Raw genomic sequence first — 144,179 nt, forward strand, 5'->3', positions numbered from 1 at the left:
TTCAGAGAACTTGACAGAAATTGACTATAGTATACTAAAGAAAATATCCTTGACTGGTGAATATATATTCTGTGGGATTTCATATTCAAACAACATCTGTTGAACAAATTGAGAATCAAATGAAATGTATAGTTTACTTCTGTCACATGGTGATGCTTAAGAGGAGGCTAATATTTGACAACTTGGAATATAAGGGAGCTTGTACTATTCTGCCTTGGGATTCCTGAAATTTGCCAAAGATATTGAATGGAGGTGACTTTTATATGTACTGGCTTCAAACTGTTGGCTCAGACAGTGAAGAATCCACCTGTAATGTGGGAGACCCAGGTTTGATCCTTGGGTCAGGAAGATCCCTGGAGAAGGAAATGGCTACTCACTCCAATAATCTTGCCTGGAGAATTCCATGGGCCGAGGAACCTGGCAGGGTTCAGTCCATGGGGCTACAAAGAGTTGGACGTGACTGAGAGACTCATACTTTCACTTTCAATTCTTAGCATTTGCTGAATTTGTTGAAAATTGTGAAGTTATTATACTTTGAAATATAGTTACTACTGTAACTGATTACACCATAACACAATTGTGACCTCAACTGTAATTAGTTTATTCCTAATGAAACTAGTAGCTTAGATTTTGAAATATATTTACCATACTATCTTCTTTTGAACTTCTTTATTTGACTAATACATCATCATGTTTTAGTAATTCAGTGTTATATATGTCATGACCTTTTCCCACTTTCTTGCTGTTCCTTGATTTTGGATGTTTAGTGACATTATAAACAGTTGTCCATAGGGATAATATTTGTTTCATAATGTTATAAATTCTTCATAATTTTTTTCATGGCATTTATTACTTCCTTATTTCTTAGACTATAAATAAATGGGTTTAACAAGGGAATCACAAGAGTATAAAAAATAGCAACAGGTATATCTTTATCTTCATCATTAACTGAATTTGGCTGAACATACATGAAAAGAAAGGAACCGTAGAATATTGAGACAGAGAGAAAGTGGGACGCACATGTAGATAAGGCTTTGCCTTTTCCCTCTTTGGATTTCATCTTGAAAATTGTGAAAAGAATAAAAAGGTAAGAGATTATTACTGTGGTAATAGTGAAGACTAAAACTGACCCTGCGAAGATGAATATCATCAATTCATTGATATAGGGATCCACACAAGAGAGTCTGTATAATGGAAGGACATCACACAAAAAGTGATTGATTTGATGAGACTTACAGAAAGTTAGCCTAAACAGAAGTCCTACTTCAATCATGGGATGAATATTCCCAGCTATGTAGGCCCCCGTGGTCATCTGAATGCAGAGTTTCTGTGACATCATGGTGTGGTACTGCAGTGGTTTGCAGATGGCCACATAGCGGTCATAGGCCATTGCTGCCAGGAGAAAGCAATCTACAGTTTCAGCAAGGCAGAAACAATAAAATTGTGCCATGCATTCATAGAGGGAAATCATTCTGTCTTTGGAAAAGAGGTTCTGCAGGATCTTTGGGGTAATGGCACAAGAACAACAGGAATCCATCAGAGCGAGGTTACCCAGAAAGATGTACATTGGTGTGTGAAGGCGATGCTCTGTAACTATCAATGCCACCAGGCCAAGATTCCCCACCATGGTGATCAGATAGATGGTAAGGAACACCAGGAACAGAAGAGTCCTCAGCTCTGGATGACTTGTAAATCCTGTCAGGGTAAACTCGGTTGTCAAAGATTGGTTATCCTCAGTCATATCCACCTTTTCTATTGACATAGGAATTGTGGAGATAAGATTTGAAATTATAATGTCAGTAATTTTCCCTTCAAAATTCTTTTTTTTTTTTTTATAAAGGATAGAGCTCTTCCCTATTTCCTCTTGGAAACAGGGACACATACCTGTATGAGACATTCTCTTCTCTGAAATGTCAGCTTTTATGATCTTGACTCTGAAACTCAGATTTCCCAAGAACGTTTTGGTAATTCTAGGGAGGATGCTTGCAATGGAAAAGGCTTGTCTTTAAGAATTTATGAAGAATACTATACACATCAGCGTGTGTGTATGTGCGCTCAGTTGTGTCTGGCTCTTTGCGACCCCATTCACTGTAGACTGTAGCCCACCAGGCTCCTCTGTCCATGGAATTTTCCAGGCAAGAGTACTGGAGTGGGTTGCCATTTCCTTCTCCAGTACGTATCCAGGACACTCATGTTTGATTCAGCATTCCCAAATAACATATGTCAGTTTTTATATTAGAGATCCTTAAAATAAATATCAAGTCACTTTATATATATGTGTGTGTGTATATGTATGTCTGTGTGTGTATATATATATTAACATATATTAATATGTATATATGAAATTGAGCAATATTTTTCATGTACCCTCTCAGTAGAGGTTGTGTTTAAAATGTGTACACAGATATGTTAAATTTATATCTTAGGAATTGCCTGAAAACCACTAAGGGTTAAGGAGAGACCTGTTCCTCTTAAAGAAAACTACCTTGGAAAGCTGAGACAAGAAATACCCATAGACTATCACCTCTTTTATCTGTTTTCCCAGTGTCATGCTAAATCCATTATTCTCTTTGAAGGTACCCAAATATCTAAATCCTTTCCTCTTTTATATTAAACATAATTTTTATACATGATACTTAATGAAGTTTACTCAGTGTCCCAGACTGCATACCAGTCTCCATTTGTTGAATGATCAAGTGTCTTGTATACCCAATATGAACTAGAATTTCTTTTGTAAAATCCAGCATTGCTTTTGTTTCACGTGTGCATACATAATTTCTTGTGTTTAAATTTATTTATGTTTAATTGCAGAATAACTGCTTTACAATATTGTGTTGGTTTCTGCCGTACATCAACATGCATCAGCCATAGGTGCACATATGTTCCCTTCCTCTTGAACCTCCCTCCCATCTCCCACCCTATCCCACCCCTCTAGGTTGTTGCAGAGTACTGGATTGAGCTCCCTGCGTCATACGCTAGATATTTTGAGGTTTCCTGTGACTTATACTTCTCTAACAGCTGTGGAGAGGTATGGGAAAAAAGCATGATTGATTCCAGTCCTACGTCCAGTTCAGTGACCTGGGGTGGGTGAACTTGTTTTTAGTATCCTACCAACCATCCTTAATGAACTATTTGGTGTCTGCAAATTGAAATTTAATTATGAAGATTAGTTTACAAAGGATAGTATTGAAATTCGTTGTTTAAAAAGATCTGTGTCCCTTTCTTTTACCTGAATTAGTGTATCTAATATTTTACTCCTTCCTGGGAAAATTATGTAAGATTTTCTGAAGTATGTCACAGTATGTAAAAGCTAATAAATAAAAGCAAGCCATGCCTTTATGCTTTAGTTTTTTAACACTTAGGAAGAGAGAAAATCCTTAAAATCTTAATGTGATTTATAACAACAAATCTTGTTTTTCTTTTAAAGGCTATATTCTCTTATTATTTAGTGATCTACAAGAACATTTTGACTGAGTTTCAATTATATAAATTCTTCGGTCAAAATGGTTTGTTTGAACTCGAAACTTCAGGCACTGGCTGAAAGTTTTCTTTGGTTTTGTTTTGTTTTGTTTTAAATATTTAACAGCTAAGATAGAAAAAACTTTCTGTATGGAGTCCTGAATGATATAACAGAACTATATTCTGTTCTTACCTATATATTTTGAAGTTCTACCTCATAATCAGAGAAGTCAGCATAAATTGCAATAAATTTTCTCATCCTAGTTCCCATAGTCTTCAGTTTTGAGAATAGCTAGAATGATAACTAAATAGCTGAAACCTAGCAACAACAAAAAATGCTCAATGATTCAGAAAAATAAATATTAATTGACATTAATATTAAAAGTAAAAGTGAACTGGACTATTCCTCTTACCTTGATTTCACTGAGAAGTGTTTTGTAACACCTCGCTGTTTGCTGTATGGTTTAGGTCTACTAGAATTTCAGAATATAAACCTCTAACACATTTGGTGATAAAAGAATAAACAACTGGAAGGCTACTAATAGGCCAGTGTCAATAGTTATTTTCCATACAAATTTAAATTTCCATCAAATGCTAAAGGGATTTCCTTGCAATGACCTCACTGTATTTCTATGGGGAGATTAGGTCACTATGACATACACTACCTAACTTTAATTAAAGATGACCTGTGGTTCGAGAATATCCCCTGGAGGAGTAAATGGCAACACACTTCAGTATTCTTGTCTAGAAAATTCCATGGACAGAGGAGCCTGGTGGCCTGCAATCCATGGAGTTGCAAAGAATCAGACACAGTTTAGCCACTGAGCATGAAGGAAAAATTTAAAGTAAAAGACCTTCATTAAAGTCAGTTAGGTAGGAACCCTCTTACACTGTTGGTGGGAATGCAAACTAGTACAGCCACTATGGAGAACAGTGTGGAGATTCCTTAAAAAACTGGAAATAGAACTGCCATATGATACAGCAATCCCACTCCTGAGCACACACACTGAGGAAACCAGATCTGAAAGAGACACGTGCACCTCAATGTTCATCGCAGCACTGTTTATAATAGCCAGGACATGGAAGCAACCTAGATGCCCATCAGCAGACGAATGGATAAGGAAGCTGTGGTACATATACACTATGGAATATTACTCAGCCGTTAAAAAGAATTCATTTGAATCAGTTCTAATGAGATGGATGAAACTGGAGCCCATTATACAGAGTGAAGTAAGCCAGAAAGATAAAGACCAATACAGTATACTAACGCATATATATGGAATTTAGAAATATGGTAATGATAACCCTACATGCAAAACAGAAAAAGAGACACAGATGTACAGAACAGACTTTTGGACTCTGTGGGAGAAGGCGAGGGTGGGATGATCTGAGAGAATAACATTGAAACAAGTATACCATCAAGTGTGAAACGGATCACCAGCCCAGGTTGGATGCATGAGACAAGTGCTCAGGGCTGGTGCACTGGGAAGACCCAGAGTGATGGGATGGGGAGGGAGGCGGGAGGGGGGATCGGGATGGGGAACACATGTAAATCCATGGCTGATTCATGTCAATGTATGGCAAAAACCACTACAATATTGTAATTAGCCTCCAACTAATAAAAATAAATGAAAAAAAAAAAAGCCAGTAAGGTAATTTGAGATCATCTTGCTGAATGTTAATTGACCTAACTTTTATGATTCTTTGCATTCTTTGTGTCAAATGTAAAATGGTCAGAAGAGTCAGGTTGGTTTCACCTCCTACTGGAGGAATTAATATGTTTATGGGATTAACATGGTTTATGAAAGATGATTGGATTTGGAGATATAGAAAATTCAGTCAGGGTATCAACTTCTTCCCTCTGTGAGTTGACTTTGGCTCCATGTCCTCCAAAACCCATTTTGGAAACTTTGATGTTACTAATATTATATATTCCTACATATGAATTACTGAGACTCTTCTCTTTTCTTTTAAATTTACAGCAGCTGTGTTTGTCTTTGTTATGCTGATTCCCCCTTAATTCTAATAATCACTCTTCAGTATGCTGCATATTTGTTAGTACATCTGTAATCAGTCACTCTTCCCCCAGCCTCTATGAGCTTAAGAGGGAAGAGATGTCTCTCTTATGTTCATTTCTTTATTTTTAACACTTGAATAATACGTGACACTTTCATGTGCTGAACAAATATTTGTCTGATGATGAAGAAAAGATAATACTCCCTTGCTCATGTATTTGAAATGGTCTTTGGTTCGTTTTTAAACAAATAATTTTCCCTTATTTTGCCAGCCCTGTTGCTGCACAAGTTCTCTGTGTCTTGCTTCTCACTTTGCTTTCTTCCTCTCACTTCAGGGCACTTGGCCATGAACATTCCTTCACTTTTCCTCTGTACCTGCTTCATTAATTTGCTTATGTTTCCTCATCTAAAATATCTTTTTCTCACCGTCTATCACCCCAGTCCTACTCATTCTTGATCTCAAATGGGATCTCTTTCTTGAGGATTTTTCTAGTCCTCCCTCTAAATTAAAAGGTTTTCTTTTTCCTGGTCTTTGTGATAATTGCCTGCCTTTATAATGCATTTGTGAGTTTATCAAATATGAATAGTATGTGTTATGTGTCTTGATTGTAAAGACATTGGCTAAAAATTCACAAGTCACTGGTCATGTCTTACATCTTTTGGGCTTCTCACAACAAAATGTGATAGATCCTTAATACAGGCCGCATTGATTTTTCAAACTTCAGTTCTGTTTAACCTTAAATCAAGTATTTACAATATATAGAGTGTTGGAAACAACTGTGGGTAGAATAAGCACAGGATGAGGAGTTCTTCGATTTTAGAAATGACTCCTGAAAAGAAGTTCATAATCTAGTGGGAAGAAAACAGTTACATTGGAAACGAGGTAACAACTCGAGCTGTGGTATAAAAAAGTATAAACATATAATATGAAAATAAGGACAATAAAATGAATAGAGACCTGAAAGAAAAAAAAAGATTTTTTCATTAAAAGTATCATTTCACATGAACGTTGGTGGATAAGTAAGTAGGATTGTAATACATGAAACACATGTGGAAAAGAAACAGTAGATTGGAAGCATATGTTAAATTTTGGAAGTTTGAAATAGCAAGACCTAATTAGAAAGTGGATAGTTTGGCTGAAGTTTATGCATACATAATATAGGAGATATTTACAGTATCTTACTTATGCATACTTTTAGGGCATGGGAAAATTGAAAATTGTTGTGTTTGGGTCCTTTGCTGATAATTCTCTGAATCCTCTCTCAGTAAGGTCAAAACTGATGCTAAAAGGCAACTCCAAAGAGCATCTAATTATCTGCCTAACCAAGCTGTGGTGTTTGGTACTATTGAAAATCTTCAACGTTGGTTCTGTGGTGAAGCTCACTGCTTCTGTCTTCCTGAGTGTTCCATCTCAGTTTTAATGCTGGGTTGTGTTTCTCTCTGCTTTTACAGTGTTTGTGTTCCCCTTGGTTCTGTACTTGACCAACTTCTCTTTCATTTTCTGAGTTTCCTCCAGATTATCATATCTACTTATATATTTCAGTTATATTCCATCTTCTGATGATTTCACTATAAGACAGTAACAAGACTTATTTTTGGTTTTAATTTGCAACCCCTTTTATTAACTTTTATGTATTGCTGTTTTATTTTTTAGGTTTGTTTTATGTTGGAGTATAGTTGATTAGTAATGTTGTGTTAGTTTCAGGTTACAGCAAAATGATTCAGTTATACATGTTTTCATCTTATCTTTTTCAAATTCTTTTCCTGTTTAGGTTGTTGTTGTTCAGTTACTAAGTTGTGTCTGACTCTTTGTGACCCCGTGGACTGCAGCACGCCAGGCCTCCCGGTACCTCACCATCTCCCAAAGTTTGCCCAAGTTCATGTCTGTTGAATCACTAATGCCATCCAACCATCTCATCCTTTGTCACCCTCTTCTCTTTTGCCTTTGATCTTTACCAGCATCAGAGTCTTTTCCAATGAATTGGCTGTTTGCATCAGGTGGCCAAAGTTCTGGAGCTTCAACTTCAGCATCAGTCCTTAAGATGAGTGTTCAGGGTTGATTTCCCTTGGGATTGACTGGTTTGACTCCTTGCTGTCCAAGGGACTCTCAAGAGTCTTCTCCAGCACTACAATTCAAAAGCATCACTTCTTCGGCATTCAGTCTTCTTTTTGGTCCAACTCTTACATCCATATATGACTATTGGAAAGATCATAGCTTTGACTATATGGACCTATGTCAGCAAAGTTATGTCTTTGCTTTTTAATATGCTGTCTAGGTTTGTCATAGCCTTCCTTCCAAGAAGCAAGCATATTCTAATTTCACACCTGCAATTACCATCTGCAATGATTTTGGAGCCCAAGAAGTGAAAATCTGTTACTGCATCCACTTTTCCCCCTTCTCTTTGACATTAAGTGATGTGACCAAATCCATGATCTCAGGTTTTTTTTTTTTAATGTTGAGTTTTAAGCCAGTTTTTTTCACTCTCCTCCTTCATCTTCATCAAGAAGATCTTTAATTCTTCTTCACTTTCTGCCATTAGAGTGGTATCATTTGCATGTCTAACATTGTTGCTATTTCTCCTGGCAATCTTGATTTCAGCTTGTGATTTATCCTGCCCAGCATTTTGCATGATGCCCTCTGGATATAAGTTAAATAAACAGGTGAGAACATATAGCCTTTCGTACTCCTTCCCAATTTTGAGCCAGTCATTTATTCCATGTAAGGTTCTAACTGGGCTTCCCTTGTGGTTCAGCTGGTAAAGAATCTGCCTACAATACGGGAGACCTGGGTTCAATCCCTGGGTTGGGAACATCTCCCTGGAGAAGGGAAAGGCTACCCACTCCAGTATTTTGGCCTGGAGAATTCCATGGACTGTATAGTCTATGAGGTCACAAAGAGTCAGACACAACTGAGTGACTTTCAATTCACTTCTCTTCAAGTTCCAACTGTTGCTTTTTGACCCTTATACAGGTTTCTCAGGAGACAGGTAAGATGGTCTCTGGTATTCCCATCTTTTTAAAAAATGTCCTCAGTTTGTTGTGATCTACACAGTCAAAGCCTTTTGCGTAATCATTGAAACGGAAGTTGATGCTTTTCTGGAATTCCTGGCTTTCCCTATGATCCAGTATGTTAGCAATTTGATCTCTAGTTCCTCTGCCTTGTCTAAACCTAGTGTGTACATTTGAAAGTTTTCAGTTCAAGTACTGCTGAAGCCTAGCTTGAAGGATTTTGAGTACTAGCTTACTAGCATGGGAAGTGATTGCCATGGTCTGGTAGTTTGAACATTCTTTAGCTCTGCCCTTCTTTGGAATTGGTATGAAAATTGACCGTTTTCAGTCCTGTGGCCACCGCTGGGTTTTCCAAATTTGCTGATAGCACGTTTGAGTGCAACTCCCTATTGAGTGCAGCACTTTAACACTATTATCTTTTAGTATTTTTTATTTTAGATAGCTCAGCTGGATTTCCATCACCTCCACTAGCTTTATTGGTAGTAATGCTTCCTAAGGCCCACTTGACCTCACACTCCAGGATGTCTGGCTCTGAGTGAGTAATCACACCATCATGGTTATCTGGGTCATCAAGACCTTTTTTCTACAGTTCTTCTATATATTCTTATCTACTCTTCTTAATATTTTCTGCCTCTGTTAAGTCTTTACTGATTCTATCCTTTATCATGCACATCCTTACATGAACTGTTCCTTTAATATCTCTAGTTTTCTTGAAGAGATCTCTAGTCTTTCCTATTCTGTTGTTTTCTCTATTTTTTTTTTTTTTTGCATTGTTCATTGAAGAAGGCCTTCTTATCTCTCCTTGCTATTCTCTGTAACTCTGCATTCAGTTGGGTATATCTTTCCCTTTCTCCCTTGCTTTTAGCTTCTCATCTTTCCTCAGCTAATTGTAAAGCCTCTTCTGACAACCACTTTGCCTTCTTGCAATTCTTTTTCTTTCGGATGGTTTTGTTCACTGCCTCCTGTACAATATTATGAACTTCAGTCCATAGTTCTTCAGGCATTCTGTCTACCAGATCTAATCCTTTGAATGTGTTTGTCACTTACACTGTAAGATCATAAGAGATGTGATTTAAGTCACACCTGAATGGCCTAGTGTCATTCCCCACTTTCTTTAGTTTAAGCCTCAATTTTGCTATAAGGAGCTGATGAGCTGTGCCATAGTCAACTCCAGGTCATGTTTTCACTGACTGTATAGAGCTGCTCCATCTTCGGCTACAAAGAATATAAACAATATTATTTCAGTATTGAACATTTGATGATGTCCCAGTGTAGAGTCATTTTTTGAGTTGTTGAAAAGTGTGTTTGCTGTGACCAGTGCATTCTCTTGGCAAAGCTCTATTAGCCTTTGGCCCTGCTTCAGTGTGTACTCCAAAGCCAAACTTGCCTACTATGCCTGGTGTCTCTTGACTTCCTTCTTTTGCGTTCCAGTCCCCTGTGATAAAAAGGACATCTTTTTTTGGTGTTAATTCTAGAAGGTCTTGTAGGTCATCATAGAATTGGTCAACTTCATCTTTGGTGTTAGTGGTTGGGGCATAGACTTGGATTGCTGTGAAGTTGAATGGTTTGCCTTGGAAATGAACTGAGGTCATTCTGTTGCTTTTGAGATTGTGCCCAAGTACTGCAGTTCAGACTCTTGTTGACTATGAACGCTACTCCATCTTCTAAGGGATTCTTGCCTACAGTAGTAGATATAATGGTCATCTTAATTAAATTCGCTTATTCCTGTCCATTTTAGTTCACTGATTCCTAAGATGTTGATGTTCACTCTTGCCATTTCCTACTTGACCATGTCCAATTTACCTTGATTCATGGACATAACATTCCAGGATCCTATGCAGTATTGTTCTTTACAGCATCAGATTTTACTTGCGCTATCAGACCTATCCATAATTGAGTGTCATTTCCGCTTTGGCCCAGTCACTTCCTTCTTTCTGGCACTGTAGTATAATGGACCTCTGCTCTTTCCCAGTAGCATATTGGGCACCTTCCAACCTGGGGGCTCATCTTTTGGTGTCGTATCCTTTTGCCTTTTTATACTGTTCATGGGGTTCTCACTGCAAAAATACCAGAGTGGTTTGTCATTCCCTCCTCCAGTGGACCACATTTTCTCAGAACTCTCTAGTACATCCCATCCATCTTGGGTTGCCCTGCCTGGCATGGCTGATAGCTTCATTGAGTTACATAAACCTATTTGCCACAAGGCAGTAATCCACTGAGGGGCCTGTTTAGGTTACTGCTGAATATTGATCAGAGTTCCATGTGCTGAATAGTAGGTCCTTGTAGGTTAACTATTTTAAAATAGTAGAGTGTGGATGTCAATCCCTAACTCAATTTATCCATTCCTCAACATTTTCCCTTTGGTAACCATAAATTTGTCTTCTAAGTCTGTTTCTGTTTTGTAAATAAGTTCATTTGTATCACTAAAAAAAGATTCCACATAAAAGTGATTTTATATGTATTTGTCTTTCTCTCTCTGACTTACTTCACTTAGTAAAACCTCCAGGTCCATCCATGTTGCTGCAAATGGCCTTATTTTGTTCTTTGTTATGGTGAATTATATCCTGTGGTATATGTGTTCCATATCTTGTTTATCCATTCTTCTGTGGATGGACATTTAGGTTGTTTCCATGTGTTGGCCATTGTAAATAGCGCTGCAGTCAACACTGGGGTGCATGTATCCTATTGAATCTTGTTTTTCTTCAGACATATGCACAGTGAAGGGATAGCTCTACTTTTAGTTTTTTAAGGAACCCCCATACTGTTTTCCATAATGAATGTACCAATTCACATTTCCACCAATAGTGTAGGAAGGTTCCCTTTTCGAAACACACTCTCCAGCATTTCTTGTCTTTAGACTTTTTGATGATGGCCATGCTGACTGTGTGGTGTGTGGTGATACCTCATTGTAGTTTTGATTTGCATTTCTCTAGTAATTATCGATGTCGAACATCTTTTCACGTGTCTCTTGGCAATCTGTATGTCTTCTTTGGAGAAATGTCTATTTCTTCTATTTTTCGATTGGATGTTTGTTTATTTTAATATTGAGTTACATGACCTGTTTGTAAATTTTGGAGGTTAATCCATTGTCAGTCATATCATTTGCAAATATTTTATTCTATTCTGTAAGTTGTGCTTTGATTTTGTTTATGATTTCCTTTGCTGTGCAAAAATCTTTTGAGTTAAATTAAGTTCCATTTGTTTATTTTTGTTTTTATGTCTCTTACTGTAGGAGATGGATTGAAAAAGATCTTGTTGCAATTTATGTCAAAGAGTGTTCTTCGGTGTTTTCCTCTAAATATTTTATAGTATCTGGTCTTAGATTTAAATTATTAAATTTTATGATTAATGATTTAATAATTGCATTTAATAAATTTAAATTGTTATATTTAAAATTAAATTTAAATTTGATAATTAAATTATTGTTTTATTTTTAAATTTTTACTATTTTCTGCTTCATGTTTGCTTGATCAGAACCTGGTGATTTTGTTAGTGCCTTGAATGTATCAATAATTTATCTTGGACTCAGTCTTAATTTGGTGGTATTCCTAATAACAAGCAAGACAAATGACAGTATCAGCAATAAAAACTTTATTTAAGAATATATTTATGTATTGGATTGTCATATATGATGGTCAACCAATTAAACTATTTAGAAATTTCAAATCCATAGTGATGTCAATATAAATAGCATCATATTAAAATATAGATTTTTAAATCACAAATTTATAGATACTTTATTTCAGAGAGTAATAGAGTAAATAAAATACTTTATTTTAGAGAATATTGACTAATAGCAAAGATGAAAATGTTCTTCATTAGCAAATATATATTCTGTGTGGATTCATATTGAAAGAAAACCTGTTGAATGGACTCAAAATTCAGAATCAAATGAGACATAAAAATTACTTCTGTCATGTGGTTCTTCTTAAGAAAAGTCTAATAATTGAAAACTTGGGATATGTGAGAGTTGGCAAATTTTTGCCTTGGGATTCCTGAAATTTGCCAAAATTATTGAATGGAGGTGAACTCATATGTACTGACTTCAATTCTTAGCATTTGTAGAATTTGTTGAAAATTGTAACTTACTTGGACGGGGAAGCCTGGCATGCTGCAGTCCATGGGGTCACAAGGAGTCAGACACGACTGAGCAACTGAACTGAACAAATACTCTGAAACATAATTTCACATAATTGTGACCTCAAGGGTAATTAGTTCATTCCTTGTGAAACCTCTAGTAGCTTAGCTTTTGAAATGTATTTACCACACTCTCTTCTTTTAAACTTGTTTATTTGCCTGATACATCATCATGCTTTAGTAATTTAATGTTATATATGACATGACCATTTCCATTTTCTCAATATTCCTTGATTTTGAAAAAGTTTAATGACATTACAGTCAGTTGTCCATATTGGATGATATTTGTATCATAATGTTATAAATTCCTCTCCATAATTTTTTTCAGAACACTATTACTTCCTTATTTCTTAGACTATAAAAAACTGGGTTTAACAGTTCAGTTCAGTTCAGTCACTCAGTCGTGTCCAACTCTGCAACCCCATGGACTGCAGCACGCCAGGCCTCCCTGTCTGTCACCAGCTCCCAGAGTCTACCCAAACCCATGTCCATCGAGTTGGTGATGCCATCCCACCATCTCATCTTCTGTCGTCCCCTTCTCCTCCTGCCCTCAATATTTCCCAGCATCAGGGTCTTTTCAAATGAGTCAGCTCTTCACATCAGGTGGCCGAAGTATTTGAGCTTCAGCTTCAACATTAGTCCTTCAAATGATCACCCAGGACTGATTTCCTTTAGGATGGACTGGTTGGATCTCCTTGCAGTCAAAGGGACTCTCAAGAGTCTTCTCCAACACCACAGTTCAAAAACACCAATTCTTCTGCACTTAGTTTTCTTTTTTATAGTCCAACTATACATCCATACATGACCACTGGAAAAACACATCTAGTTGTGCCATCCTCAGCCAAAGCCCACCAGATTTATCCTTTAAAGTCACACACCTGAAGACTGTGAGTAAAAATGCACATAGATTGTGCCAAATGTCATAGTCACATACCATGACTCAAGGGAGAGACACTATCCTTTTTGTGAACATCTTTTCAAATAAATGATACATATTTCCTGATAGTTCTAGAAAATAACTTTCTTTTTTTGTCTCATTAGCCCTCAGTCAGTCATATGTTCTTCTCTTAACAGATCACTGGTGTTCCAGTGTTGCTAAGAGTTGGGGAGTTGTGCAGAGGTACATAGCTCAAATTATGGTATCCTAAGGAAAGGAAAACTAAATCAATGTGTACAAGCTTGAAAACTAAAAATATCTATTAAAATAGACAGTGACTATAGAATGTGCAACATACCTCTAATTCATAGCTTCTCATAATTTTTGGTATCTAGATTTCTTTTTGCTTATAAAGTGTCTTATGACCTAAAGAACTTTGTTTATGTGGATTATATCTGTTCATATTATAATATTAGAAATTAAAATTTACTAGTTCTTTCGAAAATAAAAATAGTAAGCCTATTACATTAATTTACACAATTATACTAAAATATATTGAAGGAGGGCTCAGAGGGAGGCCTAAAATGTCCTCCAGAAAATCTGGCTGCAGTGGAATGTTTATTGAAGTCCAAATGTGTCAGGTACCTTATTAAGTATTGGTGATATGGAATCGGTTACATCGTGTTTGATATTTACAGGGAAAAGATAGGCTTTCATTTTATTATCAACAGTTACAGTTTACTATTTATTTTCATTAAAATGTTTCTATCTGTGCATTCCCCTCCATTTAGAGTATTCTCCAGTTTTAATTCTTCTCATCTAATACATGAATTATTGAAGTTAGCCTTCTTGCTTTAAGTCTCTTTCTGTTTAACTGCAAAATCAGGTTTCTGAAATGTACAATCATATTGCTCTGCTCCAAGGAGACTTCAGCTTCTAAGATTAAGTCAGATTCCTGAGGGTGGCCTTTAAGATTCTCAGCAACTGATGCACCTCCCCTGTTTTCCCCACATTAACTGATAGCTCGCTCTGACTGTTTTGTTCATTTATTGATTCCATCCCATGGTTCACCTCCCTCATCCTCATTCCCAGAGCCACTCTGTTTTCCATAAACATTGACATCAGCCATAACCATTTCTATTTTCCTCCAAAAATCATTTTTTCCCATTTTTAAGGTATATTTTTACTTGTGACGCAACTTAAGAGCTAAATACCCTAGGTTGCAAGGATTTCTATTTTCTGAACTCCTAATCATGTAGGGAAAAGGTAGTGCTGATTCAAATTCTGGCAGAATTTGATGAGCTGGATGAACTTGGGCCAGCTCCTTAATATTGCAAAGTATGAGATTTTTACTGATGAAATGCATGAAAAATCACATTTTATGAATTGATAGGTAATATATATGAAAGGCCTAATGTAGCATCAAGCAGAGAGCACGTTCTCAGTAAATTATTTTTCTTCCATATTTACATGTTAGGATCAATAAATGTCATTGTTTAGATATTTAAATTTTTACTGTTTTCTGCCTCCTTTGTGTTTGATCAGCACCTCCAACTTTTTGTTAATGATATGCATCTACCAGTAATTTACCCTTAATCAGACCAGATTGGTGGTATTCCTAATAACAAAAAAAATAAATAAATAATAATAACACAGAGAAAAACTTTATTTAAGAATATATTCAGGAATTTCAGTTATATATGATGATTAAGCTACGTGAAAATGTCAAGTTCATAGTGATGTCAATGTAAATAGCATCATCTTCAAGCACAGATTGATAGTACACCAAAGTACATATACTGTATTTCAGAGAACTTAAGTGTAAATTGACTCAGTCTAAAGAGAAAAAGTTTTTATTAATCAATATACATTATGTGAGGTTTCATACTCAAACATAATCTTTTGAACACACTAAAAAATTGAAAATGAAATTGATATATGGTTTTTCTTCTGTCACATGCTTAAGAGCGCATTAATATTTGAGAACTTGCGATATGGGGAAGTTTGTAAGATTATGCCTTGGGATTCTAGAAATTTGCCAAATGAAGGTGCCCTTTGTATGTACTGACCTCAATTCCTGACCTTTGCTGAATTTGTCTAAAAGTGTAACTTACTATACTCTGAAATATAGCTTCTAGTTTAACTAATATACCGTGACACAGTTGTGACCTCAGGGGTAATTATTTAGTTCACTACTGATGAAACCTAATAGCTTAGATTTGTGAATATATTTTACCATATTTTCTGCTTTTACCTTGTTTATTTGACTGTAATGCCATCCTGTTTTAATAATTTAATGTTATTTGTGAGGTATCCATTTTCCATTTGCTCAGTATTTCTTGATTTTGAAAAAGCTTTAATCAAATTAAAATCATTTGTTCACAGAGAGTGATATTTGTTGCAGAATGTTATGAAATCTTCATAATTTTCTTCATAATATTAATTACTTCCCTATTTCTTAGACTATAAATAAAAGGGTTTAATAAAGGAATCACTGAAGTATAAAAAATAGCAATGGGTATAATATCTTTATTCTCTTCGTTAACTGAATCTGGTCGAATGTACATGAAGAAAAGGGAACCAAAGAAAAGAGAGACAGAGAGGAAATGGGATGCACATGTAGATAGGGCTTTGCCTTTTCCCTCTTTGGATTTCATTTTTAAAATTGTGAAAAGGATAAAAAGGTAAGAGATTATGACTATGGTAATAGTGAAGACCGAAAGTGACCCTGAAACAATAAATATCATCAGTTCGTTGATATAAGGGTCCACACAGGAGAGTCTGTATAATGGAAGGACATCACAAAAGAAGTGGTTGATTTGATGAGACCTACAGAAAGTTAGCCTAAACAGAAACCCTACATGAATCGCGGGATGAATGTTTCCAGCTGTTTAGGCCCCTGTGGTCATCTGAACGCAGAGTTTCTGTGACATCATGGTGTGGTACTGCAGTGGTTTGCAGATGGCCACGTAGCGATCATAGGCCATTGCTGCCAGGAGAAAGCCATCTGTAGTTTCTGCAAGGCAGAGACAATAGAACTGTGCCATGCATTCGTACAGAGAAATCATTCTGTCTTTGGAAAAGAGGTTCTGCAGCATCTTTGGGGTAATGGCACTGGAACAAAAGGAGTCCATCAGAGCGAGGTTACCCAGAAAGATGTACATTGGTGTGTGAAGATGATGCTCTGTAACTATCAATGCCACCAGGCCAAGATTCCCCACCATGGTGATCACATAGATGATAAAGAATACCAGAAAAAGAGGGGTCTTCAGCTCTGGACGTTCTGTAAATCCTATGAGGGTAAACTCTGTTGTCAAGGAGTGGTTTTCTTCAGTCATATCTACTTTCTCTGTTGACACAGGAATCGTGGAGATACAAGATTGAAATTAGTGTCTATAGTTTTCACCTTCAAATTTTTCTTTTTATGAGGAGTGTAGCCATTCTTAAAACTTCCCCTATTTCCTCTGGGATATAGGGACATGGACTTGTGTGAGACATTTATTTCTGTGAAATGTAAATTTTTTGATTTTGATTCTGAAATTCAGGATTCCCCAAAATATTTTTGTAGTTTTTGGGAGAATGCTTACAGTGAAAAGGGGTTGCCTTTATGAATTTATGAAGAATACTATATATATCTATGGCACCCATATTCAGTATTCCCAAATAATGTGTCATTTTTTATAAGCGCTCATGTGCAGTCACTGACACATGTCCAACCGTTTGCGACCCTGTGGACTGTAGCTCCCCTGGCTCCTCTGTCCATGGGGTTTTCCAGGCAAGAATACTAGAGTGGGTTGCTATTTCCTCCTTCAGAGGCTCTTCCTGACTTGGGGATCAAACCCACAACTCCTACATTGGCAGGCAGATTCTTTACCACTAAAGCCATCTGGGGAAGCCCCAGTTTTTATATGAGTTCTTTAAAATAAATACCAAGTCACATATATATATCTCATTCACCTAGAGCCAGACATCCAGAAGTGTGAAGTCAAGTGGGCCTTAAGCAGCATTACCACAAAAAAAAGTAGTGGGCATGATGGAATTCCGGCTGAGCTATTTCAAATCCTAAAGGATGATGCTGTTGAAGTGCTGCACTCAGTATGTTGAGCCAATTTGGGAAACTCAGCAATGGTCACAGGATTGGAAGAGGTCAATTTTTATTCCAATCCCAAAGAAAGGCAGTGCTAAAGAATGCTCAGACTACTGCACAATTGCACTGATTTCACATGCTAGCAAGGTAACACTCAAAATCCTTTAAGCTAAACTTCAACAGTATGTGAACCAAGAACTTCCATATGTACAAGCTGGATTTAGAAAAGGCAGAGGAACCAGAGATCAAACTGCCTACATCTGTTGGATCATAGAAAAAGCAAGGGAATTAAAAAAAAGAAATCTACTTCTGCATCATTGACTACGCTAAAGCCTTTGACTGTGTGACTCACAACAAACTGTCAAAAATTCCTAATGAGATGGGAATACCAGACCACCTTACCTGTCTGCTGAGAAACCTGTATGCAGGTCAAAAAGCAACAGATAGAACCAGACATGGAAGAATGGACAGGTTCAAAATTGGGAAAGAAGTATGTCAAGGCTGTATATTATCACCCTGCTTATTTAACTTATATGCAAAGTATATCATGCAAAATGCTGGGCTGGATGAATCAGAAGCTGAAATCAAGATTGCTGAGAGACATAACAATAACCTCAGATACGCAGATGATATCATTCTAATATCAGAAAGTGAAGAGGGAAAATGGAGAGATCACAACAAACAACACTGAAATACAAAGGATCATAAGAGACTACTACCAGCAGCTCTATGCCAATAAAATGGACAACTTGGATGAAATGGACAAATTCTTAGAAAAGTATAAGTTTCCAAAACTGAACCAGGAAGAAATAGAAAATCTTAACAGAACCATCACAAGCAAGGAAATCGAAACTGTAATCAAAAATCTTCCAGCAAACAAAAGCCCAGGACCAGATGGCTTCACAGCTGAATTCTACCAAAAATTTAGAGAAGAGCTAACACCTATCTTACTCAAACTCTTCCAGAAAATTGCAGAAGAAGGTAAACTTCCAAACTCATTCTATGAGGCCACCATCACCCTAATTCCAAAACCAGACAAAGATGCCACAAAAAAAGAAAACTACAGGCCAATATCACTGATGAACATAGATGCAAAAATCCTTAACAAAATTCTAGCAAACAGAATCCAACAACATATTAAAAAAATCATACACCATGACCAAGGGGCTTTATCCCAGGAATGCAAGGATTCTTTAATATCCGCAAATCAATCAACGTAATACACCACATTAACAAATTGGAAGATAAAAACCATATGATTTTCTCAATAGATGCAGAGAAAGCCTTTGACAAAATTCAACACTCATTTATGATTAAAACTCTCCAGAAAGCAGGAATAGAAGGAACATACCTCAACATAATAAAAGCTATATACGACAAACTCACAGCAAGCATCACCCTCAATGGTGAAAAATTGAAAGCATTTCCTCTGAAACCCGGAACAAGACAAGGATTCCCACTCTCACCACTGCTATTCAACATAGTGTTGGAAGTTTTGGCCACAGCAATCAGAGCAGAAAAAGAAGTAAAGGGAATTCAGATAGGAAAAGAAGAAGTGAAACTCTGGCTGTTTGTAGATGACATGATCCTCTACATAGAAAACCCTAAAGACTCTTCCAGAAAATTACTAGAGCTAATCAATGAATATAGTAAAGTTGCAGGATTTAAAATTAACACACAGAAATCCCTTGCATTCCTATATACTAACAATGAAAAAACAGAAAGAGAAATTAAGGAAACAATACCATTCACCACTGCAACAAAAAGAATAAAATACATAGGAGTATATCTACCTAAAGAAACAAAAGACCTATACATAGAAAACTAAAAAACACTGATGAAAGAAATCAAAGAGGACACAAACAGATGGAGAAACATACCGTGTCCATGGATTGGAAGAATCAATATTGTCAAAATGGCTATTCTACCCAAATCAATTTATAGATTCAGTGCAATCCCTATCAAGCTACCAACGGTATTTTTCACAGAACTAGAACAAGTAATTTCACAATTTGTATGGAAATACAAAAAACCTCGACAAGCCACAGTAATCTTGAGAAAGAAGAATGGAACTGGAGGAATCAACCTGCCTGACTTCAGACTCTACTACAAAGCCACAGTCATCAAGACAGTATGGTACTGGCACAAAGACAGAAATATAAACCAATGGAACAGACTAGAAAGCCCAGAGATAAATCCACGAACCTATGGACACCTTATCTTTGACAAAGGAGGCAAGGATATACAATGGAAAAAAGACAACCTCTTTAACAAGTGGTGCTGGGAAAACTGGTCAACCACTTGTAAAAGAATGAAACTAGAACACTTTCTAACACCATACACAAAAATAAACTCAAAATGGATTAAAGATCTAAATGTAAGACCAGAAACTATAAAGCTCCTAGAGGAGAACATAGGCAAAACACTCTCCAACGTAAATCATAGCAAGATCCTCTATGACCCACCTCCCAGAATATTGGAAGTAAAAGCAAAAATAAACAAATGGGACCTAATGAAACTTAAAAGCTTTTGCACAACAATGGAAACTATAAGTAAGGTGAAAAGACAGCCCTCAGATTGGGAGAAAATGATAGCAAATGAAGAAACAGACAAAGGATTAATCTCAAAAATATACAAGCAACTCCTGAAGCTCAATTCCAGAAAAATAAATGACCCAATCAAAAAATGGGCCAAAGAACTAAACAGACATTTCTCCAAAGAAGACATACAGATGGCTAACAAACACATGAAAAGATGCTCAACATCACTCATTATCAGAGAAATGCAAATCAAAACCACAATGAGGTACCATTACACGCCAGTCAGGATGGCTGCTATCCAAAAGTCTACAAGCAATAAATGCTGGAGAGGGTGTGGAGAAAAGGGAACCTTCTTACACTGTTGGTGGGAATGCAAACTAGTACAGCCACTATGGAAAACAGTGTGGAGATTTCTTAAAAAATTGGAAATAGAACTGCCATACGACCCAGCAATCCCACTTCTGGGCATACACACCGAGGAAACCAGATCTGAAAGAGACACATGCACCCCAGTGTTCATCGCAGCACTGTTTATAATAGCCAGGACATGGAAGCAACCTAGATGCCCATCAGCAGACGAATGGATAAGGAAGCTGTGGTACATATACACCATGGAATATTACTCAGCTGTTAAAAAGAATTCATTTGAATCAGTTCTAATGAGATGGATGAAACTGGAGCCCATTATACGGAGTGAAGTAAGCCAGAAAGATAAAGAACATTACAGAATACTAACACATATATATGGAATTTAGAAAGATGGTAATGATAACCCTATATGCAAAACAGAAAAAGAGACACAGAAGTACAGTACAGACTTTTGAACTCTGTGGGAGAAGGTGAGGGTGGGATGTTTTGAAAGAACAGCATGTATATTATCTATGGTGAAACAGATTACCAGCCCAGGTGGGATGCATGAGTCAAGTGCTCAGGCCTGGTGCACTGGGAAGACCCAGAGGAATCGGGTGGAGAGGGAGGTGGGAGGGGGGATCGGGATGGGGAATACGCGTAACTCTATGGCTGATTCATATCAATGTATGACAAAACCCACTGTAAAAAAAAAATAACTAAATAAAATTAAAAAATAAATAAATAAATAAAAAAGTAAGTGAAGAGGAACTAAAGAGCCTCTTGATGAAGGTGAAAGAGGAGAATAAAAAAGCTGGCTTAAAATTCAACATGCAGAAAAATAAGATCACGGCTTCTGGTCCTATGACTTCATGGCACATAGATGAAGAAAAGGTGGAAACAGTTTTTTATTTTATTTTCTTGGGCTCCTAAATCACTGTGGATGGTGACTACAGCCATTCAATTAAAAGATGCTTTCTCCTTGGAAGAAAAGCTATGTCATCGCTAGACAGTATAGTAAAAAGCAGGGACATCACTTTGCCAATAAAGGTCTGTGTAGTCAAAACTGTGGTTTTTCCAGCAGTCATGCACAGATTAGAGAGTTGGTCCATAAAGAAGGCTGAGCACTGAAGAATTGATGCTTTCGAATTGTGGTGCTGGAGAAGACTCTTGAGAGTTCCTTGGACAGCAAAGAGATCAAACCAGTCAGTCCTAAAGGAAATCAACTTTGAATGTTCATTGAATGAACTGACGGTGAAGCTGAAGCTCCAATACTTTGGCCAGCTGATTCGAAGAGCCAGCTCATTGAAAAAGACCGCGATGCTGGGAAAGATTGACAGCAGGAGAAGAGCAGGGTGACAGAGGATGAGATGGTTGGATGGCATCACCGACTCAATGGATATGAATTTGAGCAAACTCTGAGAGATAGTGAATGACAGGGAAGCCTGGTGTGTTGCAGTCCATGGGATCGCAAAGAGTCGGACATTACTTAGTGACTGAACAACAACAAATGTGTGTGTGTGTGTGTGTGTATAATCAGATATTTTTCATGTACTCTCCCAGTAGAGGCAATTTTTGAATAACATACACAGATATGTTTGATTTATATCTTAGGAATGTGTGGAAATCACTAAAGATGAAGGACAGAGCTGTTCATCTTTAAAGAAAATTGCCTAAGAAAATAGTACTTGTAGATTTTCATCTCTTTCATCTCTTTTCACAGTGTCATGCTGCATCCATTATTCTCTTTGAACGTGCTTAGATATCTACATCTTTATATAAAGATAAAGCATAGTTTTTTTTACATTTGCTTTATATAGGCATAGTTTCTTCTTTATATAAAGCATAGTTTTTTACAATAATATGTAATAAAGTTTATTCAGTGTCCCAAGCTATGCCAGTCTCCATTTTTTTGAACCATCAAGAGTGTTTTTTTTATATCCAATACAATCTAGAATTGCTTGCGTAAAATCTAACTTTGCTTTTTCCATATGTGTATGTGTATTTTTCCTTTTATATTATAGGTATTTTGAGATATTCCGTAACTTATACCTCAAAAACAGTTGTAGAGTGCTATGGGAAAAGAGCATGATTGATTCCAGTCCTACCTCCAGTTCAGTGACCTGGGATGGGTGGGCTTGTTTTTAGTATCCTACCAATGGTCCTTAATGAACTACTTGGTATCTGCAGGTTGAGATTTAATTTTGAAGAACAGTTACAAAGGATATTATCAAAATTCCTTGCTTAAACGTATCTGTGTATCTTTTATCTGAATTAACATGCCTACTATTTTCTGTTTCCTAAGAAAGTTATGTAAGACTTTCTGAAGTATGTCATAGTACATTAAAAGTAAATAAAAGTAAGCCACGCTTTTCTACTTTAGATTCCTAACACTTAGAGAAAACCCTTTAAATCTTAATATGATTTGTGAGAACAAATTTTGTTTTTCTTTAAAGAGCAACCTTCTACTATTATTTAGTACCTACAATATGTATTGACTGAGTGTCTAATCATATAAATTCTATGGTCAAAATGGTTTATTTCAATTTCAAACTATGGGAACTGCCTGAAAGTTTTATTTAATTTTTGTTTTAAAATATTAAATATATGCCACTTTATTATTCAGCAAAGATAGAAATAGCTTTCTATGTATAGGTCTGAATTATGTAACAGAATTATATTCTGTCTTTACCTGCATATTTCGAAGTTTTACCTTATAATCAGAGAGGTCAGCATTAGTTGCAATGAATTTTTCACCCTCTTTCCCATGGTTTTCAGTTTTGGAAATAGCTAGGATGATAACTAAATAGTTGAAATCTTGCAATAGCAAAAATGCTTAATAATTCAAAAAATAAATGTTAATTTATGTTAATATTAAAAGTAAAATAGAAACATAAATAAAGTAAAATAGAAATTTCTTCTTACCTAGATTTCACTGAGAAGTCTTATATAACACCTAGTTATTTGCTTTCTGGTGTTAGGTCTACTAGAATTTCAGAATATAAAACTTAGTCTCTAAAACACTTGGGATTAAAGGAATAAATATCTGGGAGACTACTAATAGGTTAGCATCAGTAATTATTTTCCATACAACGCAAATTTAAATTTTCCATCAAATGCTAAAGGGATTTCCTTGTAATGATCTCATTGTGTTTCTGTGGGGAGATTAGGTCACTATGCTCTAGCTACCAAAAGTTAATTAAAGATGACCTGTGAAAAAATTAGGTTAAAGTAAAAGGCCTTCATTAAAGTCACCAAGGTAATTTGAGGTCATCTTGCTGAATCTTATGTAGCTGACCTCATTTTTAGACATCTCTGCCTTCATTTTGTAAAATGTAAAATAAGCAGAAGAGTCACGTTGGTTTCACCTTCTGTTAAAGTAATTAATATTTTTATGGCTTTAATATTGTTTATGAAAGATGATTTAATTTGGAGATGATACTTCATGGTGTTGAAGATGTAGCCAGAGTATCAGCTTCTTCCCTCTGTGAGTTGAATTTGGTCCCGTGTCCTCCTCAACCCATACTGGAAACTTTGATACTATTATTTAGTCCCAGATATGAATTACTGGAGTTGTTCTTTCTTTTAAGTCTTTACCAGCTGTTTTGTCTTTATTATGCTGATTCCTCCTTTAGTCTAATAATTACTCTCCTGGAGGCTGTATATTTAGTTGTGGTTGTTCAGTCATCAAGTTGTGTCCCACTGCTTGTGATACCATGCACTGTGTAGCGCAGTTTCAAACTACCGCACAGTTGCACTCCTTTCACATGCTAGGAAGGTCATGCTCAAAATTCTTCAAGCTAGGCTTCCACAGTATGCGAACTGAGAACTTCCAGATGTACTAACTGGATTTTGAAAAGGCAGAGGAACCAGAGATCAAATTGCCAATATCCAAGCCCGAGCACTTGTCTCATGCATCCCACCTAGGCTGGTGATCTGTTTCACTATAGATAATATACATGCTGTTCTCTCGAAACATCCCACCCTGGGAATCGGGTGGAGAGGGAGGTGGGAGGGGGGATCAGGATGGGGAATACATGTAACTCCGTGGCTGATTCATGTCAATGTATGACAAAACCCACTGCAAAGTTGTGAAGTAATTAGCCTCCAACTAATAAAAATAATTGAAAAAAAATTGCCAATATCCGTTGGATCATAGAAAAAACAAGAGAATTTCTGAAAAATATCTGCTTCTGCTTCTTTGACTACACTGAAGCCATTGACTGTGTGGGTCACAACAAACTGTGGAAAATTCTTAGAGATGGGAATACCAGACCACCTGACCTCTTGACCTCGCCTCCTGAGAAACCTGTAGGCAGATCAAGAAGCAAGTTAGGACCAGACATGAAACAAAGACGGGTTCCTAATTGGGAAAGGAGTATGTCAAGGCTGTAGATTGCACTCTGCTTGTTTAAACTATATGTAGATTTTTTGATAATGGCCATTCTGGCTGGTGTGGGGTGATTCTTCATTGTAGTTTTATTTTGCATTTCTCTAGTAGTTAATGATGTTGAGCATTTTCTCATGTGCTTTTTGGCCATCTGTATGTCTTCTTTGGAGAAATATCTGTTTAGGTCCTCCATTTTTTTATTGTGTTCGTGTGTGTGTGTGTGTGTGTGTGTGTGTGTGTGTGTGTGTGTGTGAAGGAGAGAGAGAGAGATAGAGCTGCCTGGGCTTTTTGTATATTTTTAAGGTTAATTCCTTGATGGCTGCTTCATTTACAAATATTTTCTCCCATTCTAGGGTTGTCTTTTTGTTTTTATGGTTTTCTTGCTGGGTAGAGTATCCTAGGTTGCAGATTTGATCATATCTTTGCCACTCCCTTCTGGCTTGCAGTTTCTTTCAGGAAATCAGTTGATAGCTACATGGGGGTTCCCTTGTAACTGACTCTGTTTTTCTCTTGCTGCCTTTAGAATCCTCTCATTATCTTTTGCTGTTTTAATTATAATCACTCTTGGTGTGTGTTTGGGTTCATTTGGTTTGGGACGCTCTGTATTTCCTATATCTGAATATCTGTTTCCTTCTTTAAGTTTGGGAATTTTACAGCCATAAATTTTCTCAAGTACATTTTTGATCCCTTTCTCTCTTTTTGGTCCTTCTGGGGCACCTATTATGTGTAGGTTGGCAGGCTTTATATTATCCCATAGATATCATTCATTGCTTTCTTTTTTTTCGTTGGTCTTTCTGTCTACTGTTGTGATTGTGTGATTGCCATTTTTCTATTTTACTGATCACTCGTTCTTCTGCCATTATTTATTTAGTCTGCCATTCATTGCCTTTAACTCAGTTTTTATTTTGGCAGTTGAGTAGTCTAATTTTGATTGGTTTCCCTTTATAGTTCTGCTTCTTGTTATAGTGATCTGTGTCTCTATTGATAATATTTCTTAATCATTTTAGCATTTTTGCTACCTCCTTTTTGAAGTTGGAGTCTGGTAGACTGGAGAGTTCTTTCATTGTTCCTTCAGGTGATTTCTTTTAATTGCGAGTATCTCCTCTGCTTTTTCTTTTTACTTAAATTTCTCTGACTCTAGGAATTTAAGACAAATATTTATTTACTGATGGGCTGATGGGTCTTGATGGGTTATTTTTATGTGGGAGCATCCCTGTGTAGACTGTTAGAGTAATATTTTTGGTGTGAGGGTTTTTTGTATGGATGCCTGCCTCGTCTTTTCTCAGCGTGCACCGGCAATTGTCCCCTTGACAGGGAGTATGATGCTGTTATGGTAATCAGAGCCTGCATGGTGTGTTGAGCAGGGCATTCTCTTTGCTCTGTGGCTTTTATAGGCCTGTCAAGGAGAAGAGTCTCTCTCTAGTTGTTGGAACAGAAGATCCCAGATCTGATTGTAAGCTGTGGTGTGAGGTGAGTGGGACTATAGTGCTTCTGTTGTGAAAGAAGCCACCGAGTATTCCTCCCCGGGGCTTTCTGCCAGGAATGTGTGATTCTGCAGTGCTGCCTGTCACCCAGTCTTGTGCCAATGGTGCTCTGCTGCCTACACCTCCCCCAGACCCACCCCTGCTGTGTGAGCAGCAATAGATGGCTGAGATGTTAGCACCACCTCCGGCATGTGCATGCTCCCCAAGCCCCCTGCTGCTGGAGCTGTGCCCCACCGCGAGCACGCGGACAGTGGGCTTCTATGGTGGACCCGTGCCGGTACCCTTTGTGTCCTGATGATGGGGCACCTGTGGTGGGCCTGCACATTGTCTCGCTCATGCCGAGCAACCTGTGCCAAACTACAGAACCTTCAGGCCGACTCCATGTAGTCAAACTGAGGCCTTTCCTTGGGTCTGTCTGCTAAAGTCCAAGATTCAACACCAGGCAGCTGTGTGCACTAGCAAGCACAGTCCTGGGCTGAGAATGTGGTGACATGGCAGCCCTCAGCGCAGGTCCCTGTCTGCTCTGCCTGGCGGCAAGCCGGGACATGCATACTCCTCTGCAACAGAGTCCAGGCCACTCCAACTGTCTGTCCTGGTGGGCATCACAAATGGCATAGGGGCTCCCAGGGTGAGCGAACCTTTCCTCTTTCACGGCTCCATCCCCAGAGGTACAGGTCTCATCTTGAGTCTTTTTTCTCTCTTTCATTCTACCCGGTTGTGTATCTTTCTTGCAGCCTTGGTTGTTAAGAGATCTGCAAGATTTCAGTTGGTATTCTGTAAGAATTGTTCCAGGTGTAGATGTATTTGTGATGTGTTTGTGAGGGACGGTAAGCTCCGAGTCTTTGTATTCCACTATCTCTTTCACTGAGAGAGAAACTCTAATAGTTTGACCACCTGATGCGAAGAACTGACTCATTTGAAAAGACCCTGATGCTGGGAAAGTTTGAAGGAGGGAGGAGAAGGGGATGACAGAGGATGAGATGGTTGGATGGTATCACCGACTCAATGGACATGAGTTTTAGTAAACTCCGGGATTTGATGATGGCCAGGGAAGCCTGGCGTGCTGCAGTCCATGGGGTTGCAAAGAGTTGGACAACGACTGAATGACTGAACTGAACTGAACTGATCTCTTTCACTGCTAGATAGCTAGACATCTCCTATTGACTTGAAATTCCACAGACACCTCCTCCTTTACGTGATAGTTCTTATTTATCTGATAACTGGAAATTTGTACTTTTTCAGTGCCTTCTTACAATCCCCCATGCCCTCCAACACACACACACACACACACACACACACACACACACACACACACACACACACACACACACACACACAAGCTCTGGTAATCACATATCTGATCTCTTTTTCTATAAGCGTTTGTTTTTGAAGTGTAATTGACCTACAGTGCTATTTCAGTTTCTGTTATGCAAGATAGTAATTTGATATTTCTGTATGATGTATATGTAAGTTGAAAATCACGATGATTCTAGTTATAATATATCAGCACCCAACGATGTCACACATTTATTGACTATATTCACCACACTGTATATTTGACTGTGACTCAAATATTTAAAACTGAAAGTTTATATCTTTTAATTTTCCTTATGTGTTTTTCTCCTTCCCTCAACACCCTCCTCTCTGGTCAGTACCTATTTGTTTAATTTATAACTCTGTTTCTGTTTTGTTATGTTTATTTGTTTTATTTTTAAAATTCCATATTTAAATGAAGTCATACAGTGTTTTCTTTGTTTCATTCATGTCATTTATCATAATGCCCTTGTGACCCATCTGTGTTGTGACAAATGGCAAATTTTCATTGTTGTTCTTTTTTTCTATTCTTATCTATTTTATTCATTTTAAAAGTGGGATATAGTTGCTATACAATATTGTTAGTTTTTGCTGTTCAGCAAAGTGAGTCAGCTGTATGTATGCACATGGCCCCCCCCTCTAGTACTTCCTTCCCACCCTCCCTTCGTCCTATCTATCTGGGTCATTACAGAGCAATGAGCTGAGTTCCCTGCAATATCCCCCTAGTACGTTCCCACTAGTTATCTGTTTTACACATGGCAGTGCACATGCATTGATATCAGTCTCCCAGTTCATCTCTCCCTCTCCCACCCCATGTGCACATATCCATTCCCTAGGTCTGAATCTCTATTCCTGCCCTGCAAATAGGTTCATCTGTACCATTTTTCTAGATTCCACATACATGCATTAATATATGATATTTGTTTTTCTCTTTCTGATTTACTTCACTCTATAGGACAGACTCTTGATCTATCCACGTCTCTATTAATGACCCAATTCAGTTCCTTTTTATGGCTGAGTAATATTCTGTTGTATATATGTATCACATCTATTTTATGTATTCATCTGTCAGTGGACATTTAGGTTGCCTCCATGTCCTGGCTACTGTGAAGAGTGCTGCATTGTACATTGGGAGTACTTGTGTCTTTTTGAAATATGGCTTTCTCAGAGTATATGCCCAGTAGTAGATTTCTGGGTCGTATAATAGTTTTAGTTTTTTTTTTTTTCTGAAAAATTTATTTGATTTGAAGAATTTTTACAGAAAGAAGCCAAGAGAAATGATCTAATTGTTTTGTGACATTGCAAGTGTTCATCCTTTTTTTTTGGTCTTTGTATATAAAGATGCCTCTTATTTAGCATGTTCTGGTCTTCATTTTCTCTGTTGTTCATGCCTTTGTTTATTTTTTAACTTGAGGGTAATTGCTTTTCAATTTGTGCTGGTTTCTGCTGCACAGCAATGTGAATGAATCCTAATTATATATGTATCCCCTCCCTCCTGAGCCTCCCTCTCTGCCTCTCTGATTTGTAGTTTTTAAAGGAAACTTCCTACTGTTCTTCAAAGTGGTTGCATCAATGTATATTTCCACCAACAGTATAAGAGGTTTCCCTTTTCCCCATTATGTATCTATTATCACACTTTGTTTTATCCACTCATCTATTGATGAGCAGTTAGATTGCTTCTATATCTTATATAGGGGTACACATATATTTCCTATTTTTTTTTTGCATGCTTTGGATAAATCATAGATGAATGAAATTACTGGATCAGTGGTAGATCTGTTTTTAATTTTTTTAAGGAATCTTCATTCAGTTTTCCATAGTAGCAGCACAAATTTACTTTCTCTCCCTTTCTCCACATCTTCACCAACGCTCATTCTTGTTACTTTTTGTATAATACTTATGACAGGTATGGGCTTCCCTCATAGCTCAGTTGGTAAAGAATCCACCTGCAACGCAGGAGACTCCTGTTCGATCAGGAAGATCTGCTGGAGAAGGATAGGCTACTCACTCCAGTATTCTTGGGCTTCCCTTGTGGCTAAGATGTAAAGAACCTGCCTGCAGCGCGGGACACCTGGGTTCCAACCCTGGGTTGGGAGATCCCCTGAAGGAAAAGGCTACCCACTCCAGTGTTCTGGCCTGGAGAATTCCATAGAGTGTGTAGTACATGGGGTGTCCAACAAAGAGTTGGACATGACTGAACAACTTTCACTTCACTATGACAGATATAAAGTGATATCTCATTGTGGATTTGATTTGCATTTCCCTGATGATTAGCCATGTTGAACACCTTGTCATGTACATGTTGACCATGTGTGTGATTTTTGTGGAAAAATGTCTGTTCACATATTTTGCCCATTTTTAAAATTTGCTTATTTTTTTGTTACTGATTGTATGAATTCTTTGTATATTTAGGATATTAATCACTTATCAGATATGTTGTTTGCAAATATATTCTCCCATTCTGTAGATGGATATTCCATCATATTAATAATTGCCTTCACTGTACAAAAACTTTTTAGTTTGATATAATTCCCTTTGTTTATTTTTGCTTTTGGTTTCCTTTCCTGAGGAGACATATCCAACTAAATACTCTAAGATCAATGTCAAAGAACATATCACCCATATTTTCTTCCAGAAGTTTTGTAGTTTCAAGTCTTACATTTAATTCTTTAATACATTTCAAATTTACTTTTGTGCCTTCTGTGAGAAAGTCCTCCAACTATAGCTGGAAGTTCATGTACTGTTGAAGCCTAGCTTGATAGATTTTGAGCATTACCTTGCTAGCATGTGAAATGAATGCAATTGTATAGTAGTTTGAACATTCTTTGGCATTGCCCTTCTTTGGGATTTGAATGAAAACTGACCTATTATAGTTTTATGGCCATTGCTGAGTTTTCCAAATTTGCATATTGAGTGAAGCGCTTTAACAGCGTCATCTTTTAGGATTTTAAATAGCCCAGCTGGAATTCCATCACGTCCACTAGCTTTGTTCCTAGTAATGCTTCCTAAGGCCCACTTGAATTCACACCCAAGGATGTCTGGCTCTCAGTGAGTGACCACACCATCATGGTTATTGGGTCATAAAGATCTTTTTGGTATAGCTCTTCTGTGTACTTTTGTCACCTCTTCTTAATATCTGCTGCTTCTGTTATGTCTTTATTATTTCTGTCCTTTATTGTGCCCATCGTTGCATGAAATGAAACTAAAACAACAATCCAAACCCTAAGGGATGCACCAAAAGCAGTTCTAGGAGGAAAGTTTGTAGGAATACAAACTTACTCAAGAAATAGGAAAAATCTTAAACAACCTAACCCTATACCTAAAGGAACTAGAAAAAGAACATAACCTAAATATAGTAGAAAAAGAAAAAAATACATAAAATGGAGATTAAAGAAGTAATAGGAAAGATCAGTGAATCAGTGAAACTAAGAGCTGGTTTACTGAAAAGATGAACAAAATGGATGGATTTTTGCCAGACTCTTCAGGAGAAAAATGAAGAGGGCCCAAGTCAATAAAATCATAAATAAAAAAGGAGAAGTTACAACTGATGCCATACAAATGCAGAGAAGTATTTCTCATAGAAATGTGAGACTATGGTGACTATGCCAATTAAAGGGATATTTTAGAGGAAATGGATAAATTCTTAAAAATATACAACCTCCCAAGGTTGAACCAAGAAGAAACTTAAAAATATAAACAGACCAGTTACCAGTAATGAAATAGAGTCAGTAATTAAAAAATTCCAAACAAAAGAACATCCAGGACAAGGTGGCTTTGTGGGTAAATTCAGTCAAATATTTGGAGAAGAGTTAACAATTATGGTTTGAAACTATTTCAGAAAATTGCAAAGGAAAGAACACTTCAGAATTCATTCTATGAGGCCAGCATCACCCTGGTCACCAAACCAGATAGCAATACCAAGAAAAAAGAAAAATTACAAGCCAGTATGACTGATGAACACAGATGAAAAAATCCTCAATAGAGTATTCGCAAACTGAATCCAATAACATATAAAAAGGATTATAGAGCATGATCAAAGGGAGGAATGCAAAAACATTCCTCCTCAAATGAAATGTGATATAAAACATTGACAAATTGTTGAATAAATATTATTTAATCAAAGCAAAGGAGAAAAGGAAAGATATACCCATTTGAATGCAGAGTTCCAAAGAATAGCAAGGAGAGATAAGAAAGCCTTCCTCAGTGATGAATGCAAAGAAATAGAGGAAAACAATAGAATGGGAAAGACTAAAGATCTCGTTAAGAAAATTAGAGATATCAAGGGAACATTTCATGCAAAGATGGGCTCAATAAAGGACAGAAATGGTAGGGACCTAATAAGCAGAAGATATTAAGAAGAAGTTTCAAGAATACACAGAAGAACTGTATAAAAAAGATCTTCATGACCCAGATAATCATGATGATGTGATCATTCACCTAGAGCCTGACATCCCAGATGAGAAGTCAAGTGGGCCTTAGAAGGCATCACTACAAACAAAACTAGTGGAAGTGATAGCATTCTAGTTGTGCTGTTTTCAAATCCTGACAGATGATGCTGTAAAAGTGCTGCACTCAATATGCCAGCAAATTTGGAAAACTCAGCAGTGGCTACAGGACTGGAAAAGGTCAGTTTTCATTCCAATCCCAAAGAAAGGCAATGCCAAAGAATGCTCATAACTACTGCACAATCGCACTTATCTCACACACTAGTAAAGTAATGCTCCAAGCCAGGCTTCAGCAATACATGAACCTTGAACTTCCAGGTGTTCAGGCTGGTTTTAGAAAAGGCAGAGGAACCAGAGATCAGATTTCAACATCTGCTGAATCATCAAAAAAGCAAGAGAGTTCCAGAAAAATATCTATTTCTGTTTTATTGACTATGCCAAAGCCTTTGACTGTGTGGATCACAATAAACTGTAGAAAATCCTTAAAGAGATGGGACTACCAGACCATCTGACCTGCCTCCTGAGAAATCTGTATGCAGGTCAGGAAGCATCAGTTAGAACTGGACATGGAACAACAGACTGGTTCCAAATAGGAAAAGGAGTTTGTCAAGGCTGTATATTGTCACCCTGTTTATTTAACTTACATGCAGAGTACATCATGTGAAATGCCAGGCTGGATGAAGCACAAGCTGGAATCAAGATTGCCGGGAGAAATACCAATAACCTCAGATATGCTGATGACACTACCCTTATGGCAGAAAGTGAAGAGAAACTAAAAAGACTCTTGATGAAAGTGAAAGACGAGAGTGAAAAAGTTGGCTTAAAGCTCAACATTCAGAAAACTAAGATCTGGGCATCTGGCCCCTCACTTCATGGCAAATAGATGGGGAAACAGTGGAAATTGTGTCAAACTTTATTTTTTTTGGGGGGGGGTGTGCTCCAAAATCACTGCAGATGGTTATTGCAGCCATGAAATTAAAAGACGCTTATTCCTTGGAAGGAAAGTTATGACCTACGTAGATTAAAAAGCAGAGACGTTACTTTGCCAACAAAGGTCTGTCTAGTCAAGCCCATGGTTTTTCCAGGGGTCATGTATGGATGTGAGAATTGGACTGTGAGAATTGGACTGTGAAGAAAGCTGAGCACTGAAAAATTGATGCTTTTGAACTATGGTGTTGGAGAAGACTCTTGAGAGTCCATTGGACTGCAAGGAGATCCAACCAGTCCCTCCTAAAGGAGATCAGTCCTGGGTGTTCATTGGAAGGACTGATGCTGAAGCTAAAACTCCAAAACTTTGGCCACCTGATGGGAAGAGTTGACTCATTGGAAAAGACCCTGATGCTGGGAGGGATTGGGGGCAGGAGGAGAAGGGGATGACAGAGGATGAGAGGGCTGGATGGCATAAACGACTCAATGGACATGGGTTTGAGTAAACTCTGGGAGTTGGTGATGGACAGGGAGGCCTTACGTGCTGCAATTCATGGGGTCACAAAGAGTCGGACATGACTAAGCGACTGAACTGAACTGTTGGATTATAAAACCAGCTGAATAGTTTATTCCAGTGATCCTGGGTTGATTTCTCCGTGATTTCCTCAGCTATGTCTTCTGTTGTGTATTGACTTCATCTCTGGACTGGTTTCCCTCTTGATGGCAAAATGGATGAGATTATCCCAGCTATCATGTTCACACACCATTCAAGAGGGAGAAATACTATCTTTTATGATTGTCTTTTCAAATAAACAATACATAGTTTCCAGAAACATCTAGAAAAATCACCTTTTTTTTTGGCCTCATTGACCCCAAATAAGTCACATATTCTTTCCTTAACAGACCTCTGGGATACAGTATTGCTAAGGGTCGAGGTGGGTGGGGCAGAAATAAATAACAAAAGTCATTGCACTTGTAGAAAAGGGAAACTAAATCAGTACATTCCAGTCTGAAAATTAAAAATATCCATTTATATAGACAATGAATATAGGACATAGCAGTTCAGTTAGTTCAGTGGCTTAGTCATGTCTGACTCTTTGCGACTCCGTGAACTGGACTCCAGTTCAGTCACGCCAGACAGTCACGCCAGGCCTCCCTGTCCATCACCAACTTCCAGAGCCTACCCAGACTCATGTCCATTGTGTCAGTGATGCCATTTAATCACCTCATCCTCTGTCGTCCCCTTCTCCTCCTGCCCTCAGTCTTTCCCAGCATCAGGGTCTTTTCAAATGAATCAGCTTTTCTCATCAGGTGGCCAAAGTAATGGAGTTTCAGCTTCAGCATCCAACTCCCAGCTCCAATGAACACCCAAGGACCGATCTCTTAGAATGGACTGGTTGGATCTCCTTGTAGTCCAAGGGACTCTCAAGAGTCTTCTCCAACACCACAGTTCAAAAACATCAATTTTTCAGTGCTCAGCTTTCTTTATAGTCCAACTCTCACATCCATACATGACTACTGGAAAAACCATAGCCTTGACTAGACAGACCTTTGTTGGCAAAGTAATGTCTGCTTTTTAATATGCTGTCTAGGTTGGTCATAACTTCCCTACCAAGGAGTAAGCGTCAGTAAGTGTCTTTAATTTCATGGCTGCAGTCACCATCTGCAGTGATTTTGGAGCCCCCCCAAAATTACAGTCAGACACTGTTTCCCCATCTATTTGCCATGAAATGATGGAACCGGAAGGACTTCACTTGTGGCTCAGAAGGTAAAGCATCTGCCTCCAATGTGGGAGACCCAGGTTCGATCCCTGGGTTTGGGAAGATCCTTTGAAGAAGGAAATGGCAACCCACTCCAGTACTCTTGCCTGGAAAATCCCATGGATGGAGGAGCGTGGTAGGCTACAGCCCATGGGGTCTCAAAGAGTCGGACACGATGAGCGACTTCACTTGGTCACTTGCATGGGACCGGATGCCATGATCTTAGTTTTCTGAATGTTGAGCTTCAAGTCAACTTTTTCACTCTCCTCTTTCAGTTTTATCAAGAGGCTCTTTAGTTCTTCTTCACTTTCTGCCATAAGGGTGGTGTCATCTGCATATCTGAGGTTATTGATATTTCTCCTGGCAGTCTTGTTTCCAGCTTGTGCTTCATCTACCCCAACATACAACATCCCTCTAATTCCGAGCTGTCAAAGATTTTGTTATCTAGATTCCTTTTTTGCTCATAAAATATCTTATGATCATAAAGAACTATATTTATATGTAATATGTCTATCTATATAGTATTAGAAATAAAAACCATGAAATTAAAATTTATTAATCCAGTCAAAAGTAAATTAAGCCTAGTATATATTTGCTTACATAATTAAAATATATTGAGGGAAATGTTTATTGAATCACCAAATGTGTTAGGTACCTTGTTAAGTATTGGTGATACGAAATGAATTATATCATGTTTGATATTCATGGGAAGAAAATAGGCCTTCATTTTATTATCCAACAGCTACAATTTACTATTCTTTTCTTTACTATTACTCCTGCCTGTGCATTTCTGTACTTTCAGAGTTTTCTCCAGTTTCTGTTTTCCTCATCTGATATAGAGTTAGTCTTCTTGCTTTATGTCTCTTTCTAGTCAGTTGCACGATCAGGTTTTTGAAGTGTACAATTGTATTACTCTGCCCCAGGGACACTAGAGTGTCTGATGGAGTCTAAGATAAATTCAGATTTCTTAGGGTGACATTTAAGATTCTCAAATAACTTGATCTGCTTCTCCCCTTTCCCCTATTTTCACCAATAGCTCTCTCTAACTATTTTGTCCACTTTCTGAGTCTGTCCTCATCCTCCCCTTCCAGTACCACACTCTTTTCCATAAACATTGAATCTGATCATGATCATTCCTGTTTTCCTCCAGATATCATTTTTCTCCATTTTAAGGCACAGGTTACCTCTGATGTTACTAAGGACTAAATACTTTAAGCTACAAGAATCTCCTTTTTTGGAACTCCCAAGCATGTGGGGAAAAAGTAATACTTGATTCAAATTCTAGTTAAATTTGATGAGCTTGGGCAAGCTCCTCAATATTGCAAAGTATGAGGTTTTTACTGATGAAAAGCATGAAAATATCACATCTGATAACTTGGTAGGTAACATATATGAAAGGTCTAGCTTAGCACCAAGCAGAGAACAGGTTCTAAGTATAAATTACTTTTTTCTTCTATATTTGCACATGTAAAGATTAATAAATATTATTCCGTAGGTATTTAAATTTTTACTATTTCATGCCTTATTTTTCCTTTATCAGGACCTGCAACTTTTTGTTAATGGCCAGTACTTTACCCTGGAATCAGTCCAAGTTGGTGGTATTCCTAACAACAAACAAAACAGATAATAATATCAGAGAGAAAAAGCTTTATTTAAGAATATATTCAGGTGTTGAATTGTCATATATGATGGTCATTCAATCAAACTATATGAAATTATCAAATCCATAGTGATGTCAATATAATTAGCATCATCTTCAGGTACCGAATTATTCATCACAAATTTATAGATACTGTGTTTCAGAGATCTTGACAGCAATTTGACTACTAAATATTTTTGACTGGTGAATATGTATTCCGTGTGATTTCATATTCAAACAAAATCTGTTGAACAAATTGAGAATCAAATGAAATATATAGTTTACTTCTGTCACATGGTGATGCTTAAGAGGAGGCTATTATTTGACAACTTGGGATATGAGGGAGTTTGTAATATTATGCCTTGGGATTCCTGAAATTTGCCAAAGATATTGAATGGAGGTGACTTTTATATGTACTGGCTTCAAACTGTTGACTCAGACAGTAAAGAATCCACCTGTAATGTGGGAGACCCAGGTTTGATCCCTGGGTCGGGAAGATCCCTGGAGAAGGGAATGGCTACTCACTCTAGTATTCTTGCCTGGAGAATTCCACGGGCAGAGGAACCTGGCGGTTCCTCATTCAGTCCATGGGGATACAAGAGTTAGACATGACTGAGAGACTCGTACTTTCACTTTTGATTCTTAGCATTTGCTGAATTTGTTGAAAATTGTGAAGTTATTATACTTTGAAATATAGTTACTAGTGTAACTGATTACACCATGACACAATGGTAACCTCAACTGTAATTATTTAGTTTATTCCTAATGAAACTGATAGTTTAGATTTTAAAATATATTTACCATACTCTCTTCTTTTGAACTTCTTTGACTAATACATCATCATGTTTTAGTAATTCAGTGTTATATATGTTGTGACCTTTTTCCACTTTCTTGCTGTTCCTTGATTTTGGATGTTTAGTGACATTATAATCAGTTGTCCATAGGAATGATATTTGTTTCATAATGTTATAAATTCTTCATAATTTTTTTCATGGCATTTATGACTTCCTTATTTCTTAGACTATAAATAAATGGGTTTAACAAGGGAATTACCAGAGTATAAAAAATAGCAACAGGTATATCTTTATCTTCATCATTAACTGAATTTGGGCGAACATACATGAAAAGAAGGGAACCATAGAAAATTGAGACAGAGAGAAAGTGGGACGCACATGTAGATAAGGCTTTGCCTTTTCCCTCTTTGGATTTCATCTTGAAAATTGTGAAAAGAATAAAAAGGTAAGAGATTATTACTGTGGTAATAGTGAAGACTAAAACTGACCCTGCGAAGATGAATATCATCAATTCATTGATATAGGGATCCACACAAGAGAGCCTGTATAGTGGAAGGACATCACACAAAAAGTGATTGATTTGATGAGACTTACAGAAAGTTAGCCTAAACAGAAGTCCTACTTCAATCATGGGATGAATATTCCCAGCTATGTAGGCCCCCGTGGTCATCTGAACGCAGAGTTTCTGTGACATCATGGTGTGGTACTGCAGTGGTTTGCAGATGGCCACATAGCGGTCATAGGCCATTGCTGCCAGGAGAAAGCAATCTGCAGTTTCAGCAAGGCAGAGAAAATAAAATTGTGCCATGCATTCATAAAGGGAAATCATTCTGTCTTTAGAAAAGAAGTTCTGTAGCATCTTGGGAGTAATGGCACTGGAACAAAAGGAGTCCATCAGAGCGAGGTTACCCAGGAAGATGTACATTGGTGTATGAAGATGATACTCTGTAACGATCAGTGCCACCAGGCCAAGATTCCCCACCATGGTGATCAGATAGATGGTAAGGAACACCAGGAACAGAAGGGTCTTCAGCTCCGGGTGATCTGTAAATCCTGTCAGGATAAACTCTGTTGTCAAGGAGTGGTTATCTTCAGTCATATCCACCTTTTCTGTTGACATAGGAATTATGGAGATAAGAAGATTTGAAATTATTATCTCAATAATTTTCTCTTCAAAATCCTCTTTTTATAAAGATTGGAGCTCTTTCTCAAGCTGTCCTTATTTCCTCTGGGAAACAGGGACACATTCCTCTATGGGACATTCATTTCTCTGTAAGTGTCAGCTTTTATGATCTTGACTCTGAAACTCAGATTTCCCAAGAATATTTTGGTAATTCTGTGGAAGATGCTTACAGTGGAAAAGGCTTGTCTTTGTGAATTTATGAGGAGTAATATATTTATCTGTGTGTGTGTGTGTGTGTCCGGCTCTTTGTGACCCCATCAACTGTAGACTGTAGCCCGCCAGTTTCCTCTATCCATGGAGGAGGCAAGGATACTGGAGTGGGTTGCCATTTCCTTCTCCAATACATATGTAGGACACTCATGTTTGATTCAGTATTCCCAAATAATGTACTTCAGTGTTTATATTAGAGGTCCTTAAAGTATCTAGTCACTTTATATATATATATGTGTGTGTGTATGCATTATATATATATATATATATATATTATATATTTTAAATTCAGCAATATTTTTCATGTGCCCTCCCAGTAGAGGGTATGTTTAAAATGTGTACACAGATATGCTTAATTTATATGTTAGGAATTTTATGAAAATCACTAAGGATTAAGGAGAGGCCTGTTCCTCTTTAAAGAAAATTACCTGGGAAAGCTAAGAAGAGAAATACCCATAGATGATCACTTCTTTGGTGCCTTTTCCCAGTGTCATGCTAAATCCATTATTCTTTTGAAGTACCCAAGATATCTAAATCCTTTCCTCCTGTATATAAAGCATAATTTTTATGTAATGATACTTAAATTTACTCAGTGCCCCAGACTGTATACCAGTCTCCATATGTTGAAAGATCAAGAATGTCTTACATACCCAACACAAACTAGAATTGCTTATGTAAAGTCTAATATTGCCTTTGTTTCTTGTGTGCATGCACAATTTCTTGTGCTTACATTTATTTATTTGTAATTGGAGGATAACAGCTTTAAAATATTGTGTTGATTTGTGCCATACATCAACATGCATCAGTCATTGGTGCACATATGTCCCCTCCCTCTTGAACCTTCTTCCCATCTGGTACCCTATCCTACTCTCTAGGTTGTTACAGAGTACTGGTTGAGCTCCCTAAGTCATACACTGAATATTTTGAGGTTTCCTGTGACTTATACTTCTATAACAGCTTGGAGAGCTATGGGAAAAGAACATGATTGATGTTAGTCCTACCTCCAGTTCAGTGACCTGGGATGCGTGAACTTGTTTCCAGTATCCTACCAAACATTCTTAATGAACCATTTGGTATCTTCAAATTGAGATTTAACTTTCAAGAACAGTTTACAAAAGATATGTGTCCCTTTCTTTTACCTGAATTAGTGTATGTACTATTTTACTCCTTCCTGGGAAAATTACGTAAGATTTTCTGAAGTATATCACAGTATGTTAAAAGCTAATAAATAAAAGCAAGCCATGCCTTTATACTTTAGTTTTCTAACAGTTAGGAAGAGAGAAAATCCTTTAAATCTTCATATGATTTATGAGAACAAATTTTGTTTTTCTTTTAAAGGCTATATTCTATTACTATTTAGTGATCTACAAGACATCTTGACTGAGTTTCAATTTTATAAAGTCTTTGGTCAAAATGGTTTATTTCAATTCCAAACTCCAGGCACTGGCCGAAAGTTTTCTTTTAGTTTAAAAATATTAAACAGCCAAGATAGGAACAACTTTCTATATGCATTCCTGAATGATATAACAGAATTATATTCTGTTCTTACCTGTATATTTCGAACTTCTACCTTATAAACAGAGGTCAGCATAAGTTGCAATACATTTTCTCATCCTAGTTCCCATAGTCTTCAGTTTTGATAATAGCTAGAATGATAACTAAATAGTTGAAATCTAGCAAAAACAAAGAATCTTCAATGATTCAGAAAAATAAATGTTAATTGACCTTAATATTAAAAGTAAAAGTGAACTAGAATATTCCTCTTACCTTGATTTCACTGAGAAGTGTTTTGTAAAACCTTCTTGTTTGCTTTATGGTTTAAGTCTACTAGAATTTCAGAATATAAACCTCTAAAGCATTTGGGATTAAAAGAATAAATTACTGGAAGGCTACTAATAGGCCAGTGTCAATAATTATTTTCCATACAATGCAAATTTAAAATTTTTATCAAATGCTAAAGGGATTTCTTTGCAATGACTTCACTATATTTCTATGGGGAGATTAGGTCACTATAACATATACTACCTAACTTTAATTAAAGATGACCTGTGGTTCAGGAAGATCCCCTGGAGGAGGAAACCCACTCCAATATTCTTGCCTGGAAAAGTCCATGGACAGATGAGCCTGGTGGGCTGCAATCCATGGGGTGGCAAAGAATCAGACATGATTTTGCCACTGAGCATGCAAGAAAAATTTAGATTAAACTGAAAGATCTTCATTAAAGTCAGTAAGGTTATTTAAGATCACCTTGCTGAATCTTACTTAACTGATCTAATTTTTACAATTCTTTGCATTCTTTGTGTAAAATATAAAATTAGCAAAAGAATCAGATTGGTTTCACCTCCTATGGGAGGAATTTATATGTTTATGGATTAATGTGGTTTATGAAATATGATTGAATTTGGAGGAATAGAAGATTCAGCCTACTGAATTCAGATTTGGGGTATCAACTTCTTCCCTCTGTGAGCTGTGATTTCATGTCCTCCTCAACGCATTTTAGAAACTTTGATGTTATTAATATTATATATTCTCACATATGAATTACTAAGACTGTTCTCTTTTCACTTAAGTCTACAGTGGCTGCGCTTGCCTTTATTATGCTGATTCCTCTTTAATTCTAATAAACACTCTTTAGCATGCTGTATATTTGTTAGTAAATCTGTAATCAGTCACTCCTCCCCCAACGTCTATGAGCTTAATAGGGAAGAGATGTCTCTCTTATATTCATTCAGTTCAGTTCAGTTGCTCAATCGTATCTGACTCTGCGACCCCATGGACTGCAGCACGCCAGGCCTCCCTGTCCATCACCAACTCCCGGAGGATACTCAAACTCATGTCCATCGAGTTGGTGATGCCACCCAACCATCTCATCCTCTGTTGCCCCTTCTCCTTCCACCTTCAGTCTTTCTCAGCATCAGGGTCTTTTCAAATGAGTCAGTTCTTCTTCACATCAGGTGGCCAAAATATTGAAATTTCTGCTTCAGCATCAGCCCTTCTAATGAATATTCAGGACTGATTTCCTTTAGAATTGACTGGTTTGATATCCTTGCAGTCCAGGGAACTCTGAACTCGTCTCCAGCACCGCCGTTCAAATGCATCAATTCTTCGGCTCTCAGCTTTCTTTATAGTCCAGCTCTCATATCCATACATGACTACTGGAAAAACCACAGCTTTGACTAGACAGACCTTTGTTGGCAAAGTAATGTCTCTGCTTTTTAAAATGCTGTCTAGGTTGGTCATATCTTTTCTTCCAGGGAGCAAGCCTCTTTTAATTTTATAGCTGCAGTCACCATCTGCAGTGATTTTGGAGCCCCCCAAATTAAAGTCTGTGAATGTTTCCATTGTTTTCCCATCTATCTGCCATGAAGTGATGGGACCGGATGCCATGATCTTAGTTCTTTGAATGTTGAGTTTTTAAGCCAACTTTTTCATTCTCTTTCACTTTCATCAAGAGGCTCTTTAGTTCTTCACTTTCTGCCATAAGGGTGGTATTATCTGTGTATCTGAGGTTATTGATATTTCTCCCGTCAATCTTGATTCCAGCTTGTGCTTCATCCAGCCTGGCAGTTCGCATGATATACTCTGCATATAAGTTAAATAAGTGGGGGTACAATATGTTCCCTTGGATTCTCTAATTTTGTTGAAGTGATCTCTCGTCTTTCCCATTCTGTTCTTTCCCCCTATTTATTTGCATTGATCACTGAGGAAGGCTTTCTTATCTCTTCTTTTTATTCTTTGGAACTCTGCAATCAAATGGGTATATCTTTCCTTTTCTCCTTTGCCTTTCACTTCTCTTCTTTTCTCAGCTATTTGTAAGGCCTCCTTATACAATCATTTTGCCCTTTTGCATTTCTTTTTCTTGGGATGGCCTTGATCACTGTCTCCTGTACAATGTCTTGAACCTCTGACCGTAGTTCTTCAGGCACGCTGTCTATCAATTCTAATCCCTTGAGTCTATTTGTCACTTCCACTGTATAATTGTAAGGGGTTTGATTTAGGTCATACCTGAATGGTCTAGTGGTTTTCCCTACTTTCTTCAATTTAAATATGAATTTTGCAGTAAGGAGTTTGTGATCTGAGTCACAGTGAGCTCCCATTCTTGTTTTTGCTGACTATATAGAGCTTCTCCATCTTTGACTGCAAAGAATATAATCCACCTGATTTCAGTATTGACCATCTGATCATGTCCATGTGTAAAGTCTTCTCTTGTCTTGGACGAGGGTGTTTGCTATGACCAGTGTGTTCTCTTGGCAAAACTCTGTTAGCCTTTGCCCTGCTTCATCTTGTACTCCAAGGCAAAACTGACCTGTTACTCCAGGTGTCTCTTACTTCTAACACTTGAATAAGATGTGACACTTTGACACACTCAACAAATATTTATCTGATGATGATAAATGATAATAATCCCTTGCTGATGTATTTGAAGTGATCTTTGATTTGTTTTTAAACAAATAATTTCCCCTTATTTTGTCAGCCCTGATGCAGCACAGTCTCTCTGTATCATGCCTTTCACTCTGCTTTCTTCTGCTCACCTCATGGCTCTTGGCCATGTGCAGTCCTTCATTCTTCCTCTGTGCACCTGCTTAATTGATTTGCTTATGTTTCCTCATCTAAAATATGTTCTTCTCAATCTCTATCACCCCAGTCTTACTCATTCTTGATCTCAAATGAGATCTCTTTCTTGAGATTTTTCTAGTCCTCCTTCTAAATTAAAAAGTTTCCTTTTTCCTAGTTTCTATGTTAATAACATGCTTTTATAATGCATGTGGCTTTATCAGATATGAATTGTATGTGTCTTGATTGTAAAAGTAGTGGCTAAATATTCACAATTCACTGGTCATGTCCTACATCTTTTGGGTTTCTGACAAGATGAGCTAGATTCTTAATACAAGCTGCATTGATCTTTCAAATTTCAGTTCTGTTTAACCTTAAATCAAGCATTTACAATATACAGGGTATTGGAAGCAACTATATGTAGAATGAACACAGTATTAGGAGTTCCTAGATTTTAGAAATGGCTCCTGACAAGAAGCTCATAATCTAGTGGGGAGAAGAAGAGTTACGTTGGTAAATAGCAGACAACTCAAGCTGTGATATAAAAAAGTACAAATATGCAGTGTGAAAATATGGAGAATGAAATGAATACAGACTTGAAGGAAGAAAGAAAGATTTTTCACTGCAAGTATCATATCAGATGAACCTTGGTGGAGAAGTAGGATCATAATACATAAAGTGCAGGTGGGAAAGCAGCAGCAGATTGGAAGCAAATGGTAAATTCTGGAAGCTGGAAGTAGCAAGACCTAATTAGAAAGTGGATAGTAAATAATGTTGGCAGAAGTTTATGCATGCATGATATAGGAGAACTTACAGGTGCTATATAGTGCATGGGAAAATGGACTGGAAATTGTTCTGTTTGGGTCCTTCCCTGATCCCTCTCTCTCAGAAAGGTCAAAACCAATGCTAAGTGTCAACTCCAAAGAGCATCTAATTATCTGCCTAACCAAATCTTCATCTTTGGTTCTGTGATAAAACTCACTGCTTCTGTCTTCCTGAGTGTTCCATCTCAATTTAAATGCTGGGTTGTGTTTCTCTCTCTCTCTCTCTGTCTCTTTTTTTTTTTTTTTTTACAGTGTTTGTGTTCCCCTTGGTTCTGTACTTGACCAACTTCTTTCATTCTTTGAATTTCCTCCAGATGATCACATCTGCTTATATATTTCAATTATATTCCATCTTCTGATGATTTCCGTATAGGAGAGAAACAAGAGTTTTTTTTTTTGCTTTAATTCAGAACCCATTTTATTGGTTTCTATGTATTGCTGTTTTATTTTTTAGTTTTATTTTCTATTGGAGTATAGTTGATTCATAATGTTGTGTTAGTTTCAGGTTACAGCAAATTTATTCAGTTATACATATCATTTTCAAATTCTTTTCCTGTTTAAGTTGTTGTTGTTCAGTCACTAAGTTGTGTCTGACTCTTTGTAACCCCATGGACTGCAGCATGCCAGGCCTCTCTGTCCCTTACCATCTCCCAGAATTTGCCCATGTTCATGTCCATTGAATAATTGATGCCATCCAACCATCTCATCCTTTGTTGCCCTCCTCTCCTTTTTCCTTCAGTCTTTCCCAGCATCAAGGTCTTTTCCAATGAATTGGCTGTTCACCTCAGGTGGTCAAGTACTGGAGCTTCAGCTTCAGCATCAGTCCTTCACGTGAGAATTAAGGGTTGATTTCCTTTAGGATTTACTCGTTTGACTCCTTGCTGTCCAAGGGACTCTCAAGAGTTATCTCCAGCATCATGATTCAAAAGCATCAATTCTTCAGTATTTGGTCTTCTTTATGGTCCAACTCTTTCATCCGTATATGACAACTGGAAAGATCATAGCTTTGACTATATGAACCTTTGTGAGCAAAGTGATATCTTTGCTTTTTAATATGCTGTCTGGTTTTATCCTAGCCTTCCTTCCAAGAAGCAAGCATCTTCTAGTTTCACAGCTTCAGTTACCCAAGAAGAGAAAATCTGTTATTGTTTCCACTTTTTCCCTTCTCTTTGCCATTAAGTGATGGGACCAGGTGTCATGATCTTAGGGTTTTGTTTTTTTTTTTTTTAATGTTGAGTTTTAAGCCATCTTTTTCACTCTCCTCTTTCGTCTTCCTCAGTTCAGTTCAGTTGCTCAGTCATGTCCAACTCTTTGCGACCCCATGGACTGTAGCATGCCAGGCCTCCCTGTCCTTCACCAGCTCCTGGAGGCTACTCAAACTCATGTCCATCGAGTTGGTGATGCCATCCAACCATCTCATCCTCTGTCGTCCCCTTCTCCTCCTGCCTTCAATCTTTCCCAGCATCAGGGTCTTTTCAAATGAGTCACTTCTTTACATCAGATGGCCAAAGTATTTGAGTTTGAGCTTCAGCATCAGTCCTTTCAATCAGTTCTCAGGATTGATCTCCTTTAGGATGGACTGATGGATCTCCTTGCTGTCCAAGGGACTCTCAAGAGTCTTCTCCAACACCACAGTTCAAAAGCATCAATTCTTCGGCACTCAGCTTTCTTTATAGTCCAACTCTCACATCCATGTATGACTACTGGAAAAACTATAACTTCTGACTAGACGGACCTTTGTTGGCAAAGTAATATCTCTGCTTTTTAATATGCTGTCTAGGTTGGTCATAACTTTTCTTCCAAGGAGCAAGTGTCTTTTAATTTCATGGCTTCAGTCACCATCTGCAGTGATTTTGAAGCCCCCCAAAATAAAGTCTGTCACTGTTTCCATTGCTTCCCCATCTATTTTCCGTTTGCATATCTGATATTGTTTACTTCTCTTGGCAATCTTGATTTCAGCTTGTGATTCATCCTGCCTGGCATTTCACGTGATGTACTGTGCATGTAAGTTAAATAAACAGGGTGACAATATACAGTCTTGTTATATTCCTTTCACAGTTTTGAATCAGTCTTTTGTTTCATGTAAGGTTCTAGCTGGGCTTCCCTTGTGGTTCAGCTGGTAAAGAATTTACCTGCAAAGTGAGAGACCTGGGTTCAATCCCTGGGTTGGGAAGATCTGCTGGAGAAGGGAATGGCTTCCCACTCCAGTATTCTGGCCTGGAGAATTCCATGGATTTATGGTCCATGGGGTCATAAAGAGTCGGACACAACTGAGCAACTTTCACTTCACTTCAAGTTCTAACTGTTGCTTTTTGACCCTTAAAGAGGTTTCTCAGGAGACAGTTAAGATGGTCTCTGGTAGTCCCATCTTTTTAAAAAATTTCCACAGTTTGTTGTGATCCACAGAGTCAAAGGCTTTTGCATAGTCAGTGAAACAGAAGTAGATGCTTTTCTGGAATTTCATGGCTTTCTCTATGATCCAATGAATGTTAGCAATAGCAATTTGATCTCTGATTCCTCTGCCTTTTCTAAACTCTGCTTGTACATCTGGAAGTTTTCGATTCAAGTACTTCTGAAGCTTAGCTTGAAGGATTTTGAGCATTAGCTTACTAGCATGGGACATGATTGCCATTGTCCGGTAGTTTGGACATTCTTTGGCACTGCCCTTCTTTGGAATTGGGATGAAAACTAACCATTTCCAGCCCCATGGCCATTGCTAGATTTTCCAAATTTGCTGACATATTGAGTGCAGCACTTTAACACCGTCATCTTTTAATATTTTAGATAGTTCAGTAAGCTGGAATTCCAGCTGGAATTCACCTCCACTAGCCTTATTGGTAGTAATGCTTCCTAAAACCCTCTTGACCTCACTTTCCAGGATATCTGACTCTGGGTGAGTAATCACACCATCATGGTTATCTGGGTCATTAAGACCTTTTTTGTACAGTTCTTCTGTATATTCTTGCCACTTCTTCCTAATCTCTTCTACCTCTGTTAAGTATTTACCATTTCTGTCCGTTATCATGCCCATCCTTTCATGAACTGTTCCTTTGATATCTTCAGTTTTCTTGAAGAGATCTCTGGTCTTCCCATTCTATTGTTTTCCTTTTTTTTTTTTTTTTTTTGCATTGTTTGTTGAAGAAGGCCTTCTTATTTTTCCTTGCTATTCTCTGTGGCTCTGCATTCAGTTGGGCATATCTTTCCCTTTCTCCCTTGTTTTTGGCTTCTCTTCTTTCCTCAGCTATTTGTAAACCTCTTCTGACAACCACATTGCCTTCTTCCATTTCTTTTTCTTTGGGATGGTTTTATTTACTGCCTCCTGTACAGTGTTATGAACTTCAGTCCATAGTTCTCCAGGCACTCTGTCTCCCAGATTTAATCCTTTGAATCTATTTGTCACTCCCACTGTTTAATCATAAGAGACGTGATTTAAGTCATACCTGAATGGCCTAGTGTCATTCCCCAGTTTCTTTAGTTTAAGCCTGAATTTTTCTTTAAGGAGCAGATTATCTGAGCCACAGTCAGCTCCAGATCATGTTTTTGTGGACTGTTTAGTGCTTTTCCCTCTTCGGCTACAAAGAATGTAATCAGTCTGATTTCAGTATTGAATATTTGGTCCCAGTGTAGAGTCATTTCTTGAGCTGTTGAAAGGGTGTTTGTTGTGACCAGTGCATTCTATTGGAAAAGCTCTGTTAGCCTTTGGCCCTGTTTCAGTTTGTACTCCAAAGCCTAACTTGCCAACTACACCAGGTACCTCTTGACTTCCTACTTTGGCATTCTAGTCCCCTATAATGAAAAGCACATCTTTTTTTTTTTATGTCAGTTCTAGAAGGTCTTGTAGGTCATTATAGAACTGGTCAACTTCATCTTCAACGTTAGTGGTTGGGGCATAGACTTGGATTGCTGTGAAGTTGAATGGTTTGCCTTGGAAATGAACTGAAATCATTCTGTTGCTTTTGAGATTGTTCTGAAGTAGTGTATTTTAGACTCTTGTTGACTGTGAAGGCTATTCCATTTCTTCTAAGGGATTCTTGCCTACAGTAGTAGACATAATGATCATCTTAGTTAAATTTGCCCATTCCTGTCCATTTTGGTTCACTGATTCCTAAGATGCTGATGTTCACTCTTGCCGTTTCCTGCTTTACCACATCCAGTTTACCTTGATTCATGGACATAACATTCCAGGATCCTATGCAGTATTGTTCTTTACAGCATCAGATTTTACTTTTATCACCAGATGTATACACAACTGTCATTTCTGCTTTGGCCCGACCACTTCATTCTTTCTGCAGCTATTGATAATTGCCCTTCACTCTTCTCCAGTAGCATACTGGATGCCTTCCAACCTGGGGTTCGGTATCCTTTTCATACTGTTCATGGAGTTCTCGCTGCAAGACTACTGGAGTAGTTTGTCATTTCCTCTTCCAGTGGACCACATTTTCTCAGAACTCTCTTCTATATCCCATCCATCTTGGGTTGCCCTGCCTTGTGTGGCTGATAGCTTCATTGAGTTACACAAGCCCATTCACCACAAGGCAGTGACCCATGAAGGGCCCTGCTTAGGTTACTGCAGAATATTGAGCATAGGTTCATGTACTAAATAGTAGGTCCTTGTAGGTTAACTATTTTAAAATAGTAGAGTGTACATATCAACTCCAATCTCTCAATTTATCCATTCCTCAACATTTTCCCTTTGGTAACAATATTTGTCTTCTAAGTCAGTTTCTGTTTTGTAAGAAGTTCATTTGTATCATTTTCTTAAAAAAGATTCTACATATAAGTGATTTTACATGATATTTATCTTTCTCTGTCTGAGTTACTTCATTTTGTGAAATCTCCAGGTCCATCCATGTTGCTGAAAATGGCCTTATTTCATTCTTTGTTATGGTGAATTATATCCTGTGGTATAAGTGTTCCATATCTTGTTTATCCATTCTTCCATGGATGGACATTTAGGTTGTTTCCATGTCTTGGCTGCTGTAAATAGTGCTGCAGTCAACATTGGGGTGCATATATCCTATTGAACCTTGTTTTTCTTCAGACATATGCTGAGTAGAGGGATAACTCTAGTTTAAGTTTTTTAAGGAACCGCCATACAGTTTTCCATAATGAATGTACCAGTTCACATTTCCACCAACAGTGTAGGAAGATTCCCTTTTTGAAACATACTCTCAAGCATTTATTGTTTGTAGAGTTTTGGATGATGGCCATCTGTGGCCATCATCCAAAACTACCTCATTGTAGTTTGATTTGCATTTCTCTATTAATTAGAAATGTTGAGCATTTTTTCATGTGTCTCTTAGCCATTTGTATGTCTTCTTTGGAGAAATGCCTATCTAGGTCTTCTGCCTATTTTTTGATTGGGTGTTTTTTTTTTTTTTTTTTTAATATTGAGCTACACGACCTATTTGTAAATTTTGGAGGTTAATCCATTGTCAGTCACATCATTTGCAAATATTTTATTCTATTCTGTGGGTTGTACTTTGATTTTGTTTATGGTTTCCTTTGCTGTGCAAAAATCTTTTGAGTTAAGTTAGGTCCCGTTTGTTTATTACTTTTATGTCTCTTACTGGAGGAAATGGATTGAAAAAGATCTTGTTGCAGTTTATGTCAAAGAGTGTTCTTTCAGTGTTTTCCTCTAGACATTATAGAATATATTGTCTTACATTTTAAATTACTAAATTTAATAATTAATAATTTAATAGTCAGTGCATTTAATAACTTTAAATTTTTTATTTAAAATTAAATTTAAGTTAATACATTTTATAATTTCATTATTGTTTTGATATTTAGTTTTTTATTATTTTCTGTCTCTATTTTTGCTTTATCAGAACCTGATGCTTTTTGTTAACACCATGAATGTATAATAATTTATCTTGGAATTAGTCTAAGTTGGTGGTATTCCAAATAACAAGCAAGACAAGTAATATTAGTGAGAAAAACTTTATTTGAGAATATGTTTATGTGTTGGATTGTCATACATGATCAACCAAACCATTTAGAAATATCAAATCCATAGTGATGTCAGTATAAATAGCATCATATTCAAGTATAGATTTTGAAATCACAAATTTATAATACTTTGTTTCAGAAAGCTTAGAGAAAATTGACTAATAATAAAGAGGAAATTGATTAGCAAATATATATTCTGTGTGATTTCATATTCAAATAAAACCTGATGAACAGACCCAAAATTCAGAATTAAATGAAGTATAAAGATTACTTCTGTCACGCAGTTTTCTTAAGAACAGGCTAGTTAATAATTGAGAACTTGGGATATGGGGGAGTTTCAAAGTTATGCTTTGGAATTCCTGAAATTTGCCAAAAATATTAAATGAAGGTGACCTTATATGTACTGACTTCAATTCTTAGCATTTGTAGAATTTGCTGAAAATTGTGCTTTATTATACTCTGAAACATAGTCTCATATATTTATTACCTCAGGGGTACTTAGTTCATTCGTGATGAAAGCTTGTAGCTTAGATTTTGAAATATATTTACCACATTCTTTTCTTTTAACTTCTGTATTTAACTAATACCTCATCATGTTTTAGTAATTTAATGTTATATACGACATGGTTATTTTCTCCTTTCTCAACATTATTGATTTTGAAAAGAGTTTAATGACATTACATTTTGAAAAGTTTGATGACGTTAAAATCAGTTGTGCATATTGGACAATATTTGTTTCCTCATGTCATAAATTCTTCTCCATATTTTTTTTGTAGTGTTTATTACTTCCTTATTTCTTAGACTATAAATAAATGGGTTTAACAAGGGAATCACCAGAGTATAAAAAATAGCGACAGGTATATCTTTATTATCTTTATTACCTGAATTTGGTCGAACATACATGAAGAGAAGGGAACCGTAGAATATTGAGACAGAGAGAAAGTGGGACGCACAAGTAGATAAGGCTTTGCCTTTTCCCTCTTTGGATTTCATCTTGAAAATTGTGAAAAGAATAAAAAGGTAAGAGATTATTACTATGGTAATAGTGAAGACTAAAACTGACCCTGCAAAGATGAGTATCATCAATTGATTGATAAAAGGATCCACACAGGAGAGTCTGTATAATGGAAGGACATCACAAAAAAAGTGGTTGATTTGATGAGATCTGCAGAAAGTTAGCCTAAACAGAAACCCTACATGAATCACAGGATGAATGTTTCCAGCTGTGTAGGCCCCCGTGGTCATCTGAACGCAGAGTTTCTGTGACATCATGGTGTGGTACTGCAGTGGTTTGCAGATGGCCACGTAGCGATCATAGGCCATTGCTGCCAGGAGAAAGCAATCTGCAGTTTCAGCAAGGCAGAGAAAATAAAATTGTGCCATGCATTCATAAAGGGAAATCATTCTGTCTTTAGAAAAGAAGTTCTGTAGCATCTTTGGGGTAATGGCACTGGAACAAAAGGAGTCCATCAGAGCGAGGTTACCCAGGAAGATGTACATTGGTGTGTGAAGGTGATGCTCTGTAACGATCAGTGCCACCAGGCCAAGATTCCCCACCATGGTGATCAGATAGATGGTAAGGAACACCAGGAACAGAAGGGTCTTCAGCTCCGGGTGATCTGTAAATCCTGTCAGGATAAACTCTGTTGTCAAGGAGTGGTTATCTTCAGTCATATCCACCTTTTCTGTTGACATAGGAATTATGGAGATAAGAAGATTTGAAATTATAATCTCAATAATTTTCTCTTCAAAATCCTCTTTTTATAAAGATTGGAGCTCTTTCTCAAGCTGTTCTTATTTCCTCTGGGAAACAGGAACACATTCCTCTATGGGACATTCATTTCTCTGTAAATGTCAGCTTTTATGATCTTCACTCTGAAACTCAGATTTCCCAAGAATATTTTGGTAATTCTGTGGAAGATGCTTACAGTGGAAAAGGCTTGTCTTTGTGAATTTATGAGGAGTAATATATTTATCTGTGTGTGTGTGTGTGTGTGTGTGTGTGTGTGTGCACGCTCAGTTGTGTCCGGCTCTTTGTGACCCCATCAACTGTAGACTGTAGCCCGCCAGTTTTCTCTATCCATGGAGGAGGCAAGGATACTGGAGTGGGTTGCCATTTCCTTCTCCAATACATATGTAGGACACTCATGTTTGATTCAGTATTCCCAAATAATGTACTTCAGTGTTTATATTAGAGGTCCTTAAAGTAAGTATCTAGTCACTTTATATATATATGTGTGTGTATGTGTATGCATTATATATATATATATATATATATTTTAAATTCAGCAATATTTTTCCTGTGCCCTCCCAGTAGAGGGTATGTTTAAAATGTGTACACAGACATGCTTAATTTATATGTTAGGAATTTTATGAAAATCACTAAGGATTAAGGAGATGCCTCTTCCTCTTTAAAGAAAATTACCTGGGAAAGCTAAGAAGAGAAATACCCATAGATGATCACTTCTTTGGTGCCTTTTCCCAGTGTCATGCTAAATCCATTATTCTTTTGAAGTACCCAAGATATCTAAATCCTTTCCTCCTGTATATAAAGCATAATTTTTATGTAATGATACTTAAATTTACTCAGTGCCCCAGACTGTATACCCGTCTCCATATGTTGAATGATCAAGAATGTCTTATATACCCAACACAAACTAAAATTGTTTATGTAAAATCTAGGATTGCTTTTGTTTCATCTGTACATGAACAATTTCTTGTGTTTACATTTATTTGTTTTTAATTGGAGGATAACTGCTTTACAATATTGTGTTGATTTCTGCCATACATAAACATGCATCAGTCATAGGTGCACATATGTCCCCTCCCTCTTGAACCTCCCTCCCATCTCCCACTAGGTTGTTACAGCATCCCTCTAGGTTGTTACAGAGTACTGGTTGAGCTCCCTAAGTCATACACTGAATATTTTGAGGTTTCCTGTGACTTATACGTCTGTAACAGTTGTGGAGAGCTATGGGAAAAGAACCTGATTGACTCCAGCCCTGTCTCCAGTTCAGTGACCTAGGAAGGGTGAACTTGTTTTCAGCATCCTACCAAACATCCTTAATGAATATTTGGTGTCTGAAAATTGAGATATAATTTTGAAGAGCAGTTTACAAAGAATATTATTGAAATTCATTGTTTAAAAAAATTTGTGTCTCTTTTACCTGAATTAGTGTATCTACTATTTTACTCCTTCCTGGGAAATTTATGTAAGATTTTCTGAAGTATGTCACAGTATATTAATGCTAATAAATAAAAAAGCAAGCCATGCCTTTATATTTTAGTTTTCTAGCTGTTAGGAAGAGAGAAAAGCCTTTAACTCTTAATATGGTTTATGAGAACAGATTTTGTTTTTCTTTTAAAGGCTATGTTCTGTTGTTATGTAGTGATCTATAAGAACATCTTGACTGAGTTTCAGTTATATAAATTCTTTGGTCAAAATGGTTTATTTCAATTCCAAACTCCCAGCACTGGAGGGTAGTTTCCTTTAATTTTTGTTTTAAGATATTAAACATATGATACTTATTGTACAGCTAGGATAGAAACGACTTTCTACATGCAGTCCTGAATGATATAACAGAATTATATTCTGTCCTTACCTGTGTATTTTGAAATTCTACCATATAACCAGAGAGGTCAGCATAAATTGCAATAGATTTTCTCATCCTAGTTTCCATAGTCAGTTTTGAGAATAGCTAGAATGATAACTAAATAGGTGAAATCTAACTTCAACAAAAATGCTCAATAATTCAGAAATTAAATATTAATTGACCTTAATATTAAAGGTAAAAGTGAGCTAGTATATTCCTCTTACCTTGATTTCACTGAGAAGTGTTTTGTAAAACCTCTTTGTTTGCTTTATGGTTTAGGTCTACTAGAATTTCAGAATATAAACCTCTAAAGCATTTGGGATTAAAAGAATAAATTACTGGAAGGCTACTAATCGGCCGGTGTCGGTAATTATTTTTCATACAATGCAAATTTGAATGTTCCATCAAATGCTAAAGGGATTTCGTTGCCATGATTTCACTATATTTCTATGGGGAGATTATGTCACTATGACATACACTACCTAACTTTAATTAAAGTGACCTATGGTTCAGGAAGATCCCTGGAGGAGGAAATGTCAACCCACTCCAATATTCTTGCCTGGAAAAGTCCATGGACAGTGGAGCCTGGTGGGCTATAGTCCATGGGGTACCAAAGAATCAGACATGACTTGGTGACAGCCTGCATGAAGAAACTAGATCAAAGTAAATGGCTTCCCTGGTGGCTCAGCTGGTAAAGAATCTGCTTGCAGTGCAGGAGACCTGGGTTTGATCCCTGGTTTGGGAAGATCCGCTGGAGAAGGGAAAGGCTACCCACTCCAGTATTCTGGCCTGGAGAATTCCAAGGACTGTATAGTCCCTGCCGTTTCATAGAGTCAGACATGACTGAGCGACTTTCACTTCAGTTCACTTCAAAAGACCTTCGTTAAAGTCAGTAAGGTAATTTGAGATCATCTTGCTGAATCTTACTTAACTGACATAACTTTTATGATTCTTTGCATCCTTTGGGTAAAATGTAAAATGTGCAGAAGAGTCAGTTGGTTTCACCTCCTACTGAAGGAATTAATATGTCTATAAGATTAATATGTTTTATGAAAGATTATTGAATTTGGAGGTGTAGAAGATTCAGCCAGTGTCAACTTCCCTCTGTGAGTTGAATTTGGCCCCATGTCCACAAAAACAGTTTTGGAAACTTTGATGTTTTTAATATTGTATATTCTCACTATGATTTACTGAGATTGTTCTTTTTTTCTTTTAAGTCTACAGCAGCTACGTTTATCTTTATTATGCTGTGAGTTAGTTGCTAAGTCGTGTCCAGCTCTTTGCGACCCCATGGACGAAGCCCACAAGGCTCCTCTGTCTATGGAATTCTCCAGGCCAGAATACTGGAGTGGGTTGCCATTTCCTTCTCCAGGGGATATTCCCACCGCATGGATCATACCCAGGTCTTCAGCATTGCAGGCAGATTCTTTACCATCCGAGCTATCTTTCAAAACAACGTAGTGAAAGTGTTAGTTGCTCAGTTGTGTCTGACTCTTTGCGATCCCATGGGCTGTGGCCTGCCAGGCTCCTCTGTCCATGGAATTCTCCAGGGAAGAATACTGGAGTGGGTTGCCATTCCCTTCTTCAGGGGATCTTCCAGACCCAGCATCAAACCCTGTAGGGGTTTGAAATCTGTAGGCAGATTTTTTACTGTCTAAACCACCAGTGATTCCCCCTTAATTCTAATAATTACTCTTTAGGATGCTATATATTTGTTAGTATATCTGTAATCATCACTCTTCCCCCGACCTCTATGAGCTTAAGAAGGAAGAGATATCTCTGTTATATTCATTCCTTTATTCCTAAGACTTGAATAATATGTGACACTTGGATGCCCTCAACAAATATTTATCTGATGATGATAAAAGATAATAATCCCTTGCTCATGTATTTAACATGGCTGTTGATTTGTTTTTAAACAAATAATTTCCCCTTATTTTGTCAGCCCTGATACTGCAGTCTCTCTGTATCATGCCTTTCACTTTGCTTTCTTCTGCTCACCTTATGGCTCCTGGCCATGTGCAGTCCTTCACTCTTCCTCTGTGCACCCACTTCATTAATTTGCTTATGTTTCCTCATCTAAAATATGTTCTTCTCAATCTCTATCACCCCAGTCTTACTCATTCTTGATCTCAAATGAGATCTCTTTCTTGAGATTTTTCTAGTCCTCCTTCTAAATTAAAAAGTTTCCTTTTTCCTAGTTTCTGTGTTAATAACATGCTTTTATAATGCATGTGGCTTTATCAGATATGAATTGTATGTGTCTTGATTGTAAAAGTAGTGGCTAAATATTCACAATTCACTGGTCATGTCCTACATCTTTTGGGTTTCTGACAAGATGAGCTAGATTCTTAATACAAGCTGCATTGATCTTTCAAATTTCAGTTCTGTTTAACCTTAAATCAAGCATTTACAATATACAGGGTATTGGAAGCAACTATATGTAGAATGAGCACAGTATTAGGAGTTCCTAGATTTTAGAAATGGCTCCTGACAAGAAGCTCATAATCTAGTGGGGAGAAGAAGAGTTACGTTGGTAACTAGCAGACAACTCAAGCTGTGATATAAAAAAGTACAAATATGCAGTGTGAAAATATGGAGAATGAAATGAATACAGACTTGAAGGAAGAAAGAAGGATTTTTCACTGGAAGTATCATATCAGGTGAACCTTGGTGGAGAAGTAGGATTATAATACATGAAGTGCATATGGGAAAACAGCAGCAGATTGGAAGTAAATGGTAAATTCTGGAAGCTGGAAGTAGCAAGACCTAATTAGAATGTGGATAGTAAATAATGTTGGCAGAAGTTTATGCATGCATGGTATAGGAGAACTTACAGGTGCTATATAGTGCATGAGAAAATAGTCTGGAAATTGTTCTGTTTGGGTCCTTCTCTGCTAATTCCCTGAACCCTCTCTGTCAGTAAGATCAAAACCAATGCTAAATGGCAGCTCCAAAGAGCATCTAGTTATCTGCCTAAACATGCTGTGGTATTTGGTACTGTTGAAAATCTTCATCTTTGGCTCTTTGATAAAACTCACTGCTTCTGTCTTCCTGAGTGTTCCATCTCAATTTAAATGCTGGGTTGTGTTTCTCTCTCTTTTTACAATGCTTGTGTTCCCCTTGGTTCTGTACTTGATCAACTTCTCTTTCATTCTGGAGTTTCCCCCGGATTATCTCATTTACTTATATATTTCAACTATATTCCATCTTCTGATGACTTCTCTTAGGAGAGTAACAACACATTTTTTTGGTTTTAATTTATAACCAATTTTATTTTTGTTGCTTTTTATGTATTGCTGTTTTATTTTTCAGTTTTATTTTCTACTGGACTATAGTTGATTCATAATGTTGTGTTAGTTTCAGGTTACAGCAAATTTATTCAGTTATACATATTTTTATCTTATCTTTTTCAAATACTTTTCCTGTTTAGGTTGTTGTTGTTCAGGTGCTAAGTTGTGTTCAACTCTTTGGGACCCCATGGATTGTAGCACGCCAGACCTCCCTGTCCCTCATCATCTCCTAGAGTTCACCCAAGTTCATGTCCACTGAACTGTCCAAACATCTCATCCTCTGTCACCCCCTTCTCCTCCTGCCCTCAATCTGTCCCAGCATCAGGATCTTTCACAGTGAATTGCCTATTGTATCAGGTGGCCAAAGTCCTGGAGCCTCAGCTTCAGCATTAGTCTTTGAAGTGTGTATTTAGGGTTGATTTCCCTGGGGATTGGCCGGTTTGCTCTCCTTACTGTCCAAGGGACTCTCTAGAGTCTTCTCCAGCACCACAGTTCAAAAGCATCAATTCTTTGGTGTTCAGCTTTCTTTATGGTCCAGCTCTTACATCTGCACATGTACATGACTACTGGAAAGATCATAGCTTTGACTATATGGACCTATGTCAGCAAAGTGATATCTTTGCTTTTTAATATGCTGTCTAGGTTTGTCACAGCCTTCCTTCCAAGAAGCAAGCATCTTCTAATTTCATGGCTGCCATCACCATCCATAGTGATTTTGGAGCCCAAGAAGAGAAAATCTCTCATTGCTTCCACTTTTCCCCCTTCTATTTGACATGAAGTGATGGAACCAGATGCTATGATCTTAGTTTTTTTAAATTTTTTAAAAAAACTTTTTCTTAGTTTTTAAGTTTTTTAGTTTAGTTTTAAGTGAGCTTTTTCACTCTCCTCCTTCATCCTCATCAAGTGTCTCTTTAGTTCCTCTTCACTTTCTGCCATTAGAGTGGTATCATCTTCATATCTGAGGTTGTTGATACTTGGCAGTCTTGAATCGTGCTTGTGATTCATCCAGTCTGGCATTTCTCATGATGTGCTCTGCATATAAGTTAAATAAACAGGGTGACAATAAACAGCTTTGTCATACTTCTTTCCCAGTTTTGAACAAGCTAGTTGTTCCATGTAAGGTTCTGACTGTTGCTTTTTGACCTGCGTACAGGTTTCTCAGGAGACAGATAAAATGGTCTGGCATTTCCATCTCTAAGAATTTTCCACAGTTTGTTGTGATCCACACAGTCAAAGACTTTTGTGTAGTCAGTGAGACAAAAGTTGATGCTTTTCTGGAATTTACTGACTTTCTCTGTGATTCAGTTAATGTTGGCAATTTGATCTCTGATTCCTCTGCCTTTTCTAAACCCAGCTTGTACATCTGGAAGTTTTCAATTCAAGCACTTCTGAGGTCTAACATGGAGGATTTTGAGCATTAACCTACTAGCATGGGAAGTGATTGAAATTGTCTGGTAGTTTGCAGATTCTTTGGCACTGCCCTTCTTTGGAATTGGGATAAAAACTGACTGTTTCCAGTTCTGTGGCCATTGCTGCATTTTCCAAATTTGCTGACATATTAAGTGCAGCGCTTTAACACCATCACCTTTAGTATTTTATATTTTAAATAGCTCAGCTGTAATTCCATCACCTCCGCTAGCTTTATTGGTAGTAATACTTCCTAAGGCCCACTTGACTTCACTTTCCAGGATGTCTGTCTCTTGGTGGTGAAGACCACACCATTGTGGTTATCTGTGTCATGAAGACCTGTTTTGTACAGTTCTGTATATTCTTGCCACCTCTTCTTAATCTCTTCTCCCTCTGTTAAGTAATTACCACTTCTGTCCTTTATTAGGCCCATCTGTGCATGAACTGTCCCTTTTATATCTCCAGTTTTGAAGAGATCTTTAATGTTTCCCACTCTGTTGTTTTCCTCTATTTCTTTGCATTGTTCATTGAAGAAGGCCTTCTTATCTCTCCTTGCTATTCTCTGTAACTCTGCATTCAGTTGGAAGTATCTGCTCCTTTCTCCCTTACTTTTGGCCTCTCTTCTTTCCTCAGCTATTTGTAAAGCCTACTCTGTCACCCACTTTGCCTTCTTGCATTTCTCTTTGGGATGGTTTTATTCACTGCCTCCTGTACAGTGTTTGCTCAGTCCATAGTTCTTCAGGCACTCTGTCTACCAGATCTAATCCTTTGAATCTATTTGTCACTTCCACTGTATAATCATAAGAGTTTTCATCTAGGTCATACCTGAGTGGTCTAGTAGTTTTCTTCACTTTTCTTTTAGTCTGAGTTTTGCTATAAGGAGCTGACGATCTAAATCACAGTGAACTCCTGGTCTCATTTTTGCTGACTGTATAGAGCTTCTCCATCTTTGACTGCAATAATGTAATCATTCTAATATTGGTGTTGAACATTTGGTGATGTCCATGTGTAGAGTCATCTCTTGAATTGTTGTAAAAGGGTGTTTTCTATGACCAGTGTGTTCTCTTGTCAAAACTATATTAACAAAAGACCTATACATAGAAAACTATAAAACACTGATGAAAGAAATAAAAGAGGACATAAACAGATGGAGAAACATACCGTGTTCATGGATTGGAAGAATCAATATTGTCAAAATGGCTATACTGCCCAAAGCAATCTATAGATTCAATGCAATCGCTATTAAGCTCCCAACGGTATTTTTCACAGAACTAGAACAAATAATTTCACAATTTGTGTGGAAATACAAAAAACCTCGAATAGGCAAAGTAATCTTGAGAAATAAGAATGAAACTGGAGGAATCAACCTGCCTGACTTCAGGCTATACTACAAAGCCACAGTCATCAAGACAGTATGGTACTGGCACAAAGACAGAAATATAGATCAATGGAACAGAATAGAAAATCCAGAGATAAATCCACGAACCTATGGACACCTTATCTTCAACAAAGGAGGCAAAGATATACAATGGAAAAAAGACAACCTCTTTAACAAGTGGTGCTGGGAAAACTGGTCAACCACTTGTAAAAGAATGAAACTAGAACACTTTCTAACACCATACACAAAAATAAACTCAAAATTGATTAAAGATCTAAATGTAAGACCAGAAACTATAAAACTCCTAGAGGAGAGCATAGGCAATGCACTCTCTGACATAAATCACAGCAGGATCCTCTATGACCCACCTCCCAGAATATTGGAAATAAAAGCAAAAATAAACAAATGGGACCTAATTAAACTTAAAAGCTTTTGCACAACAAATGAAACTATAAGTAAGGTGAAAAGACAGCCCTCTGATTGGGAGAAAATAATAGCAAATGAAGCAACAGACGAAGGATTAATTTCAAAAATATACAAGCAACTCCTGCAACTCAATTCCAGAAAAATAAATGACCCAATCAAAAAATGGGCCAAAGGACTACACAGACATTTCTCCAAAGAAGACAAATAGATGGCTAACAAACATATGAAAAGATGCTCAACATCACTCATTATCAGAGAAATGCAAATCAAAACCACAATGAGGTACCATTACACGGCAGTCAGGATGGCTGCTATCCAAAAGTCTACAAGCAATAAATGCTGGAGAGGGTGTGGAGAGAAGGGAACCCTCTTACACTGTTGGTGGGAATGCAAACTAGTACAGCCACTATGGAGAACAGTGTGGTGATATCTTAAAAAACTGGAAATAGAACTGCCATATGACCCAGCAATCCCACTTCTGAGCATACACACCGAGGAAACCAGATCTGAAAGAGACACGTGCAGCCCAGTGTTCATCGCAGCACTGTTTATAATAGCCAGGACATGGAAGCAACCTAGATGCCCATCACCAGACGAATGGATAAGGAAGCTGTGGTACATATATACCATGGAATATTACTCAGCCATTAAAAAGAATTCGTTTCAATCAGTTCTAATGAGATGAATGAAACTGGAGCCCATTATACACAGTGAAGTAAGCCAGAAAGATAAAGACCAATACAGTATACTAACGCATATATATGGAATTTAAAAAGATGGTAACGATAACCCTATATGCAAAACAGAGAAAGAGACACATATGTACAGAACAGACTTTTGGACTCTGTGGGAGAAGGCGAGGGTGGGATATTCTGAGAGAATAGAATTGAAACATGTATATTATTAAGTGTGAAGCAGATTGCCAGTCCACGTTGGATGCATGAGAGAAGTGCTCAGGGCTGCTGCACTGCGGAGACCCAGAGGAATGGGATGGGGAGGGAGGTGGGAGGGGGTTGAGGATGGGGAACACATGTAAATCCATGGCTGATTCATATCAATGTATGGCAAAAACCACTACAATATTGTAAAATAATTAGCCTCCAACTAATAATAATAAAAAAAAACTGTATTAGCCTTTGCCCTGCTTGAGTTTGTACTCCAAGGTCAAACTTTCCTATTGTTCCAAGTTTCTCCTGACTTCCTACTTTTGCATTCCAATTCCCTTTGCTGAAAAGGACATTTTTTTTTTTTTTTTTTGGTGTTAGTTCTAGAAAGTCTTGTGTTTCTTCATAGAACTGATCAACTTCATCGTATTTGGCATTAGTGTTTGGGGCATAGACTTGGATTACTGTGATGTTGAATGGTTTGCCTTGCAAACCAACTGAGATCATACTGTTGTTTCTGAGATTGCACCCAAGTCCTGCATTTCAGACTCTTGTTGACTATGAAGGCTGCTTCATTTCTTCTAAGGGATTCTTGCCCACAGTAGTAGATATAACAGTAATCTGAATTAAATTCACCCATTCCTGTCCATTTTAGCTCAATGATTCCTAAGATGTTGATGTTCACTCTTGGCATTTCCTGCTTGACTACTTCCAATTTACCTTGATTCATAGATGTAACTTTCCAGGTTCCTATGCTGTATTGTTGTATACATCATTGGATTTTACTTTCACCACCAGACACATCCACAACTGAGTATCATTTCTGCTTTGGACCAGCCACTTCATTCTTTCTGAAGCTATTAGTAATTACCCTTTGTTCTTCCTCAGTAGCATATTCCAACCCAGGGGACTCATCTTTTGATGTCATATCTCTTTGCCTTTTTATACTGTTCATGGCGTTCTTGCTCCAAGAAAACTGGAGTGGTTTGTCATTCCCTCCTCCAGTGGACCATGTTTTCTCAGAAGTCTCTACTATATCCTGTCCCTCTTGGGTGGCCCTATGCAGCGTGGCTGATAACTTCATTGAGTTATAGAAGGCCCTTCACCACAATAAGGCAGTGACCCATGAAGGGTCCTGTTTAGGTTACTACAGAATATTGAGCAGAGTCCCATGTTCTGTACAGTAGGTCCTTGTAGGTTAACTATTTTAAAATAGTAGAATGTACATGTCAACTTCAAACTCTCAATTTATCCATTCCTCAACATTTTCCCTTTGATAACAATAAGTTTGTCTTCTAATTTTCTGTTTTGTAAATAAATTCACTTATATCATTAAAAAAAAAGATTCCTCATATAAGTGATATCATATGATATTTTTCTTTCTCTGTCTGACTTACTTCACTTAATATGATAATCTCCAGGTCCATCCATGTTGCTGCAAGTGGCCTTATTTCATTTTTTTTTTTATAGCTGAATTATATCCCTTGGTACATGTGTTCCATATCTTGTTTATCCATTCTTCTGTGGGTGCACATTTAGGTTGTTTCCATGTCTTGGCCATTGTAAATAGTGCTGCAGTCAACACTGCGGTTCATGTATCCTATTGAGTTATGTTTTTCTCTGGATATATGCTCAGTATATGTGGGATAGCTCTAATTTTAGTTTTTTAAGGAACCTCTGTACTGTTTTCCATAATGAATGTACCAATTCACATTTCCACCAATAGTGAAGGAGGGTTCCCTTTTTGAAACATACTCTCCAACATTTATTGTTTGTAGACTTTTGGATGATGCCATGCTGACTGGTGTATGGTGATACTTCATTGTAGTTTTGATTTGCATTTCTCTACTAATTATCAATATTGATCATCTTTTCATGTGTCTCTTGGTCATTTGTATCTCTTCTTTGGAGAAATGCCTATCTAGGTCTTCTGCCCAATTTTTGATTGGGTATTTGTTTTCTTTAATATTGAGCTATATGTCATGTTTGTAAATTTTGGAGGCTAATCCATTGTCCGTCTGATTATTTGCAAATATTGTATTCTCCATGGGGAGACAGTAGAAACAGTGTCAGACTTTATTTTTGGGGGCTCCAAAATCACTGCAGATGATGATTGCAGCCATGAAATTAAAAGAGGCTTACTCCTTGGGAGGAAAGTTATGACCAACCTAGATAGCACAATAAAAAGCAGAGACATTACTTTGCCAGCAAAGGTCCATCTGGTCAAGACTGTGGTTTGTGAGAGGCTATAAATGTGAGAGCTGGACTGTGAAGAAAGCTGAGCACCGAAAAATTGATGCTTCTGAACTGTGGTTTTGGAGAAGACTCTTGAGAGTCCCTTGGACTGCAAGGAGATTCAACCAGTCCATCCTAAAGGAGATCAGTCCTGGGTGTTCATTGGAAGGACTGATGCTGAAGCTGAAACTCAGTACTTTGGCCACCTCATGCGAAGAGTTGACTCATTGGAAAAGATCCTGATGCTGGGAGGGATTGGGGGCAGGAGGAGAAGGGATGACAGAGGATGAGATGGTTGGATGGCATCACCAACTCGATGGACATGGGTTTGAGTAAACTCCGGGAGTTGGTGATGGACAGGGAGGCCTGGCGTGCTGCAATTCATGGGGTCTCGAAGAGTCAGACACAACTGAGCGACTAAACTGAAGTGAATTGATTCTATTCTGTGGGTTGTGCTTTGATTTTGTTTATGCTTTCATTTGCTGTGCAACTTCTTCTGAGTTAAATTAGGTCCCATTTAGTTTTGTTTTTATGTCTCTTGCTGGAGGAAATGGATTGAAAAAGATGTTGTTGCAATTTATGTCAAAGAGTTTTCTTTCTGTGTTTTCCTCTAAGATTTTATAGTATCTAGTCTTACATTTAAATTAGTAAATTTAATAATACTTTTAATAAGCTTAAATTGTTATATTTAAAATTAAATTTATTAAATTTAATAATTACATTATTTTGATATTTAAATTTTTATGACTTTCTGCCTCATTTTTGCTTGATCAGAACCTGGTGTTTGTTGTTAATTCTATTCATGTGTCAGCAATTTACCTTGGAATCAGTCTAAGTCAGCGGTTTTCCTAATAACAAGCAAGACAAGTAATAATATCAGAGAGAAAAACTCTATTTAAGAATATATTTATGTATTGAATTGTCATATATGATGGTCAGCCAATCAAACTGTATGGAAATATCAAATCCATAGTGATGTCAATATAAATAGTATCATCTTCAAGTACTGATTTATAAATCACAAATTTATAGATACTGTATTTCAGAGAACTGAGAGAAAATTGAGTAATAATAGGAAAATGTTCTTGACTAGCAAATATATACTCTGTATGATTTCATATTCAAACAAAACCTGTTGAACAAACTCAAAATTGAGAATCAAATGAAATATAAAGACTACCTCTGTCACATGGTTTTTGTTAAGAAGAGTCTAATAATTGAGAACTTGGGATATTGGGAGAGTTGGCAAATTTTGCCTTGGGATTCCTGAAATTTGCCAGAAATATTATATGGAGGTGACCATATATGTACTGACTTCAATTCTTAGCATTTGTAGAAAATTGTAACTTACTATACTCTGAAACTTAGTTTCACATAGTTGTGACCTCAAGGGTAATTAGTTCATTCCTGATGTAACCTCTGGTAGGTTAGATTTTGAAGTTTATTTACCACATTTTCTTCTTTTAAAGTTTTTTTTTTTTGACCGATAAATCAACATGTGTTGGTAATTTAGTGTTATAACTGACATTGCCTTTTCCGTTTTCTCAATATTCCTTGATTTTGAAAAAGATTTAATGACATTACAATCAGTTGTCCATATTTGACAATATTTCTTTCATAATCTTATAAATTCTTCTCCATATTTTTTAAACATTTATAACTTCCTTGTTTCTTAGACTATAAATAAATTGGTTTAACAAGGGAATCACTAGAGTATAAAAAATAGCAACAGGTATATCTTTATCATCTTTATTACCTGAATTTGACTGAACATACATGAAGAGAAGGGAACCGTAGAATATTGAGACAGAGAGAAAGTGGGACGTGCATGTAGATAAGGCTTTGCCTTTTCCCTCTTTGGATTTCATCTTGAAAATTGTGAAAAGAATAAAAAGGTAAGAGATTATTACTAAGGTAATAATGAAGACTAAAACTGACCCTGCAAAGATGAATATCATCAATTGATTGATAAAAGGATCTACACAGGAGAGTCTGTATAATGGAAGGACATCACAAAAAAGTGATTGATTTGATGAGACCTACAGAAAGTTAACCTAAACACAAATCCAATGTGAATCATGGAATGTAGGTTTCCAGCTGTGTAGGCCCCCGTGGTCATCTGAATGCAGAGTTTCTTTGACATCATGGTGTGGTACTGCAGTGGTTTGCAGATGGCCATATAGTGATCATAGGCCATTGCTGCCAGGAGAAAGCAATCTGCAGTTTCAGCAAGGCAGTGAAAATAAAATTGTGCCATGCCTTCATAGAGGGAAATCATTCTGTCTTTAGAAAACAGGTTCTGTAACATCTTTGGGGTAATGGCACTGGAGCAACAGGAATCCATCAGAGGGAGGTTCCCCAGAAGGATGTACATTGATGTGTGAAGACGATGCTCTGTGACTATCAGTGCCACCAGGCCATGATTTCCCTCCATAGTAATCAGATGCAGGATAAGAAACACCAGAAACATAAGGGGCTTCAGCTCTGTATGATTTGTAAATCCTGTTAGGGTAAACTCTGTTGTCAAGGAGTGGTTATCCTCAGTCATATCCACCTTTTCTCCTGACAGAGGAGTTGTGGAGATACAAGATTTGAAATTAGCATGAAAATAATTGTCACTTAAAAATTTTCTTTTTATAAGGAATGGAGTTCTTCTCTGGCTTCCTCTGTTTATTCTGGGATACAAGAACACGTAATTGTAGGTGACATTCTTTTTTGAGTAATATCACCTTTTATGATTTTGTCTGTGAAATTCAGAATTCCAAAGAATATTTTTTTTTTAATTCTAAGGAAGATGCTCATTGTGAAAAAAAGCTTGTCTTTATGAATTTGTGAAGAATAGTATACATAGTTAGGGCACTTATATTTAATTTAGTAGTCCCCAAATATATTTGTCTGAGGAGGCCATACAAATAGCTGTAAAAAGAGGAGAAGCAAAAAGCAAAGGAGAAAAGGAAAGACATACCCATTCGATTGCAGAGTTCCAAAGAATAGCAAGGAGAGATATGAAAGCCTTCCTCAGCGATCAATGCAAAGAAATAGAGGAGAACAATAGAATGGGAAAGACTAGAGATCTCTGCAAGAAAATTAGAGATACCCAGGGAGCATTTCATGCAAAGATTGGCTCAATAAAGGACAGAAATGGCATGGACCTAACAGAAGCAGAAGATATTAAGAAGAAGTGGCAGGAATACACAGAAGAACTATATAAAAAAGATCTTCATGACCCAGATAATCACGATGGTGTGATCACTCACCTAGAGCCAGACATCCTGGAATGTGAAGTCAAGTGGCCCTTAGGAAGTAACACTACTAACTAAGCTAGTGGAGGTTATGGAATTCCAGTTGAGCTATTTCAAATCCTAAAAGATGATGCTGTGAAAGTGCTGCACTCAATATGTCAGCAAATTTGGAGAACTCAGCAGTGGCCACAGGACTGGAAAAGGTCAGTTTTCATTCCAATCCCAAAGAAAGGCAATGCCAAAGAATGCTCAAACTACCGCACAATTGCACTCATCTCACGCTAGTAAAGTAATGCTCAAAATTCACCAAGCCAGGCTTCAGCAATACGTGAACCATGAACTTCCAGATGTTCAAGCTGGTTTTAGAAAAGGCAGAGGAACCAGAGATCAAATTGTCAACATCCGCTGGATCATCGAAAAAGCAAGAGAGTTCCAGAAAAACATCTATTTCTGCTTTATTGATTATGCCAAGGCCTTTGACTGTGTGGATCACAATAAACTGTGGAAAATTCTGAAAGAGATGGGAATATCAGACCATCTGACCTGCCTCTTGAGAAACTGTATGCAGGCCAGGAAGCAACAGTTACAACTAGACATGGAACAACAGACTGGTTCCAAATAGAAAAAGGAGTACATCAAGGCTGTATATTGTCACCCTGCTTATTTAACTTATATGCAGAGTACATCATGAGAAACGCTGGGCTGGAAGAAGCACAACCTTAATCAAGATTGCCGGGAGAAATATCAGTAACCTCAGATGTGCAGGCGACACCACCCTTATGGCAGAAAGTGAAGAGGAACTAAAAAGCCTGTTAATGAAAGTGAAGAAGGAGAGTGAAAAAGTTGGCTTAAAGCTCAACATTCAGAAAACTAAGATCATGGCATCTGGTCCCATCACTTCATGGGAAATAGATGGGGAAACAGTGGAAACAGTGTCAGACTTTATTTTTTGGGGCTCCAAAAATCACTGCAGAATGTGATTGTAGCCATGAAATTAAAAGACGCTGACTCCTTGAAAGGAAAGTTATGACCAACCTAGATAGCATATTTAAAAGCAGAGACATTACTTTGCCAACAAAGGTCTGTCTAGTCAAGGCTATGGTTTTTCCTGTAGTCATGTATGGATGTGAGAGTTGAACTATGAAGAAAGCTGAGCATCAAAGAATTGATGCTTTTGAGCTGTGGTGTTGGAGAAGACTCTTGAGAGTCCCTTGGACTGCAAGGACATCCAGCCAGTCCCTCCTAAAGGAGATCAGTCCTGGGTGTTCATTGGAAGGAGTGATGTTGAAGCTGAAACTCCAATACTTTGGCTATCTCATGTGAAGAGTTTACTCATTGGAAAAGATCCTAATGCTGGGAAGGATTGGGAGCAGGAGGAGAAGGGGATGACAGAAGATGAGATGGCTGGATGGCATCACTGACTCTATGGACATGGGTTTGGGGAGACTCTGGGAGTTGGTGATGGACAAGGGAGGCCTGGCGTGCTGTGTTTCATGGGGTCACAGAGTCGGACATGACTGAGCGACTGAACTGTACTGATACATATAACTGAATCACTTTATTTTACTGAAATAATACAAGAATGTTTATCAACTGTACTCCAATATAACATTAAAAGTTAAAAAAAGACAGATGTGATAATAGTTGAATTGGTACTCAGTTCAGTTCAGTTCTATCACTCAGTCGTGTCGTCCCATTCTCCTTATGCCTTCAGTCTTTCCCAGCATCAGGGTCTTTTCAAATGAGTCAGCTCTTTGTATCAGTTGGCCAAAGTATGGGAGTTTCAGCTTCAGCATCTATCCTTCCAATATTCAGGACTGATTTCCTTTAGGATGGACTGGTTGGATCTCCTTGCAGCCCAAGGGACTCTCAAGAGTCTCCAGCACCACAGTTCAAAAGCATCAATTCTTCAGTGCTCACCTTTCTTTATAGTCCAGCTCTCACAGCCTTACATGACCACTGGACAAACCATAGTCATCCATACATGACTACTGGAGAAACACATCTAGTTGTGCCATCCTTAGCCAAAGTCCACTAGGTCCATCCTATAAAGTCACAATCCTGAAGACTGTGAGTAAAAATACACATAGATTGTGCCAGATATTATGATACCATGGTAGTCACATACCATTACTCGAGGGAGAGACACTATCTTTTTTGTGAACATCTTTTCACATAAATGATACATATTTCCCAGATAGTCTATTTGCCTCATTGACCCCCAGTCAGTCAAGTATTCTTCTCTTAACAGATATCTGGTGTTCCAGTATTGCTTAGGGTTGGGGAGTGGTGCAGTGGATCATAGATCAAATTTTGGTATCCTTAGGAAAGGGAAACTAAATCAATGTATACAAGCCTGCAAACTAAAAATATCCATTAAAATAGACAGAGACTCTCATGGCTTCTCATAATTTTTGGTATCTAGATTTCTTTTTGCTTATAAAGAATCTTATGACCGTAAAGGACTTTGTTTATATGGATTATATATACCCATAATACAATGTTAGAAATTAAAACTAAGCAATTAAAATTTACTAATTCATTGAAAAACAAAAATAATAAGCCTATTACATTAATTTTCACAGTTACATTAAAATATATTGAAGGAGGGCTCAGAAGGAGGCCTAAAAACTTGCCAGAAAAACTTGACCTCAGTGAAATGTTTATTGAAGTCCAAATGTGTCAGGTACCTTATTAAGTATTGGTGATATGGAATCAGTTACATCATGTTTGATATTCACAGGGAGAAGATAGACTTTCATTTTATTATTAGCAGTTACAGCTTACTATTTATTTTAGTTAAAATGTTTCTATCTGTGCATTCCACTTCATTCTCCAGTTTCAGTTCTTCTCATCTAATACATGAATTATTGACATTATCCTTCTTGCTTTAAGTCTCTTTCTGATTAGCTGCAAGATCAGGTTTTGAAATATACAATCATATTGTTCTGCTCCAAGGGGACTTCAGCCTCTAAGATTAAGTCAGATTCCTTAGGGTGGTCTTTAAAATTCTCAGTAACTGATGCACCTTCCCTGTTTTCTCCACATTAACCAAAAGCTCTCTCCGACTGTTTTGTTCATTTTTTGATTCCATCCCATGGTTCACCTTGCTCATCCTCATTCCCAAAGCCACTCTGTTTTCCATAAACATTGACATCAGTCATAACTATTTCTAATTTTCCTCCAAAAATCATTTTTTCCCCATTTTTAAGGTGCATTTTTACTTCTGATGCAACTGAAGAGCTAAATACCCTAGGCTGCAAGGATATTCATTTTCTGAACTCCTAATCATGTAGGGAAAAGGTAGTGCTGATTCAAATTCTGGCAGAATTTGATGAGCTGGATGAACTTGGACAAGCTCCTTAATATTGCAAAGTATGAGATTTTTACTGATGAAAAGCATGAAAAATCACATTTTATGAAATGAACGAAAGGTAATATATATGAAACATCTAATGTAATTTCAAGCACATTCTCAGTAAATTATTTTTTCTTCCATATTTACACATTAATGTCAATAAACATCATTGTTATTTAAATTTTTACTATTTTCTGCCTCCTTTATGTTTAATAAGCACCTCCAACTTTTTATTAATGATATGCATATACAGTAATTTACCCTGGTATCAGTCCAGATTGGTGGTATTCCTAATAACAAGAAAGACAAATAATAACATCAGAGAGAAAAAAACTTTATTTAAGAATATATTCAGGAATTTCACTGTCATATATCAATCAAATTACTTGAAGATGTCAAATTCATAGTGATGTCAATATAAATAGCATCATCTTCAAGTACAGATTGATAGTATACCAAAGTACATATACTGTATTTCAGACAACTTGAGTTTAAATTGACTAAGTCTAAAGAGAAAAAATTTTTATTAGTCAATATACATTCTGTGAGATTTCATACTTAAACATAATCTTTTGAACAAACTAAAAAGTTGAGAGTGAAGTTGATATATGTTTTCTCTTCTGTCATATGCTTAAGAGGGCACTAATATTTGAGAACTTGGCTATGGGAAATTTTATAAGATTATACCTTGGGATTCTAGAAATTTGCCAAATGAAGATACCCTTTATTTGTATTAACCTCAATTCCTGGCATTTGCTGAATTTGTCAAAAATTGTAACTTACTATACTCTGAAATACAGCTTCTAGTTTAACTAATATACCGTGACACAATTGTGACCTCAATGGTGATTATTTAGTTCACTTCTGATGAAACCTAATAGCTTAGATTTTTTAATATATTTTACCATATTTTCTCCTTTTACCTTGTTTATTTGACTGTTATGCCATCCTGTTTTAATAATTTAATGTTATTTGTGAGGTATCCATTTTCCATTTTCTCAGTATTTCTTGATTTTGAAAAAGCTTTAATGAAATTAAAATCATTTGTTCACATGGAATGATATTTGTTGTAGAATGTTATGAAATCTTCATAATTTTCTTCATAATATTAATTACTTCCCTATTTCTTAGACTATAAATAAAGGGGTTTAATAAAGGAATCACTGAAGTATAAAAAATAGCAATGGGTATAATATCTTTATTCTCTTCGTTAACTGAATCTGGTCGAATGTACATGAAGAGAAGGGAACCATAGAAAATAGACAGAGAGAAAATGGGATGCACATGTAGATAGGGCTTTGCCTTTTCCCTCTTTGGATTTCATTTTTAAAATCGTGAAAAGGATAAAAAGGTAAGAGATTATGACTATGGTAATAGTGAAGACTGAAAGTGACCCTGAAACAATAAATATCATCAGTTCGTTGATATAAGGGTCCACACAGGAGAGTCTGTATAATGGAAGGACATCACAGAAGAAGTGGTTGATTTGATGAGACCTGCAGAAAGTTACCTAAACAGAAACCCTACATGAATCGCGGGAAGAATGTTCTCAGCTGTGTAGGCCCCCATGGTCATCTGAGTGCAGAGTTTCTTTGACATCATGGTGTGGTACTGCAGTGGTTTGCAGATGGCCACATAGCGATCATAGGCCATTGCTGCCAGGAGAAAGCCATCTGTAGTTTCTGCAAGGCAGAGACAATAGAACTGTGCCATGCATTTATACAGAGAAATCATTCTGTCTTTGGAAAAGAGGTTCTGCAGCATCTTTGGGGTAATGGCACTGGAACAAAAGGAGTCCATCAGAGCGAGGTTACCCAGAAAGATGTACATTGGTGTGTGAAGATGATGCTCTGTAACTATCAATGCCACCAGGCCAAGATTCCCCACCATGGTGATCAGATAGATGGTAAAGAATACCAGAGAAAGAGGGGTCCTCAGCTCTGGACGTTCTGTAAATCCTATGAGGGTAAACTCTGTTGTCAAGGAGTGGTTCTCTTCAGTCATATCTACCTTCTCTGTTGACACAGGAATCGTGGAGATACAACATTGAAATTAGAGTGTCTGTAGTTTTCCCCTTCAATTTTTTTTGTGAGGAGTGTAGCCATTCTTAAAACTTCCCCTATTTCCTCTGGGATATAGGGACATGGACTTGTGTGAGACATTTATTTCTGTGAAATGTAAATTTTTTGATTTTGATTCTGAAATTCAGGATTCCCCAAAATATTTTTGTAGTTTTAGGGAGAATGCTTGTGGTGAAAAGGGGTTGCCTTTATAAATTTATGTACAATACTATATATATCTATGCACCCATACTCAGTATTCTCAAATAATGTGTCATTTTTTATAAGCGCTCATGTGCAGTCACTGACACATATCCAACCGTTTGTGACCCTGTGGACTGTAGCTCCCATGGCTCCTCTGTCCATGGGGTTTTCCAGGCAAGAATACTAGAGTGGGTTGCTATTTCCTCCTTCAGAGGCTCTTCCTGACTCGGAGATCAAACCCGCATCTCCTACATTGGCAGGCAGATTCTTTACCACTAAAGCCATCTGGGAGGCCCCAGTTTTTATACGAGTTCTTTAAAATAAATACCAATTCACATATATATCTCATTCACCTAGAGCCAGACATCCAGGAGTGTGAAGTCAAGTGGGCCTTAAGCAGAATTACCACAAAAAAAGTAGTGGGGTTAATGGAATTCCGGCTGAGCTATTTCAAATCCTAACGGATGATGCTATTGAAGTGCTGCGCTCAGTATGTTGAGCCAATTTGGGAAACTCAGCAATGGTCACAGGACTGGAAAAGGTCAATTTTCATTCCAATCCCAGAGAAAGGCAATGCTAGAGATTACTCGGACTGCTGCACAATTGCACTCATTTCACATGCTAGCAAGGTAACATTCAAAATCCTTTAAACTAAGCTTCAACACTATGTGAACTAAGAACTTTCATATGTACAAGCTGGATTTAGAAAAGGGAGAGGAACCAGAGATCAAACTGCTTACATCTGTTGGATCATAGAAAAAGCAAGGGAATTAAAAAAAAAAATCTACTTCTGCATCATTGACTACACTAAAGCCCTTGAATGTGTGAATCACAACAAACTGTCAAAAATTCTTAAAAAGATGGGAATACCAGACCACCTTACCTGTCTGCTGAGAAACCTGTATGCAGGTCAAAAAGCAACAGATAGAACCAGACATGGAACAATGGACAGGTTCAAAATTGGGAAAGAAGTATGTCAAGGCTGTATATTATCACCCTGCTTATTTAACTTATATGCAGAGTATATCATGCAAAATGCTGGGCTGGATGAATCACAAGCTGAAATCAAGATTGCTGAGAAAATAAGAACAACTTCAGATATGCAGATGGTATCTTTCTAATAGCAGAAAGTGAAGAGGAACTAAAGAGCCTCTTGATGAAGGTGAAAGAGGAGAGTAAAAAAGCTGGCTTAAAATTCAACATGCAAAAAAATAAGATCATGGCTTCTGGTCCTATCACTTCATGGCACATAGATGAAGAAAAGGTGGAAACAGTTTTTTATTTTATTTTCTTGGGCTCCTAAATCACTGTGGATGGTGACTACAGCCATGCAATTAAAAGATGCTTGCTCCTTGGAAGAAAAGCTATGTCATCGCTAGACAGTATAGTAAAAAGCAGGGACATCACTTTGCCAATAAAGGTCTGTGTAGTCAAAACTGTGGTTTTTCCAGCAGTCATGTACAGATTAGAGAGTTGGTCCATAAAGAAGGCTGAGCACTGAAGAATTGATGCTTTCGAATTGTGGTGCTGGAGAAGACTCTTGAGAGTTTCTTGGACAGCAAAGAGATCAAACCAGTCAATCCTAAAGGAAATCAACTTTGAATGTTCATTGAATGAACTGATGGTGAAGCTGAAGCTCCAATACTTTGGCCACCTGATGCGAAGAGCCAGCTCATTGAAAAAGACCGCGATGCTGGGAAAGATTGACAGCAGGAGAAGAGCAGGGTGACAGAGGATGAGATGGTTGGATGGCATCACCGACTCAATGGATATGAATTTGAGCAAACTCTGAGAGATAGTGAATGACAGGGAAGCCTGGTGTGTTGCAGTCCATGGGATCGCAAAGAGTCGGACATTACTTAGTGACTGAACAACAACAAATGTGTGTGTGTGTGTGTGTAATCAGATATTTTTCATGTACTCTCCAAGTAGTGGCAATTTTTGAATAACATACACAGATATGTTTGATTTATATCTTAGGAATGTGTGGAAATCACTAAGGATGAAGGACAGAGCTGTTCATCTTTAAAGAAAATTGCCTAAGAAAATAGCCCTTGTAGATTTTCATCTCTTTCATCTCTTTTCACAGTGTCATGCTGCATCCATTATTCTCTTTGAACGTGCTTAGATATCTACATCTTTGTATAAAGATAAAGCATAATGTTTTTTACATTTGCTTTATATAGGCATAGTTTCTTCTTTATATAAAGCATAGTTTTTATAATTATATGTAATAAAGTTTATTCAGTGTCCCAAACTATGCCAGTCTCCATTTTTTTTAACCATCAAGAGTGTTTTTTTATATCCAATACAATCTGGAATTCTTGCGTAAAATCTAACTGCTTTTTCCATATGTGTATGTGTATTTTTCCTTTTATATTATAGGCATTTTGAGATATTCCGTAACTTATACTTCAAAAACAGTTGTAGAGTGCTATGGGAAAGAGCATGATAGATTCCAGTCCTACCTCCAGTTCAATGACCTGGGATGGGTGAACTTGTTTTTAGTATCCTACCAATGATCCTTAATGAACTACTTGGTATCTGCAGGTTGAGATTTAATTTTGAAGAACAGTTTAGAAAGGATATTATCAAAATTCCTTGCTTCAAAATATCTGTGTATCTTTTATCTGAATTAACATGCCTACTATTTTCTGTTTCATAAGAAAGTTATGTAAGATTTTCTAAAGTATGTAATAGTACATTAAAAGTAAATAAAAGTAAGCCACACTTTTCTACTTTAGTTTCCTAAGACTTAGAGAAAACCCTTTAAATCTTAATATGATTTGTGAGAACAAATTTTGTTTTTCTTTAAAGAGCAACCTTCTACTATTATTTAGTAACCCACAAGACATATTGACTGAGTGTCTAATCATATAAATTCTGTGGTCAAAATGGTTTATTTCAATTTCAAACTATGGGATTTGCCTGAAAGTTTTATTTGTTTTTTGTTTTAAAGTATTAAATATATGCCACTTTATTATTCAGCAAAGATAGAAATAACTTTCTATGTACAGGTCTGAATTATATAACAGAATTATATTCTGTTTTTACCTGCATATTTTGAAGTTTTTTCTTATAATCAGAGAGGTCAGCATTAGTTGCAATAAATTTTTTCACCTTCTTTCCCATAGTTTTCAGTTTTGGAAATAGCTAGGATGATAACTAAATAGTTGAAACCTTCCAATAACAAAAAAGCTTAAAAATTTAAAAAATAAATATTAATTTATGTTAATATTAAAAGTAAAATAGAAACATAAATAAAAGTAAAAGTAAAACAGAAATTTCTTCTTATCTTGATTTCACTGAGAAGTCTTATATAACACCTAGTTATTTGTTTTCTGGTGTTAGGTCTACTAGAATTTCAGAATATAAACCTTAGTCTCTAAAACACTTGGGATTAAAGGAATAAATATCTGGGAGACTACTAATAGGTTAGCATCAGTAATTATTTTCCATACAATGCAGGTTTAAATTTTCCATCAAATGCTAAAGGGATTTCCTTGTAATGATTTCATTGTGTTTCTGTGGGGACATTAGGTCACTATGCTCTAACTACCAAAAGTTAATTAAAGATGACCTGTGAAAAAATTAGGTTAAAGTAAAAGACCTTCATTAAAGTCACCAAGGTAATTTGAGGTCATCTTGCTGGATCTTATGTAGCTGACCTCATTTTTACACATCTCTGCCTTCGTTTTGTAAAATGTAAAATAAGCTGAAGAGTCAGGTTGATTTCACCTTCTATTGAAGTAACTAATATTTTTATGGCTTTAATATTGTTTATGAAAGATGATTTAATTTGGAGATGATACTAAATGGTGTTGAAGATATAGCCAGCATATCAGCTTCTTCCCTCTGTGAATTGAATTTGGTCCCATGTCATCCTCAACCCATACTGGAAACTTTGATACTATTATTTAGTCCCAGATATGAATTACTGAAGTTGTTCTTTCTTTTAAGTCTTTACCAGCTGTTTTGTCTTTATTATGCTGATTCCTCCTTTAGTCTAATAATTACTCTCCTGGAGGCTGTATATTTAGTTGTGGTTGTTCAGTCATCAAGTTGTGTCCCACTGCTTGTGATACCATGCACTGTGTAGCGCAATTTCAAACTACCGCACAATTGCACTCCTTTCACGTGCTAGGAAGGTCATGCTCAAAATTCTTCAAGCTAGGCTTCCACAGTATGCGAACTGAGAACTTCCAGATGTACTAAGTGGATTTAGAAAAGGCAGAGGAACCAGACATCAAATTGCTAATATCCGTTGGATCATAGAAAAAACAAGAGAATTTCAGAAAAATGTCTGCTTCTGCTTCATTGATTACACTAAAGCCTTTGACTGTGTGGGTGACAACAAACTGTGGAAAATTCTTAGAGATGGGAATACCAGACCACCTGACCTCCTGAGCCTGCCTCCTGAGACACCTGTATGCAGGTCAAGAAGCAACAGTTAGAACCAGACATGAAACAAAGACGGGTTCCTAATTGGGAAAGGAGTATGTCAAGGCTGTAGATTGTCACCCTGCTTGTTTAAACTATATGCAGAGTATATTATGCGAAGGGACTTCCTTCCTAGCTCAGTCAGTAAAGAATCTGCCTGCAGTGCAGGAGAACGGGATCGATTCCTGGGTCTGGAAGATCCTGTGGAGAAGGAAATGGCAACCTACTCCAGCATTCTTGCCTGGAGAATCCCCATGGACATAGGAGCCTGGCAGGCTACAGTCCAGCAGGTCACAAGATTCAGACACAACTTAGAGGAAAACATCCACCACCATATCATGCAAAATGCTGGACTGGATGAAACACAAGTTGGAATCAAGATTGCCAGGAGAAATATCAATAACTCAGATATGCAGATGACACCATGCTTATGGGAGAAAGTGAAGAGGAACTAAAGAGCCTCTTGATGAAGGTGAAAGATGACACTGAAAAGCTGGCTTAAAACTCAGCATTCAAAAAATGAAGATCATGGCATCCGGTCCCATCACTTCATGGCAAAGAAATGGGGAAACAATGGAAACAGTGACAGACATTATTTTGAGGGGCTCCAAAATCACTGCAGGTGGTAACTGCAGCCATGAAATTACAAGATGCTTGCTCCTTAGAATGAAAGCTATGACACACCTAGACAGTGCATTAAAAACCAGAGATATCACTTTGCCAGCAAAATTCTGTGTAGTCAAAATTATGATTTTTCCAGTAGCCATGTACGAATGTGAGAGTTGGCTGAGTGCCAAAGAATTGATCCTTTCAAAGTGTGGTGTTAGAGAAGACTCTTGAAGAATCCCTTGGACTGCAAGGAGATCAAGCCAGTCAATCCTAAAGGCAGTCAACCCTGAATATGCATTGGAAAGACTGATGCTGGAGCTGAAGCTCCTATAGTTTCGTCACCTGATAGAAACTCCGGGAGATGGTGAAGGACAGGGAAGCCTGGCGAGTTGCAGTCCATGGGGTCACAAAGAGTCAGAAAGGACTAGCACCTGAACAACAGTAAGGAACTGTGTAGCATGCCAGGCTCCTCTCTCCTTCACTCTCTCCTGGGGGTTGTTCAAATTCATGTCCACTGAGTAGCTGATGCTATTGAATCATTTCATCCTCCGCAGCCCCCTTTTCTCCTTTTGCCTTCAGTCTTTCACAGCTTCAGGGTCTTTTCCAGTGAGTCAGCTCTTCACATCAGATGGCCATACTGTTGGAGCTTCAGCTTCAGCATCAGTACTCCCAGTGAATATTTAAGGGTTGATTTCCTTTAAGAAAGACTGGTTTCATCTCTTTGTTGTCCAAGGGACTCTCAAGAGTCTTCTCCAGCTCCACAGTTCGAAAGCATCAGTTCTTCAGCGCTTAGCATGTTTGTAATCAGTCACTCCTCTAATCTCTGTTGTTTTAAGAGGAAAGAGATGTCTTGGTTATGTTCATTCATTTATTTCTAACACTTGAATAGATACATGGTACTTGTAGTGCTCAACAAATGCTTATCTGATGAATGAAAGAAATGGTAATATTTCCTTGCTCAGGTATTTGTAAGGATCTCTGATTAGCTTTCAAACAGTTTTTCCTTGTTTTGTCATCCCAGATGCTCCACAGTCTGCATCTTGCCTCTCACCTTGCGTTCTTCCTCTCAGCTCAGGGCAGTTGGCCACGTGCATCCCTTTATTCTTCCTCTTGCACACTTGCTTCATTAATTTGCTTTTATTTCCTCATCTAAAATATCTTCTCACTCTCTCTCACCCTAGGCCTACTCATTTTTGTTCTCAAATCAGATCTCCTCCTTGAGAACTTTTAAGTACTCTACATTAAAAAAGGATTTTCCTTTTCCTGGCCTCTGTGATAATTATCTGCTTTTGTAATGTATTTACCAATTTATCAAATATGGATTGTATATGCCTCGATTGTAAAAGTATTGAATAAGTATCCATGTGTGTGTTTGTGTGTTCAGTCGCTCAGCCATGTCCAGCTCTTTGTGACCTCATGGACTGTAGCCTGCCAGGCTTGTCTGTCCATGGGATTCTCCAAGCCAGAACACTGGAGTGAGTAGCCTTTCCCTTCCCCAGGGGATCTCCCAACACAGGGATCAAACCTGCGTCTCTTATGTCTCCTGCATTGGCAGGCAGAGTCTTTACCACTGGGTCACCTGGGAAGCCCATATAAGCTACCAGTCATGCCTCATGACTTTTGGGCTCCTGACAACATAATGAGCTGGATCATTAATACAAGCTGCTTTATTTTTCAAATGTCAGTTCTTAACCTTAATCAAGTATTTACAGTATACAGGATGTTAGAAGAGACCTTTGGTAGAATGAGCAGAGTATAAGGAGTTCTTAGATTTTAGAAATGGCTCCTGACAAGAAGCTCATAATCTGATGGGGAGAAAAATGGTTACATTGGTAACTAGCAGACAACTCAATCTGTGATATAAAAGTGTTAATATGCTATATGAAAATATGGTTAAGAAAATGGATAGAGACCCAGAGGAAAAAAGAAAGATTTTTTTCATTAGAAGTATTATTTTGGATGAACTTTACAGAGTAAGAATTATCATATGTGAGGCACACAAGGAAAAGAAGCAACATATTGGAAGCATATGATGAATTCTGGAAGCTTGAAATAGCAGGACTTTTTAATTTCTATTAAAAAGTAGATAGTCAATAACTTTAGCTGAAGTTTATGCACCCTTGATACAGGTGACACTTAAGGTACTGTACAGGGCCTGGAAAAATAGACTGGAAATTGTTCTATTTGAATTCTTCCCTGAACCCCATCTCTCTCAGTAAGGTCAAAACCAATGCTAAATGGCAGTTGCAGAGAGCATCTAATTACCTGCCTAACCAAGTTCTGGTGTTTGGTACTAGTGAAAGTCTTCACCTTTGGTTTTGTGGTAAAATGCACTGCTTTCGTCTTCCTCTGTATTCCATCTCAGTCTTCAATGCTGGGTCATGTTTCTCTCTCTGCCTTAAAAATGCTTGTGTTGCCCTCAGCCCTTTACTTGACTTCCATCTTCTTTCAATCTGGAGTTTCCCCCAGATTATCTCATCTATTTATATATTTCACCTTCTTATACATTCCTCATCTACTCTATGTTTCATCTTCTGGTGGCTTCTCTATAGGAGATTAGTAAGTTTTTTTTTTTTGTTGTTTTAAATTACAACCCATTTTATTTTTATCACTTTTATGTGTAACTTTTATTTTATATTGCAATTTGATTGATTAACAATGTTGTGTTAGTTTCAGGTGTACAACAGAGTCATTCAGTTATTCATGTACATGTATCTAATCTTTTTCAAATTTGTTCCCCATTTAGGTTACTACAAATTACTGAGCAGAGTTCCTTGTGCTATGCAGAAGGTTCCTATTTAAGACAGTAGTGTCAGTGAGTGAGTGAAAGTCCCTCAGTCGTGTCTGACTCTTTGTGAGCCTGTGGACTGTAAAGTCCATGGAATTCTCCAGGCCAGAATACTGGAGTGGGTAGCCTTTCCCTTCTCCAGAGGATCTTCCCATTTCAGGGATCGAACCCATGTCTCCCACGCTGCAGGCAGATTCTGTACCAACTGAGCCACAAGGGAAGCCCAAGAATACTGGAGTGGGTAGTCTATTCCTTCTCCAGGGGATCTTCCTGCCCCAGGGATTGAATCAGGGTCTCCTGCAGCGAAGGTGGATTCTTTACCACTAGCACCACGTGATTCAGCTGGTAAAGAACTCGCCTGCCAACGCATGGGGCTTCCCTGATAGCTCAGTTGGTAAAGAATCCACCTGCAATGTGGTAGACCTGGGTTCAATCCCTGGGTTGGGAAGATCCCCTGGAGAAGGGACAGGCTACTCACTCCAGTATTCTGGCCCGGAGAATTCCAGGACTGTATGCAAGTGAAAGTGAAGTCTCTCAGTTGTGTCTGACTCTTTGCAACCCCATGAACTGTAACCTACTAGGCTCCTCCATCCATGGGATTTTCCAGGCAAGAGTACTGGAGTGGGTTCCCGTTTCCTTCTCCAGAGGATCTTCCCGACCCTGGGACTGAACCCAGGTCTCCTGCATTGTAGGCAGATGCTTTATCGTCAGAGCCACCAGGGAAGTCGGACTATACAGTCGTGTCCTGGACCCATGGGGTCACAAAGAGTCTGAAACGACTGAGCCAATGCACGAGACACAAGAGATGTGAGTTTGATCCCTGAGTTGGGAAGATCCCTTGGAGAAGGAAATGGTAACCCACTCCAGTATTCAAGTCTGGAAAATCCATGGACTAGGGACATAGTAGTCTACATTCCATGGGGTCATAGAGTCAGACATGACTGAATGCATGCGTGTACATACACACACAGAGGAAAATGAGGGATAAAGTAAGAGAGATAAATCTTTCAGTTATTATTCATTTGCAAGTAAAGTATCTTTTCCAAATAAACTTAAACATTAAGATCTGTTAGCATATATGCTCAGCAGAATGGTTGATTCCAATTTCTCTGAATCTGTTTCTCTGTGATTTCCTCAGCTTTGCCCTTCATTGTGTATTGACTTCATCTCCAGGCTGATTACCATCTTGATGGCTTATATCCCTGTGTGTTCAGTAGTGTCCAGCTCTTTGCAACCCCATGGGTTGTAATCTGCCAGACTTCTGTGTCCATTGGATTTTCTAGGAAAGAATACTGGAGTGGATTGTCATTTCCGTCTCCAGTGGATATTCTGGACCCAGGGATGAAACACTTGTCTCTTGTGTCTCCTATATTGGCAGGCGGATTCTACACCACTGTGCCACATGGGATGGCAAAATGTACCCCAGCTGCTGTATATCATATCCACACAGCATGGCATTAGAGGGAGAATGCTACCTATTTTGTGGATCTATTTTAAAATAAAAGATACATGTTTCCTCAGAAACTTCCGTTAAAACACCCTTTTGCCTTAGCCCCAAAAAGGTCACATATTCTTCCTTAACAGACCTCTGGGATTCAGCGTTGTTAAAGGTTGGGATTGATGGTGCAGAAATAATAATAAAAATTGTGGTACTGTTAGAAAAAAGTAACAAAAATTGTGCATTTAAGCCTAAAAACTGAAAATGTTGAGTGAAACAGAGGGTGACACAGGAGGTACAATATCCATCTATTTCAGTACTCCACAGAATTTTTGTATCTAGATTCCTTTTTGTTTGCAAAGTGTCTTAGGACATAAATACCTTTGTATATGTGGTTTAAATCTATCATTATTTACAGTATTAAAATTTGAACAAATTTACTAATTCAATCAAATATAAAAATACTAATATTGTTACATGTTAACTTCCTGACCTGCATACAGGTTTCTCAAGAGGCAGGTCAGGTGGTCTGGTATTCCCATCTCTTTCAGAATTTTCCACAGTTTATTGTGATCCACACAGTCAAAGGCTTTGGCATAGTCAATAAAGCAGAAATAGATGTTTTTCTGGAACTCTCTTGCTTTTTCGATGATCCAGCAGATGTTGGCAACTTGATCTCTGGTTCCTCTGCCTTTTCTAAAACCAGCTTGAACATCTGGAAGTTCACGGTTCACGTATTGGTGAAGCCTGGCTTGGAGAATTTTGAGTATTACTTTACTAACGTGTGAGATGAGTGCAATTGTGCGGTAGTTTGAGCATTCTTTGGCATTGCCTTTCTTTGGGATTGGAATGAAAACTGACCTTTTCCAGTCCTGTGGTCACTGCTGAGTTTTCCAAATTTGCTGGCATATTGAGTGCAGCACTTTCACAGCATCATCTTTTAGAATTTGAATAGCTCAACCGGAATTCCATCACCTCCACTAGCTTTGTTTGTAGTGGTGCTTCCTAAAGCACACTTGACTTCATATTCCAGGATGTCTGGCTCTAGGTGAGTGATCACACCATTGTGATTATCTGGGTCGTGAAGATCTTTTTTGTACAGTTCTTCTATATATTCTTGCCACCTCTTCTTAATATCTTCTGTTTCTGTTAGATCCATACCATTTCTGTCCTTTATTGAGCCCATCTTTGCATGAAGTGTTCCCTTGTTCCTGGACATGAAACAACAGACTGGTTCCAAATAGGAAAAGGAGTATGTCAGGCTGTATATTGTCACCCTGCTTATTTAACTTACATGCAGAATAGATCATGAGAAACACTGGGCTGGAAGAAGCGCAACCTGGAATCAAGATTACTAGGAGAAATATACACAACCTCAGATATGCAGATGACACCACCTTTCTGGCAGAAAGTGAAGCAGAACTAAAAAGCCTCTTGATGAAAGTGAAAGAGGAGAGTGAAAAAGTTGGCTTAAAGCTCAACATTCAGAAAACTAAGATCATGGCATCTAGTCCCATCACTTCATGGCAAATAGATGGGGAAACAGTGGAAACAGTGGCTGACTTAATTTTTCTGGGCTCCAGAATCACTGCAGATGGTGCTTACAGCTATGAAATTAAAAGACGCTTACTCCTGGGAAGGAAAGCTATGACCAACCTAGACAGAATATTAAAAAGCAGAGACATTACTTTGTCAGCAGATATCCAGCTAGTCAAGTTTATCCAGTAGTCATGTGTGGATGTATAGTTGGACTATAAAGAAAGCTGAGTGCAGAAGAATTGATGCTTTTGAACTGTGGTGTTGGAGAAGATTCTTGAGAGTCCCTTGGACTGCAAGGAGATTCAACCAGTCCATCCTAAAGGAGATCAGTCCTGGGTGTTCATTGGAAGGACTGATGCTGAAGCTGAAACTGCAATACTTTGACCACCTGATGTGAAGGGCTGACTCATTTGAAAAGACCCTGATGCTGGGAAAGATTGAAGGCAGAAGGAGAAGGGGACAACGATGAGATGGTTGGATGTCATCACTGACTCAATGGACATGCGTTTGGGTGAACTCCAGGAGCTGGTGATGGATGGGGAGGCCTGGCATGCTGCAGTTCATGGGGTCGCAGTGTCAGACATGACTGCGCGACTGAACTGAACTGAACATGTTAACTTACACAATTAAAAGATACTGAAAAAAAATTTATTGAATGGCCTAATGTGTCAGTTACCTTGCTAAGTACTCGTGATCTTAAATCATTGTCATGTTTGATACTCCTAGGAGGAAAATAGACCTTCATTTTTATTACTCAATTTACTGTACAATTTACTGTTTTCTCCTTAAAATGTTGCTCATATATGTGAACATCTCTCCTTTTACAAAACTCTCCAGTTTCTGTTCTCCTCACTGAATATATGATTTGTTAAAGTTAGTCTCCTTGCTTCAGAACTTTCAACCAATTGCATGAACAGGTTTCTGAAATGTATAATCATATTACTTTGCTTCTGGAAGACTTCAGTGACTGATGGCTTGAAGATAAATTCAGATTCCTTAGGGTGGCATATAAGAGTAGTTATCTGACCCATTTCCCTGCTCTTTCCACATATTCACTAACAGCTGTCATCATTAGTTTCATCAGCTTTCTGACTCCATGCCATGGTTCAACTCCTTCATCCCGCATTCCCAATACCACACTCATTTCCATAAACATTGACTCGGGTTTCATACCCATTCATGTTTTCCACAAATATCGGGTTTTTTTCTGTTTCTTTTTAAGGCATAGGTTATTTCTTATGCTAGTTAAAAAGTAAATACCCCAGGCTACTCATATCTTCATTTTCTGAACTCCTAAGCTTATTTGGGAAGAGGTAGTGTTGATTCAAATTCTGTCTGATTTCCATGACCTGAATGAACCTGGGCAAGCTCCTAAATATTGCAAAATGTGGGATTTCTGCTGAGGAAAAACATGAAAATTCACATCCAGTAACTGGGAAGTAATATATATGAAATGTCTACCTTAGCACTTAGAAGACAGTAAGTTGTCAATAATTTTTTTCTTTTCTATTGCACATGTGTGTGCATGCTTAGTTGCTCAGTCGTGTCTGACTCTTTGCGACCCTTTGAACTGTAGCCCACCAGGCTCCTCAGTCCATCGGATTCTCCAAGCCAGAATACTGGAGTGGGTTGCCATGCCCTCCAGAGGATCTTCCCGACCCAGTGATCAAACCCGCATTTCCTGTGTCTCCTGTTTTTCAGGCTGATTTTTTACCTGCTCAGCCACTGGGGAAGCCCAATTGCACATGTAAGGATCAATAAATACTACTAAGATGTTTAAGTTTTGCCTGTTTCTGCCTTATTTTTATTCAAGCAGCACCTGCAGCTTTTGTTAATGCTATGTAGGTATTGATTCTTACCTTTGAGGCAGTCCAGTTTAATGGTATTCCTATTAAACAACAAGCAAGTCATGGAATGATATCAGAGAGAAAAAGCTGTATTTAGTTAATATATTTAGGAATTGCACTGTCATATATGATGGTGTATATGACAACCAAACTACATGAAAATATAAAATCCAAAAACATGTCAATATAAATAGAATCATCTTAAAACTACAGGTTAAGTAACTAGTATACTCATATACTCTATTTCAGAGAACTTGAGAGAAAACTGACCAACACCAAAGAGGAAAGTGTTCTTGATTAGACAGTAGATTGATTTCACGTTCAAAGATAATCTCTTGAACAAACTCAAAACAGAGAGTCAAATTGAAACATAGAGTTTACTTCTGTCACACAATATTGTTCAAAAAGGGATTAATATTTGAGAACTTGCGATATGAGAGGTTTTGTAAAATTACACCTTGAGTTTTCAGGATCTTGCCAAGAATATTAAAGGGAGGCAAACTTCACATGTAGTGACTTTTATTCCCAGCATTTATTGAAAATTGTAAGCCCACTGTATTCTGAAGCAAGTAGTTACTGGTTAACTAATTGCATCATGACACAGTTTGTGACCTCAAGAGTAATAATAGTAGTAGTAGTTATTATTTTGTAACTTAAACAGCTTTATTTTAATGTAATTTGCTCTGTGCCATTGGTTCATCTCTTGAGTGTTTACACTGTGAAAATTCTCCCATGAAAATGATTTCTTAAATTCTACTCCTTTGGCACTTTGGCCACGTCTTCTTAAACCAATCATATGTTACTGAGCACTTGAGCTATTTCCGTGTCTTGGCTATTGTGAATAGTGCTTCTGTGAAAACTGGGGTACATGTATTCCCCATCCTGATCCCCCCTCCCTCTCCCCCCCCCCCCCCCCCCGATCCCTCTCGGTCTTCCCAGTGCACCAGGCCCGAGCACTTGTCTCATGCATCCCACCTGGGCTGGTGGGGGAATATATGTAAATCCATGGCTGATTCATGTCAATGACAAAAACCACTACAATATTGTAAAGTAATTAGCTTCCAACTAATAAAAATAAATGGAAAAAAAAAAGAAAACTGGGGTACATGCATCTTTCTGAATTAGTTTTTGTCTTTTCCAGATATATGCCCAGGTGGGATTTCTGGGCCATATAGTACCTGTAGTAGTTATTTAACAATCTGTTACTTACCTATTTACCCCTTATGGGACCTGTTAGCTTAGAGTTTGAAATGCATTTTAACAGAATCTCTGCTATCCGAACTTGTTTGTTTGACTCATACAACATCATTTTTTTTAGTAATTTAGTATTTTATAAACAAAATGATCATTTTCCACTTTCTCAGTACTCTTTGATTTTGAAAAAGAGGTCTGGGCAGATTGAAAACAATTATTCACAGAATATTTTCAGAATAGGAGTACGTCAAGGCTGTATGTTGTCACTCTGCTTTTTTAACTTATATGCAGAGTACATCATGAGAAATACTATGCTACATAAAGCTCAAGCTGGAATCAAGATTGTTGAGAGAAATATCAATAACCTCAGATATGCAGATGACACTACCCTTATGGAAGAAAGTGAAGAAGAACTAAAGAGTCTCTTAATGAAACTGAAAGAGGAGAGTGAAAATGTTGGCTTAAAGCTCAACATTCAGAAAACCAAGATCATGGCATCTGGTCCAATCACTTCATGACAAATCGATGGGAAACAATGGGAACAGTGGCTGACTATTTTTTTGGGCTCCAAAATCACTGGAGATGGTGATTGAAGCCAAGAAATTAAAAGATGCTTACTCCTTGGAAGGAAAGTTATGACCAACCTAGATAACATATTAAAAAGTAGAGACATTACTTTGCCAACAAAGGTTCGTCTGGTCAAGGCTATGGTTTTTCCTGTAGTCATGTATGGTTGTGAGATTTGGATGGTGAAGAAAGCTGAGCACTGAAGAATTGATACTTTTGAACTATGGTGTTACAGAAGACTCTTGAGAGTCCCTTGGACTGTAAGGAGATCCAACCAGTCCATCCGAAAGGAAATCAGTCCTGAATATTCATTGGAAGGACAGATGCTGCAGCTGAAACTCCTATACCTTGACCACCTGATGCGAAGAGCTGACTCATTGAAAAAGACCCTGATGCTGGGAAAGATTGAAGGCAGGAGGAGAAGGGGACAACAGAGGATGAGATGGTTGGATGGCATCACTGACAATGGACAAGAGTTTGAGTAAGCTCCGCAAGTTAGTGATGGACAGGGAGGCCTGACGTGCTGCAGTCCATGGGGTTGCAAAGAGTTGGACATGAGTGAGTGACTGAACTGAACTGAACTGATAACATTTTTATACTTTTTTTCATAGCATTTATTACCTCCCTATTTCTTAGACTATAAATAAGAGGGTTTAACAAAGGAATAACTAGAGTATAAAAAATAGCAAGGGGTATATCTTTGTCTTCGTCATTAACTGAATTTGGTCGCACATATGTGAAGAGAAGGGAACCGTAGAAAATTGAGACAGAGAGAAAGTGGGATGCACATGTAGATAAGGCTTTACCTTTTCCCTCTTTGGATTTCATCTTGAAAATTGTGAGAAGAATAAAAAGGTAAGAGATTATTACTATTATAATAGTAAAGACTGAAAGTGACCCTGCAATGATAAATAACATTAATTCATTGATATCAGGGTCTCGACAGGAGAGTCTGTATAATGGAAGGACATCACAAAAAAAGTGGTTGATTTGATGAGAACTACAGAAAGTTAGCCTAAACAGAAACCCTACATGAATCATGGGATGCAGATTTCCAACAACATAGGCCCCTGTGGTCATCTGAACGCAGAGTTTCTTTGACATCATGGTGTGGTACTGCAGTGGTTTGCAGATGGCCACATAGCGATCATAGGCCATTGCTGCCAGGAGAAAGCTATCTGTAGTTTCAGCAAGGCAGAGAAAATAAAATTGTGCCATGCATTCATACAGAGAAATCATTCTGTCTTTGGAAAAGAGGTTCTGTAGCATCTTGGGGGTAATGGCACTGGAGCAACAGGAATCCATCAGCGCGAGATTTCCCAGGAAGATGTACATTGGTGTGTGAAGGCGATGCTCTGTAACTATCAGTGCCACCAGGCCGAGATTGCCCACCATGGTGATCAGGTAGATGGTAAAGAACACCAGGAACAGAAGGGTCTTCAGCTCCAGGTGATCTGTAAATCCTGTCAGGGTAAATTCAGTTGTCAAGGAGTGGTTATCCTCAGTCATCTCTACTTGTCTGTTGAGATAGGAATTATGGAGATAGAAGGTTAATTTAAAACGTATGTAAATTTCCCTTAAATATTTTTTTTTGAACAAGAAGAGCTTCTCCTTCAGTCTTCTACTCTTACCTCCTGTGATATACACACAAACTCTAAGGGACATTCATTCCCATAACATGTCAGATTCTATGACCTCAAATCTGTAACTCATAATTCCCAAGACTCTTGATAATTATAGGAAGGATGTTAATATTGGAAGAGGTTTGTCTTTATGAGTTTGTGAAAGTATAGTATATGACTCTAAGGTACTTATATTTGTTGTGAGTTTCAAATAAGGTCAGTATTAGTTTTCACATTAAAGATCCTTGAAATGAACTTAGAATCAATTTTTTGTATATTTGTCATACACAATAAAGGACAGAAATGTTATGGACCTAACAGAAGCAGCAGATATTAAGAAGAGGTGCAAGAATGCATGGAAGAACTATACGAAAAAGATCTTCACGACCCAGATAATCATGATGGTGTGATCACTCACCTAGAGCCAGACGTCTGAGAATGCAAAGTTAACTGGGCCTTAGGAAGCATCACTACAAATAAAGCTACAGAGGTGATGGAATTCCAGTTGAGCTATTTCAAATCCTAAAAGATGATGCTAAAAGATCCTAAAAGAAAGTGCTGTTGTCAATGTGCCAGCAAATTCGGAAAACTCAGCAGTGGCCACAGGACAGGAAAAGGTCAGTTTTCATTCCAATCCCAAAGAAAGGCAATGCCAAAGAATGCTCAAACTACCTCACAATTGCACTCATCTCACACACTAATAAAGTAATGCTCAAAATCCTCCAAGCCAGGCTTTAGCAGTATGTGAACCATGAACTTCCAGATATTCAAGCTGGATTTAGAAAAGACAGAAGAACCAGAGATCAAATTGCCAACATCTGCTCGACAATTGAAAAAGAATGAGAATTCCAGGAAAACATCTATTTCTGCTTTATTGACTATGCCAAAGCCTTTGACTGTGTGGGTCACAATAAACTGTGAAAAATTCTTAAAGAAAAGGGAATACCAGACCACCTGACCTGCCTTCTGAGAAATCTGTATGCAGGTCAAGAAGTAACAGTTAGAACTGAATGTGGAAAAATAGACTGGTTCCAAATTGGGAAAGGAGTACGTCAAGGATGTATATTTTCACCCTGCTTATTTAACTTATATACAGAGTACATCATGAGAAACACTGGGCTGGATGAAGCACAAGCATGAATCAAGAATGCTGGGAGAGACATCAATAACCTCAGATATACAGATGACACCACCCTTATAGCAGAAAGCAAAGAACTACAGAGCCTCCTGATGAAAGTGAAAGAGGAGAGTGAAAAAGTTGGCGTTAAACTCAACATTCAGAAAACTAGGATCATGGCATCTGGTCCCATCACTTCATTTCAAATAGATGGGGAAACAGTGGATACAGTGGCAGACTTCATTTTTTTCCAGCTTCAAAATTGCTGCAGATTTTTGCTGAAGCCATGAAATTAAAAGACCCTTGCTCCTTGGAAGAAAAGGTATGACCAACCTAGACAGCATATTAAAAAACAGAGACATTACTTTGCCAACAAAGGTCCACCTAGTCAAAGCTATGGTCTTTCCAATAGTCACGTATGAGTGTGATAGTTGGACTATAAAGAAAGCTGAGAGCAGAAGAATTGATGCTTTTGAACTGTAGTGTTAGAGTCCCTTGGACTACAAGGAGATCCAACCAGTCACCCCTAAAGGAAGTCAGTCTGAATATTCACCAGAGGGACTGAAGCTGAACCTGAAACTCCAATACTTTGGCCACCTAATGTGAGGAACTGACTCCTTGGATAAGACCCTGATGCTGGGAAAGATTGAAGGTGGAGGTGAAGGGGACAACAGAGGATGAGGTGGTAGGATGGCATCACCAAGTCGATGGACATGAGTTTGAGTAATCTCTGGTGGTTGGTGATGGATAAAGAAGCCTGGCGTGCTGCAGTTCATGGGGTCGCAAAGAGTTAGACACAACTGAGCGTCTGAACTAACCTGAACTGATATTTGTCAGTGATCAGAAAGTTTTCATATACTCAGCATTGTGAATGTTTGAAAATAGCATGTATCATATGTGTTACGTTACTACCTTAGAATTGCGTGAAGGTCACTAAGGATTAATGAGAGGATTATTCAGTTTTAAAGAAAGTAAGCTGGGATAGCTACGGAATAAAACATGCATTGATTATCACATTTTTCATCCCTTTTCCCAGTGTCATACTATAAACACTGACTCTGTCCATTCCATTATTCTTATTGATTTTTGCTCTTAGGTATAGTCCTTTCTTTCTAAATGTAAAACTTAGTTTACTTAATAAAGTTTTATCTAAATGACTCAGACTGTTCTGATTTACAGTTCCTATACTCTCAACCACATCTTATGTATCCATTACAGTTTACAATGACTCTTGTACAGTCTATAATGCTTTTCTCATATGTGCACACACAATTTCTTTATTATACTATAGGCATTTTGAGGTTTAGTGTTAATTATTATTGCTTACAAAAGCTATGGGGAAAAAGTTGTTTTGATTCCATTTCTTCACTGCAGTTAGTTGTGATACACGAAATTGTTTTCTGTATACTACCAATGATCATTAGTGGCTTTGGTTGTTCCAGCAGTGACCCTTAGTAACCTCTTATGCAAATTGAGTCTATTATTTTGAGTAGTGTTCACAAAGAAAATTATTCGTGATACATCATTTTTTAAAATTAAGGGTTAATATCCAAAATATATGGGCTTCCCTTGTGGCTCAGCAGTAAAGAATCTGCCTGCTAGTGCAGGAGATGCAGGAGACTTGAGTTTGACCGCTGGATTGGAAAGATCCCCTGGAGGAGGAATTGGCTACCCACACCAGTATTCTTGCTTGAAGGATCCCATGGACAGAGGAGTTTGGTGGGCTACAGTCCATAGTGTTGCAGAGTCGGACTCGACTGAAGTAACTTGAGCATGCACGCACATCCAAAGTATATAAGGAACTTGTACAGTGCAACATATCAATAAATGTACAAACAATGTGATCACAAAATGGGCTAAGGAACTAAAAAGATAAAAAATTCAAATCGCCAATAGACTCATGAAAAGATATTCACATTAGTTAGGGAAATGCAAATTAAAGGAGATATTATCTCACACCTGTCAAAATGCCAGTCATTAAGAAGGCAAAATATTACACATGTTGCTGAGAATGTGGAGAAACCTCTGTTGGTGGGAGTGAAAATTGGTTCAGCCAACATGGATATCAATGTAGAGGTTCCTCAAATAAAACTAGAACTACCATATGACCTCACAATCCTGCTTCTGGGTATATACTAGAAGGAGATGAAAACAGATTAGCAAAAGGGTATCTGCACTCCTGTGGAGCATTAGTGACAATAGCAGGCATATATAAACACCCAAGTGACCATCAAAGGATAAAAGGTTAAAAGTATGGTGCCATGTATTCAACTGTGAGAAATAAGGCTCTCCGTCCATTTATGACAACATGGATTGACCTTGAGGACATTATGCTAAGTGAGGTAAGTCAGATAAAGACAAATACTGTAAGACATAACTTACATGTGCATCTCAGAAAGCCAAACTCATAAAAGTGGTGGTTACCAGGAGCTGAGGAATGGGAGAATTAGAGAGATGTTTGAGTGTATTAATTTGAAACTAATATATAAGTAATTCTGTAGATGTAACACATAGTATACTGGATAAAGACAACTTTTTATTCTAATCAAAGTTGCTAAGAGACCAGATCTTAACTATTCCTACCGCAAGAAAGAAATGACAGTTATATGATGTGATAGAGTGCTACAGTGGCAATCCCATTACTATTTATTATTGTATGAAGTCAACAAGTTTGACTTACACATGTTATATGTCAAATATGTTTTAATAAAAGTCTGTTTTTATGAAAAGTTTAGATATCCTTCTTTTATCTGAGTTGACCAGTCTATTATTTTTCTGTTTCTAAGAAAATTATGTTAGACTTTCTGAAGTATATTGCAGTAGATTCAAAGCTAATAAAAGTAAGCTTCCCTTTATACGTTAGTTTTCTAACAAGTAGAAAAAGAGAAAACCTTTTAAATTGTAATATAATTTTTGAGAACACATTTTGTTTTCCTTTAAATAACTGTCTTCTGCCATTGTTTAGGTATCCATTAGGAATGATGACTGAAGTCTGATATTAATTCTGTAATCAAAATTTTTTTCCCTTAATCAAAACATCAAAATAAAGGCCTTTGCTGAATATGTTATTTATTTGTTTTAAAGTATTAAATATGAGCTACTTATTCATCCTAGCTAGAAAAGACATTCCATGTGAGTGCTGGAATTGTTTAACAGAGTTACTTTGTTTCCTTACCTGTATATTTGAGGTTCGACTTTAATCAGAAAAGGTCAGAGTGAATTGAAGTGTCATTCTCATCCTAATTTTTCCGTCGCCTTCAGTGTTGAGAAAAGCAGGGAAGAAAACTGATTTGTTGAAATAAAACAACAACAAAAAATGCTTAATGCCTCATAGATGTTAATGGATACTAATACTAAAATTAAAGATAAATTAGAATAAATCCTTTACCTGGATTTCACTGAAAAAGTCTTGTTTGGTTTATAGTGTTAGATCTCATAGAACACCAGAATATAAACCTTGGTCTAGAAAACATTTGGGATTAAAAGAATGAAAATATGAGCGATTTCAAATAGCTTAGTCAACAATTATGTTCCTTACAATGCTAATTTAAAGTTCTCTATCAAATCCTAAGAGATTACTCAGGACCGACATAAGTGCATTTCTGTAGGGAGATTTATAACCAATACATATAAAGATGCCCTGTGAGACAGTGAGGTTAAAGCAAATTACATGTGGAATCTAAATAATACAACAAATTAATGAATATAATAAACAGAAACAGACTCACTGATACAGAGAATAAACTAGCAGTTAATAGTTGGAGAGGAAATGGGCGTGCTGTAAGATAAGGTGGATTGAGAGAGATGAAGTACTGTGTATAATATAAGTAAACTACAGTGATATATTGTACAACGTAGGGAATACAGCCAATATTTCATGTTAACCTTAAATGAAGCATAATCTATAAAATAATGAGTTACTATGTTTTACACCTGAACCTAATACAATATTATACATTATATATAATGCATCTGCCTTCTTTCTCAGGATGGCTTTGGGTACTTGGGGTATTTTGTGATCCCATACAGATTTTAAAATTGTCTATTTCTGTGGAAAATGTCATTATAATTTTTTTGCTGTGTATTATTTTTTGCTCTGTACTTAATTTTTTCTTTATTGAGGTGGAGTTGAAGTATATTATGTAAGTTTCAGTTGTACAAGATAGCATTTCACCATTTTTATAGGTAATAGTCGTTTATTGATAGAGAATTTCACCTGTTTTCATAATGCTATCCGTGTAGGTTATTTATTTTATGCATAGTAGTTTGTACCTCTTAATCATCTGACTCTGTCTTGGCCCCCACTTCTTCCCTCTGCCCACTGATAACCTCTCGTTTGTTCCTATCTGTTTAAATATGTTTCTGTTTTTTACATTTGCTAGTTTGGCTTATTTTTTAGATTACACATATAAGTGATATAGTACAGCATTTGCCTTTCTCTGCTGAACTCATTTCACTAAGCATGAATCCTTTAGCTAAACCCCAGTGTTAGTCACTCAGTCGTGTCTGACTCTCTGCGACCCCATGCACTATATCCCGCTAGGCTCCTCTGTCCATGGGATTCTCCAGGCAAGAATGCTGTAATGGGTTGCCATTTCCTTCTTCAGGGGATCTTCCCGACACAGGGATCGAACCCGGGTCTCCCGCATTGTAGGCAAAGGCTTCACTGTCTGAGCCACAGGAAAGTCCTTCCCATGTTAGGGGTGTTTTAAGGGATGTTTTAAGTCATTACATCTTCAAATTTTATTCTCAACCTCTTTTTATCTATCTTCTCCTTCTGGGCCCCCTATAATATAAATATTAGTATGCTTAATGTTGTCCTAGAGGACTCTTAAGTTTCTTTCCATTCCATTCTCATTTCTTTTTTCTGTTCAATGTTAGTAATTTCTACTATTCTGTTCCATGTTGCTGATCCATGTCCTAATATACTGTTGATATTTTCTAGTGTATTTTTCACCAGTTATTGTATTACTCATCTCTCTTTGGATGTCCTTTGTATTTTCTAACTGTTGTTTTGTTCAGTCCCTCAGTTGTGTCTGACTCTTTTGACCCCATGGACTGCAGCATGCTAGACTTCTCTGTCCTTCACTCTCTCTCAGAGTGTGCTCAAACATGTCCATTGAGTCAAAGATGTCATCCAACCATCTTATCCTCTGTCACACCATTCTCCTCCTGCCCCCAATGTTTACCAGCATCAGGGTCTTTTCCAATGAGTTGACTCTTCACATCAGGTGGCCAAAGCAGCGTCAGCACCAGCATCAGTCCTTCCAATGAGTATGCAGGGTTGATTTCCTTTAGCATTGACTGGTTTGATCTTCTTGCTGTCTAAGGGACTCTCGAGAGTCTTCTCCAGCACCATAGTTTGAAAGCATCAATTCTTTGGTGCTCAGCCTTCTTTGTGGTCCAGCTCTCACAGCAATACACTGTTTGTTAAAAACTTCTAATTTCTTTCTTTGTGCATCCATTCTTCTCCTGAGTTATTTGATAATTAACATGATCCTTGCCTTGAACTCTTTCTTGGGTTGATTGCCTATCTTCACTTAGTTTTTCTGGGGGGGTTTTATCTTGTTCCTTCATTTAGACCATGTTCCTCTGTCATCTCATTTTGCCTAACTGGTTTTTATTTCTGAGTGTCTTGTAGGTCGGTCATGTTTCCCAAGCTTAGGGAAGAGGTATTTTTATAGGAAATGTCCTATGTATTCCAGCAGTGCACTCCCCTCTCATCACCAGAGTTGAATGCTGTAGGAGTGCCCTTGTGTGGGCTGCATTATTCCTTCTGTTGTGGCAGGCTGACTACTGTGGGTGGTCTATTAGACGTGGTTGTCTCCTGGTCCATGTTGGTTGCCAGGCCATGCCTTGTGTGGAGCCTGCTACCATTGGCTGGTGGGGCCAGGTCACAGGGCTTCATGCTGCAGGACCCCAGTGAGCCCCACAACTTGTTCTGGCTCACTGGTGGGCAGAGGTGAGGCCCCGAAGACCCCAGGGCTGTGACAACCCACTGGTGTGTAAATCAAGGCACTGAGGCTACTACTGGTTTACAGCAAGCAGAGCTATATCCTGTGGTCTGACTGTAGGGCCCAAGTATCCCAGAGCTGATGTCAGGCAACTGTTTGGCAGGACCAATTCCTGACATAGCTGGCAATGGGATTAGGACTGTTTCAAAGCTTGCCTTGGCTTGCTGGTGGGTAGGGACAGGGCCCAGCTGGTTCTGGGGCAGAGTGTGACCTGCTGGTGGGAGTGCTAGGTCAGGAGGCTGCAGGGATGTGATTGTTCTGTGGCTTATCTGCCCACTGGCTGCGAGACTGAGCCTGAGGCTAGAGCATGCGTACTGGAGGTTGGTCCAGGAATTCTGGGGCTGGCGCCTGCCCACAGGTGGATAGAGCTGGCTCCCGGGATCTCTGGCTGCAGGACTCTGGGAGCTCCTGGTCTAGTTCTTGTGCATGGTGTGTGGGGGCAAGGCCTGAGCGCTCTGGTTATCAGGGCCTCAGTTGGCTCACTGGGTCTTAAGGTAGCTTCTCTACTGGTGAGTGGGGCTATGTTCTCCCAATTAGCTGCTTGGCTAGAAGCATCCCGCACTCCTACCTATATGCTATTGGGTAGGAACAAAGGTGCATCCTGAAGATAGTGTGCTATAGCAAGGATTCCAGCATGCTGCTTCCCAGCACCAGTGTTTACCTGTTGGTAGAAAGAACTCCCCCAAATGGCTGCCTCTGATGTATGTGTCTCCATGGTGATATGCAGTTGCCTCTTGCCTCTCTGGGGAACAATCCAAGATCAGCAGGTAGGTGTGACCCCGGTTCCTCTCAGCTTACTGCTTCTGTCCTGGTTCCCAGAGCATGTGAGATTTTGTGTGTGCCTTTTGAATATGAATTCTTTCCTACAGCCCTCTGGGACTCCTAAAAGTAAGCCCCACTGGCCTTCAGAGCCAAATGTTCCAGGGACTTGTCTTCCCAGCCCAGGATCTTTAAACTGGGTCACCCAATGTGAGGCTAAGACCCCTCACTCATTGGGTAGAGCCTCTACAATTTTAACTATTCTCCCATTTTTGGGTCACCCTCCTGGGGTTGTGAGATTTGACTGTATTGTGAGTGCACCCCTCCTATTGTCTTGCTGTAGCCTTTATACGTTTAGTTGTTTTATTTCTGTGTGATGCAATTATAAATTTGATCTTTTCCTTAATTTTACTTTCTGTTAGTTTGCATAGAAAATTAACTGATTTTTGCATATTGATTTTGTGTCCTGAGAATATATTGGATTCACTTATTTCTAACTGTATTTAGGTGGGATCTTGAAGGTTTTCTATGTGTAATATTATGTCATCTGCAAATTATGACATTTTTACTACTTCCTTACAGATTTGGAGGCCTCTATTTTTTTGTTTTTGTCTAGGGTAGGGAAGATAACCTGGAGAAGGAAATGGCAACCCATTCCAGTATCCTTGCCTGGAGAATCCCATGGAGAAAGGAGCCTGGCAGGGGCTGCATTCCCTGGGTTTGCAAAGAGTAGGATATGACTGAGCGATTATCACTCACTCAGCAGCAGTGTTTAGGACTTCTAATACTATATTCAGTAAATGTGGCAGGAGTGGTTATTCTTGTCTTGATTCTGATGTCAGAGGCAAAGTTTCATATTTTCAGTGTTCAATATCATTTAGCTATAGGCTTGTCATATGTGACCTTTATCATGTTGAGGTGCATTCCCGCTATGCCCACTTTGTTATGGTTTTTATTATAGATGGATGTTAAATGTCGTCAAGTGCTTTTTTCTGCATTCATTAACATGATTCTTCTGATGGTTGTTTACTAGAAATATTGGGTTCTTATTATCTTTTCTCGTGCAGTCTGTCTCGTTTTCATATCAGAGTAACTCTGGCCTTCTAATTGAGTTTAGAAGTGCTCCCTCATCTTCCATTTATGGAAGAGTTTGAGAAGGATTGGTTTTTATTCTTCTCTAAATATTTGGAAGAATTCAGCAGTGTAGCCATCTGATCCTGGGCTTGTTTCTTGATTAGTGAATCAGTGTCTAGTAATTACCAGTCATTATTCTGGGATTTCCAGTTTCTTTATGATTCAGTTTTAGTAAGTTGTATATTTCTAGAATATTTCCCATTACTTTGATTATGCAAAGTGTGTGTGTGTGCGCGCTCAGTCTTGTCCTACTCCTTGCAACCCCATGTACTGTAGCCCACCAGGCTCCTCTATCCTCATTCTCTCCAGGCAGAGGTACTGTAGTGGGTTGCCATTTCCTTCTCCAGAGGATCTTCCTGACCCAGGAGTGGAACCCACATGTCCTGCATTGGCAGTTCTTTACCCCTGAGCCACCAGGGAAGCCCTTTATTTCCATACATTTTTGCATTTTCCAGTTTTGTGATAATTTATTTCATATCTTTGGACTAGGAAAAGATGCTTCATATGTTTTCAGTCTTCTTAAAGTTCTTAAGATTTATTTTATGGCTTAACATATAACCTATATTAGAGAATATTTTATGTTCATTTGAGAAGACTGTGTATTCTGTTACCTTTGGATGGAATATTCTTTATATGTCTGTTAAGTTCACTTGGTCTAATATATAGCTTAAGGCAAAAGTTCCTTATTGAGTTTCTGTGTGGTAAAAGTGGGAAGTCCTCTACTGTTATATTATTTCTCCCTTTAGGTCACTTAATATTTACTTTATAAAAATTAGGTACCCCTATGTTGGGTGCAAAAATGCTCACAAATGTTATATCCCCTTTGTCATTTGAAAATAACCTTCTTTGTCTCACACTAAAGTCTGTGTCTTAAAGTCTATTTTCTGGATGTAAGTGTACTACCTCAGCATCCTTTTGGTTTTCATTTGCCTAGAATTTTTTTTTCATCCCTCAATTTTCAGTCTCTGTGTCTCCTTATATCTGAAATGAGTGTCTTATAAGCAGCATATGGAAGACTTAAAAAAATCCATTTAGCTAGTCTACATCCTTTGATTGGTGAAGTTAAAGTAATTATTGATATTTAGAGCTTACTAATATCATTCTGTTGTTTTCATACTATTTTGTAATTCCTCTGTTCTGTTATTCATCTCTTGCTGTCTCATTTGTGATTTGATATTAATACTTTTCTTAGTTGTATGCTTTGATCCCCTTCTTTTTAGCCTTTCTGTTTCTACACTAGATTTTTGCTTTATAGTTACTGTGAGTTTTTGTGTATCATTTAAAGTGTACTTCTTTTTTGAAGAATGTTTTAATTTCACTTTCTTTTACTGTAAACAGGCTACTTATTAATATCTATATAAATATATTCTTTATTTCTGATATATTATTAATAGAGGAGAACAGCCTGGAGCAAAGTTTATGAGAGTTATGAAAGTTTTTAATCTGTTTTGTTACACTGTCCGCCAGAAAGCCTGTTTCAATCTGAGTAATGTACCTATTCCATTTCAGTCCCAACAAATTTGCTATCATACTCCTTTAACTATTTGACAGAATTATAGCTCTTCTTTCCCTTTATCGGGCTTCCCTGGTGGCTCAGACGGTAAAGCGTCTGCCTGCAATGAGGGAGACCCGGGTTCGATCCCTGGGTCTGGAAGATCCCCTGGAGAAGGAAATGGCAACCCACTCCAGTATTCTTGCCTGGAAAATTCCATGGACTGAGGAGACTGGTAGGTTACAGTCCACAGGGTTGCAAAAATTCGGACACGACTGAGCGACTTCACTTTCACGTCCCTTTATTACTCCCAAAATGAAATAAATAAAGCCATAATGTTTCAATAGCCTTAATTTAAAATAAACAATATATTTTCTTAATCATACTGCATATTTTAATTTTTTTGAATGGCCATTGGTCCTTGTTTTGTTCAGAGGTTTGCATTTTTATATGAATTATAAGCACTCCTTATAAAGACATTTAACTTTTCTTTCTCTCATAAATTTCTTTTTTTTTTTTTTTTGTATTTTTATTTGACTGTTTACTCCACTTTTTTATTGTTCTGTAAAGGTTTTAACACTTTACGTAGTCATTTTAAGAGAGTCAACTCAACAAAACTGAGATCTTGCCCACTAGTTAAAATGAGAAAAATTTAATTTAGTGAACAGTTCCAAAGCATTATAAAAGCAAAGATTAAAACAGGCAATAGTAAGACAATTGAAAGATTACTAATGGTGGGAAGCTCCTACTGGGATCAGTGATGTTAACAGAACCATTGATTTCAGCCTTGAGCAATTTTCCTGTCGGGGCTCGACTCAGTGAGAAGATGCAAGTTGTGCTGGAGACACTGCCTGTAGCAGAGAAAAGGGGGAGAGATATTGCGATTTCTTTTCCTCCACTCTGAAGTTTCTTATCAGTGCCTCTCATTGTCCAAATCTAGCCCGAAGTCATTTGAAAGGGAGTCTGGCAAATAGTTTACAGTTGAAATTGCTTATAAAACAAAACATAGATGTGAAAGTTGAGAAATGGATTGAGAGCAAATAGGCAATGATCTGGAGAATTATATATATATCGATTATCTGGTTTACGATTTCTAGATTTGGTGTTTTTACAGTAAATCTTTTCCTTTCTCAGAATTACTTCTACTATTTGTATTCAGTGTTGATTCTTATGTTTTCAGTACACATGAAATATATTTTAGTATAAATATAAATAGAAATCTAATCTTATTTCTCAATGCAGAATAGTTTTCCAAACACTATCATTTATCTATTGTTTTGAAATTATGCTTTTGTCATATTCTGAGTTTTTAGTTTCTGCACTATTATTTAGCTTCTTATATCTCCTTGTTTATTCTGACAACCTACTGTGTTGCTTTTTATTCACTCACTCTACAATACGCAGATGACGCCACCCTTATGGCAGAAAGCAAAGAAGAACTAAAGAGCCTCTTGATGAAAGTGAAAGAGGAGAGTGAAAGAGTTGGCTTAAAACAACATTCAGAAAACTAAGATCATGACATCTGGTCCCATCACTTCATGGCAAATAGATGGGGGAACAATGGAAACCGAGAAAGACTTAATTTTTTGGGGGGGCTCCAAAATCACTGCAGCTGGTGTCTGCAACCATGAAGTTAAAAGACACTTACTTCTTGGAAGAAAAGTTGTGACCAACCTAGACAGCATATTAAAAAGCAGAGACATTGCTTTACCAACAAATGTCTATCGAGTCAAGGCTATGGTTTTTCCAATAGTCATGTATGGATGTGAGAGTTGGACTATAAAGAAAGTTGAGTGCTGAAGAACTGATGCTTTTGAACTGTGGTGTTGGAGAGTCCCTTGGACTGTAAGGAGATCCAGCCAGTACATCCTAAAGGAAATCAGTCCTGAATATTCATTGGAAGGACTGATGCTGAAGCTGAGACTCCAATACTTTGGCCACCTATTATGAAGAACCGACGCACTGGAAAAGACCCTGATGCTGGGAAAGATTGAGGTCATGTGGAGAAGGGGATGACAGAGAATGAGATGGTTGGATGCCATCACTGACTCGACGGACATGAGTTTGAGCAAACTCATGAGTTGATGATGGTGATGATGATGAGTTGAGTTGGTGATGGACAGCGAACCCTGGCATGCTGCAGTCCTTGGGGCTGCAAAGAGTTGGATGTGATTGAGTGACTGAACTGAACTGAACAACATGTTTATGGAGAAGGAAGTAGCAACTCACTCCAGTATTCTTGTGTGGAGAATTCCATGAACAGAGGAGCCTGGTGAACTACAGTCCATGGGGCTGCAAAGAGTCAGACATGACTGACCTATAACACATGAGAAATTAAAATTTAATAATTAAAATAAAAGACTTAATAGAGCATTAAATGGATATTGGTAAAAAGTTTTTTGAAAAGTTATTTGTAAACTTGTAAATAATAAGTGTTTCAGTTAATATTTATTCACTTGCAGATACGGCACCTCAGACGGTACGAAGATCTTTTGGATTGTGCAACTGGAAGAATGGTTTATTCCAGTGATTCTAAGTCTGTTTCTCTGTGATTTTTCAGCTATCTTTCTTGTCTCTTTGACTTCATCTCTAGGCTGGTTTCACTCTTGCTAACAAAAGCAATGTTGACTGTGCCAAGCTTCATGAAAATCAGAGAGATAAACACTACCTGTTTTGTGGACCTATATTAAAATAAAGGATACATATTTCCTATAAACTTCTGGAAAATCACCTCTTTTTTTCTCACTGTCCTCAAGTAAGTCACATACTTTCCCTTAATAGACCTCTGGGATTCAGTGTTGCTAATGGTGAGATGAATGCTACAGATGTCCATGACAGAAATCACGGTACCCTTAGAAAAAGGAAATGAAATCAATGCATGGAAGTCTAATAACAAAATATCCACTAAAATAGAGGGTGATACAGGATTAGAACATCTATTTAATTCAGAGCTTTTCAAAGTTTTGCTGTCTAGACTTCTTTCCGCCTCTAAAATATGTTAAATCCTAAAAAGCTTTATTTTGGGTTATATCTATCAGTATTTACAGTAGGAGATTTGAAATTGAGAAAATAAAATATTCTATTAAAAGAAAAATAATAAGCCTATTACATTTTAACATACTCAATTATATTAAAAGCATATTGAAGGAAATGCTTATTGAATGGCCATATGTCAGGTACCTTGTTAAGTATGAAGTCAGTTATGTCATGTTTGATTCAGGAAGAAGATAGGCTTTCATTTTATTATCTAACAGGTACAGTTTAGTATTTTTTTTTAATGTTGCTTCTTTCTGTCTACTTCTCTCTGTTTAGGATATTCTCCAGTTTCAGTTCTCCTTAAAAATAAGTTAGTCTCCTTGATTCAAGTCTCCTTCCAGTCAGTTGCAAGATCAAACTTCTGAACTGTACAATTACATCACTCTGCGCCAGGTTATCTTCAGTGTTTGATGGCTCTAAGATAAATTCGGATTCTTCAGGGTAGTGTATAAGTTTCTCAGTAACCTGATCCTCTTTCCCCCTTCTCCCCACATTCACCAACAGCTCTCTCCAACAGTTTTGTCCACTTTCTGGCTCTGTTCTATGGTTCGTCTTCCTCATCTCCCACTCCCAGTACCACACTCATTTCTATAAATATTGACTCTGGTCATATCTGTTCCTGTGTTTCTCCAAATACTACATTTCCCCCCCAGTTTTCAGTAGCACAGGTTACTTCCCATGCTACTTAAGAACTCAATACCCCAAGCTACATGCTGTCAATTTTCTGAACTCCCAAAGCATACAGAGGAAAAGACAGTATAGATTCAAATTCTAGGTCAGACCAGGGGAATTGGATGAGTCGGGCATGTTCCTCAGTATTTCAGAGTATGGTATTTTTATACTCTGGACCAGCCTGTAAAAGGTCTAACTAGTTGAGGGCGTAACATAAAGTCTAGCTTAGTGAACAGCTGATGAGAGTTTGTCAGTAAATTATTTTTTCTTTTATATTTGCCCATGTAAGAATCAATACATAGTTTAGATAATCAGAATTTTCACTTTTTCTGCCTCTCTTATGCCTGAAAAGCACCTCCAGCTTTTTTGTTAATGCTGTTTTTATATCAGTATGTTACATTGCAGTCAGTCCAGGTTAGTGGTATTTCTAATGGCAAACAAGGCAAGTAATACTATCAGAGAACAACGCCCTTCCATTAATAAATTACACTATCTTATGATAGATAGTCAGCCAGACTACATGAAAATGTAAAATTCATAGAGATGTCATATAAATAGCCTCACTTTCAACTTCATATTGGTAAATCAGTGATATATTCAGATCCTCTATTTCGAGAACTTAAGAGAAAACTAACACTAGAAGGAAACTGCTTAGAGAATACATGTTCTGCTTGATTTCATAGTTAAGTATAATTTCTAAAGCAAACTCAATATTGTGGTTTAAATTCAAACATAGTTTACTTCTGTCACATGCTGTTGCTTAAGAAGGGTTTGGTATTAGAGAACCTGGAATATGGGAGATTTTGTAACATTATGCCTTGTGGGATTCCAGGATGTTGCCAACAGTATTAAGTGGAGGAGACTTTCATATATAGTTACTTCTATTTCTAGCATTTATTGGATTTATTGAAAATTGTAGCTCATTATACTCTGAAACAAATAGTTGCTAGTATATGTAAATACATCCTGACATAATCTGTGACCTCAATAATAAATATTTAGTTTATCTGAGATGGAACCTAGTCACATATTTTGAAATACGTTGCAGCAGAATCTCTCCTTTCTTAACTTGTTTGCATGACTTACACAACATCATGTTTGAGTAATTTAATATTTTCCATGCAAAATGGTCATTTACCACTTTCTCAATATTGCTTGATTTTAAAAATAAAGTTTTATCAAATTTAAATCAGTTGTCCATATGGAATGATATTTTAGAATGTTATGATGTTTTCTTCATAATTTTTTTCATAACATTTATTACTTCCTTATTTCTTAGACTATAAATGAAAGGATTTAACAAAGGGATAACTAGTGTATAAAAAATAGCAAGAGGTATATCTTTATCTGTGTCATTAACTGAATTTGGTCTGATATACATGAACAGAAGGGAACCATAAAACATTGAGACGGAGAGAAAGTGGGATGCACAGGTAGATAGGGCTTTGCCTTTTCCTTCTTTGGATTTCATCTTAAAAATCGTGAAAAGGATGAGGAGATAAGAGATTATTACTATGATAATAGAGAATACTTGAACTGACCCTGAAAAGATAAATATCATTAATTCATTGATATAAGGGTCAGCACAGGAGAGTCTGTATAATGGAAGAACATCACAAAAGAAGTGATTGATTTGATGAGACCTGCAGAAAGTTAACCTAAACAAAAATCCAACGTGAATCATGGAATGCAGGTTTCCAGCTGTGTAGGCCCCCGTGGTCATCTGAACGCAGAGTTTCTGTGACATCATGGTGTAGTACTGCAGTGGTTTGCAGATGGCCACATAGCGGTCATAGGCCATTGCTGCCAGGAGAAAGCAATCTGCAGTTTCAGCAAGGCAGAGAAAGTAAAACTGTGCCATACATTCATAGAGGGAAATCATTCTGTCTTTGGAAAAGAAGTTCTGTAGCATCTTGGGGGTAATAGCACAAGAACAACAGGAATCCATCAGCGCGAGATTTCCCAGGAAGATGTACATTGGTGTGTGAAGGCGATGCTCTGTGACTATCAATGCCACCAGGCCAAGATTCCCCACCATGGTGATCAGATAGATGGTGAGGAAGACCAGGAACAGAAGGGGCTTCAGCTCTGGGTGATCTGTAAATCCTGTCAGGGTAAATTCAGTAGCCAAGGAGAGGTTATCTTCTGTCATCTCTATTGTTGTCTGTTGAGATAGGAATTATGGAGAGATAAGATTCCAATGTAGAATGTGTATAACTTTCCTTTTAATGTTTTTTTTTAATAAGAAGAAAGCTTTTCCTGCTGTCTTGTGATACAAGGACACAAACTTCTAGGGAAAATTCATCTCCAAAATGTGTCAGTGCCTATGACCTCAACTCTGAAACTCAAAAATTACATGGCTATTTGGTAATCACAGGGGGTTGCTAACAGTGGAAAAGGTTTGTCTTTATGAATTTATGGAAGTATGGTGTACAGCTAGATACTCATATTTGCTTCATTTTGCCCATAAAATTTGTTTCCATTTTTATATTAAAGCTTTTAAAAATGAATTTAAATTACTTTTTTTATATATAGAAACTTTTTAAAATTAAATTTTCATATACTCTCCCAATGGAATAGATATTTTAAAATAGCTTAGAATAGATGTGTTAATTTATATCTTAAGAATTGTTTGAAGATTACTAAGGATTATTGAGAATACTGTTCAGTTTTAAAGAAAGTAAACTCAGAAAGCTAAGGAGTAAAATAAGAATTGATTATCACCTCTTTATCCCTTTCCCCAGTTTCATACCCATTTTCATAAGCACTGACTGTCCATGCCTTTATTCCTATTTCTAGGATATCTGCATCCTTTTATCCTTCATTTAATGCATAGTTTGTATATACTACTCCTTAATAAAGTTAATCAGATCCCCCAAGCACACTAGTTTTCACCTTCTGGACTCTCCATCACGTTTTGTATACCCAACACAATCTTTGATAACGTATCTAATTGACATTGTGTTTTTCATAAGTGTGTACAATTAGCTTATTGTATAATAGACATTTTGAGGTTCGCTGTAACTTATACTTCTTATAGCAGCTGTACAGTACAAAAGCAGAAAGAACAGTATTGATTCTAGTCCTGCTTCCCTCCCAGTGACCTGGGATGGATGAACTTGTTTCTAGGGTCCTACCACTGATGCTTAATAACATCTTTGGTGGTCCTTACAGTGATCCTTAGTAAACTCTTCTGCAGGTTGAGAAGATTCTGCAAGGAGAATTATTCAAAACTCATCACTTAAAAATTAAGATTAATATGTAAAATATGTGAAAACTCATACAGCTCAATAATAAAAGTATAGACATTCAGATTAAAAAATGGGCAGAGGAACTACCAAGATAATTTTACTAAAGACATCCAAATGGTCACCAGACACATGAAAAGATGGTTGACATCACTAATCATTAGAAAAATGCAAATAAAAAACCATGAGATATTACCTCACACATTTCAGAATGCCTGTCATCAAGAAGATGAGAGATAACCATTGTTGCCTAGACTGTGGAGAACAGAGAATGTGGCAAGAACTTTGTTGGTGGAAATGTAAATTGGTTCAGCCACTGTGGATGCCAGCGTGGAGTTTCCTCAGATAATTTAAGATAGAACTACCATGTAATCCTACAATTGCACTTCTGTGTATATACTCTAAGAAAATGAAAACAAATTGTGAAAGGGATATGTGTAGTCTTGTATTTCTAGTTACAGAAGCTAAAATACAGAAACTTCTGTGTATCTGTCTAAGGATGAATGGACAGAAGTGAAAGGACATTCAGATATGAGAAAGAAGGATATCCTTCAATTTTACAGCATCATGGATTGACTTTGGGGACATTATGCCAAGTTATATAAGTCAGAGAAAGACAAAAAGTGTAAGATATAGCTTAAATGTGCATCTACAAAAACCAAACATAAAAACAGAGTAAAATAGTGGTTACTGGGGACTCTGGGAGATGAAGAAACAGGAAAGGTATTCTTTATTGGTAGAAACTTGAAATTAACAGATAAGTAAGATCTTATCTGAAATTAACAGATAAGTTCTAGTACGCACTACAGTGAATATAAACAATATTTTACTATAATCATCTAAACTGCTGAGAGACTAGATCTCAGTAATTTCTGCCACAAAAATGAAAATTATGTGGCATTATAGAGAGCTAACATTCTGCAATTGCAATCAATTACTAGTTTTTCAAATCAACATGTTATAAGCATTAAACTTACACAATGTATGTCAAATATATTTCAGTTTTATATATATATATATATATATATATATATATATATAGTAAGAACTTTCAGGTATCTTTTATCTGAGTTGACTCATCTACAATTATTTGCTTCTAAAAATTTATATAAGATTTTCTAAAGTATATCACAGTAGATTCAAAGTTAATAAAATAAACTTTATGCTTTAGTTTTCTAACACTTAGAAAAAGAGAAATTTCTTTAAACCTTAATATACTTTTTGAGAGCTAATTTTTATTTCCTTTAGATGGTTATCTTCTACCATTATTTAATGATCCACTAGAAATATTGACTGATATCTAATCATATGAATTCTATATTGTTTTCAAAATGGTTTATTTTTTCCATACTCAAGTATTAAAGAACTCAGCTGAAAAATGTTTGTTGTAAAATATGAAATATTAGCTGTTGGATTATTGGGCTAAGCTAGGAAAGCATTCAGTGCAAGTTCCTAAATTATTTGATTACTTTCTGTCTTTACCTGTGTATTTTTTAAAATTCTAAGTGATAAGAAAGGCCAGTGTACTTTACAGTTTGAATATCATTCTAGTTTTTCCATAGCCTTCAGTTTGGAGAAGAGGTAAAAAGATAACTGAGTAATTGACATCTAATAACAACAAAATACCCTCTGCAGTATTCTAGCCTGGAAAATCCCAGGGACAGTGGAACCTGGTGGGCTGCCGTCTACGCGGTCACACAGAGTCGGACACGACTGAAGTACTTAGCAGCAGCAACAACAAAATACTTTAGATAAATAAATATCAAGGAGTACTAATATGAAAAATAAATTAGAGTACTTCTCTTACCTATTTTCACAGCAGAAAGTTTTGCAGCATCTTAGGTTTGCCTTGTTACCTTGGATCTCATAGAATTTCAGAATATAAGCCTTAGTCTCTTAAAACATTTGGGATTCAAAGAATGAAAATATGGGCAAATACAAATAGGTCAGAGTCAATAATTATGTTCCTTACATTACAAAGTAAAATTTTCCATCAAATCCTAAGGGATTTCCCTGCAGGGGCACCAGTATATTTCCATGTGGAGATTCAGTCACCAACACACATCAGGATGACCTGTGAAATAATGAGGTTAAAACAGTTTACTTTCATTAAGGTCACTAAGGTTATTTGATCATTACCCACTGATTAATACGTAACTGACATCATTTTAAAATTCTGTTTCTCATTCTGCTTAAATGCAATATGAGCAGGAGTCTCATGTTGGCTTGAACTTTTTTACTGCAGGAATTAATATGGTTTATGAAAGATGCTTAGGATTTTGAGAGGAGGCTAGAAGATGTGGTAGTTTTATCACAGGGTCGTCTGTGACTTGATGTGTCCTGATGTTTTGCAAAATATCATTGGAAACTCTGATATTATTATTCAGTCCCACATATGAATTACCAAGGGCTTCCCTGGTGGCTCAGCAGTAAAGAATCCACATGCAATGGAAGAAAGAGATGCGAGTTCGATCCCTAGGTCAGAAAGATCCCCTGGAAAAGGAAATGGCAACTCACTCCAGTATTCTTGCCTGGGAAACCACATGGACAGAGGGATTATAGTTCATGGGGTCACCACAGAGTCAGACACAACTTATCAACTAAAGCAGTGACTAAACAACAACAACAGCAACAACCTGAATCACCTAGATGGTTCTCCTTACTTTTCAGTTTTCCCCAGCTGCCTTTATCCTTCGTACCCTGTTTTTTCCCACTACATTCCACTAATCACTCTTCAGTATACTACATATTTATTTGTTAGTACATTTATAGTCAATCAAAATCTCCCCCACCATTAGCATGTGGAGCTAAATGGAAAAGGTTTTTATCTCTATTATGCTCATTTCTGTGTTTATAATGCCTTGATAGCATGTGGCAGGTTATAATGGTCAACAAATACCTGTTAGATGAAAGAAATTATATTTTCCTGCTCAAGAATTTGAAATGATCTTTCATTAGTTTCAAACAATCCATGTTTAAAAAGAACTTAGTATTCTAGATGGTCCACAGTCTTTCAGTATCTTACTTATGACCCTGATTTCTTCTTCTGACCTCAGGACTTGACACTTGGTAGTATTTATTCCTTCACTGGTCTTGTGCGCGCCTGCATGATTAATTTACATGTAAAGTTTACTTTAGCTAAAACTCCTTGTTCAGCCTCTCTTTCCAGCCCAATATACTCATTCTTGATCTTAAGTCAGATCTCCGTGAGGACATTCCTTTCAGTTATATTGATGTTTCTTTTCCTGTTCTGCTTAGTAACTACCTGCTATCACAGTGCATTTGCCACTTGGTTACATGTGACTTCTTATATGTTGATTTAAAAGTATTGGCTAAATATCCATAAAGTACCAATCATGTCCTATGTATTTTGTGCTTCTGACAACACACTGAGTTAGATTCTCAATATATGCTTCACTGATATTTAAAATTTCAATTCTGTTTAACTTCAGTCAAGTACCTCTAATATACAGGATGCTGAAAGAGATGGCGGGTAGAATGAGCACAGGATGAGAAATATTTAGGTTTTTGAAATGGCTCCACAAGAAGCTTATAACTAGTGAGAGAAAGACACTTGCATTGCTAACTAGAAAGCAGTTCAGGCTGTGATATTAAAAAGTGTAAGTAGGTCACATATAAGCATGGTGAATGAAGTCAATGGAGACCCAGAGGAAAAAAGAAAGATTCCTCATTGGAAGTGCCATTTCAGATTAACTTTGCAGGGTAAGTAGAGTTATAATAAATGATACACATGAGGAAAATAAGAAGACTAAAGGTAGCATATGAAAAAATCCTGGAAGCTTGAAAGAGCAAGACCTAAGTTAAAAAAAATATAAATAGTATATATATAATAATAATATAATATAAATAATATATATAAAATATATAAAAATAGTAAACTAGGTGGCTGAGGCTTACTCATACATGATGTTGGAGATTCAGTTCAGTTCAGTCGCTCAGTCCTGTCCAACTCTTCGCAACCATATGTACTGCAACATGCCAGGCTTCCCTATCCATCACCAACTCCCAGAGCCTACTCAAATGCATGTCCATCGCGTAGGTGGTGCCATCCAACCATCTCATCCTCTGTCGTCTCCTTTTTTTGCTGGAGGAATTAATATGGTTTATGAAAGATGCTTAGAATTTTGAGAGGAGGCTAGATGTGGTAGTTTTATCACAGGGTCGTCTGTGACTTGATGTGTCCTGATGTTTTGCAACATATCATTGGAAACTCTAATATTAGTATTTAGTCCCACATATGAATTACCTAGGGCTTCCCTGGTGGCTCAGCAGTAAAGAATCCACCTGCAATGGAAGAAAGAGATGCGAGTTCGATCCCTAGGTCAGAAAGATCCCCTGGAAAAGGAAATGGCAACTCACTCCAGTATTCTTGCCTGGGAAACCGCATGGACAGAGGGATTTTAGTCCGTTGGGTCACCACAGAGTCAGACACAACTTATCAACTAAAGCAGTGACTAAACAACAACAGCAGCAACAACCTGAATCACCTAGATGGTTCTCCTTACTTTTCACTTTTCCCCAGCTGCCTTTATCCTTCGTACCCTGTTTTTTCCCACTACATTCCACTAATCACTCTTCAGTATACTACATATTTATTTGTTAGTACATTTATAGTCAATCAAAATCTCCGCCACCATTAGCATGTGGAGTTAAATGGAAAAGGTTTTTTTGTCTGTTATGTTCATTTCCATGTTTATAATGCCTTGATAGCATGTGGCAGATTGTAATGGTCAACAAATACCTGTTAGATGGAAGAAATTATATTTTCCTGCTCAAGAATGTGAAATGACCTTTCATTAGTTTCAAACAATCCATGTTTAAAAAGAACTTAGTATTCTAGATGGTCCACAGTCTTTAAGTATCTTACTTATGATCCTGATTTCTTCTGACCTCAGGACTTGACACTTGGTTGTATTTATTCCTTCACTGGTCTTATGCATGCCTGCTTGATTAATTTACATGTAAAGTTTACTTTAGCTAAAACTCCTTGTTCAGCCTCTCTTTCCAGCCCAATATACTCATTCTAGATCTTAAGTCAGATCTCTATGAGGACATTCCTTTCAATTATATTGATGTTCCGTTTCCTGTTCTGTTTAGTAACTACCTGGTATCATAGTGCATTTGCCACTTGGTTACATGTGACTTCTTATGTGTTGATTTAAAAGTATTGGCTAAATATCCATAAAGTACCAATCATGTCCTACGTATTTTGTGCTTCTGAAAAAACACTGAGTTAGATTCTCAATATATGCTTCACTGATATTTAAAATTTCAATTCTGTTTAACTTCAGTCAAGTACCTCTAATATACAGGATGCTGGAAGAGATGGTGGGTAGAATGAGCACAGGATGAGAAATATTTAAGTTTTAGAAATGGCTCCACAAGAAGCTTATAACTAGTGAGAGAAAGACACTTGCATTGCTAACTAGAAAGCAGTTCAGGCTGTGATATTAAAAAGTGTAAGTAGGTCACATATAAACATGGTGAATGAAGTGAATGGAGACCCAGAGGAAAAAAGAAAGATTCCTCATTGGAAGTGCCATTTCAGATTAACTTTGCAGGTTAAGTAGAGTTATAATAAAATATGCACATGAGAAAAATAAGAAGACTAATGGTAGCATATGAAAAAATCCTGGAAGCTTGAAAGAGCAAGACCTAAGTTAAAAAAAATATAAATAGTATATATATTATAATAATATAATATAAATAATATATATAAAATATATAAAAATAGTAAACTAGGTGGCTGAGGCTTACTCATACATGATGTTGGAGATTCAGTTCAGTTCAGTCGCTCAGTCCTGTCCAACTCTTTGCGACCATATGTACTGCAGCATGCCAGGCTTCCCAATCCATCACCAACTCCCAGAGCCTACTCAAATGCATGTCCATCGCGTAGGTGGTGCCATGCAACCATCTCATCCTCTGTCGTCCCCTTCTCCTCCAGCCTTCCATCTTTCCCAGCAACAGGGCCTTTTCCAGTGAGTTGGTTTTTCACATCAGGTGGCCAAAGTATTTGAGTTTCAGCCTCAGCGTCAGTCCTTCCAGTGAGTATTCAAGACTAATTGCCTTTAGGATGTACTAGTTGGACCTCCTTACAGTCCAAGAGATATAGGAGATATAGGTAGTATAAAAGGAATGGGAAAATAGATTAGAAATTGTTCTGATTGGTTCCTTCCCATTCTTTTCTGTCCCTGCCAATTCACCAAACCCTCTCTCTCAATAAGGTCACAATCAACTCTAAATGTCAACTCCAAAGAACATGTAATTATCTTTCAAACCAAGGTGTGAAGTTTGGTATTTTTAAAAAATCTTCACCTCTGATTCTGTGATAGCACTCACTGTTTCTATCTTTCTGACTCTTCCATTTCTGCCTTTTATGCTGGGTTGTTTTTCTCTGTTTGTGTTTAATGCTGCTTGTGTTTCCCTTAGTTTTATACTAGACCTTCCTCTTTAATACTAGATTTTCCTCTAGCTTGTCACATCTGATTATGTAACTCCACTTTGTTCCATCTTATGGTGGCTTCACCAGCAGAGAGTTCCAAGCCATTTTTGGTATATATTCATATTGCTAAAATCTTGGGGAGTATATTCTGAATATGTGCATTTTATCTATGACTTGGTAGAATTATCACTATGCTAAAATATTATGTGTACTATAAAATATGAAAATAGAATAAGAATTAAAGAAATGGTATTAAAAATTTTGTGTATTTAAAAAAATGTTATTCCCACTAACACTATTTTCAGTTTAAAAATTAATAATCTTATATTCAAAAAAGGTGTAATGATGTATGGTATATAATATAATTAAAATCTTAGGGCTGTGATATAACAAATCACGTACTTGCTTGAATCTATTTCCAAACATTAAAAATGTCTGAGATAGAGGAAAAGATTCTATACCAAGACATATCTGCCCAAATGGAGAAGAAGGCAAGTTTTGGTGGGTCCCAACACAGGAATGGGCTCTTCAGCAGGCTCAAGCTGGGGGTGAAGAGCCCTGATAATTTAGTCCAATGGCTCCTCAGAGCAATGGTGTAAGAGACATCTGAGGTGGGAAGAGGATATAGAGTGAGTGGAAAGTTAATGGAAAACTCTAGGAGGAGAGTTGCTTATGGTGTTGGGGCAAGGCCTTATTTTCTGCAGCAGAGAATAATCAACTATTTAAAAAAAAATCTCCCTGGTGTGCTGTGAACCCTACTAGAGAAAGAGTTCCTGACTTTGGAACATCAGGTGACCAAGAAGCCAGAGCTGACTCATGAACCGGAATTTATCAGACTATTGAGTATAAGGTTGAGTGAGCCCAGGAACAATTCATTAGAATACAAAGGTGGACCATTTAAGGATCTATTATGAGCAGGGCCAGAGATACCGTAAGACACACCAGTAGGTGACCCAGACTGCCTTGTTATCTACTCCCATTGCAATGACCTCTTTCCCTCAGCTCACACATCTTGACTCAAACAGCTAAGTTAGGTTTTCGACAGTAAGCTTTTTCTGTTGATAGAAGCCAATTGCCACAGAGCTAATGCCCCAGCCAGAGTGATCTTGAAAGGCACTGATACGGGGAACTCTTCCTTTTGACTGTTGGAATGCTTATCCATTTCTACTGGATAGAAAGAGAAGTGATCCAAGTTAAAACTATATAGATTCAGGGTAGAGGTGAATGATTTGGATATTGGTCAGTGACCTGGGGGGAGAGAGATGAGAATGTCAGAGTCCAGGAAGAAGAGGCATATGAATGGATCTCTTGGAATGGATAGGAAGTTTGGAGCACCTCATATTGTAATGTAAATGTCCTCCACACAACATCTACTATGGAGGAGCTACTAAAGAACCAAATTAGAATGACTCAGCCAGGTGAGGTTATAAATCTTTGTTCATCCATCACCCCAGGGCTGGATTATGGACACGTGAAAAATGGCTATATGGCTGCGATGGAGGCATGCATGTTGCCTAATAGCAGAGGTTCCAGTTTTTCTAGGCTGATTTAGCAACTGTTTCTTCCAGAAGTTCAACTTGCCCAGAAAGAGACGACTCTGGCCTCAAATGTGGCAACATCACTCAAGGAGATCAGTCAGTGACTTGGTGGTAAGAGTGCTACTCTGAACCTTTTTTACTCTAAAGTGGGAAGAAATTTGTTTTAGGAAGGAATTCATTTTGAGTACAATCAGCATAATCTAGATATGGAGATGATTGCTATGCATCTGTTGGTATTCTCTTGCTCAGATTTGACAGTAAATAGACAAATAATCTTGTACTCAAATGGTTCAGACAGCCCAGGCTCAGGACCCACCCCCTCAAGGGATCTGCTTCGTGATCATCCCATTATGATAGTCATCTGGAGCAGTAAAAGTGTAATGAATCAAGCAGAGGAATAAGGTGAATATTAGTGTGTGTTTGAGACTAGGTGTAACAGTGGGAACTGCAGGTGTCGATTAGCCTTCAACTTGTAAAATTCTCCAGGAAGAAAGAACAAGCTACCTTCTGGTGGGGCCTGCCCCAGAGCTTAGTATAAGTAACAAGTAACTCTGGACAGTGTATAACGTGGCCTGTAATGGACTGTGATTCCATCCCAGATCCCACCTGATTTCTCAAGCTGTAAGAGTGCTAGGAGGTGACAGCTGTCATCTAAATCTCATTCCAAAAATGTTCTTAAGGTGGAGATAACCAAGTTTGGAAGTTTATATAAACTTTATTTTATGTATTGGTTAATTTAAATACATTTATTTTGTATTGGAATATATTTGATTTAAGATGTTTTCATTTCCGGTGTATAACAAAGTGATTCAGTTATACAAATAAATATATTTATGTATATGTATATGTGTGTGTACACTCTTTTTCAAATTCTTTTCCCATTTAGGCTATTATAGAATATTGAGCAGAGTTCCCTGTGCAGTATAGTAGATCCGTGTTGGTTAACTATTATAAATATAGTAGTTTGTATAAGTCAATCCCAAACTCCCGGTTTATCCCACTCCCTCACTCTTTGGTAACCAGAAGTTTGCTTTCTAAGTCTGTGGGTCTATTTCTGTTTTGTAAATATGTTCATTGTGGATTCCACATCTAATCTATATCATATGATATTTGTCTTTCTCTATCAGACTTACTTCACTTAGACCTGATAATCTCCGGGTCCATACATGTTGTTGCAATAGTCATCACTTCATTCTTTTTTAAATTAATTTTTTTGGGGTATAGTTGCTTCACAATGTTGTGTTAGTTTCTGCTGAATAGCAAAGTGAGTCAGCTACATTTTAGCATGTATCTCCTCCTTTTTGAATTTCCTTCCCGCTTAGGTCACCACGGAGCATTGAGTAGAGTTCCCTGTGCTGCCGTGCAGTAGGTTCTCATTAGTCATCTGTTTTATATATGGTGCCAGTAGAGAGTATGTGTCAGTCCCAGTCCCCCAATTCAACCCTCCCCCTTCCCCCTTGGCATCTATTTATTCGTTCTCTACTCTCCGTTTCTCCTTTCTGAAGCTATTTGATTTTTAAACCAGTTATGTTATAGTAATTTTATATTTTATATATTAAATAGTGGACATGTTCACTTTCCCATTCAATAATCCTTGATATTGAAAAAAAATTTACTCAAAATCAATTAACTGTTGGGCATAATATTTATTTCAGAATGTTATGAAATCTTCATAATTTTTCTCAAGACTTTTATTATTTCCTTATTTCTTAGACTATAAATAAATGGGTTTAATAAAGGAATAACTAGAGTATAAAAAATAGCAACAGGTATGTCTTTTTCTTCTTCATTGACTGAACTTGGTCTAATGTACATGAAGAGAAGAGAACCGTAGAAAATTGAGACAGAGAGAAAGTGGGACGCACAGGTAGAGAAGCCTTTGCCTCTGGTCTTGTTAGATTTCATTTTGAAAATTGTGAAAAGGATGAAAAGGTAAGAGATTATAACTGTGGTAATGGTAAAGGTTTGAATTGACCCTGAAAAGATAAATACTATCAGTTGATTGATATAAGGGTCAGCACAGGAGAGTCTATATAATGGAAGGACATCACAAAAGAAGTGGTTGATTTGATGAGACCTACAGAAAGTTAGCCTAAACAGAAATCCAACGTGAATCATGGAATGCAGGTTTCCAGCTGTGTAGGCCCCCGTGGTCATCTGAATGCAGAGTTTCTGTGACATCATGATGTGGTACTGCAGTGGTTTGCAGATGGCCACATAGCGATCATAGGCCATTGCTGCCAGGAGAAAGCAATCTGCAGTTTCAGCAAGGCAGAGAAAGTAAAGCTGTGCCATACATTCATAGAGGGAAATCATTCTGTCTTTGGAAAAGAAGTTCTGTAGCATCGTGGGGGTAATAGCACTGGAGCAACAGGAATCCATCAGAGCGAGGTTACCCAGGAAGATGTACATTGGTGTGTGAAGGCGATTCTCTGTGACTATCAATGCCACCAGGCCAAGATTCCCCACCATGGTGATCAGATAGATGGTAAAGAACACCAGGAACAGAAGGGGCTTCAGCTCCGGGTGATCTGTAAATCCTGTCAGGGTAAATTCAGTAGCCAAGGAGATGTTATCCTCTGTCATCTCTATGTTGTCTGTTGAAATAGGAATTATGGAGAGATAAGATTCCAATGTAGAATGTGTATAACTTTCCTTTTAATATTTTTTTTAATAAGGAGAAAGCTTCTCCTGTTGTCTTGTGATACAAGGACACAAACTTCTAGGGAATATTCATCTCCAAAACGTGTCAGTGCCTATGACCTCAACTCTGAAACTCAAAATTCATATGGCTGTTTGGTAATCACAGGGGAGATGCTAACAGTGGAAAAGGTTTGTCCTTATGAATTTATGGAAGTATTTTATACAAATCTAGGTACTCATATTTGCTTCATTTTGCCCATAAAATTTGTTTCAATTTTATATTAAAGTTTTTAAAAATGAATTTAAATTACTTTTTCTATATATAGAAACTTTTTAAAGTTGAATTTTCATATACTTTCCCAGTTGAATAAAAATTTAAAATAGCTTAGAATAGAGGTGTTAATTTATGTCTTAAGAATTGTTTGAAAATTACTAAGGATTATTGAGAGTTCTGTTCAGTTTTAAAGAAAGTAAACTCAAAAACTAAGGAGTAAAATAAGAATTGATTATCACCTCTTTATTCCTTTCCCCATTTTCATACCCATTTTCATAAGCACTCACTGTCCATGCCATTATTCCTGTTTCTAGGATATCTGCATCCTTTTCTCCTTCATTTAAAGTATGGTTTCTATATACTACTACTTAAAAAAGTTAACCAGATCCCCCGATCACACTAATTTTCACTTTCTGGACTCTCCATCACGTCTTGTATACCCAACACAATCTTTGATAACATATCTAATTGATATTGTGTTTTTCATAAGTGTGTACAATTAACTTATTGTATAATAGACATTTTGAGATTTGCTGTAACTTATACTTCTTATAGCAGCTGTACAGTACAAAAACAAAAAGAACAATATTGATTCTAGTCCTACTTCCCTCCCAGTGACCTGGGATGGATGAACTTGTTTCCAGTGTCCTACCACTAATGCTTAATAATGTCTTTGGTGGTCCTTACAGTGATCCTTAGTAAACTCTTCTGCAGGTTGAGAAGATTCTACAAGGAGAATTACTCAAAACTCATCACTTAAAAATTAAGATTAATATCTAAAATATGTGAAAACTCATACAGCTCAATAATAAAAGTATAGACATTCAGATTGAAAAATGAACAGAGCAACTACCAAGATAATTTTACAAAAGACATCCAAATGTTCAACAGACAAATGAAAAGATGGTTGGCATCACTAGTCATTCAGTTCAGTCAGTCAGTCAGTTCACTCACTCAGTTGTGTCCGAGTCTTTGCAACCCCATGAATCACAGCACACCAGGCCTCCCTGTCCATCACCAACTCCCTGAGCTTACTCAAACCCATGTCCATCGAGTCGGTGATGCCATCCAACCATCTCATCCTCTGTCGTTCCCTTCTCCTCCTGCCCCCAATCCCTCCCAGAATCAGGGTCTTTTCCAATGAGTCAACTCTTCGCATGAGGTGGCCAAAGTACTGGAGTTTCAACTTCAGCATCAGTCCTTCCAATGAACACTCAACATTAAAAAAAAAACCTGAGATCATGGATCTGGTCACATCACTTAATGTCAAAGAGAAGGGGAAAAAGTGGATGCAGTAACAGATTTTCACTTCTTGGGCTCCAAAATCATTGCAGATGGTAATTGCAGGTGTGAAATTAGAATATGCTTGCTTCTTGGAAGGAAGGCTATGACAAACCTAGACAGCATATTAAAAAGCAAAGACATAACTTTGCTGACATAGGTCCATATAGTCAAAGCTATGATCTTTCCAATAGTCATATATGGATGTAAGAGTTGGACCAAAAAGAAGACTGAATGCCGAAGAAGTGATGCTTTTGAATTGTAGTGCTGGAGAAGACTCTTGAGAGTCCCTTGGACAGCAAGGAGTCAAACCAGTCAATCCCAAGGGAAATCAACCCTGAACACTCATCTTAAGGACTGATGCTGAAGTTGAAGCTCCAGAACTTTGGCCACCTGATGCAAACAGCCAATTCATTGGAAAAGATCCTGATGCTGGGAAAGATAGAAGACAAAAGAGAAGAGGGCGACAAAGGATGAGATGGTTGGATGGCATTAGTGATTCAACAGACATGAACTTGGGCAAACTTTGGGAGATGGTGAGGTACCGGGAGGCCTGGCGTGCTGCAGTCCACGGGGTCACAAAGAGTCAGACACAACTTAGTGACTGAACAACAACAACCTAAACAGGAAAAGAATTTGAAAAAGATAAGATGAAAACATGTATAACTGAATCATTTTGCTGTAACCTGAAACTAACACATTACTAATCAACTATACTCCAACATAAAATAAACCTAAAAAATAAAACAGCAATACATAAAAGATAATAAAAGGGGTTGCAAATTAAAACCAAAAATAAGTCTTGTTACTCTCTTATAGTGAAATCATCAGAAGATGGAATATAACTGAAATATATAAGTAGATATGATAATCTGGAGGAAACTCAGAGAATGAAAGAGAAGTTGGTCAAGTACAGAACCAATCTTCTCCAATACCACAGTTCAAAAGCATCAATTTTTCAGCACTCCGCTTCCTTCACAGTCCAACTCTCACATCCATACATGACCACTGGAGAAACCATAGCTTTGACCAGACACACCTTTGTTGACAATGTAATGTCTCTGCTTTTTAATACACTGTCTAGGTTGGTCATAACTTTCCTTCCAAGGAGCAACCGTCTTTCAATTTCATGGCTGTAATCACCATCTGCAGTGATTTTGGAGCCCAAAATAATGAAGTCTGACACTGTTTCCACTGTTTCCCCACCGATCATTAGGGAAAGCAAATCAAAAGCAATGAGATGTTACCTCAAACATTTTAGAATGCCTATCATCAAGAAGATGAGAGATAACCATTGTTGCCTAGACTGTGGAGAATAGAGAATGTGGCAAGAGAATTGTTGGTGGAAATGTAAATTGGTTCAGCCACTATGGATGCCAGCATGGAGTTTCCTCAGATAATTTAAAATAGAACTTCCATGTAATCCCACAATTGCGCTTCTGTATATATACCCAAAGAAGATGAAAACAAATTATGAAAGGGATTTATGCAGTCTTGTATTTATAGTAGCATTAGGTACAGTAGCTAAAATACAGAAACATCTGTGTATGTGTCTAAGGATGAATGGATAGAAGTGAAAGGACATTCAGACTTGAGAAAGAAGGATATCCTTCCATTTTACAGCATCATGGATTGACCTTGGGGATATTATGCCGAGTTATTTAAGTCACAGAAAGACAAAAATTGTAAGATATAACTTAAATGTGCATCTTAAACAACCAAACATAAAAACAGAGTAAAATAGTGGTTACCAGGGACTCTCGGGGATGAGGAAACCGGAAAGATATTCTTTATTTGTGCAAACTTGAAATTAACAGATAAATAAGAAATTATCTGAAATTGACAGATAAGATCCAGTACACACTGCAGTGAATATAAACAATATTTTGCTATTATCATCTAAACTGCTGAGGGACTAAATCTCAATTATTTCTGCCAGAAAAATGAAAATTATGTGACATTTTAGAGAGCTAACATTCTGCAATTGCAATGAATTACTAGTTTTTGAAATCAACATGTTATAAGCGTTAAACTTACACAATGTATGTCAAATATTTTTCAATTATATATATATATGTATATAATAAGAACTTTTAGGTATCTTTTATCTGAGTTGACTCATCTACTATTTTTTTTTTGCTTTAAAAATTTGTATAAGATTTTCTGAAGTATATCACAATAGATTCAAAGTCAATAAATTAAAAAAACTTTATGCTTTAGTTTTCTAACATTTAGAAAAAGAGAAATTTCTTTAAAACTTAATATACTTTTTGAGAACAAATTTTTATTTCCTTTAGATGACTATCTTGTACCATTATTTAGTGATCCACTAGAAATATTGACTGATATCTACTCATATGAATTCTATGTTGAAAATGGGTTTATTTTTTCCATAATCAAGTATTAAAGAACTTAGCTGAAAAGTGTTTGTTGTAAAATATTAAATATTAGTTGTTGGATTATTGGGCTAAGCTAGGAAAGCATTCAGTGCAGGTTCCTAAATTATTTAACGATTACTTTCTGTCTTTGCCTGTGTATTTTTTAAAATTCTAACTGACAAGAAAGGTCAGGGTACTTTACAGTTTGAATATCATGCTAGTTTTTCCATAGCCTTCCGTTTGAGGAAGAGGTAGAAAGACAACTGAGTAATTGTAATCTAATAACAACAAAGTCCTTTAGATAAATAAATATTAAGGAGTACTAATATGAAAAATAAATGAGAGTACTTCTCTGACCTAGATTTCACAGTGGAAGGTTTTGCAGCATCTTATGTTTGCCTTGTGATCTCGGATCTCATAGAATTTCAGAATATAAACCTTAGTCTCTTAAAACATTTGGGATTAAAAGAATGAAAATATGGGCGAATATAAATAGGTCAAAGTCAATAGTTATGTTCCTTACATTACAAAGTAAAATTTTCCATCAAATCCTAAGGGATTTCCCTGAAGTGGCACCAGTATATTTCCCTATGGGGATTCAGACATCAACACACATCAAGATGACCTGTGATATAATGAGGTTAAAACATATTCCTTTTATTAAGGTCACTAAGGTTATTTGATCATTACCCATTGACTAATATGTAACTGACCTCATTTTAAAATTCTGTTTATTATTCTGCTTAAATGCAATATGAACAGGAGTCTCATGTTGGCTTGACATTTTGTTACTGGAGAAATTAATATGGTTTATGAAAGATGCTTAGAATTTTGAGAGGAGGCTAGAAGATGTGGTAGTTTTATCACAGGGTCGTCTGTGACTTGATGTGTCCTGATGTTTTGCAACATATCATTGGAAACTCTGATATTAGTATTTAGTCCCACATATGAATTACCTAGGGCTTCCCTGGTGGCTCAGCAGTAAGGAATCCATCTGCAATGGAAGAAAGAGATGCGAGTTCGATCCCTAGGTCAGAAAGATCCCCTGGAAAAGGAAATGGCAACACACTCCAGTATTCTTGCCTGGGAAACTGCATGGACAGAGGGATTTTAGTCCGTGGGGTCACCACAGAGTCAGACACAATTTATCAACTAAAGCAGTGACTAAACAACAACAACAGCAACAACCTGAATCACCTAGATGGTTCTCCTTACTTTTCAGTTTTCCCCAGCTGCCTTTATCCTTCATACCCTGTTTTTTCCCACTACATTCCACTAATCACTCTTCAGTATACTACATATTTGTTTGTTGGTAAATTTATAGTCAATCAATATCTCCCCCACCATTAGCATGTGGAGCTAAATGGAGAAGGCTTTTTTCTCTGTTATGTTCATTTCCGTGTTTATAATGCCTTGATAGTATGTGACAAATTATAATGGTTAACAAATACCTGTTAGATGAAAGAAATTATATTTTCCTGCTCAAGAATTTGAAATGAACTTTCACTAGTTTCAAACAAGCCATTTTTAAAAAGAACTTAGTATTCTAGATGGTCCACAGTCTTTCAGTATCTTACTTATGGTCCTGATTTCTTCTTCTGACCTCAGGACATGACACTTGGTTGTATTTATTCCTTCACTGGTCTTGTGCGCACCTGCTTGATTAATTTACGCATAAAATTGACTTCAGCTAAAACTCCTTGTTCAGCCTCTCTTTTCAACCCAATATACTCATTCTTGATTAAGTCAGATCTCTCTGAGGACATTCCTTTCAGTTATATTGATGTTCCTTTTCCTGTTCTGCTTAGTAACGACCTGCTATCACACAGCATTTGCCACGTGGTTAAATGTGACTTCTTGTGTGTTGATTATAAAAGAATTGGCTGCTGCTACAGCTGCTAAGTCGCTTCAGTCATGTCTGACTCTGTGCAACCCCACAGATGGCAGCCCACCAGGCTCCTCCGTCCCAGGGATTCTCCAGGCAAGAATACTGGAGTGGGTTGCCATTTCCTTCTCCAATGCATGAAAGTGAAAAGTGAAAGTGAAGTCGTTCAGTTGTGTCCAACTCTTCAAGACTCCGTGGACTGTAGCCTACCAGGCTCTTCTGTCCATGGGATTTTCCAGGCAAGAGTACTGGAGTGGGGTGCCATTTCCTTCTCCAGAAGTATTGGCTAAATATCCATAAAGTACCTATCATGTCTTACATATTTTGTTCTTCTCACAACACACTGAGCTAGATTCTGAATAAACGCTTCACTGATATTTAAAATTTCAGTTCTGTTTAACTTCAGTCAAGTACTTCTGATATACAGGATGCTGGAAGAGATGTTGGGTAGAATGAGCACAGGATGAGATATATTTAGGTTTTAGAAATGGCTCCACAAGAAGCTCATATTCTAGTGAGAGAAAGACACTTGCATTGCTAACTAGAAAGCAGTTCAGGCTGTGATATTAAAAAGTGTAAGTAGGTCACATATAAACATGGTGAATGAAGTGGATGGAGACCCAGAGGAAAAAGGAAAGATTCCTCATTGAAAGTGCCATTTCAGATTAACTGCAGGATAAGTAGAGTTATAATAAATGATGCACTTGAGGAAATTAAGAAGACCAATGGGAGCATATGTAAAAATTCTGTAAGCTTGAAAGAGCAAGACCTAATTTAAAAATATATAAACAATATATATATGATAATAATATAATGTAAATAATTTATATAAAATATATAAAAATAGTAAACTAGGGTGGCTGAGGCTTCCTCATACATGATGTTGGAGATTCAGTTCAGTTCAGTTGCTCAGTCATGTCTGACTCTTTGCGACCCTGTGGACTGCAGCACACCAGGCTTCCCTATCCATTACCAACTCTGGAGCTTACTCAAACTCATGTCCATCACATAGCTTTGCCATCCAACCATCTCGTCCTCTGTCGTCCCCTTCTCCTCCTGCCTTCCATCTTTCCCAGCAACAGGGTCTTTTCCAATGAGTTGGTTTTTCACATCAGGTGGCCAAAATATTGGAGTTTCAGCCTCAGCATCAGTCCTTCCAATGAGTATTCAAGACTGATTTCCTCGAGAATGGAATAGTTGGACCTCCTTACAGTCCAAGGGATATAGGAGATACAGGAAGTAAAAAGAATGGTAAAATAGATTAGAAATTGTTCTGATTGGTTCCTTCCCATTCTTTTCTGTCCCTGCCAATTCACCAAACCCTCTCTCTCAATAAGGTCACAATCAACTCTAAATGTCAACTCCAAAGAACATGTAATTATCTTTCAAACCAAGCTGTGAAGTTTGGTATTTTTAAAAAATCTTCACTTCTGATTCTGTGATAGCACTCACTGTTTCTATCTTCCTGACTCTTCCATTTCTGCCTTTTATGCTGGGTTGTTTTTCTCTGTTTGTAAATAATGATGCTTGTGTTTCCCTTCGTTTTATACTTGACCTTCCTCTTTAATACTAGATTTTCATCTAGATTGTCACATCTGATTATGTAACTCCACTTTATTCCATCTTAAGGTGGCTTCACCAGCAGAGAGTTCCAAGCCATTTTTGGTGTATATTCATATTGCTAAAATCTTGGGGAGTGTATTCTGAATATGTACATTTTATCTATGACTTGATAGAATTATCACTATGCTAAAATATTATGTGTACTATAAAATATGAAAATAGAATAAGAATTAAAGAAATGGTATTAAAAGTATTATTTTGTGTACTGATTTAAAAACAATGTTGCTTCCACTAACACTATTTTCAGTTTAAAAATTAATAATCTTATATTCAGAAGAAGGTGTAATGATATATGGTACAAAATATAATTAAAATCTTAGGGCTGTGATATAACAATTCATGTACTTGTTTGAATCTATTTCCAAACATTTAGAAATGTCTGAGATAGAGGAAAAGATTCTATACCAAGACATATCTGCCCAAATGGAGAAGAAGGCAAGTTTTGGTGGGTCCCACACAGGAATGGGCTCTTCAGCAGGCTCAAGCTGGGGGTGAAGAGATCTGATAATTTAGTCCAATGACTCCTCAGACCAAAGGTGTTAGAGACATCTGAGGTGGGAAGAGGATATAGAGTGAGTGGAAAGTTAATGGAAAACTCTAGGAGGAGAGTTGCTTATGGTGTTGGGGCAAGGCCTTATTTTCTGCAGCAGAGAATAATCAACTACTTAAAAAAAATAACTCCCTGGTGTGCTGTGAACCCTAATAGAGGAAGAGTTCCTGACTTTGGAATATAAGGTGATCAAAAAGCAAGAGCTGACTCATGAACCTGAATTTATCAGACTATTGAGTATAAGGTTGAGTGAGCCCAGGAGCAATTCATTAGAATTCAAAGATGGACCATTTAAGGATCTATTATGAGCAGGGCCAGAAATACCATAAACCACACAAGTAGGTGACCCAGACTGCCTTGTTATCTACTCCCATTGCAATGACCTCTTTCCCTCAACTCACACGTCTTGCCTCAAACGGCCAAGTTAGTTTTTGGACAGTAAGCTTGGTCTATTGATACAAGCAATTGCCACCGAGCTATAGCCCCAGCCAGAGTGATCTTGAAAGGCACTGATAAGGGGAACTCCTCCTTTAGAGTGTTGGAATGCTGATCCATTTCTACTGGATAGAAAGAGAAGTGATCCAAGTTAAAACTACATAGATTCAGGGTGGAGATGAATGATTTGGATATTCGTCAGTGTCCTAGGAGGAGAGAGATGAGAAGGTCAGAATCCAGGAAGAAGAGCATATGAGTGGATGTCTTGGAATGGATAGGAAGTATGAAGCACCTCATATTGTAATGTAAATGTCCTCCACACAACATCTACTATGGAAGAGCTACTAAAGAACCAAATTAGAATGACTGAGCCCGTTGAGGTCATAAATCTTTGTTCATCCATCACCCCAGGGCTGGATTATGGACACGTGAAAAATGACTATATGGCTGCGATGGAGGCATGCATGTTGACTAATAGCAGAGGTTCCAGTTTTTCTAGGCTGATTTAGCAACTGCTTCTTCCAGAAGTTCAGCTTGCCCAGAAAGAGACCACTCTGGCCCCCAACGTGGCAACATCACTCAAGGAGATCAGTCAGTGACTTGGTGGTAAGAGTGCTACTCTGAACCTTTTTTACTCTAAAGTGGGAAGAAATTTGTTTTGGGAAGGAATTCATTTTGAGTAGAATCAGCGTAATCTAGATATGGAGATGATTCATATGCATCTGTTGGTATTCTTTTGCTCAGATTTGACAGTAAATAGACAAATAACTTTGTACTCAAATGGTTCAGACAGCCCAGGCTCAGGACCCACCTCCTCAATTCATCTGCTTCTTGATCATCCCATTATGATAGTCATCTGGAGCAGCAGAAGTGTGATGAATCAAGCAGAGGAATAAGGTGAATATTAGTGTATGTTTGAGACTAGGTGTAACAGTGGTAACTGCAGGTGTCGATTAACCTTCATCTTGTAAAATTCTCCAGGAAGAGAGAACAAGCTACCTTCTGGTGGGGCCTGCCCCAGGGCTTAGTATAAGTAACAAGTAACTCTGGACAGTGTAAGACGTGGCCTGTAATGGATCTGTGATTCCATCCCAGATCCCACCTGATTTCTCAAGCTATAAGAGTGCTAGGAGGTGACAGCTGTCATCTAAATCTCATTCCAAAAATGTTCTTAAGGTGGAGACAACCAACTTTGGAAGTTTATATAAACTTTATTTTATGCATTGGTTAATTTAAAAATGTTTATTTTGTATTGGAATATAGTTGATTTAAGATGTTTTCATTTCAGGTGTATAGCAAAGTGATTCAATTATACAAATATATATATGTATGTATTTGTATGTATATATATATACTCTTTTTCAAATTCTTTTCCCATTTAGGCTATTATAGAATATTGAGCAGAGTTCCCTGTGCTCTCCAGTAGATCTTTGTTGGTTAACTGTTATAAATATTGTAGTTTTATAAGTCAATCCCAAACTCCCGGTTTATCCCACTCCCTCACTCTTTGGTAATCAGAAGTTTGCTTTCTAAGTCTGTGGTTCTGTTTCTGTTTTGTAAATATGTTCATTGTGGATTCCACATATAATCTGTATCATATGATATTTGTCTTTCTCTATCAGACTTACTTCACTTAGTATGATAATCTCCAGGTTCATACATGTTGCTGCAAATGGCATCACTTCATTCTTTTTTAAATTAATTTTTATTGGAGTATATTTGCTTCACAATGCTGTGTTAGTTTCTGCTGAATAGCAAAGTGAGTCAGCTACATTTTAGCATGTATCTCCTCCTTTTTGAATTTCCTTCCCGCTTAGGTCACCACGGAGCACTGAGTAGAGTTCCCTGTGCTGCCGTGCAGTAGGTTCTCATTAGTCATTGGTTTTATACATGGTGCCAGTAGAGAGTATGTGTCAGTCCCAGTCCCCCAATTCATCCCTCCCCCTTCCCCCTTTGCATCTATTTATTCATTCTCTACATCTCTGTCTGTCCATTCTGAAGCTGTTTGGTTTAGAAACCAATTGTATTTTAGTAATTTTATATATTAAATAGTGGACATTTTCACTTTTCCATTCAATAATCCTTGATTTTGAAAAAAAAAAATTTACTCAAAATCAATTAACTGTAGGGCATGATATTTGTTTCAGAATGTTATAAAATCTTCATAATTCTTTTCATGACTTTTATTACTTCCTTATTTCTTAGACTATAGATAAAAGGGTTTAATAAAGGAATAACTAGAGTATAAAAAATAGCAACAGGTATGTCTTTTTCTTCTTCATTGACTGAACTTGGTCGAATATACATGAAGAGAAGAGAACCGTAGAAAATTGAGACAGAGAGAAAGTGGGATGCACATGTAGATAAGCCTTTGCCTCTGCTCTTGTTAGATTTTATTTTGAAAATTGTGAAAAGGATGAAAAGGTAAGAGATTATTACTGTGGTAATGGTAAAGGTTTGAATTGACCCTGAAAAGATAAATACTATCAGTTGATTGATATAAGGGTCAGTACAGGAGAGTCTGTATAATGGAAGGACATCACAAAAGAAGTGGTTGATTTGATGAGACCTGCAGAAAGTTAGCCTAAACAGAAACCCTACGTGAATAATGGAGTGCAGGTTTCCAGCTATGTAGGCCCCTGTGGTCATCTGAATGCAGAGTTTCTTTGACATCATGGTGTGGTACTGCAGTGGTTTGCAAATGGCCACATAGCGATCATAGGCCATTGCTGCCAGGAGAAAGCTATCTGCAGTTTCAGCAAGGCAGAAAAAATAAAATTGTACTATGCATTCATAGAGGGAAATCATTCTGTCTTTGGAAAAGAGGTTCTGTAGCATCTTGGGGGTAATGGCACTGGAGCAACAGGAATCCATCAGAGCGAGATTTCCCAGGAAGATGTACATTGGTGTGTGAAGGCGATGCTCTGTGACTATCAATGCCACCAGGCCAAGATTCCCCACCATGGTGATCAGATAGATGGTGAAGAACACCAGAAAAAGAGGGATCTTCAGCTGTGGGTGGTCTGTAAATCCTACGAGAATAAATTCAGTTGCCAAGGAGAGATTATGCTCAGTCATCTCTATGTTGTCTGTTGAAATAGAAATTATGGATATATAAGATTCTAATTTAGAGTGTGTATAATTTTTGCAACATTTTTTTTTTTTTTTTGTTTACAATGTTGAGAGGAGCTTTTTCTTCAAGCTTCTAACACTGTCTCTATGATACAGGCACACAGACTTCTGGGTGACATTTGCTTCACTAACATATCATCTTTTATGACCTCAGCTCATAAACTCAAGATTCGTGAGACTATTTCGATCATTTTAGGGAAGATGGTTACTGTGGAAAAATTTTGTCTTTATGAATTTTTGCTATTGTTCAAACCTCGGGTGCCCATATATGGCACAGTGTTCTCAAATAAGTTCATTGTCGATTTTTAAATTAAAGATTAAAAATAAATCAAAACTCATTTTCCTGTATATAGATCTTTTTGTTTTGTTTTCATTTTTAAAATTTTTTATTGGAGAAGAATTGCTTTATGATGCTGTATTTGCTTCTGCCCTACAATGCAAATCAGCTGTAATTATAACTATATCACCTCCCAGTTGAGCCTCCCTCCTCTCCTGCAGTGCACCCTTTTAGGTCATCAGAGAGTGCCAGGCTGGGCTCCCAGTATTGTATAGCAACTTTTTACCAGCTATGTATTTTACACATGATACTAGAACCTGTTATACAGAGTGAAGTAGGTCAGAAAGATATTTTATCTTGAGCAAAGGTTTTTTATTGTTTTTTTTTTTTTTTTGAGCAAAGGTTTTCATATGTTTTCTCAGAGGAGTGAATATTTAAAAATAGCATACAATAAACATGTTAAATTTGTATGTTAGAAATTACATGGAGATCACTAAAGATTAAAGAGTGGACTATTCAGTTTTATAGAAAGTAATTTTGGAAAGCTAAGGGGTTAATTATCCAGTGATTATCATTCACTTTTTTCATTCCTTTCCCCAGTATTATATACATTTCCATAAACATTGACTCTGTCTGTGCCATACTCCTGTTGATTTTTACCCATATATCTGAATCTTTGTTTCCTCTCTGTAAAGCAAGTTTATGTAAAATGTTACCTCATAAACATTTAACTAAATGTCCCAGGCCAAACTTATCTCCGTTTTCTCTACTCTTATGCTTGTCTTATGTACACAACATGTTTTAGAATGCCTTATGTGTAATTTACATTGCTTTTTGAAAATATGTGTATGGAGAATTCCCTTATTAAATTATTAAATAAATTATTTATTTATTTATTTATTATTTATTTATATAAATAAATTTATTATTAAATAAATTCCCTTATTATGGGCATCTTGAGTTTAGCTGTGACTTATACTTCTTAAGACAGCTATGTGTTGTTACGGGGAAAAGCACTGTTGATTCCAGTCCTACCTCCACTCCAGAGACCTGAGATGAGTGGAATGCTTTCCAGTGTCCTGTCAATGGCCCTTAATGACTTCTTCGATGATCCTACCGATTATCCTTAGCGACCTCTTCTGCAAGCTGAGCCTTTTAACTTTAAGAAAAATATACAGAGAAAATTATTCAAACTTATCAGTAAAAAGTAAGGGTTTACATTTAAAGTGTATTAAGAAATTCATACAACTCAATAGCAAAATTATAAACAACTGGATTTTTTTTAATGGGCAGTAACTCAAAAGAAATTTTTCCAGAAACATTTAAATGTTCAACAGGAACATGAAACGTTGATCAACGTTACTAATCATTAAGGAAATGCAAATAAAAAGCACAATGAGATATCACCTCACACTGTCAGAATGCCTATCATCAAGAAAACAAGAGATACAAGCATTGGTAAGGATGTGGAGAAATGGGAAATCTTTTGCAGTGTTGGTAGTAATGTTAATTGGTTCAGCCACTAAAGATAACAATATAGAGGTTTCTCAAAAACTTAAAAATAGAACTACCAAATGATCACAGAATTCCACTTTTGGCTATATACTCAGGAAATGAAAGCAGGCTGTCAAAGGGATATTTGTACTCCCATGTTTATTGCAGCATTATTTACAGTAGTCAAGATATGGAAACACTTTAGTGCCCATTAAAAGGTGAGTGGGTAAAGAAACTGAGGTGTTTCTATATAATCAAATATTGTTTAGCCCTGAGAAGATGAATATCCTGTCTTCTGTGACAGTATGGATGGGCCCTGCAGACATCATACAAAGTGCAATAAGTCAGACAGAAGAAGACATATACTATTTACATGTGAACCTAAAAAAAAAACCAAATTTGTAAAAGCAGTTGTGGATACATGGGGATAAGGGTTGAGGGAATAGGAGAGATGGTGTTCAAGGGCAGCTGTTGTTTAGTTGCTATATCCTGTCTGACTCTTTATAAACCGTGGACTGTAGCCGGCCAGACTGCTCTGTCCAAGTGATTTCCTCAGCAAGAATATTGGAGTGGGTTGCCATTTCCTTTTCCAAGGGATCTTCCAGACTCAGGGATAGAACTCACATCTCGTGCATTGGCAGGTAGAATCTTTATCACTGAGTCACCAAAGGAAGCCTGTTTAAGGGTACAGACTTGCAACAAATAATTCCTGGAAATCTAATTCATTGTATAGTAGATGTAAACCAACAATATTTTATCATTATCATCAAAATTATTAACAGAGTAAATGACAACTGTGTGATGTGATAGAGTGCCAACTACTGCTTCAATAAATGGCAATCATGTTTCCATTTACCATTTTATCAAATCAGTATGTTGGTGGTTTAGTCGCTAAGTCATGTCCAACTCTTGTGACCCACGGACTGTAGCCTGCCAGGCTCCTCTGTCCATGGGATTCTTCAGGCAAGAATACTGGAGTGGGTAGCCATTTCCTTTTCCAGGGGATTTAAAATAACACAATGTTATGTGTCATATATATATATATATATATATAATATTATATATGCATGCATATATTTATATAATCAAAATATCCTACACATTTCATTAATCTGAATTGACTCATCTATTATTTTTCTATTTAACCAAAAATTATGTAAGATTTTCTGAAGTAGATATACAAGTAAATTAAAAGTTTCCCATAACCTTCAGTTTTTAGAAGATCTATAAAGATCACTCAGTAGTTGAAATCTAACAATAATGATAAAATGTGTAATAATTCATATAAATATGTATTAGTGGATGCTAATACTAAAAGTAAAAATAAGTAAAAATACTTCCCTTATGTAACTTACACTGTAAGGTCTTCCAGCACCTTATTTTTGCTTCTTGATGTTAAGCCTTAGAATTTCAGAATATAAACCTTGGTCTCAAAACCATTTGGGATTAAAAAATGAAAATCTGGGAGACTACAAAGAGGTCAGAGTCACTAAGTATGTTTCTAACAATGGAAAGTTAAAATTTTCCATCAAATCCTAAGGGATTTCCTGCAATAACATCAGGGTATTTCTGTGGGGAGATTTAATCTATAAACATATAAAAATGACCTGTGAGATAATGAGGTTAAAGCAAATTATCTTCAGTAAGGTTACTTAGTGAAGTAACCTAACATCATTCATTGATCACCTTGTTGATTATTATGTAACTGACTTCATTTAAAAATTCTCTTTGATTTACTACCTAAATGTGAAATGAGCAGAAAGAATGTCATATTGACTTGACCTTTCTTTTTTGACAGGGAGAATTAATACAATTCAGGAAATATGATTAGATTTTGCCAAAAGACTAAAAAATGTGGTTAGGGTCTTCAGTTTCATTCTGTGAGTTGAATTTGTTTTGCTGTTTTACAAAAATCTCATTGTAGACTCTGATATCATTATGTAATCCCACAAATGAATTACTGTGATGATTCTCCTTTCTTTTCAATTTACGCCAACTGCCTTTATCTTTTTTACCCTGACCCTGTTTTTATTTTTTTCCCACTTCATTCCACTAATCATCCTTCAATATAATAATTGGTCAGTCCCATTTCCCCAACCACCGTTAGTGTATAACCTTGAGAGGGAGGTGATTTCTCGGTTACTTTCATTTGTATATTTCCTACACCTTCAATAGTATGTGGTACTTTGCATCAAATTTTTGTCCCATGAATGAAAAAAATACTTCCTTGCTCAAGAATTTGAAAGTGGTCTACATTTTAAACAAACCCATTTTCCTTAATTCAGTATTCCAGATGCCCTACATTATCTCTGCATCTTAAACTAAAGCTTGACTTCTCACCTTAGGATACTGGCCATGTTTATCCCTCTGCTGTTCCTTTATGCACCTGTTTCATTAATTTACTCTTAAGGTTTCCCTCACCTAACCCCTTCTTTTCTCTCTCCTTTCTATCCTACTAATTCTTGACTCAAATCATATCTCCTTGAGGGACTTTCCTGGGTTATTTAAATTGTTTTTTTCATTTTCTTCATTTACAAAATAATTATCTGTTTTTGTAATGCATTTGCCACTTTCCCCAAGTGTGACTTTGTGTGTCTTGGTTGAATATATCTGAGAATTGTGTAGTTGAAGCTTCAGTCAGTTCAGTTCAGTTCAGTTGCTCAGTCGTGTCCCACTCTTTGCAACCCCATGAACTGCAGCACTCCAAGGCTTCCCTGTTGAACCTTGTTGCGTCCTAACATGTTGACTTCAGGTAGAGGCAAAAAGTCTTCCCCAATCATAATACTATTTAGTATAATCATTTAGAAAATGTCTGTCCTACCTACCAGAATATAAACTATAAACTATCATTTGTTTTATCTTTTATTGAAATACAGTGGATTTGTGATATTACATTCAAGTCATGTGTACAACATAGTGATTTAGTATTTTTATAGGTTATATTACATTTAAAGCTATTATAAAATAATGGCTACTTCTCGTGTTGTACAATATATCCTTCTGCATCTTTATTTTATACATGCTAGTTCATCTGAACACAGATTTCCTAAGAATAGCAAGGAGAGATAAGAGAGCCTCCTCAGTGATCAATGAAAAGGAAATAGAGGAAAACAACAGAATAAGAAAGAGAAGAGACCTCTTCAAGAAAATTAGAGATACCAAGGGAACATTTCATGCAAAGACGGGCATAATAAAGGACAGAAATGGTATGGACCTAACAGAAACAGAAGATATTAAGAAGAGGTGGCAAGAATACACAGAAGAAATATGCAAAAAAGATCTTAATGACCCAAATAACCATGATGGTGTGATCACTCACCTAGAGCCAGACGTCCTGGAATGTGAAGTCAAGTGGGCCTTAGGAAGCATCATTGTGAACAAAGCTAGTGGAGGTGATGGAATTCCAGTTGAGCTGTTTCAAATCCTGGAAGATGATGCTGTGAAAGTGCTGCATTCAGTATGCCAGCAAACTTGGAAAACTCAGCAGTGGCCACAGGACTGGAAAAGGTCAGTTTTCATTCCAATCCCAAAGAAAGGCAATACCAAAGAATGCTCAAACTACCACACAATTGCACTCATCTCACACGCTAGTAAAGTAATGCTCAAAATTCTCCAAGCTAGGATTCAACATTGAGTGAGCCGAGAACTTCAGATGTTCAAGCTGGATTTAGAAAAGGCAGAGGAACCAGAGATCAAATTGCCAACATCTGTTGGATCATAGAAAAAGCAAGAGAATTCCAGAAAAACATCTGCTTCATTGACTATGCTAAAGCCTTTGGCTGTATGGATCACAACAAACTGTGAAAAATTCTTAAAGATGTGGTGTTATCAGACCCCCTTACCTGCCTCCTGTGAAACCTCTATCCAGGTCAAGAAGGAACAGTTAGAAATGGACATGGAACAACAGACTGGTTCCACTTGGGAAAGGAGTATGTCAAGCTGTATATTGTCACCCTGCTTAGTTAACTTATATACAGAGTACATCATGCGAAATGTTGGACTGGATGAAGTCCAAGCTGAAATCAAGATTGCCGGGAGAAATATAAAAAACCTCAGATATACAGATGACACCACCCTTATGGCAGAGAGTGAAGCAGAACTAAAGAGCCTCTTGATGAAAGTGAAGGAGGAGAGTGAGAAAGCTGACCTAAAATTCTACATTCGAAAAACTAAGATCCTGGCATCTGGTCTCATCTCTTCATGGCAAATAGATGGAGAAACAATGGAAAATAGTGACAGACTTTATTATTTTGGGCTCCAAAGTCACTGCAAGTGGTGACTGCAGCAATGAAACTCAAAGTGCTTGTTCCTTGAAAGAAAAGCTATGACCAACCTAGACAGCATATTAAAAAGCAGAGACATCTCTTTACTGACAAAGTTCTGTATAGTTTTTCCAGCAGTCATGTATGGATGTGAGAGTTAGACCATAAAGAAAGCTGAGCACTGAAGAATTGATGCTTTTGAACTGTGGTGTTGGAGAAGACTCTTGAGAGCCCCTTGGACTGCAAGGAGATCAAACCAGTCAATCCTGAAGTAGGTAAGAACCGAGTTCATTTCTGAAATTAGGTAATATTATTTCTTTTATAATATTTCTATGCACTTTTAATAAAAATGTATATATTTAAGATGTACAACATGATTTAACATGTACATAGAACAGTTATTACTCCAGTCAAGCTAACTTACATGTCATCCCCTCACGTAGTTATCATTTGTGTTTATGATAAATGCACTTAGTCTACTCTTAGCAGTTCTGATTCTTTTTTATATTTTCTAATTCCTTGTTAAAATTCTCATTGTATTCATATATTCTTTCCCCTAATTCAGTTAGCATTATTATTACTAATGCTTTGAACTCCTTATCTGGTAAATCATTTATTTCTGTTTTGTTAGTTGTTATTTCATGGATTTTGTCCTGTTATTTTAATTGGGACAAATTTGCCTGTCTCCTCATTTTTGCTTCACTTTCTCTCTTTCTGTGAAATTAGGTGAAACATTTACTTACTTTGGTCTTAAAGTGGTGTCCTTTGTGGGAGCATGCTTGTACAGTCTGCCTATGCATAGTAGAATTGGTGGGAAGTCTGCATCTGACTTAGCATTTTCTCTCAATGTCCTGACAGTTATCACCTTGGTGGCAGGCAGGGCGGGAGGTGAGAAGGTTGGAGCCAGAGGTGTCAAGTCTGAGGTAGCTTGTTCCTTCTGTGTGTGGGTTCTCCCCCTCCCAGCACCAGTGCCCAGATCTCAGAGGGAAGCAGTGCTGGAGCTAGAGGAGCTGGAGTGGATACTCTGCATGGGTCTGGTAAGAGCTATGGTGGTTCTGGGCTTATTCCGAGTTGCAGAATGCTTCTGATGCAGTGCCTTCTTAAACACCATTAATTGCTGTCCCACCTCTTTCAGGGGCTTCCCTGATAGTACAGTTGGTAAAAATGTGCCTGCAATGCAGGAGACTTTGGTTCTGTTCCTGGGTTGGGAAGATCCCCTGGAGAAAGGATAGGCTACCCACTCCAGTATTCTGGCCTGGAGAATTCCATGGACTGTACAGTTCATGGTTTCACAAAGAGTCTGACACGACTGAGCGACTTTCACTTCACTCCCCTCTTTCAAATGTGTTCAAGATCCAAGCCTACTCCATCTCTCACAACTGAGTTTTCCTCTCAGCCACAGCAGCCCTGGCTCTCGGGTGGAGCTATGCCATGGAACAAGCAGGGGTGAAACAAGTGCTCAACTCAGGGCAGTCATGGGAAATCTGCTTCCTCTATCTCGCTCTGGGAGCAAGCAAGTATATGCATGCTCTTCATAAGCAGTCTAGCTCTCTTACAGCCTTCCTGGTAGTTCTCCTGCTTTTCAAACCAGGTAAGGGGCTCCACTTCTCCGTGTTACAGCCCTGGACTGGAGTACCCAATATGTTGCTCCCACCTCTCACTCCCCAGAAAGTATCGCCACTTGTGTAATCCCTCTTTTCTTCTCTGTCCCCTCTAAGAGGTGCAAGTCCTGATCTGTCCACTTCTCTTACCTTCCTATTTAATTCCATGTGGCGCTCTCTTACAGCCTTGGTTGGACAAGAGTCTTGTCAGTCTCCGGTTTGTTTTCAGTGAAGATTACTCTACACATAGATGTATTTTGATGTGTTCATGGTGGGAGATGAGGTCCACACCCTCCTAGTTTGCCACATTGATTCCCTAGAACCATCTTATTTTTATTGTGCAGACTAGATGAGCTAGAAATAGACCTCTTTGTGTATGCATGTGTATGTGAGTATGTAAAGAGAAAGGAGGCATACATATTTAGTAAGAGAAGAGTTAGCTAATAAATGCCGTTTAGCCATAAAGTCAAATTTTAATTTTTACTTCACAACATTATAGAATGAATTCCAGTTGAGTAAAAGTGCTAAGTATAAAAACTTAAGGTGGAAAAAAATATGAAGTAAATTTATAGGATATCTCTGAGTGAGAGGAGATTTGTAAAGTTTAATACAAATTGAAGAAACAGTTAATCAATTGATGGAAGACTATTCATTAAACAACCGTTTCTTTCCTGATTGGTTTGTTTTGCTCTTCCTGTTTTATTTGGGAATTTACTTTTGGATAATCTCATTTTTTCATTTATCTATATACTGATTCTTAATTTGCAACCAAATTATTTCAGTTACTGGTACTTCATTATATATTTTAATATATAATACATCAAGTCTGTTTGCTTATTGATTATTATTTTTCTACAAAACTTTTAGAATTAATTTTGCTGCTTTCCCAAAGAAGTCCTCCTTTGATGTTTATTTGAGCTGAATTAAGTTGTGGATTATTTTTGGATTAAAAAGCCATGTAAAGTTACATGTTCAATTCATGCCATATACTAAATAGTTTCCAGGAAGAGTCAAAGGTCAAATACAAACTATCACACACACAAAAAAGGAGGAAAACAAGGGGGAGGAAAAGGAGAAAAAAAATAGAAAAGTAGGAGAAACAGAAATATTGGCTAATAGTAGAATTTGGATTAAGCAAAGAAATTCTAAACAAAAGTGCATGAAAGAGATTGTATTTAAAAAAATAATATATCAATTTTATAATTTTATTAATTATAAATAACACAAACAAGTATGAAAATACTATCAGCACACAGAGAAATTATTTACCACTAATAGTCTCATTTTATTTATTTATTTTTAAAAAAGATTTTTGATTTTTTTTATTAGTTGGAGGCTAATTACTTCACAACATTTCAGTGGGTTTTGTCATACTTTGACATGAATCAGCCATGGAGTTACACGTATAAATATTTTTCTCTATAAACATTGGCACAAATAAATGAGGAGAAAATTAGTAAGACAAAGAGAAAGTGAATAGAAAATTCATAGATGTAAAAATGGCCAGAAAACAAATAAAATATTAATATATTTCAGCATTACTCAAAAATTAGAAAAATAGCAAAACTGCCTTCATTAATATTTTTTAGAATGCTTATTGAGAATATATTATGTAAGCTGCTATTCTATGTTCCATAGTATATAATATGGTTGATGCCTTCAAAAAGGTGAAGGACTTTAATCACACTTCAGGTTAAAGTAGATCTGAAGCTACTGTAGCCAACTTGTTATAATATGTTGTTAATTGTTCTACAGAATATCTATGTGACTCTGTGAGTGTGTGTTTATTCCTCCTGACTCCTTTTTTCCCCATTCTTGGAATTGGATCTAGATCAAACCTCATTACTTTAAATATAGATCATTGCAAAGTTAGGGGCTTTCCAGGTTGTGCAGTGGTGAAGAATCCGCCTGCCATTGTAGGAGGTGCAAGAGACTCAGATTTGATCTTTGGATCAAGAAGATTCCCTGGAGTAGGATATGGAAATCCACTCTAATATTCTCGCCTGGAAAATTCCATGGACAGAGGATTCTGACGGTCTTCTACAGTCCAAGGGGTTGCAAAGAGTTGGATACGACTTGAGTGAAATAGTTAACTAAGGCAGGTTGATGAGTCCAAGCCTAAAGCCCCTTTAAGGAGGAGGTAAACATTCTTTCTTTTTCACTTTCTTTTGTCTGAAACAAGCAGGCCTTTTAGGCAGCAGTATCACTTGTTCAAGGACATGCCTTTTTTTGAGCTGCAGATGTATGTTACGGGAGAAGGTCTGGGTAAAAACTTCCACAGTCTTGAGTTCTGAGTTAATCTGTTCTTTCTGGCTAATCTTGTGCTGATGTCATCCCAGGATGCATGTTACAGGAAAGGGTCTGGGCAAAATTCTCATAACCTTGACACATTTTTTATCTATTCTCAGCAGCTGGTTGAGAAGTATATAAGGCCCTGCTTAAACTAGTGACGCGGGTACTCTCCTGACCCCTTCCAGTGCTTCTTGCTGGACGCTTTCTCCATCCCTTTTACTTGAATAAATTCTACACAAAGCTCTGAGTGACAGACTGTCTTTGGTCCCAGAGTTAAATCTTCTCATTTGGAGACCATGAATCCAGTGGCGCTGTTCACCATACGCTATCATGAGCAACTGAGCAAACTCTCACACGTGCAATTAGTTAGCTTGCTTCTAGTCTCTGTCTCTCCCTGAAACTCATCTACTTGTGTCCACCAGGTCAGTTTTCTGAGTAAAAATTATCCTTTCAGTCTGCCAGAAAATTTTAAGTATTTCAAACAGTCTACATAGAATCAGATATAAAGTTTTCCATTAGCTTAACAAGGTAAATCAAGGCAAATTCTTCTAAACATTTAATTTTGATCCTTTGTTGAGTTATTAAATTGAAAACACTGATCTGAGACAATTCTATAAGAATAATCTGAGTTGGTAATAAAAGTTATTATTGAGTTGCCTTCTGATTTCATCTGGTATTTGTGTAATTTGTATTAAGACCTGCCGGACAATGTTGAATTTCATTCATATATCTTTAAACCAACATAGTCTAATGATTTATAGAATAATACTTTACATGAGAATCTATTTTTCATTTTCTGTGTCCCTTAATCTATAAATCATTTAAATAAAAATCAGTTTTCTGTAAAAGATTAAGCTTGTTTAAGAATAGTATAAGTCCTCATAATTTTTTTCAGAACATTTATCACTTCCTTGTTTCTCAGGCTATAAATAAAAGGGTTTAATAAAGGAATTACTATTGTGTAAAAAATTGCCACTGGTATATCTTTATCCCCTTCTTCAAATGGTCGAATATACATGAGAAGACAAATGTAGAATATTGAGACAGATAGGAAGTGGGATGCACAAGTAGATAAGGCTTTACCTCTTCCTTCTCTGAATTTTATTTTGAAAACAGTGAAAAGAATGTAAACATAAGAAATCAAGACAGTGGCAATGGTAATGATCTGAATTGACATTGAAAAAATATATATCATTAATATAAGGGTCAGTACAGGAAAGTCTATACAGTGGAAGAATGTCACAAAAAAAGTGGTCAATTTGACTAGATCTACAGAAAGTTAACCTCAACAGAAGTCCTACATGAATCACAGAATGCAGGTTACTAGCTATGTAGGCCCCCGTGGTCATCTGAATGCAGAGTTTCTGTGACATCATGGTGTGGTACTGCAGTGGTTTGCAGATGGCCACATAGCGGTCATAGGCCATTGCTGCCAGGAGAAAGCAATCTGCAGTTTCGGCAAGGCAGAGAAAATAAAATTGTGCCATACATTCATAGAGGGAGATCATTCTGTCTTTAGAAAATAAATTCTGTAGCATCTTGGGGGTTATGGCACTGGAGCAACAGAAATCCATCAGAGCGAGATTTCCCAGGAAGATGTACATTGGTGTGTGAAGGCGATGCTCTGTGACTATCAATGCCACCAGGCCAAGATTCCCCACCATGGTGATCACATAGATGGTGAGGAACACCAGGAACAGAAGGGTCTTCAGCTCCGGGTGATCTGTAAATCCTGTCAGGATAAATTCAGTTGTCAAGGAGTGGTTATCCTCAGTCATCTCTACTTGTTTGTTGAGATAGGAATTATGGATATAAAAGATTAATTTAAAATGTATGTAAATTTCCCTTAAATATATATATTTTTAAACAAGAAGAGCTTCTCCTTCAGTCTTATGCTCTTATCTCCTGTGATAGACACACAAACTCTAAGGGACATTCATTCCCATAACATGTCAGATTCTATGACCTAAAATCTGGAACTCATAATTCCCAAGACTCTTGATAATTATAGGAAGGATGTTAATATTGGAAGAGGTTTGTCTTTATGAGTTTGTGAAAATATAGTATATGACTCTAAGGTACTTATATTTCTTCTGAGTTTCAAATAAGGTCAGTATTAGTTTTCACATTAAAGATCCTTGAAATGAACTTAAAATCAATTTTTTGTATATTTGTCATACACAATAAAGGACAGAAATGTTATGGACCTAACAGAAGCAGAAGATATTAATAAGAGGTGGCAAGAATGCATGGAAGAACTATACGAAAAAGATCTTCACGACCCAGATAATCACGATGGTGTGATCACTCACCTAGAGCCAGACATCTGGGAATGCAAAGTTAACTGGGCCTTAGGAAGCATCACTACAAATAAAGCTACAGAGGTGATGGAATTCCAGTTGAGCTCTTTCAAATCCTAAATGATGATGCTAAAAGATCCTAAAAGAAAGTGCTGTTGTCAATGTGCCAGCAAATTTGGAAAACTCAGCAGTGGCCACAGGACTGGAAAAGGTCAGTTTTCATTCCAATCCCAAAGAAAGGCAATGCCAAAGAATGCTCAAACTACCGCACAATTGCACTCCTCTCACACACTAATAAAGTAATGCTCAAAATCCTCCAAGCCAGGCTTTAGCAGTATGTGAACCATGAACTTCCAGATATTCAAGCTGGATTTAGAAAAGACAGAAGAACCAGAGATCAAATTGCCAACACCTGCTGGATCACTGAAAAAGCAAGTTCCAGGAAAACATCTATTTCTGCTTTATTGACTATGCCAAAGCCTTTGACTGTGTGGGTCACAATAAACTGTGAAAAATTCTTAAAGAAAAGGGAATACCAGACCACCTGACCTGCCTTCTGAGAAATCTGTATGCAGGTCAAGAAGCAACAGTTAGAACTGAATATTGAAAAATAGACTGTTTCCAAATCGGGAAAGGAGTACGTCAAGGCTGTATATTTTCACCCTGCTTATTTAACTTATATGCAGAGTACATCATGAGAAACACTGGGCTGGATTAAGCACAAGCATGAATCAAGAATGCTGGGAGAGATATCAATAACCTCAGATATACAGATGCCACCACCCTTATAGCAGAAAGCAAAGAACTACAGAGCCTCCTGATGAAAGTGAAAGAGGAGAGTGAAAAAGTTGGCGTTAAACTCAGCATTCAGAAAACTAGGATCATGGCATCTGGTCCCATCACTTCATTTCAAATGGATGGGGAAACACTGGATACAGTGGCAGACTTCATTTTTTTCCAGCTCCAAAATTGCTGCATATTTTTGCTGAAGCCATGAAATTAAAAGACGCTTGCCTCCTGGAAGAAAAGGTATGACCAACCTAGACAGCATATTAAAAAACAGAGACATTACTTTGCCAACAAAGGTCCATCTAGTCAAAGCTATGGTCTTTCCAATAGTCACATATGAATGTGAGAGTTGGACTATAAAGAAAGCTGAGAGCAGAAGAATTGATGCTTTTGAACTGTAGTGTTAGAGTCCCTTGGACTACAAGGAGATCCAACCAATCACTCCTATAGGAAGTCAGTCTGAATATTCACCAGAAGGACTGAAGCTGAACCTGAAACTGCAATACTTTGGCCACCTAATGTGAGGAACTGACTCCTTGGATAAGACCCTGATGCTGGGAAAGATTGAAGGTAGGAGGTGAAGGGGACAACAGAGGATGAGGTGGTTGGATGGCATCACCAAGTCGATGGACATGAGTTTGAGTAATCTCTGGTGGTTGGTGATGGATAAAGAAGCCTGGCGTGCTGCAGTTCATGGGATCGCAAAGAGTTAGACACAACTGAGCACTTGAACTAACCTGAACTGATATTTGTCATTGGTCAGAAAGTTTTCATATACTCAGCATTGTGAATGTTTGAAAATAGCATGTATCATATGTGTTACGTTACTACCTTAGAATTGCATGAAGGTCACTAATGATTAATGAGAGGATTATTCAGTTTTAAAGAAAGTAAACTGGGATAGCTACGGAATAAAACATGCATTGATTATCACATTTTAAATCCCTTTTCCCAGTGTCATACCCATTTCTATAAACACTGACTGTGTCCATTCCATTATTCTTATTGATTTTTGCTCTTAGGTACAGTCCTTTCTTTCTAAATGTAAAACATAGTTTACTTAATAAAATTTTATCTAAATGACTCAGACTGTTCTGATTTACAGTTCCTGTACTCTCAACCACATCTTATATATCCATTACAGTTTACAGTGGCTCTTGTACAGTCTATAATGCTTTTCTCATATGTGCACACACAATTTCTTTATTATACTATAGGCATTTTGAGGTTTAGTATGAATTATTATTGCTTACAAAAGCTATGGGGAAAAAGTGGTATTGATTCCAGTTCTTCACTGCAGTTAGTTGTGATACATGATATTGTTTTCTGTATACTACCAATGATCATTAGTGACTTTGGTTGTTTCAGCAGTGACCCGTAGTAACCTCTTATGCAAATTGAGTCTATTAATTTTGAGTAGTGTTCACAGAGACAATTATTTGTGATACATCATTTTTTAAATTTCAGGGTTAATATCCAAAATATATGGGCTTCCCTTGTGGCTCAGCAGTAAAGAATCTGCCTGCTGGTGCAGGAGATGCAGGAGACTTGAGTTTGATCGCTGAATTGGAAAGATCCCCTGGAGGAGGAAGTGGCTACCCACGCCAGTATTCTTGCCTGAAAGATCCCACGGACAGAGGAGTCTGGTGCCCATAGTGTCGCAGAGTCGGGCTCAACTGAAGTAACTTGAGCAAGCACGCACATCCAAAATATATAAGGACCTTGTACAGTGCAACATATCAATAAATGTACAAACAATGTGATCACAAAATGGGCTAAGGAACTAAAAAGATAAAAAATCCAAATCGCCAATGACTCATGAAGAGATATTCACATTAGTTAGGGAAATGCAAATTAAAGGAGATATTATCTCACACCTGTCAAAATCCCAGTCATTAGGAAGGCAAAATATTACACATGTTGCTGAGAATGTGGAGAAACCTCTGTTGGTGGGAATGAAAATTGGTTCAGCCAATATGGATATCAATGTAGAGGTTCCTCAAATAAAAGTAGAACTGCCATATGACCTCACAATCCTGCTTCTGGGTATATACTAGAAGGAGATGAAGACAGATTAGCAAAAGGGTATCTGCACTCCTGTGGAGCATTAGTGACAATAGCAGGCATATATAAACACCCACGTGTCCATCATAGGATAAAAGGTTAAAAGTATGGTGCCATGTATTCAACTGTGAGAAATAAGGCTATCTGTCCATTTTTGACAACATGGATTGACCTTGAGGACATTATGCTAAGTGAGGTAAGTCAGATAAAGACAAATACTGTAAGACATAACTTACATGTGCATCTCAGAAAGCCAAACTCATAAAAGGGGTGGTTACCAGGAGCTGAGGAATGGGAGAATTAGAGAGATGTTTGAGTGTATTTATTTGAAACTAATATAAAAATAATTCTGTAGATGTAACACATAGTATACTGGATAAAGACAACTTTTTATTATAATCAAAGTTGCTAAGAGACCAGATCTTAACTATTCCTACCGCAAGAAAGAAATGACAGTTATATGAAGTGATAGAGTGCTACAGTGGCAATCCCATTACTATTTATTATTGTATGAAGTCAACAAGTTTGACTTACACATGTTATATGTCAAATATGTTTTAATAAAAATAATATTACATTTTTCCCCCAGTTTTTAGTATCACAGGTTACTTCCCATGCTACTTAAGAACTCAATTCCCCAAGCTACATGCTGTCAATTTTCTGAACTCCCAAAGCATACAGAGGAAAAGACAGTATAGATGCAAATTCTAGGTCAGACCAGGGGAATTGGATGAGTCGGGCATGTTCCTCAGTATTTCAGAGTATGGTATTTTTATACTCTGGACCAGCCTGAAAAAGGTCTAACTAGTTGAGGGCATAACATAAAGTCTAGCTTAGTGAACAGCTGATGAGAGTTTGTCAGTAAATTATTTTTTTCTTTTATATTTGCCCATGTAAGAATCAATACATAGTTTAGATAATCAGAATTTTCAATTTTTTCTGCCTCTCTTATGCCTGAAAAGCACCTCCAGCTTTTTTGTTAATGCTGTTTTTATATCAGTATGTTACATTGCAGTCAGTCCAGGTTAGTGGTATTTCTAATGGCAAACAAGGCAAGTAATACTATCAGAGAACAAAGCCCTTTAATTAATAAATTACACTATCTTATGATAGATAGTCAGCCAGACTACATGAAAATGTAAAATTCATAGAGATGTCATATAAATAGCCTCACTTTCAACTTCATATTGGTCAATCAGTGATATATTCAGATCCTGTATTTCGAGAACTTGAGAGAAAACTAACACTAGAAGGAAACTGCTTAGAGAATATATGTTCTGCTTGATTTCATAGTTAAGTATAATTTCTAAAGCAAACTCAATATTGTGGTTCAAATTCAAACATAGTTTAC

The 144,179-nt window shown here is 37.3% G+C and overlaps 8 protein-coding genes and 3 pseudogenes across 8 annotated transcripts; all 11 read right to left on the minus strand.

Annotated features, from left to right (window-relative positions):
* Window positions 1-814: 814 nt before the first annotated feature.
* Window positions 815-1,741, minus strand: LOC136152460 (olfactory receptor 5K3-like). Its single transcript, XM_065913761.1, has one exon. The coding sequence runs from the start codon at window positions 1,739-1,741 to the stop codon at window positions 815-817; it is 927 nt and encodes a 308-aa protein (XP_065769833.1).
* Window positions 1,742-9,719: 7,978 nt separating this feature from the next.
* On the minus strand, window positions 9,720-16,835 carry LOC136152320 (olfactory receptor 5K3-like; annotated as a pseudogene).
* A 20,562-nt stretch (window positions 16,836-37,397) lies between these two features.
* Window positions 37,398-38,324, minus strand: LOC136152464 (olfactory receptor 5K3-like). The gene has a single exon (XM_065913770.1). The coding sequence runs from the start codon at window positions 38,322-38,324 to the stop codon at window positions 37,398-37,400; it is 927 nt and encodes a 308-aa protein (XP_065769842.1).
* A 12,332-nt stretch (window positions 38,325-50,656) lies between these two features.
* On the minus strand, window positions 50,657-51,622 carry LOC136152321 (olfactory receptor 5K1-like). Its single transcript, XM_065913622.1, has one exon. The coding sequence runs from the start codon at window positions 51,620-51,622 to the stop codon at window positions 50,657-50,659; it is 966 nt and encodes a 321-aa protein (XP_065769694.1).
* Window positions 51,623-64,810: 13,188 nt separating this feature from the next.
* Window positions 64,811-65,712, minus strand: LOC136152453 (olfactory receptor 5K3-like; annotated as a pseudogene).
* A 5,129-nt stretch (window positions 65,713-70,841) lies between these two features.
* Window positions 70,842-71,768, minus strand: LOC136152322 (olfactory receptor 5K3-like; annotated as a pseudogene).
* Window positions 71,769-84,718: 12,950 nt separating this feature from the next.
* On the minus strand, window positions 84,719-87,959 carry LOC136152323 (olfactory receptor 5K3-like). The gene is made up of 2 exons (XM_065913624.1): window positions 87,033-87,959; window positions 84,719-84,730 (listed from the first exon to the last, which is right to left on the minus strand). Exons 1-2 carry the CDS (start codon window positions 87,957-87,959, stop codon window positions 84,719-84,721), a joined length of 939 nt encoding a protein of 312 aa, XP_065769696.1.
* A 15,559-nt stretch (window positions 87,960-103,518) lies between these two features.
* LOC136152324 (olfactory receptor 5K1-like) lies at window positions 103,519-104,448 on the minus strand. The gene has a single exon (XM_065913625.1). It carries the CDS (start codon window positions 104,446-104,448, stop codon window positions 103,519-103,521), a length of 930 nt encoding a protein of 309 aa, XP_065769697.1.
* A 10,759-nt stretch (window positions 104,449-115,207) lies between these two features.
* LOC136152325 (olfactory receptor 5K1-like) lies at window positions 115,208-116,134 on the minus strand. Its single transcript, XM_065913626.1, has one exon. It carries the CDS (start codon window positions 116,132-116,134, stop codon window positions 115,208-115,210), a length of 927 nt encoding a protein of 308 aa, XP_065769698.1.
* Window positions 116,135-126,768: 10,634 nt separating this feature from the next.
* Window positions 126,769-127,695, minus strand: LOC136152448 (olfactory receptor 5K3-like). The gene has a single exon (XM_065913750.1). The coding sequence runs from the start codon at window positions 127,693-127,695 to the stop codon at window positions 126,769-126,771; it is 927 nt and encodes a 308-aa protein (XP_065769822.1).
* Window positions 127,696-138,525: 10,830 nt separating this feature from the next.
* On the minus strand, window positions 138,526-139,453 carry LOC136152455 (olfactory receptor 5K4-like). Its single transcript, XM_065913757.1, is given in 2 exon segments — window positions 138,526-138,868; window positions 138,870-139,453. Coding segments are annotated over 2 exon segments (927 nt in total).
* Between the last annotated feature and the right edge of the window lie 4,726 nt (window positions 139,454-144,179).

Source organism: Muntiacus reevesi, chromosome 21, assembly GCF_963930625.1.
Source record: "Muntiacus reevesi chromosome 21, mMunRee1.1, whole genome shotgun sequence".
In the NCBI taxonomy this organism is placed as follows: domain Eukaryota; kingdom Metazoa; phylum Chordata; class Mammalia; order Artiodactyla; family Cervidae; genus Muntiacus; species Muntiacus reevesi.

What these genes read in the sequence shown, in the direction of transcription:
- LOC136152321 (XM_065913622.1), bottom strand. Translation starts at nt 51,622, where the DNA reads ATGACTGAAGATAACCACTCCTTGACAACAGAGTTTATCCTGACAGGA.
- LOC136152464 (XM_065913770.1), bottom strand. Translation starts at nt 38,324, where the DNA reads ATGACTGAAGATAACCACTCCTTGACAACAGAGTTTATCCTGACAGGA.
- LOC136152324 (XM_065913625.1), bottom strand. Translation starts at nt 104,448, where the DNA reads ATGACAGAAGATAACCTCTCCTTGGCTACTGAATTTACCCTGACAGGA.
- LOC136152460 (XM_065913761.1), bottom strand. Translation starts at nt 1,741, where the DNA reads ATGACTGAGGATAACCAATCTTTGACAACCGAGTTTACCCTGACAGGA.
- LOC136152323 (XM_065913624.1), bottom strand. Translation starts at nt 87,959, where the DNA reads ATGACTGAGGATAACCACTCCTTGACAACTGAATTTACCCTGACAGGA.
- LOC136152448 (XM_065913750.1), bottom strand. Translation starts at nt 127,695, where the DNA reads ATGACTGAGCATAATCTCTCCTTGGCAACTGAATTTATTCTCGTAGGA.
- LOC136152325 (XM_065913626.1), bottom strand. Translation starts at nt 116,134, where the DNA reads ATGACAGAGGATAACATCTCCTTGGCTACTGAATTTACCCTGACAGGA.